We start from the raw sequence: 131,657 nt of genomic DNA, 5'->3' as shown, positions 1-131,657 counted from the left end.
CCTCGGCCGTGCCGGGCGCCGGGGCTCCGGCGGGCAGCGGCGGCGGGGCAGGGACGGGCCCCGCGGGGCGGTGCGGTGCCGTGCGGAGCAGTGCGGACCGCTGCTGTCCGGAGAGACCTCGGTGCGAGCGGAGCGCTGAGCGGAGCGCGGTACCGAGCGGCGCGCTGCGGCACCGTGCGGAGCGGAGCGGAGCAGAGAGGCGCAGTACGTGAGGAGGCGCAGCACGGTGAGGACCGGAGCGCGGTGCGGAGCGGAGCTCCCCCGCTGCCGGAGCAGAGCCGCTGCCGCCGGCCCCCCGGCCCCGTTATATAGCGGCGGAGCCCCGCGGGAGCATGCTCAGACGGCAGCGCTCTCGGGCCGCAGCGGAGCCCACTCGCGGCCGGCCGGGCTCTCCTCTCCTCTCCGCGTGACGTGTCCCGCACCGCCGCCCCCGCCCGCTTGTCCCCTCGGAGCGGGGGTGCCGGGTACAGCCCGGGGCGGGGCAGCCATCGCTCCATCCCGTCGCCCATTCCCATTCCGCCTCCTCTCCTCTTAACCTCCAGGGCATCCCTCTCCTGCCCCGCGGCACCCAAGTGGAGCTTCAGGCGGGTCCCGCACTGCCACAGCGGTACTTCGGCTTTCTGCGTTTCACCGCGATGCTTTTTTTATCAATACCCTGATTTCTGTGGCTATGAAAGAGTACCGACAGTCCCGTCACATCAGCCGTCAGCCGATCGCTACCCGTCAGAGTAACAAACCCATGGTTAAAGGAAGCTCCAAGGCAAGCCCAAATCTGAAAACCCTAATGTTACATGACCCAGATATAAGCTGCAGAGATCACAAGGAATGGACCCAGACAAGAACCATCAGCATCAGAGGATTAAGCAGGACTCTGGGATCTTGTTCCCAAGTCTGCCTCGTCTAACGAAGCTTAAATACCTCCTTCAGTGTGACTCCATCTTTTTTCCATTTAGTAGGGATCCTAAAATTTTCCATTCCCCTGTGGGCTCTCTGGTGCTTATTTGATATGATGCCGAATCAGATCCTCAGACAGAAAATGGCATACACGTATTACTGAGCTGAAACAAAAGCTTGCAAATTAGTGACGGCTGGAACCACGCTTTAAAGCTGTGTGTGCCAAGCACTCTCAGTGACAGAAAAACCCCACAGTTTAAGAAAAACTTACGATAGGAATAGGAAAGGAGCTAGAGGGAGGAGGAGTAGAAAAGCATGAGGGAGGAAGAGCCTGAAATGGTTAGTCTGTCCCCTCTTCAGGGCTCATGTTTGATGATTCCCATAAAGACACTCTCCAGTGTTGCTTCACCCACTCGAGGATATTTTTGAAGCTTGGTTAGGAACCAGGAAGGAAGCGGAGGCTTAGCACCATTGTCAGGAATTCTGCTCGGTGGTGCTAAGGGGACAAGGACGATGCGCTCAGGGCCCCGAGGTGTGCCAGGCAGGCAGTACCCCATGCTCAGTGTGCACACGCAGCACTGCAGAGGCACCCAGGGCACTGCCAGCACTGACTGCCAATTAGCCCACGGTGGAATCTACACTCACCCCAGCAGCTCTGGGTCTGAGCCCAAGCTGGGGCACCTGCAGCCAGTGCGAGTTTGCTGTGTTTTGCCATAAGACACATTCTTTGTGCAGAGGAGGACAAATGCTCTGAAAAAATCCCAGAAGCTTACATAGGCAATACACATCCTGTACCACAGTCCAGCACACAGAAATGGCCATGGTTTTATGAGCTCACCATCAGAAACTCTCAGCCTTGTCTTTGGGTAACTCTTAGGATTGGTCCCTCCTCCTTTCAAATTGCCTTAGCAGTGGCAATGCTTCAGGACCTGCACTGGAAAGAAACCATTTTAATTACAGCCCTGTCTCAAAGGGGATAAAATGGAACAAGAACACAGTTTTAGGAGAGTGGGAACCAGAGGCACTTGCTAGTGTCTTTCCAGAAGGCTGGCCGGTTTGCTCCTTGCCTGTGCAAAAGCAACATGAAGAGCGTTGGCTTTATGAAACCCCTGGCTGCAATCTCTTGGCTTCTTGGCTCCCCAAGGCACCTTTAGGGCCAGGGTCTGTTTGAAGCCTTTTTGTTGGGAGAAACTATTAGCTTAATAAGGAAACAATTTTATGTTTGGTCAGATTGAATCATTCCAGCTTGCAGAAGGCTCTGTTTCTTACAGTTTATTTTAGTGGCTAAATTTAGCCCATACATCTCTTCTGCAGTGTAACAACTTTCTCTCCAAAAGCTCCATTTACATACAACCACTTGAATTCCTGACGACTTGATTCTACAGCACAGCAAAGGCCAAACTCTGCTTCCTCAGTACAGCCCTCTAAGACAAGCCTGATGACCAGCTTGGAGGATTTCTGAGGCTGGGCTTGTCTCTCATGCAGAAACAAGAAGGCATAGGAGCCTTGTTCTGGCAGTGCAGAAAGACATCACACATTTAATCAAAGCATTTAATCTACTCTAGCACAAAAGTATCCAAGGTTCTGTCAAAAAAAGGTTGGTTGACTTGATGTCTGAACTTCAACACACATCCCAGCACAAATTGCCTGTCTGGTTTCCTACAGAAAGTTCAGTATGGAGGCAAACTCAGATATATTTAATACCCTCACAAATATGATTATAAAATGCTTTGGGAAATTTCAATGCTGAGTTGGAGCAAGATCACCATGGAAATAACTGAGAGGCCTTGAAGATATTATTTGAGAAAATTTAGAAAATATATCCTGTGACATGATCCCCAGAGTTAGATCTCCAAGGTGCTAACATAAAAAAAATATTTACTCAAGTAGTTTAAATAATGGCCTTAAGTTCACTTTCACCCAGCATTATTTAATGAAAGGAAATGAAATCTTGTGATTTCAATGAGTAACATTTCAGCAAGTTTCTGTCCATTTCACTGCACTTCATGTCAACTCATTCAATTTGTTTTCATTTCATTTCAGATGTTCTTTTTTTTTTTTTTTGGACTGCATTTCATTTTATTGTAATTTCTCTCCCATGCATTCAGCTCACTTTGCTCCCTGATATGGAGAATTCAATGGGTATAATTTAGAAAACTTTTGGAACTTTTCAGTGCAATTTATGTAATCCCATCCCTTTTAAAATTTTCACTTAATTTCAGAATTTCCAGGTTTTCTTTTATTGTTTTTCATTTCACCGTACCTCCTGTCCCATGTGTTTGGTTACCTTCCTTCTATGGTTTGGAGCTGTCATTTCCTTTCATGAAATGAAAATTCTTCATGAACTCAAGAATTTTCATTTAGTGAAAGGAAATGTCATTGCACGAGTTCAATGAGTTCAATTTGGCATGTTCCAATCCATTTCACTGGCTGGGCACTTCAGCCTCAGAAAATGCTGATTTTGCCGCTCTGCTCAGGGTTAGGGTTGAGAAAACCCTGGCCCTAACAAAGCCCAGAGCTCCAGGGACACTGCAAAAGGCATTCCAAGTGGAGCACAGCTATACCCCAGCTCTGCTCCCTCCACACCTTGCTCCTTGCTACCAGCCACCTGCTGTGCACCTGAGCAAATTCCATCATCATTCTTCTTCTGTCTCTGTGGTTCGCTTCGTTCCTTGCTTTTGAGATTTCAATGTGTGTCATTTTGGCAAGTTTCAAAACTTTTCACTGTACCTCATGTCATCTCATTCCATTTAAATATTTTCACTTTCAGAATTTTCTAGTATTTTTTTGATTTCATCATAATTCATCTCCTTTGTGTTCTGCTCATTTTGTTCCCTGATTTCAAGATTTCATTTCCTTCCATGAAGTCACATTGTATGCCAGCACACTGCACAGTCACAGTATGGAGCCTTTATCAGAGCTAGGAACATTTTATATTCATATTTGGGGCCTTGTGTGGTTAAATCACCAGTTTTATAGGAGAAGACACAATTACTGCACCTGAAACAGCATAGAAATTACCAGCATGGAAATTGTCATCTGATTATTCATTTAAAAATGTGATTATTTGAAACACACACACAGCATTTGCTGGCTATCAGATCTCATGTCATAGAAGGGAAAGGAACGATTAAAAAGAGGATGTAGGGATGGATAAAAAGGGATGGATATCCACCTCTTCCTGTAGGATAAGAAACTTTTTGAAGGGCCAGAGCCTTTACAGAAACCACCTGTAGCTGGGCAGTCACAGTGAACACCAGTTTACATCCCAAAACAGAGCAATTACTTCACTGTCTGTCAGAGCTGATGGGGTCCCTTGAGAGGCAGCAGGATAAGCTGCTTCCCACCAAGATCCCTTAATCCATGGAAGTTTCAAATATCCTCCCACAACACACTCAAGAGTAAAAGCTACTTCTTGCTGTCCTGGCAGGTGGCATTTCCAGCCACCACACAGTGCCTCACTGTGTACATCTCCATTCAGCATCCTGGTCTGGGTACTCATTTCTATCAGGAAAGAGGAAGGAGCTGCTGTTCTCTCTCCACTAGAATTCGTACCTTGGAATGACTATTTTTAAAATAGCAATAAAAACATTCAGCCAACTGTAACCTAAAAGATACTCCTTACAAACTGGAGATGACACACCAATAAACAGGCAGCAAATACAGACTACCTCTGAAAGCAGAAGTCTTAGTGTCTCTTTCTCTGCATGCACATCTGATTAAAATTCCCAAGTGTACCTTTCTGATGGGGGAACCCAAGGTACCCGACAAGACCCAGCTGAAACCCACTGTTACACTTCTGCCTGGAGAAAAACAAACTGTTGTTTCTTTCCAGCTAACATAGCAAAACTGCAGCACACAGAAGACAGCTTCCCTGGCAGCCAGGCTTCTCTCCAGCACATGTGAATGCATTTACACCTGGCTAACAACTCACAAGAGCTATGCACTCAGGGTTGTCATATCCCTTTCCTTATGTGTTTCCTTGGATATCCTTTACCTTCCTTTCTACTGTTTTGACTTCAGCAGCCTTTTAACATTTTCTCCCTTTGAAATAATGAAATTAAAGCCAAGCCAGCCCAGCAGCTGACTGCCTGAGGGTAATCCTACAGTAAGGATCACACACCTCACACTCGGGCACCCAGCAGACCCACGTGCAGCCACCATTTTAAATACTTGAAGTATTTACCCTTGAAGTATTTTTCTAAATTCCTCACATTCCCCTGGGCCATGCCAAGGGGCATCCTGCCTGGCATCACTTGGGGACAGCCACGGAGAGCCCTGCAGCCAAGAGCACAGGCGAGGAATAAGCACATCTCCCCTTCGCAGCAGGCAGGTGTTGGCAGAGCCTTAGCTGCAGGATTGGAACTCTCCAGAGGCAAGGGAAGGTTTGGTTTGTTCTGCAGCACACTCTGCTCCCAGCCTGCTGCAGGCTGGGGTCTCCTTCACACCCCAAGCACCAGGATTTTTGTTCCCCACAGCGTGAGACGAGGGAGAAGGTTCAGGTAATAAAGCCTGAGCAAACTCCCTGCCAGCACTTGGCAGACTGCAGGCACTGCAGCCATGCAGCAAGGCACCTGTGAGTGCTGAGGAGCGGGAGGCTCAGGCTGCTGCTGCATCTTTGCAGGCAGCTTAGGGAAACTTCCATCAGGAAGCTCTTCCTAACGCAGCAGGGAGGTGCTAGGATGGGCAGGTCCCCTGAGGGATGTCTCAAACTGGGTATGTCCAGTGTACAGGTTATAGGAGCACAGAAGGATTTTTACATCTCACCAGGCAATCTGCCACAGAAATGGTGCCCCCTTGACACTTACTGAGGCTTTAAGGTAAGCCTTAGATAAAATAGTATTTTAAGAGAAAAGGTTTGTCACATTTGTATGTCTCATTTTTATATATAACTTGGTTATTTTAGCTGAAAAAATTTCTTTCCAAGTCTCCCTAAAGTAAGGAGTGGAAAGTTCAGCAAGGCTATTGTTTCCCAACTTTTTCTTTTTTACAGAGAGCTTCATGGTATGATCCTGGCAGACATGACAAACACTTGTCAGGACTTGTGAGAAGTTCATGATCCCACACAGTTAATACAAAATATGTGTGTTCAAAGCTCCTTTTCCCTCAAACATCTCAGTTTCAGTCCTGCCTGCCTTTTTATGAGCTGCAATAAGTCCCATAAACCTTCTGCCCCATGTCATTAGGAGAAAGTACAGACTAAAATGTTCGAATGTATGAATGCTTCTCACAGAAATGTATTATTTTGTTCTCTACATAGAATTGTTTAAATTGTAAAGCGACAGCTGAAGTGAAAAGTCAGTCTTTCAGTTGCACTTCACAAGTTAACAGCATTTGGCTGTCATCACACCACTAATAATAAATGTAGTAATAAAACTCTTTGTTTTGAAAGAGAGCTGCAAAGTGTTTCCTGACAAAAAACTGCTACATTAAATTTTCCTTGTTTGGCCTCAAAGGCATCAGAAGGGATGACAGCTTCCCCCAGCACTGTTATAGGAGCATCAGGGCACAGTGATATGAGGACACACGAAAAAAGTGGGGTTCCAATGACCGAAGACCGATGATTGCAGAAAACTTAGCTCTTTAAAGAATGAAACTATAATTTAAACTAATTAAGGTATTGACTCTGCTTTGAATATTCCTCCTGGTACAAGTTGCTGTCTCATGAAGTAAAACCTCTAACCTCCCACAGCTTTAATTTGCAAGGTATTACCACGGCCAGCTGTTACTGTGACCCTATTCAAGTAAGCAGCACAGAAATTAGGATTTCTAGTTCAGGACATTCTGTCTCAGGTTCAAAATCTGGAAGAAATGTTTTGCCCCACAAAATGATGAAAAATGTCAAGGGAGAAAAAAGACTTTCTGCATGCAGGGAAGAACTTTGCTGATGATTCTGGGAATTCCCAACCCTCCAGATGCTCCACACTGAGCTGGTGGCTGGGACACTGCTGATGGCCATGCATTCTGTGCTGCCTCCTGGGACATGAGTCAGCTGGAGAGCAGAAATGCTACTGGCAAGGCAGCAAGGAGAGGAGGCTTCTCCTGCTCCTTGCCAGGGAGGCCCAGAGTAACCCAGAGCTGTCAGAGCACAGAGCATTTGTCTTGGTTTCTCTTCTGTACCCAACTGCTGAGCTTTGCAAGAGTGGAATTGAATTATTTCTGAGACCTCCCATCCTCTCTCAGATTTGGACAAAACTGGCCACACAACTCAAATATAACAAGCAAGGTCTGACCTTGTTAGGTCAGAGAGAGAGACATAACAGAGAGCATGGCCACAAAGGTTGTGTGCTTTGAAGGTCAGACAAAAGGAAAATCTTTTCTGTTTGAGTCAAGATTAAAAATCTTAAGTTGGTGCCATGAATCAGACCTTAACACTTCTGATGGATTTCATCTTCCATTTTCTTCTGCAGCTAAAAGCACTGTAGAGCATCCACTTATTTCAGCAGAATAAATTTCATTTTCTCTTCTCTTTATAAGCAATCAAGAAAGAAATCAAGTGTGGTCTAGAAATTAAAAATAGAAGTTTCTTGACAATTGAACTATCAGGCTTCAAGTAACCTAATCCTTGAGACATTTTTGTTCAATCTCTAAAGGTTTCTGGAGAATTTAGACAAAAATTGTAACAACCAAAGTAGTAAATTGCTGAGTGATGGTTCAGCAACTGAAGCCCTGCCTTGTCAGGAGGAGCCAGAATGGTGCCAATGCAGACAAGTAGAAAGAAGAAAGCAAAACCTTGTTCCTGTCAGATGAAAGCCCATAGCACCCAAAGCTGAGGAATGATCTTTTCTAAGGTAAAATAGAGCCACTTTAGTCTCTGCAAGAGAAGTAAAACCAAAATATAACTGGCAAGGTCACCAGGAAAAAAATGTTTAGTGCTAAATACAGGGGTGTCACAGAGAAGCAGCCAAAGCTCAGGACATTCTTTTCTACCTGTGGCTGCTGCAGCACCAAGATGCTGGATCCTGTCTACTCTGCCCAGAGGCCTGGGAGGATTTCTTCAGGCTGGCTTGTCAGCTTATTCCAGGGTAACAATCTCTGCCATGAACTGTCATGGCTCCATCCGTGCTCTGAAAGTGCAGGTATTGGCAAATTTTGCATTATGTAGCTTGTCAGACACTGTCTCACTGATGTGACCACCACTTCCCCTCCCTTTCCGTCCCACTGCTTCCCAACAGAAAACACCACCAGGCAATTTTTAATCCCTCTTCCACCACTTGTCCTTGCTCGTCCCAAAAAACTGGGGAGCCTGCACCTTCCTGCAGTCTCCTCTCCAAGCTCCCACAGGTATCTCAAGCTAAAGGCATGCCATGTCAGTTAGACAGACTGTCTCCTCCTTCACACAGATCTGCCCCCAAAAAGCAGGAGGTGGGGAATGAAAACTGGGAACCATGTAGATTCTGCATCCTGACAAACCCCGGGAAATGTGGGTTGTATACCTAGGCCAGTACGCCCTCTGACAACTCATGTCTCTGCTCACTCCTGCTTTATCTTTCGCTCTCTGCATCAGAAGCTTTCGGGACAAGAAGCCTTCCCACAGCCCTCCCTAATGATGATGAGGACCCAATGGTAAGTCTCTGGTAAGTCACAGCTACAAACCCCATCCCATCCAACACTGAGGCTCTTTCTAGTCCATGTGTTCTTCCAGCTGCATGGCAGCCTGCCTCGGGACAAGGCATTTCTGCTGGAAACACACACCCAGGGGCAGAGGGCTGGCACTGGCATTTCAGAGATGAGTGTAATGTCAACCCACTCCTCAGCACGGATCTATGCATTGCCTCCACAATGGAGCAGAGCAACAGAACAAGTAACACCCTCTGTGACCAGCAAAGCAGCTGCACACACAAGTTTAGATGGAAGCAACTTTCAGCTGAGCACCATTCTGGATCCAGTGAGCACTGTCTGTCAGGATGATCTCGTGATGTGAAGACTTTGCTCTAGGTCTCGCTCAACCAGCAAAATCTCCTGTGTGAACAGAATTAAATTTTTCTTTCTGCTGGGAAACCTGATCAAACAAACAATGGGGGCCATGGAACAGACCTCCTTGCTCCTTACTCTGATTAAAATTCTTCAGTACAGTCTCCACTTTTTTTACTTAAAACAAGGTCTCCCAGCTCCCTCGAGAGGTGCTTTCCCAGCATGAGCCACCAAGGACCTGCCAGCTTCAAGGGAGCTGGCAATAACTCCACAAAGCTGTTCTGAACACTACACAGGAGGAGGAGGTAACTCAAACAGGACAACAGGGGAGAAAGCACACATCTGTCAGCTTGATGAGTGGGTGACTCTTTGGGAAGGGCCAGCCCTCACATGGCAAGCTGCCACCAGGCACTCCCCAGTGTGTTGAGGTGATACCTGCACGATCTCAGCAGAACTTAGGTGCAGACAGGACAGGTCAGGATGCTCCAATTTAAACAAATTGTCCAGGTTGCTATGGAAACCTCAAGGATGGAAAAGAAGCACTTTGAAAACAAGCCATAGTGAGGCAGATTTCCTATCCACTCAGGAAAGGTTTACGACCAGAATAGGCAAAGTGGGCGTTAAAGGCTTTTGAGCTAAAGCAATAGTAGCAGCACTTGAGGAGGAGGCATTATGGATTCACAGCACCCATCATACATGCATCTTTTATCCCAAACCCCAGGAGAACAGTCCTCTGTGTTTTGCCAACACTACAGTATGAAAATTCTGACTTCTTAACCCCTTCCTGGCACCCTGTCTCCTTCTCCATTACTATTGAAGCTATAAATTACCACTTGTAGCTATAAATTACTACATGTAGCTATGCTAACCCTGTAAGTAATGACAAACAGAAAAGACACAGGCAGAATTCATCTGATACAGATGAAGTAAAATTATCCATGGCTTTAAAGCTAATCAAAACTGCATAACCTAAAGAGTTATTTTTCGCAAAAAAAAAACTCAACAAAATAAACACAAAACAAAACCCAACCCCCCCCCCCCCCCAAAAAAAAAACCAAAACCCAAACAAAACAAAAAAAAAAAACCCCAAAAAACCCAGAGCAGAGAAGTGACAGAACTTTGCTATTGATTTCAAATGGTGTGTGCTCAGACCAACCCACTGTGGCCCAAAAGTGCAGTATTGAATCAGATACATTCCAACCTCACCAAGAGTTTGTGCTTGGATATTTAAGTATTCTGTGACAAAATGATTACAAATAGCATGGGGACAGAGTGATGCCTGACACCAGCGTGGTTAATTAATAATGTTATTACTTACATAGCTGTTAAATAAATGAATGGTTACATATGGACCCAGTTGTGGGGTTTTTTTTCAGAACAGCTCCATCCTGCATGTTCCCTGAGGAAGGCAGGCTACTGTCCATCCTTACCCAAGACAGCTTCCATTCATCTGCTCCTTATCATCAAATCTGAGAGCCATTACATTTTGGAAAAGGTGATGGCTGTTTCGGAAAAGGGAATCTTACCTGGGGTCACTAGTAGACTCCACCTGTTTGAAAGCCAAAGACCAATAATTTTGAAGAAGGCAATTTTTGGGCATTTTTTGGAAGAGACACATACTCTGCTGAAATCTTCAATGACCCTTCCAACCCAAACCATTCTGTATTTCAAAGAAAAGGAAAAAAGTAAACCCACAGTTTGTATCTTTCACATAAAAACAGTGGCACAGAGGTGTTCTGTAAGCAAAGCAGCTCTCAGCAGCTGCTGCAGCCCCTCAGACGGACAGAATCTGGTACCAACCACAAAAACAAAACTCTCAGGCCAGCCCCCTGCCCTCAAATCCTCTGTGAACATATAAATAATATATTTGACTTTAATTTAGTGTACTCTGAGTTTAAATTCTTTTTCAAGAAGTTTTTGGCTGAGAATCTCACAACAGTTCTGAGAAGGAAGAAAGCAAGCTTTTAAACTGGGAAGCAATTCTTTTGGATGACATTTTTAGAAACATTTTTCAAATCCATGTAACTAGGGGAAAGGTTCCCCCCCTATCTTTTAGTTAAAGAATGGAACCTAACTGCATATTTACCATTCTAAACATGCTGCCCCTTTGCATCTGACTGCAACAGCAGGAACAGCTGAACAGCAGCACAAGAAATGTGCAAGTTGCCCTGGTCTCTAGTGAAAAGTCTTTAGCTGCCATGGGAACACCACCAGCTCAAGAACTCTCAAATCTCACTTTTGTGCACATCCATTTTGAGAACTCAGCAGAGTGCCTGTAGTATTCAGGAACAAATTTCTACCGACAGCAAAGTCCTTGCAGAAAGGTCTCCTGAGGAGCTCTGGGCTGGGATCTCCTCTGTCCAAAGCCATTTGCTGCTGTCTTGGCAGGCAGGGGGCTGCAATTTGCTGCTACCTGACTCTAGCTGACTTTTCTGGCGAAGAGGTGGGGGAAGGAAGGAAGGACCACAAGCTCCTGACAAGGAAACTTGACCCCTAGGCCAACTGTTCCCTTGCAGCCAGTTCACACAGGACAGGCTGGGGAAAGATGCCATATGCCTTCTCCTCACTGTCAAACAGATCTGGATACAGTGAAGCTGACACGTGAGAGAGAGCAGAATGCAATAGTCTCCAGCAACAAAAGGAGTGCTGGGGGATAGAACATTTCTCCTATAAATCATTTCATTTCTGGGGAGGAAAACTTGGTCTTTTCCCAAATCAAAGGAAATACAGAAACTAAACCAAAATTTGCTAACATGACAAATTGAAACCAAGAAAAGAAAGTGAAAAACTGCTCTTCCACAACAGCATCAGCCTCCAGGGTCCTGCCATTAGTTATGTGCCATAGATTCACTGAATTCAAATGTGTTGCAATTTCCACAGGCTAAGGTTTGGGGGTTTAACAGTTTCCAACTCATTCCCATCTCCTACTCTTTCTTGCAGCCTGGCTGCTCTTAACACACTGAAAACAAATGGAGCTTGTATGAACTGATACGGGCAAAAGTGTTGCCTTCTCAGAATACCTTGACAAATTAGCACTGTCCCTTGGTTAAGGACACCGCTCTCTGTCAGAACTGCCAAACCTGGACACATACAGGGATGTGCACAAAGCTCAAATGACTCAAAGAAAGTAAATATGAAAGTAACTGTCTGCCTCCTTCAACTCTGAATCCCATTAAATACATCACAGAGCCAAGACAAAATATTCAAATGCAAGGAAATAACATTAAAAATACTCCAAAAACATTTCTGTACAAATCGGGATGAAAGTGAAGACATAACAAAGTTAAGTTTTCTATTAACATTCATTCATTTTAGAATAATGTGTGGTGGTTTAGGTAGAGAAGCTGCTTCTAGGAAATGATTCTGCCCAATTTCAGACCACAGGGAGTGAAATGGCTCAACATTTATGTCCTTTATGTCATCAATAACATGAAAACACAGGCATAACTGCCTACTAATAACTTGACTGTTGTCATCAAATAAGAACTTAAACCACAACAAACAGTGGCTAAGACAGATATTTTCCCAACACCAATTTATTCTTACAGAGAAGATGGACATCAGCTTGCTTAACAAAGCTAACATGTTACAAGGCATAGAGTATTTACCTGTGCTTAGATCCTACTGCAGGCAGGCAGTGAAGATGGACCAAACCTATGATTTGATCCTGTACAGTGATGATATTTAGCTGCAGTAAGAACTTAGTCACACAGGCAGCACTCCTGACTGAACATCCAGACTGCAGTCATGAGCCCAGCAGCAAGTGAGTCGCAACAGGCAAGCCTGAAGGATTCCAGCAAGTCAGCCTGGAATCTGGTCTGTGGTGCTGACTGCTGATCTGTGGCAGCAGAGGCTCAAGAGAGACAGGAGAGGCTCAAGAGTGGTATTTTTTAATGCAACATGCACTGACCCAGAAGCAGGGTCATCACATGTCTCTGCTGCTTGCCTTTGCCTTGTCCTGTCTACAAGGATAAACAATTAGGATAAAGTCTGACCACAGAATGCATGGCAGAAGAGAGCCTTGACCCTCTGTTCCACTAGACACCAGTATAATTCAAGCAGTTATTTAAGTTATTAAACTGACTGCTTAACTGGAAAGGACTCTGCAACCTAGAGATAAAAAGCAGGGCACCACCCTTTGGTGAAATGAGTAATACCCAGAGATCACACCCAAGTACAGCTTTCTCATTTCTGTACAGACACACAGAGGTGGCTTTACATCACAGAATCCCATCTTGTCATTACTTCCAACAGAGATCACAACTTGGGAGTAAAGGAGAGACAAGACAAGGTGCAAACTATGTGCTCACTGAATCTGTCTGCTCCACTTGGGACCTCTCACATCTTTCACATGCTTTGTGCTCTTTTAAGAATAACCACTGCTCACAACTTAAACCCTGTGATTCAGTATAACCTAATAACATATAATTTCTGTCCACATAACACAGGCAGCTTCTGATTGCCAAACATCTTCATAATATCAACTCTTTTCCCCATGACTTCAAGGAACTCTGTTTCTGTAAGGTTTCCTTTAAATCTGTAGCAATCTAAGGATCTAGATCTGCTGTGGGTGTACATCCAACAATGTCCAAAGTGGCTCTTCACTTCCAAACTCCATCAGGTTCTGGATAAATGATCCTAAATGTCAAGTTTATTCGTTCATCTCTAGAATGATACTCCTTAGGCACTCGATGCTGTAAGTGGCATTAGGGGGGAAAAAGAAAAGCATGAGTTGTACATTTAAAATACAGGTAATCAAACAATGACTAAACCCTTCATTTCCTGTGATGATTTTTTATTCATATTTCTAAACACTTAGGTAAGGTAAAAAAATAAGGTTCTGACTGCTCAGGGCCACTGAAAACAAGAAGTCTTTGTACATTACTGTAGAATTCTTAATTTAAAGTTACAACTCTTTGATACTCTAAATTTCTATATTGATTTTATTCTTTTCACTGCAGGCTGCAACCTTCGTTGCTGAACTTTAATGCTGGAACATCTGAACTAATTCCTACTGCATCACTTGGCACACGAAAGCAAACCCATTGTTTCTGTGGGTGCTTTCAAATCCTGAGGCAGAAAGTAATACTAATGCCTTGGAAAACAATTGTGCCACTGGAAGCACAATGTCCCATACCTTCATGGGAGTGCCTCAGCCTATCTGGACAAGTGCATTGCAAGTAAAGCACATAAACAGTGTCAAGGAGCTCTTACCTGCCAATCCTCCTGCGTGGCTCCCTCCATCACCAACAGACTCCCGTGATCAAGTGGGATTCTAATCCTTTCTACGTAAGTATAGTCTCCATGCTCTTCCTAAAAAGAAACATCAGACACTGAAGAAGCAGGCATGTGCATTTGGTAGAAAACCAGTCCTTTACAGCAGAGCTTAAAAAGGCTGTGAGGGAGGAGGCTCTTCCAAGATTAAGAGGTCTAAGTAAACCTCTCTGAATCTACATTTCATATGAAGTCCAGCAGCCAAGCATTTCAACGATGAAAAGAAGCCACTGTATCTCACTGGCTGGATGACACAGGTAAAGCCCAACAACCAGTTCCTGTACTCAGTGCAAAATTCTGGAGTGAGGCTGCAAACCTTGTGGAAACATCTTACACAGTGCAGTGTGAAGGCATTCTGCAATAACCACCCTAGATTCCGACAGTTAACTACTCCATCAAAAGTAACATCTTCCTGCTATTCTGAATTTCTCTTGTTAGAACATTACATGCTGCTATGGCACTAGCTGCTGGAAGAGTTTTTCTTATTAAAAAAAAAATCTCCTTTTCCTATAGTACCTTGTAAAACAAGTTGTCTTAATCACCACTAAGCAAAACAGAACACTAGACTAAAAGACAAATAATTTGCAAACTTTTGTTAAGCCTTCAGGTTAAGTGCAACTATTTTAAAACTCAAATATAACAACTAGACATAGTGACACACCCCAGCAGTGGTCTCACACATGCCATAGTGAGTGGGAACAACTCTCTATTGCTTTGCACCTTCCTTTCCAACTTTAAATCACATTTATACACTGCTCAGTGTGTAGTAGTCCAACGTGAAGGAGGTTTGTCGTTATAAAAGTTCACGGCTTGCTGAAAAGCTCAAAGTAATGAGGCAGTGTAACAAATACTAGGAAAATTATGTCCTAAACTAAAACAGAGTTTGATTTTCAGAAAACCAACAAGAAACATATGTGTGTGTTTATAAATGAGATGCAGAGAGAAAGAGGACTGTACTTTCTGAAATGCAAAGAGCTTGGTTGGTATCAAGTCAGTATCAGGAAACATTTTCTTATTGTCAGGACAAACAAGGAAAAAATTTCAAAAATAGGTATTATAAACATTACTGCTGAGGAAAAGCAGAGAAATATCACTGCACACATACTTTCTATTTCAGAGGATTACATCATTTCACTCTGTGATGGACAACAGTGGGCTTATTTTTATCTCTTGCTCATTTTAATTAAAGAGGAATCCTGCTAAGATAAATGATTTAGGAGAAAACATCCTTTAGGCTTAGAAAAGTCAGTAACAGCAATTACTTTCTGGTTTAAACAGGACATCTCTGAACTCCATTTTACTTAGAAAAAGAGATTTTTATGTCAATTTGCTTTGCAAAGCCAGTGAAGTTAAACAAAAAGTTTTTACTTTCTTATGTGTCATTACTGTCAACCAAAACTCCTTTCAGAACTTTTATACGTAGAGCTGATGTCAGACATACAGAAAACCAACTTGACTTTCAGAGGTCAAGTAGTTTATGAAGGAAATTTATTTTTGGCATCAAAGGTAGAAAAGACTTTCTGGTAACAAACATGGAAAGTGCATCAGATGACTTCTTTATGTTCACTTTCTAACTATATTTGTACCACAAAACCACCTGCGTACAAAAACAGGTATAGTAAAGCAACTGTTCTGCTTTTTAATATATTAGAATTTTCATAATCTTGAGTTACATATTCAATACAATCCAAGCTTTACACTATCCCAGTACACTGGCTAAACCTTTTTTAAAAATCCTTAATTACAGTAACTACAGTTAATAAGTAAGCAAAGCTCAGCATGACTTGATGGGAAGCTGTGAAGTAAAATCTGTAAGAATTCCTGGACTCCATCAAGGTTGTTTTCTTGAAATGCTATCAAAATCAAAAAGAGAAAAGATCTAGTATAAATCTATATAAATCACTCAAGTTTGTTTCTTAAGCCTCAGGAAAGTTCATTGCTATAGTGGTAGGAAATGGTTTCTGGACAGTGTAGAAGAACCTTCTATTATATGGGAAAGTAAAGTGAAAAATCCTGTAGAAGAACGTATAAATAATAATGCAGTTATACAGGCAAATTATGCAAAATCATTTTCAGTTGTGAAAGTCAGCATTTTTCATGGAGAATACTGGCTTCTAGTCTTCTGCTTCACCTATTTACCTACTACCAAAAGAATTACCCTTACACAAGTTTGAATCTTGTATTTTTCAGATCTCATCTTGATCATATCCCTGCTCTCCAGTTTACATCTCTAGCACCAGCTGTGTAAATGTCCTCCTCAACAAAGTAGTCTCACCTACCAATACTTCTGCATTTAAGATGCTTATTTTCACTGTCTCTGACCAAATCCTCACTGCAGTTCTTGACGGATTCAGTAATGATGAGTACCAGTTATACTGCCTTTCCTCACACAATGCACTGCCTGTCTCCACAGGCGTGCCTTAGACTGCCTCAGTCCTGCAGCTCAGCACTCCCTTCTTCCTCTCTGCTTGTCTACAGCTTCTCAAGCCCTGCCAACACTGGTGGACAACACTCCTCTTCCTCTGCAGCCACTGCTCTCTGTGTCTCTTTCATGCCAATCTAAAAGCTCAGCTCGCTTCATCTTGATCTGAATCTCCGCTTCTACCATGCTCCAGATTCCCACATTCATCTTCAATTAGGTCTCTTATGACACAAAGTGTTATTTTTCTGCTGTTTCCAGAAGAACTAGGAGATCTTCACCTTCTGCTAGGAAAAAAGAACCATGCTTCAGGGATTCATTTGAAGGACAGACCCATCTCAAGGCTGATTCTCTGAACACCAGGATCATCCTGCTATTGTCTAACAGGTGTGAAGCTCCCTCCCTTCCCAGCAGCCATGGGTTTCCTTGGCTCATGGCCATTTGCTGGATCACCACCCAGCTGGTCCTCATGGCACCCACCCCACTCTGCCACAGGGGACCTCCCAGTGGAATGTGGTGCATCAGGTATCAGGCATCAGTAACATTCCCCACCCAGCTTCCAGGATCTCACAATCAGATAACCTGGCACTGTCTCAGAGCCGAGCAGTGAAGCAATAGTAGAAATGGTAGAGTGGCTGTACCAGAAACACCCATCCCACAGGATGAAACTAATTCCTCTGGACTGGGAGGATGAAGTCATGTCCAAGTGGGTCTGGAGGCTCGAGGCTGTGTGGGGAATGGGAGGAGGTCACGGTGCCACAGTGGTGACACTCAGGCTGTAGGCAAGCACAAGAGGACTCACCCACTCAACCAATAGCTGTGTGAACTGTGTATGAATCACAGCTCTAAAGCAAAACATTTGTCTCCTGATTTCAGTGTAGGCAGGAGCTACAATGATGGGGGCAGGGGGAACAAGAAAGCAGGAGCAAGGTTAAAGTAATTTACTGGAACTGGAAGAAGAAAATACAAGAAACCACATCACTGTAGACTTTTAACTATGAAGTAGGCATCCAAAAATCCCTAGAAACCATTTAAAGCGAAGGAAAAATACCAGCTGCTATCATGTAATTGGTCCAAATAAACAGAAGATGCTGTATTTAGAAAAAAGAATGCTTAAAATTTCCAGCAGGCAAAATAAAACTGTTTCTAGAGTCATGTTAATTCTCATGAAGTCTCCTTATTCCAGTGAGGAATTTACACCTGAAATGTATTTGCAGCTTTTTTAACATGCACAGGGCTGAAATCCCAGTAAGATTTATTTCTATTTACCCACAAAGGATGCTTGTTTAAGAAGATACAAATAGTCTATGCATGTCTCTACACTCCTTTGCCCTCTATTATATGATGAAGACTTATCCACTACAGTGCTCACCAAAAAGGAAGATAGAGGACTGAACCTTTCTTTACCTTCACCCTAGAACAATTTTCAGGATAATAAAAAAGCCACTTATACCTAAGTAACCTTTTTTTTTTTCATTTTTGCCAAGTGAAAAAAAGATTTCAGATTGTGTGATTGCTTCAGAGTGACTTACATAAACACTGCCAAATTACTAACAGACAATTGTCAAAATTCACATAAACATGCACAGAAAAGGCATCAACACTACTGGTCATCTTTTCAGTTAGAGAAACGGGACTTTATTCACTATCAGGTCCATCCACATTTCAAGACATAATCTAGAAAATATTTGTAGAGATACCAGCATGAACTGAAGTCTCTGAAGGCTCTGATCTAGCACTCTTCAACTGCCCTTCAAGCTGCGACCTCACTTGTGGTACATAGGGTTTGGTACTCAATACATTGTCCCACTCAGGAAACCAAATTTTTCCTAGGACCATTTATCCACAGTGATGTTCTACCGTAAGGGATGTTCCTATCGTGTATGCTCACTATATCTTTCATCTCAAAATACTTTAAAGCACTTACAAGAACAGCAGGAAACAAAGGCCTTTGAAACCCTAGAATCTGAAATAGCACAATGTTGGCCCTCAAAGAGGTTAAATTTTGGCAGGAAAAGGATTTACTTTCTATTTCCCTCCTCAATGAAGAGTAACTCTGGAAAACCCAATGTACTGATACTGAAACCAGGGAGAGCCTGAATGCCCATGATGGCTGTTAATCTGAACTCCTTTTCCTAGATTACATTCCTCTTCCTGTAACTTGCTTTTCAACAAAGGAATGATCAAACTTCAAGGGTCTACAATCAGTTTTAACTTTCTCTTAATGAAAGAGAGACTGCTACAGTACAATAGGGTATGAAAATTACTTCTTTGGTACAGCCTGAAAGGTTGTAATTTCCATCAGAGCCTCTTGTAACTCCCACCTGGCAAAGCATCTATTGTCATAGGATGCTCTGAGGAAACGTAAGTCTTTGGGAATGTGCAAAGAATATGTAATGTGTGCCATGTAATTATTAAGTATGAATTCCCTTAGGCACAGGACACACTTAATAGCAACTATTTCAAAGACCTGCACATGGGGATTCTACCTCAGAAAAAAGGTATGTCACTTGCAAAAGGAATATACTTTACAGCTAGCAAGACCCAGCTAGTCAGAAATATCAGGTCAAAGGTGTTAAAGAAAATTAGGAGAGCTTGAGGGATACATATAGAAAACCATCCATCTCTGGAAGAAAAGGGAAGAAATCGTGCAAGTGCAGCTCAAACAAGGCAGTCAAGTACAAATGGCACAGACTGAACTTCCCCTTTGCTAAAGTGGGTGTCTTTTCAGAAAATCTATAAAAAAGGCATCTTAAGAACTAGGATTGATTTTTAAGGCAAAACCTGTGAAGTTTATACTGAAGTTTAAGCACATTTTATTCTGATTCTGTTCTGATGGGGAACACAGGCACTTCTAAAATGAATCCAAGCACCATTTACAGTTTTCTAGAGGAATAAACTTTTCAATTGACATTTTATTATCAACACAGCATCAGGTATACTTATTCATGCTATGCTCACTGACATAATAGACTGGTTATGAGATCTCATGCTCAGAGACCAAGATTAAATTCACTTCAGGCAACAAAGAATTTACAAATTTGAGATCTGGTGAAAATACAAACTATTTGTTTTCTGGTTCAATTTCTGACCTTTGCTGTTCAGACTAGGTGACCCAAGGTGACTCTTGATGGGCAAGCTTCAGTATGTCAGCATAGATTTTTCCTGTAGGCCGGTAATTATCACCTCTGCTTTCTGTACTGCCTACTCAGAATAAACAGTAACACAAGCAGCTAGCAAACTTCTTTCCAAAGTTGTCGAAGACTGAACAAGCAGAAAATTCATCTGAAACAGGACGCCCTAAAATAAGGCCTGTATTCTCAACACATGTGAATCCTTTACTTGGATAAATACAAACTGCAAAGTTTAAGCTGACTTATAAACAAAGCACTCTCAAGCACAGCACTTTATCTAGCAAAAGTATTCACTACTGAATCACCAATTAACTCCCAAAAGGATATCCCACAGGTTTCCCTATCCAAGTAGAGGATCACTGTTTAGCCCTGGAATATGATGTGACAGCTTCCAAGGCATTACACGGAAAAGAAATGAGCTTCTTCCCTTTGTTCACTGACCCTCAATCTGAATACACACACGTCAAAATGCAAACACTGTTAAGAGGATTTTTACGTACAAGAGTAGTCAGAACTACTCTTCACCCCGTGTACACTCTGCATTACGTAACATTGTCTTGAGTTTAAGAAAATGCAACTCTTTGAGTCATTTGCACAGTGTAAGTCCACTTCCATCATCACTGATCTCATTTTAAGCACCAGGAAGGGCCTTTATTTGGGCAGAAGGCTGCCCAGGTTCCAATTCACTGCATTATACTGCTACACATTATTAGAGTGCTCCCATCACCATCCTCAGAATGTCATGGTCCATGCAACAGATTTCTTGAGCCCTACACTTATTCCACAGAACTTTCCAAGTTGTGCTTTCATTAACTTTGAAATGCTTTAGTAATTAAGTTTGCTAAATGGGGAAAACAATAATCATATTAGTAGTTATAAGAGTCTCTCAGTGTGGTAGGAACACTCACAGGGGAAGGTTTCTTCCTCATCTCGAAGGTCCGAGTAGCACCAAAGCTGAGCGAGGCAATGACAGGATTTTTCCCCAGCGATGGCTCGTCGTCACTGTGCCAGTCCACGCTGTCCTTCTCGTGTCGGTAGAGGTTGCAGAGAAGAGAGTTGAAGGTGTAGCCAGTGAACTCCTCAATGCGCTCCTTCAGCATGCTCAGCAGAGGATGCCACTGCAATCAGCACAGAGCCAAACGTAAATGCCATGAACGAAGGCCAGGGGCAGGGGATGCGAGACAGAAGGCAAAAACCACCAAGAAACAACATATACTGCACTTTAATCACAATAAACTTAATATCAAACAAATTGCAGCAATTGTGATGGTATTTTTAGTAGAGCAGAGGAATGGGCTGGGCTTTCTGAGAAATATGCACACGTTACCCATCACTCAACACTAAATCATCTCCTAAAACTCTGAAGCCAGGCTGCCTTTCATACAAATGGAGGCAATCAGTGACTAAATGACACTGCTCTCAATTGCCTGCAGCTGTTGACAGAGAACAAGAGGAAATGGTTGGCATAACACAGCCCTCTGTCCCCACTCTGTTAGCACAGCTTGTTGAGCTCAAGTCATCACCTCTTGGGGTTTTGCCTTCGACACTGTAACTCTTCAGTGGGTCACAAAACCAATGTCACTGGCTCTGGATTTCATCCTTCCCTTTGCTAACATCTTGCTGAACCCACAGCCCAGGAAAGCTCTGTACATTCCACTACAAGTCAGTCCAGTTATTTAATGTTATGAAGTTACATCATGACTTTCATCTGTCAGAGTGCTTTTACGAACTTCACAAATATATAAAGAAAAAAAAAAAGCCAAAGCAATGTAGGGCACAATATAATGTGCCCATTATATAAGCAGAAACAGAGAGCAAGAGAGGATAAGAAACTGATTCCAAATCTCCCACTGCACCACTGGCAAAGAAGCAACAGACAGCTGGAAGTATTTTCTAGTATCCACCTCTAATAAACAAGGCTGCACTACCTGCTTTCCAAGCTTCCCCACGTTTAACAAGTATTTAACTATTGGTTACACTGCAGGAGCCTCAACATACCATCTTTCTCTCATGGGGTACTTCTAGCTAAGTCATGCCTTCAACAATTAAGCATCATGTGAGTAATTAATTCTAGTAAACATAGGCTGCAGCTATGGAACATGTTGGGAAAGTAAAAATATCACCCAAAAAAAGTTTGCTTTGCAACTGGGCTGCCTGAATGTGCAGAAGAGTCCAACAAGAATTATTGAGAGCACTTTTCAGTGACCAGCTGTAGCATCCCATGAACCAGGACCAGATTTCTTCAATTCCCATCACAGAAATATGTGTTACTAAAATGTTACCATACGGTGAATTTCACAATGTAATTGAAAGCCCACTACAAACCTGAAGCAGTGGAAGTAGCTTTATTAAAACAACTCTATCACTGCTTACAGAAAAACACTTTCTAATAGCAAAAATAATTGAGGCACAAACACTGGATTATATCTAGAAGTGCTGCAATCACACCAATTCTTACCAAACAAAAAAAGAGGGGCACAAAGCTAATTACTCCTACAGATAGAAGTGTTTAAGGCAGTAATCAGTTTTGGCTAAGCTGCGCACTAAATTACCTTCTACTCAGGATATTTTTGTGCTAGAAACCCTATTCTACAGGTAGAGACTGTACTCTTTACACCATCCCCTACTTTTCTAAGCGGCAGGTACTCCCACCTGCAAAGCTGTGTGAAATACCAGTGTCCCTGTGCAGTGTACCCATAGATCTGCCTATGGGCAGCTTCCAGCCATGCAGCTTCTCCAGTACTTCTCACTTTTTGCTTGAGTTTCTTTCTCTCAGTAAAAAGCAGAAATATTCAGGAATAAAAGACAGAACCAACCTGAGTAACTCATTTAGGCCTTGTACCTTTTGGATGAGAGAAACAAGCCAGTGGCCCAATGAGTGCTATCTCAGAACTTGATGCAAACTGAAATGAAACCTTGAATTCAGGGTATATGGGCTCTATCCAATCTCTGAATAGCAACGGATTTCACACCAGGCAGTTCTGAACTAGATTGAAATCATTAGTGTAAAACAGAATGATTTTGTGAGGGCACTTCCAATCCCTAAAGCCATTCAGCTTTCAGAAAAGCCCATTTAAAATAGTATTTCACAAACAAGTAACAAAGGATTGCCTGGTTTTCCACCACAAGCTCCAAAGACCTTAGAATTTTTTACTACAGTATTTTTGGGACTACAAAATCTTCACAACTCATCATGTTCAATAACGCCTTTCCAACTCTTCCCAAACATCCCACTTTGGCAGCAGTTCTGGGACTTGGGACACTTTTCTCTCATGCTATCCAGCTTTCAACAGTGACACCTAATCACTGCTGTGGAAATTTTAAACAAAGCAATACCAAGAGACAGGCTGAAGGGGACAACAGGCTGAGAGAGAGAGAAAGAGAGAGAGGTGGGGGGTGGGGGAGGGAGAGAAAACATGAACAAAACATCACTGAGTCACTCAGAAGGTTTTTAACTCTTCCAAAACAGTGTGGAAAATTACATGCTACAATCTGGAATTGCTGAGCAGATGAGCTGCTCAGCAGCTCACAGATGTGTGAATTTCATAGCATCCACACAGGAATCAAAATATGCCTAAACTTTCATTTAAGCAGTATTGAACCTAAGTGTTCCTGAAAGTAACTTTCAGTAATTGGTATTACTGTATCTTTACAACAAAAAAATCAGTATGATTATGGGCAGTACAATCTCCCATACAAAGATGCTTGGGGTAAGTCATACAGAGCAATTCAGAGTTTTGTACAAAGCTACAGTGACCCAAAGCAAAACTTTAAACTATAGAGTCGTAACCTCCTTTTGGAAACATTTGGCAACTAAATCACACTGCTCTCATAAAGTGTGTTGTGTAAAAGTGACCACATTCCAGGAGAATCTACTGCTGATTACAAATGAAATGCCAACAGATTCTCTAGATAACCATAATAGAGGACAGAGGGCATTTTTGTCTCTTGATCTCTGCAAAGGATTTCTCTGTAGACAATAATGAAACACATACAAACATATACATACATTTGGATTTGGCTGCATTGTTATCCTGGAGTATGTGTAAGGAAGTTCCCCATACCAGGATGTAAGCCGTGGTTCCTCAAATGATACTTCTGAAAAAAACAGGAAGACTTTCTCAGTTGCCTTAAACAAAGGATTTGAAAATGGAAAGATAATGCAATTCTGCCAAGAAATTTGATCAAAAAGGGATTACCCATTCACCTAAAGTTAAAAAGCAGTCCCTTAAAATCTTCAGCTTTACATAAAGAACTCAAATGAAGGAATTAAATTACTCAAAATCAGGTGTGCATCTGCAGGAGAAATTACCTTACCAAAATCTTGAAAAGACATCCATTTTCTTACCCCTAAATGCTAGAAATAGCAAGGACTGGATGAGTTAAAGATAGCAAATGCAACTGAAATTTTATCTTGTTTTACATTCACTTGGCTCTGGTGCCCAGTATGCTGGTGTAAGTTGCAAGATGCAGATGGATCCACTGGAAAGGGTGAAGTAGAAAGGACTGTAGCATCCTTGGAGATTACAGAAACAAAAGGTAGTAAGGCTGGATACAATACTTTGTCAAATGTATGTGTGCTCTGTGGTATAATACAAACATCAGGTTAAAAATACTGTCAGCTTCTGAAAAGACATCTTGGCAACTATTTCTCATACTTGACAGGCAGCATTCTCCACTATACTGTCCCTTTATTGCCAGCAAGAAACACACATGTTGAAGATATTTTCCAGCCCCATCCAGTAAGTGCTCTGATACATTATCTTACATCAGTTCCTTCCTGAAAGTGAAATTTAGCTAGAACAGGTGCCCCTTAGTGAACAAATCCAGAATAGCAGCCTTTTCACCTACTGCATAGTGGAACTAATAGCTAAAGCCAAGGGAAAAGGAACATGCTCTGCTGGGATCTTCAGTAACAAGAGGCAAACAATATACCTCATGAAAGAAACCTCCAAGAACACAGTTTTTGCAGCATTGCTGGGAGATTGTATGATGGTGGCCAGACTTAATCTTAAAAAAATGAGTGAGAAAAAGAACTGGAATTGACAGAAAAAAACCAGTAAAATCCCAAGATTTTTAAGGCAGGCAATTTTAATTTGGAAAGATCTCATTTAGTTGGCAATAGTAATATGGTATTAGAGACTGAAAAGCAAGCTGCAGTAGTCTTCAGATATGCATGGAAAACCTACATGGAAACTTAAAGAAGTGGTAACACTAAAAATGAAATGAAAACCAACTCTGAACAGAACACAGATTCTGTTATGGACCTGACCTGTGAATGAGCTGAAAAGGTGGTCACACACTCCTTACCATGTCTGATGTGGGTTCGCCGACCCCAGGGTATGTCTTGGAGGAGTTGCTCAAACATCCAGTCTGCTTGTTCTGAGTCAATAAAGCCAGGAATCAAATGAATCCTAAGCATGAAAAAGAAAAATTGAAGGAATATACATTTCTATATCTGCTTTGGGAAAATATTTTCATTTCCAGGATTCCCAAAGGAGATAAAAGTGGCTGTAATGCATCATATCAAAAGTCAAAGCCCAGTATTCTGTTTCTGACCACAGCCAAAGCAGGTGTGAAGGAAAGAACAGAAGGGCTCCTGTTGAGTCTTACCCTCACCAAATGAATGTAATTTCTTTCCAAAACCTATAAAAACATATGACAACCAGCAACATACCATGAATTCCAGGATCAGCCATTTGCTGTGAAAAATGGCATCCTTCTGCTTGTTATTAACTTCACATCTGATAGATCAAATACACTTGATTATGGCAATACAATCAAAATTAAGTAAATAATTGCCCCTTATTCACCATCTCCATATCACTTCGAATTTCATAGCCCTTTATCCCTACTGCCATTCCTGTTCTCTTTTTGAAAGCATAAGGAGAAGTATTTAGCATCAGGACAGTATTTAACACCTCCTGTTTTTTCATTTCCATATGTACATCAAATATTTTGATTTGACTAACAGTCATCCAATAATTACAGCCACTGTGGTGGGCTGCAGAGTAGGAATGCTGCTAACAGTAGTTTACTCTCACAAGTATTTCATGCCCCAAAAAAATCACAGTAAGAGTATATAGTAAAGGTGTTAAAAAAAGATGCCAATCTGATTATTAGCTTTCCAGAAATATATATTCTATCAGTGTATTAGGAAAACAAACTCCAGAAAATGCAGGATAACCCAGCTGTGTATCTTGTCTCTTTCCAGCTGGTCAGAGCTTTTACTTTTCAAAATACTTTAAAGATTTACTTGCATCTTTAGAAGAATCTAAGATGAAGGCACAAAAATAAAATAATACAATAATCAGAAGAAATTAAATAAATGCACAAAAAATTACTATGTCCTTAGCATTTTTTCCACTGTTAATAAAAACCTATTAAATTCAAATGAAGAGGCTTAATACTGACATTGCAGCTAAGTCAGCAAGGTAAAATGTATTTTAGTTAGTAGGAATCACAGAACAAGCACGTTTTGTTTTGAAGTGTCCTGAAGCTGAAATAATTAAGGCATGGCATATAAGCACAAGGGACATTCCTGAGGTTACCACAATTGCCTGAAGTTAAATGCTTTCATTAGATTTATTTAAAACAATTCCAATTTACAGCCACAAGTTTTGGGTTGCTCTTAACTGTACAAGAGACATCACACACTTGCTAACACAGGAATACTGATCCAAATTTGCATCAGCAACTTACTGTGAATCACAAATGGACACAGCCCCTTGTCCCTTATTCTGGAAAAAGCATCACATGCAGTACACACCACATGTCAAGAGGTTTCTTTTATTTCTCTTCAGTGCTGCTCAGAACCATCTCAGTCCCTGCTATGTGCCACTCAAAAGTACTTCCAGAAGTACTCTAAACAGACGATGCACAGGAAGTGCCATGTGCAGCTGATGATGTCAAAACTCTCTGCAGAGACTGGACTTCAGAAAGCTGAGCATCACCACATTACTCTGCAAAAGCCACTAACATTTCATCCACTTACCTAGAAATGCCAGTTGGTCCCTTGCTGAGCTCATACACACCTGGCTTGCTGAGGATGTAGAAAGGAAAGAGCCATCACAAAGACTATCAAGAAATTATCTTAGACTGAGCAGCACAGACTAGAATTGCTGTAGGCCTGGACTAGGGAAAGTTTTCTTGAAAAGAGAAAAGAAAGTTAGAAAAGGGAAGAAATAATATCCTGGACATAAAGGTCAGAGTAAGGCAGCAAGGCATGCTGCAGAAGCAAATGAGTTTGTGTGTACTCTCTGTCCCTCCCTTCATCAAAAGGCTCAGTATGGTTTTAGGGCTCTCAGAAAAAAAATAAAAGAGGGATTGTTGTATCGTGCTTTTTGTTTTATCAGTAGGTCTATGGCTTGATTTGTGATTTAGTAGTTTTCCTGGGTGCTGGTTTTTTCTTTTGTCTCCACCCTTTTCCCAGAAATGTCGTCAGCTAGTTTCTATTTCTCCAAACTTTACCCATTTCCTAAAACTGTTTTTCTTCCTTGGAAGTTTATTGGTCCGCTACCGTTATTTCCCGCCTGGGTTTTTACTCCCAACTCTCCTGATTTGTTGGAAGTTGGGTCTGCCCCTGCCTTTCCCCTGCGGTATAAGTCTCTGTTGGCCCCTGAGTTGGGGCCCAGGAAGAAAGAGGGGAAGAAACACCATCAAATAAAGTTTCCCTGGGACCCATGTGCGCTGCCTGTGTTTTACACTGCGCTGTATCGACTGACAACTGGGATTCAAGGAGCTCCAGGGGGAAAAGCTGCCGCCCCCCACTCTCAACATCAGCTAGCCGGGGAAAGAGAAGCGGCAAGGGATGTCACAGGGAACCAAAGGAAGACAACCATACATGACTGCACTCAGATCACTATGTTTGCATTTATGGGTACACTGAAAAAGAAAATTCTACCAAGACAGCTGAACTGACACAAGCTGGATTTTCAGTATCTCTAACTCCACCATATACCAACACACTTCATCATGCTTCATGCCAAAGGTATCCTGGGAAGATCCCCATTTCAGCACAAAGGCTAAGTGACATACAAATACTCAGCCTGACTATGAAACTTACTATCAGCTACTTCTCTGAGTCCTGAAAGAAGCTGCCATACCAGCTATATTTCTGGTATATGCCAGAGTAAGTAATTTCTAGTTTATACATAGTTTACACTGGGACTGTCCCAGGAAAATGTACACTGCTAACCAAAGGAGACATACTGGCAATTGTGCTGAACCAGAGTGTTCAACTGACCATCGTGTCTGGCTTCCCAGCTATGCAAAAGGCATAAAAACCAGTTAACAGACTTGGGTTCTCCTGATAACACATTCAGCTCATGATAGAAGGGTTAAAAGTCTCTAATTTCTACTCTTACCAACCACGATGACAGAAAAAGTGCAGAGAAATCAGCAGGGTACTCACTCTATCACACCTGCCTCAGGAACTCTGCGCTCCACCTGAAAGGGAATGAGACAGTACACAGTGAATACTACAGCATCTGGCACCCTCCAGTCAAACATCATCTCTAGTGACTCTGTGGAGCCACACACTGATAAGCCAGTGAGAAAAACAGACCTCAGGGCAAGAGGGAAGTGGTAACAGCTCAGCCACTCCCTCCTCGTCCCAGAAACTCTCAAATGCAGCTACCACTGCACGCTGGTTTTTAGCCATCAACTGCCCCCTAAAGGACACTGATTTCTAAATTATTTAGACATCACAATACTTGATATTTATCAACTGCAATCAAGAGAATTCTTATTTTTATGTTTATAAAAATATCCTTATGTAAAGAAAAATTCCAAAAAACCCTAAGAAACATGAACAAACTGCAGGCCTCAGTCAAACGAGCAAAACATGAAATATCAGACATAGCAGGAGCTTACACTGTAAAGCTGTCTGCACAGCTGAGATAGCTGTATTTTGTTAAGAGACAGAGTAGTTTAATCCAGCCTTGGCTATCATTCTGGTTGTCTAAGGGATTTATGCTTCTCTTCCCTGAGCTCAGTGGAGTTCTGATTTGCAAGGAGTTACTGCACTGAGCCAACAAGAGGATCAAAACACAGTACTATATAGATAGCAGGTCCCTGCCACAGGGGAAAGAGAATCTTCCCAGGCCATCTTCAGTGCTTCCAAGCCTAGATGGCAGCCTTTCAAATAGGTCTAGCTTAGAAAGAAGTGCTCATGATTACTTTTTCCCCAAGGAAGGACATTCCCATATGCTGCATAGAGCACAATATCCTTCATCAGCTGATGGGACATAAAGTCTACAAAACAAATACACGCTCTTCCCCTGTTACAAGTTAAGACAGATACCCCACCTGAGGAAGAAAAGCTCAAACCATGCTTAGGACATTGCACACTGAATATTTAGTAGAACATATTCTTTTGGGTCTCTAAGAGTAGTTATGAACAGGCTAAACAGAGGAACCATAACTTTCTGTTCATCATATACACAAAACAATTACCAACTCTGCTTAGCAAAAGCTCAAAGCTCGGCTCAGATTTTAAACAATGAACTATACTCTCAAACAACTGTTACCTATCATTTGAAGTTTCATAACAGATGAGATTCTGCTAAGTTTTACCTGTGATGGCTTTTCAAAGACAAACTGCTTTTGAGCATGAGGCTGATCTTTCTGTCTCCATGCTGGTCTCGCACCTGCAAGGGCAAGGCTGCTGGCCACAGGTGCCTTAGGTGCTAAACCAAAGAAAGAAGGAAGAAAAGATCCCATGAATTCAATATCACCATACTAAAAAATATAGTTAGGGAAAACTTATGGAATCATTCCTTGGAGTATTCTCCTATGCTTGGCAGAGACTTCAGGAAACTGCCAAACCTAAGAGTCAAAATTGCACAGGAACTGATTATTTTTTTAATATATATTTGTTATTTATCCACAAACAAAACTGAAAACATACTTTTATCTGAAAGGATGACATCTATAACTTTTCAATACTACAACAAACACCTATGATACACCAGGAGAAATTGCTCCATGCAGCTAAACTACTTCCCTCTGTATTCCTTTTCAAAGAAAAGAAAAATAGTTCTATTAAAACAGAATTTTTAAACCAGGGAGGAAGTGGAAGAGCAACTTCAGCACACCACTTCAGGTGTTTTATTTACACATGCAAACAGGCTTTAAAGTGGGCCTGAAACACAGTCTTCACTCTGCATAATCCAAACAACGGGGAACTTTTTAAAATCGCCTTAGAAACAGGAGCAATGACATGCACCATGACAGAAAATTTTGGGGCCACATGCACAAGTCAAAACAGTCGTCTATTCTCTTTCATGATTAAAAACAAATTCAGCTTGCCTAGGATGCTCAGTCTGCAGAGATATGGGAGCTTTATGGAAACTACAATCAGGTGAGTGGAACATGCTTTGAGTACGTTCACGAAAACAAACCAGTCCCTCCTGCACTAGAAACTTTCAAAGCGCTCCTCTGGCTCTGCACTCTCCGGTTTCAGTGTTGCTAAAAATCCCGTGATGCTAACTCCATCCCTTTCCACTACTTCTCTTTATTTTACTGTGTTTTCACCGTGAAAAGCCAAACGAAGGCACGTAATGCGTTTTATGGACAAGAAGTGCCTGACTGTTCTTGGAGAAGTCAGCTCCACCAAACACGACTCGCCCCATTCGAGCCGCCCGGAGATGGGACCGACGGGCTCAGCTCGAAGTGCCCGTCAGCAACACCCCCACACCCCGCGTTCTGCTGCCAAAGCCGCCGCACCTGGGCGCACATTTCACTTAAAAACTGAACGAACGCCTGCACTGCAGTTACCGACGGGAACGGGGGAACGGGGCCGCGCAGGGCGCCCGGAAAGTGCGGCCGGAGACCGGCGCCCGCCTGCTGCTCGCCCCGTCTCGCCCAGGACGGCAGCGGAGGGGTCCCGGCCGGCGGGAAGGAAGGGAAGGACGGCTGTGGGCGCGCCTTACCTGCGGGCCGCCCCGCCGGGGCGCCGGCCCAGCCGCCCTGCACCCGGGCCCGCTGCCGCCTCTCCGCCATGCCCGGCCCGGGCCCGGCTGTGCGGCCGCGGCTCCGCCCGCCCGCCGCGCACGCAGGGGCCGAGCTCCAATTAAAGGCGCCCTGCGCCACGGAGCCAGCGGGCCCGACCGCCTCCCCCGGCTCGTCCCGTTCCGACACGGGATCAAACTGCATTCCAGGCGGTGCACGGCTAGAAAAATATTCTTGGAACCAGCAAGGGACGGGCCTGATGACACCAGAAAACCCCTCCTGTTTCCTGACAGGTGCCCCGGGTAGTCGCAAGGACGTGGACAGCTATTAAATAGACATTACCTCCATCACGGAGGTGAAGACATTCAAAATCAAAGTCGAGGTAATTTAGGTTATAGTGTAAGTAAAACTTAGGTAAAACATTCGTTTAGTGATTCCCTGCTGCAGCTTGGAAAATTAGAAGACCTCAGGGTGTGAGAGTATGAGGAACCCAACCTGCAGCCTGCCACCGCCTGAAAGGGGACCGGGGGCTCTGAGAGCCTCCTTACCTGGGCACCGCTCCCTCTGTGCCAGTTCGGTGTGCGTGCTATTCCCTCTGCCACACCTTTCTGGAGACCTTCAGTAGTCAGAAAATTGTTATTTGGAAATAAACGTTTATTACTAGCTTAACAGTTCTAATGAAATTTGTATTCTGCTTATTTCAAGTATCAGCACTGTAAAATCACAGAATATCCTTAGAATCCTATCCATAGAATTGGAAGGGATTCACAAAGAACATCCTAAGTCCAACTAGTGGCCTTGCACAGGACAGCCCCAAAAACCACACCATGTGCTTTTTGAGATTGTTGGCCAAACACTTCCTTAACTCTGTCAGGCTTGGTGCCATGATTCCGTGGGGAGCTTGTTCCAGTGCCCAGACATCCTTGGGGTGAAGAACCTTTGCCTAGTATCCAACCCAAACCTCCCTGACTCAGCTTCATGCTGTTCCCTTGCTTCCACAGAGATCAGTGTCTGCCACTCCACCTCCCCTTGTGAAGAACACCACGATGAGGTCTCCTGTCAGTCCCTTCCAGGCTGAACAAACCAAGTCACCTTAAACTGCTCTTCACAAGGCTTCTCCTCCAGGCCCTTCACCATCTCCACAGTAGTCCTCTGGACACTCTTCAATAGCTTTGTACCTTATATTGTGGCACTCAGAACTGCACACAAAGTATTCAAGGTGAGGCCACACCAGTGCAGAGCAGAGCAGGAGAGTCACCTACCTCAACTGGCCAGAGATGCTGTGCCTAAAGCACCCCAGATAGGGGGTAGATGACAGCCAGGGAAACAGATTAATATAAGCATTGATTCTGGCATGTAAAAGTACAGTAATTTTCACTGATATTACTCACAATAAAGGACAATCAGACACTTGAATGTACCCGCAAACATTTTTACAAGAAAAACCTAATACATTAAAAACTCCAGAGTAATTTCAGGTTTATTTGTTTTACAAAGTCAAAAACATACAGATTTTTTAGTCCAATGCTTTCACATCAGATCCAGAGCAAACCAAATCACGTGCTCTTAGAGAACTAATACCACCAACTTCACCATCCCTGTTCCAAAAAATTAAGAAAACTATGGGATAGGATCTGCATCTCAGATTTGATCAGCACCATTGCATCGGTATTCAGGTTTTTTCAATGTACAGAAATGTTAGCCCCAAATCATGTCTCAGTGCAACACATCTTACTTCAAAATCAGAGCTTGAAATTATTCTTTGAAGGACAGAAAAAAACTTCCCCTCTTCAACCACAGGAAATCACCACAGAAAACAGTGGTAGCTGCTTGCAATTTCATTTGCCTTGCAAGTTTTATACATTTTATGTTTATACAAAGGAATGTTAGAGACCAAAATCTTCAATAAAGAGTAGGTAAATACAGAGAACAGCAGTGCAGACTTCTCATGTACTCTGATCCCTGTGTCCGGGAGTTAGGTAACTTAAGCCTCGTAGGAACATTCCATGTCGGAACAGAACCATGAAAGAAAATCAGTTAATTTTAATGCAATTAAATGAAAACTGTTCTACTCTTTAAGACATTTCCTGGTTCTAATTTTTAAAGCCATCTAAATATTCAGGAGTCACATTTCAAAGGACCTCACCAGAAAGACAGACTGATACATAACTTCAAAAAGAATTTAACCACCGTTGCTAACAAGGGGAGTAACTAATTTCAAGCTCTGCATTTAAAGTACCCATAATCTTTTACATAGCAACCAGCATGTAACATGTAACTTGTGACGTTTATCTACATTGTGTTATCACCACCTATTACAAAGAACAGGCACTGAACTTTTAGAAATGTTATTACAAATCATGAAGATTACATATTACTGAAAAGTTAGAATCCATATTCAAGACCCAAGATTTCAAATGCTTTTTGCAATGTTACTTTATGTATATATTTATAGATGAGCTATTATACTTATTTTGGTTTTTGGCCCATTTCCCTCAAGTTCATAACCAAAAAAAACACACTGGACCATGTAAGCAGGGGAGCACTCATGAGCTGACTGATAGTGCAGAATCCTTGCAAGGATCCAAAACTTGAGCTTCAAGAGGTCAATACTCTGGAAATAGTACTAGGTTACCTTTTTAAATCATTATGCTCCCTTTCCTCTCCTGCCCCCTGTCCAGGAATATATGAGAACTGCTTCTTTTTTTGCCCTTCACCCATGAGCACAATAATAGATATGATGGACACCATACAACCAAGATGTTCCTCAACAGCGTGATGTCTGATCAAGTCCATGAAAGTATTTCGTAAAGCACAACGCAATTTTAGTTCAAAGCACTTCCCCCCTCATAATATCTATAAACAAATAAAGCCTATTTTTCAATCAATATTAGAAGTCAACAGTCTTGTTTCATCTGTATCCTCAAAACAAGACTGTTCTCTTGTTAGAAAGCACACCTACGATTGGAAATGTTTAAAACATTAGGTCTACTTGATGTTGCAGCATGGTGTGGAACTTGCAGGAATCACAGGCTCCCAAAATCAAGTTGCTTCTCACTTACTTCTCCTTCATTTTTTTAAAATAACGGGCCCGTATTTGTTTGTTTGTTTTCATGATTAAGTTAATGGCAGTAGATGTAGGTAGAAGAGAGATGACCCATCCCTAAAAAAAACCAAAAAAAACCAAGAAAACAGACCAAATTAAAATAAAAGGAGGGAGTGAGGTCTCAGCATTTCATAACTTGTACTAATTACTCTTTTTTTCCATCATAAACACAAAGGACACTTCAGATCCTGACATTTTCCAAGGTGACTTACCATGAGTGCATGAGGTAGGTACCCATTGGTCTGGGACTGCAGGCCCACCGTGCCCAAGGCAGCTCTGACATACGTTTCAGGACTGGGCTTATCGAGGGTTGGCTTGCGGATTTTGGACATTTTTGTTGCCACATAATATGGTAGAACACTCTGCACAAAGGAAAACTCATGTTAAGCAGGGAATGCTTTCAAGATAACTTACAGATCCATCAAGGATCTAAAGTAACTGGAAATCAGAATGTGTACACCGATTTCTAGCCTAAGCCAGCCTTATTTTCAGTTCTAAGATCACAATGGGATCCCAATACAAGATGAAGAACTTTTTAATCAGATAACCCATGGGTCATATGTGGACACAGTTCAGTTGTCTCCTGACAGTCAACATCACCAGCTGGAGCCCTAGAAAAAACACTCTTGCAAGCGTAGGGTTGAAAAGCCATTCTTACAATCTGCCTTGTAAGTACAAAACTTCATTCCAGTTGTTTAATAGAAAATGCTGTAGTGTTGCTTCTCTGTAGTAGACTCCCAATGTTTGCTTGGGAAGGAGGTGCAGAACTCAGGACAGGAATTTCATAGCAAAAGCTCCTCAGTTTGGCACCTGTACAAAGGCAGGAGGAGGAAGGAGAAAAGAATGTCCAGAGATTTGAAACACAGAGCTTGTAACTCCATAGCAGGGCTCAGTACCAGAGTGGAAGGACAGAAGGAAGGACCAAGAAACAGAGCACAGCTAATGAGCTTTTATAGCCATGCTTGGAGGCAGCATAGATATATGCTGATGGAGGGATGCTGATAGCACAAAGGCACGTCCATGGTAGGGCAAGATAGACCTAGAGGATCCAAAGTCTCATGCTGCTGGAGAAGGAAGGGAAATGCACATATACTGGTACAGTAGGAAGCAATGCTCTTTCCTCATGATCATGGTTTTGGCAATGCTTTCAACTTGTCCTCAGTTTTTGCCTCTAAAAAAGTAATGAAAAAAGCTCTGGCCTACAGCCCTTAAACAGATATTAAACATACCATAACTCAACACACCTATAGATGTTGGAACTTCATCACCACTTTGACAAGGACCTCCTAAGACACTGTCAGTGGCTCTAGCAGTGATTCAATGCATCCATCCACTACTGCCTATCTAGAGAGTGTTCCCACTGCCATACCTTAACAGTAAGTGCCTGAATGTGTCCACTTCTGCTAATTCATCTCCAAATGAGAATACCACCTCAAAAACACTCTATTTGGGCAAATTACAGTTCGTAAACCTGCTTCCCCATCTTAGTCTCTTAAAGAATGACCACACATGCCTGAACTCAGAAACATCTGCTGTTGCCCTCAGTAGCACAGCAGGGAAAGGACCCCTTCAGTTCTCATTGAGTGTGTATCCATGCCACAGCTGTTCCAACAGCTATTTTACCACCACAAACAGGAAACATTGGTATGCCTGCTCATTCCTTCACCTGAGAACATGAAAACTGTGCCCTTCTGTCTAGAAATAGGACTTTCAATAATATACTACGTGAGTCCACTTTCAAATGGGAAGGAAAAATATGGAGACCTAAACTTCAGAAGTGAAAGTAGCTACCATTGCCTTTAAAGTCACCAAAAGCTACAAATGCTTGGATAAGAAAACTACTCATTCTGCTACCATAGCAGCATAGGTACCTCATTTCAGCTCCAGAATGTAACTACTTTTCAGATCATATTTCTAACCTGAATCTCTAGTTTGATATTTTTATAAGTTAAAATTTTAAGCTTCTTATTCACCACCAAATTATTTCTGCAACATCCCCACAAAGAAAGGCACAATAGACATGATCTGTTCTCTTTCTCTACTCAAAACAGACTTCAGAAGTGAACTGCATTACCCAGTTACACCACTGGATAGCATGAAGGGGCAAACAAGTGTGCATGAAGATACTTGAAAAAGCAAGCATATGGTAGCACTACTGGATTGATCCACAGACTTCATGGCACATAGAAACATGGGATTACACTCCAACCTTTTCCTTCTCCCAGATGCATGCTAGAAAACAAAAAGGCAGGTACTTAATTTCAGATACGTTAGATTTACCATTTTTGTATTAACTGGACCTTTTTTAATAGATATCACGAGACCTGCTGAATCTATTTAGTTTTCTCCCTTTCTTCCTTCCACCAAGGAATTCAGAGATTCATGAACTGTATCTAAAACAAGCATAACAGATTAAAAAAAATAAATCACTCCTTAAAGGCTTTCAGCATTTTACATTCAGATATAGCCCATACTACCTGGACAAATAATTCTCCTTATTCAGGGAAAGCTTAGCCTGTACTATAGTTTGAAAACATGCCTTAAAAGTAGCTTATGTCAGTACAATGTGTCTTGCTTACTTAAAACATCTGCTACTGCTTATAGCTCTGATGCGTATGAAGATTGGCACACACGCAAAATTTGGTTCTTGAATATTATTTAGATGTAAGAAATCAGATCTCAAGACCTGAATAGTCAGTTACCTTCCCTCTCCAATGTGGGAAAAAGGAGAGCGGGGAACATAAAAGGGAAACAGAAGAGTTACATCAAGCAAAGCTGGTCTGTATAGAAAGCTAAACAGCAAAGCTAAAAAGCTTTTGGAGGAAGGAAGGCAATGCCATTAGACATCACTTTGGCAACAGAACACTTTTGTGAATACCTGGAGATAGAGCTGGGCCTGTTCAGGGCTGTCAAAAGGAAGCTGGTGGTGAGATCTTACCTAAAATTATTTCACTGGTAGTTAGGAAAGGGCAATACTTTACCAGTTCCTTGAGTCTCATTTTGAGACTGTGAGTGGTAGTTATGAAGGTAAGAGCCAAACTCCTCTTGGTAATGCTTGATCAAATGACAAGAGGGACAACTTTTGGCTGTAGACTGTCAGACTGCACATTAGGGAGAAAGTATTTTTACTAGGAGAGCAATATAAAATTCAAACATACTGTCCAGAGAGCTCACAGCACCCCTGCCCTTGAAGGCTCCCAAGATTTGGCTGGATAAAGCCACAATCAGCCCATGATCTAGTGCCAGAAGCAATCCCACTGCTAATTGCTAGGCAATCCAGCTGCTGGGAGAGCAGGAGGTCAGGGTAGAAAACTTTCTGGTAATCCTTTTAAATGAACATTTTCATGAATTTGTGGTCTAGTATTTTATGTAATGAATACAATAAAAGAAAACAGATAGTGCAAGTTTCTAACACTATACTTTTGCTATGCATAGTAATGAAGTACAGAGGGACCATGCCAATAACTAACTGAAGTTTAAAATAAGAATAAAAGAAAGGGTCAAAGAACCAAGCAATCTAGACATATTAAAAGAGCAAAAATTTCCTAAGTCTGCAGAAATCTTTCAAGGGGAGATCTTTACGAAAGTCTCGAGAAAAGTCATTGTCACCTTCTTCCTTGTTTCTTTTGCCTCTTTTCCCCATGTAAACACACACAAAGTTTTAACCTGTGCTATTACTGTGCTGCTTCTGAAAAATTAAGCAGACCTATCTGCCAGAAGAGTATATTTCTAATCCAAAGATGGCTACACTGCAACAAAAACACTATCTAAACTAAGATTCCACAGATGGTAATCCACTTGAGCAAGACACATACTTGAGGCTGATATGAAGAAACTGATAAAATCCCACCAGCACTTTGTTTCTGCTTTTCACACAGTGATACTCTGCAGGTATTGCATGGCAGAAGTTAACTGGCTTCAATGACGATGATCTAGCTGGAAGGGCAAGTCTGGAATTAAAAGTGTAATGCTTCTGAAGGTTATAGAGATGTACTTAAAAAAAATCTAAGAGGGATACAATCTTCCTCAGGGACTGAAGGAGATAGGTCAGCTAGTCTTCACAGGAAGGTACTTGTAATATTCATTAGTGGCTTGTAGTGACTTAGGCTGAAACAAGAGGACAAGGACATGGACCTGCAACAAAATTAGCATAACAAATTGAAGCTGTGACAGCTATTGATAATCAGACCCACATAACTCAATGGCTCAATGGCAATTCACTGTCTACATTTAAGGGATAAAAAGTAGTGCTGTCAGGAATTTAGCATCCTAAGGCAACACCAGAGTCACAAAAACAGATTACCACAACCTGTGAAGCTTTGTACAGAAAAACATAACAGTAGATACAGAAAGTTAGATTTAATTCTTCATTTGTTTATAACCCTAAAAATGTAAGACATCAAAAACCCTTTTTCTAGCTTTTCTGTACCCAAAATCTAGAAAACCTTCCCTATACTATGTACATTCATACTGTCCTTAATGCCTTCTAGCCAAGCATGAGTTACTGGGGTATTTGCCTTTACAGTCTCAACAGGTACTCCACAGTCATCAACAAACAGCTCTTGCTCCTCCTTCACTCTGCTCTCAAACTGCTAAGAGTACTATTTAGACAAAATCTGGGGAGGAGGAGAAAGGTGCACATAGAAACAACACATCCCAAAGACATAACACTTCTTTCTCCTGCCAGCATCTGTCCCTAAGCACTCGCACACTGAAGTAACTTATGAGCAGCTATGCCTAAGAAAACACCAGAAAACAGAGGTTAGATGTGGTACCACAACACAGGCCACAAAAAATTCACACTATCTTTATTGTCAGTGAAGCTGTGTGTTGAAGGGGCCTATGGCTCAGTTTGTAGACAGACTTCAGCAGGAAGGAAGTCCACCCAGAAGACTTGATACTACCGATGCAGGAAAGGGCAATACTTTACCAGTTCCTTTAGTCTCATTTTGAGACTGTGATGTGATAGACTGAGAGAGGACTACATTGCATGTAGATGAAAATTATTGAAGAACAGCAGTCTGATAGTGGAGCTACATCTGCTAGTAATACAATTTGAAAGACACTGAGGAGGCAGAAGTAATCAAGAAGGGCAGAAGTGGTGAGAAAGCTGTAAAAACCTTGCCATGTGGTGAACACTGACCCACTGTAGGACAGTTTGGAGCTGTGAGAAGAGAAAGTAACAAGAAGACATGAAACACTGAAAGTTATTCCAGCTAAATCCACTTCAAGAACTGAGAGCACACAAAATGACCCTGTATGCTACCTCTGTACCTGTTCAGAATGTTACCTTTTTATGCACCCTCCACTGCTGCACACTGGTGTAGCAGTACATCCCAGAGTGCTAGGGCACAGAATCAAGCCAATCAAACCAGGGGAGAAGTCAGGCTTTCAGAGCTGTACTCCAAGTTATAATGTTACCAGTGTAAAACTAAAGTCAAGCAGCTGGAAGGGGCCACCTTTCAGGGGACTTGCAGGGTCCACCTTTCTCTCTACTGCCAACAGATCCCAAAACACACAGCACCCCTTCAGGTATTTAATATCAAGTTTAAACCTAGGTTCACAGGAGGTTCCCACTAAGGGGTTCGTGACTACATGGGAATAGCTCACCCAACAACTGTCTTTTTTATCAATGCAATCCATTCTCAGGAAACGTGACAGGACATTTTTTTGTGAGAAGGTCTTGTTTTGCTAAATATACTTAAAAGGAAAAAATAATCTAGCAGATCAAGAAGGTAACATAGCCTTAATCTGCTAACAACTTTCCTACAGTATTAGCCAGTAGTGAGAGTTGTGCTCATTTGTATAATGATTACACATTTAAAGCAGGCAACTTTGTGCCTTACCTTCAATAAAGCCCTTGAAGTTCAAATGGAACTGAGAACCACCACACAGAACAGAGGAATGAGAGCCACGGACATAGGTAACCCTGTTTGCAAGATCCCAAACTGAACTTCAGAAAGAGGTACCACTGTCTTCACAGTGCAGGTAAGATCTCGTATCACCTTTATTAAACTGATTCTTGCTCTGGACAGGTTTAATCAGCAATGGAAGGTTTACTGCTTGTGATCAAAGCTGGAAATTACAGCTTTGGAAGCAAACAGTAAGAGTATGTGAGAAGTGCTATTAAAGCAAAATCCTATGAAGTTGTGAGAAACTGTCTTGGTTTGCTTTTCTGCCATGCCAAAAATAATTAAAATCAAGGAAGGTAAACAAATGGGGAGGGGGCAAGGAGGGTTATGAAGCAAGACTCCTTAGCAATACAGAAAATTAAATCAGTCAGTTACACATGAAGGCTCTTTGAGGCTTTTGTTCATTCTTCATTCTTCAACTATGCTCAGATTAGCAGTTGATTCACTGACACTGCAGGGATTCTACTATTCCCGTTGTTCAAGCTGTTACCCATGGAATGCCTGTACAAATGCATTCCACAAGTGTATTCCAGTAGATGAAGCTTCATAAAGATGTATTCTACAGCACTGTGCACAGTTTTATGCAATACTTCATCCATAAAAGTTCAATTAGCACCATCAGCTAAAACCACACAAAATCAAACCATGTCTTTTGTTGCTTCAAGACCCATGGTTTCAGAGTAATTTAAGAAAGCTGCTAATGGGATCAAAGGAAATCCTTATCCTTAATCTGTGTCACACATTCATGAATAAGAGAATATGCTGATTCCTTTTTGTTGCCAAGACACCAATGTTGCTGTGGTAACCACACTTACACAAAACAAACTACTCACCTGCACAATGATGCCCTTGCTCTTGTATTCTGCACTGAGGCCTCGGGAGAAGTAATCCACAAAAGCCTGGAGAGAGAAGGGAAACATGCAGCATGCTACAGGTTACAATGGAAACTCTAGTTTAACAGTTTTGTGTAAGAGTATTTGAGTTACTATTTGGAGTTCCTGTTTTCAAAGTGAAAACTCTAGGTTTTCAAAGAAACCTTGCATAAAAGAGCAATACCATTCAAATAGAAACTCTATGCTTATGAAGTATTTTTACAGAAGCAAGGCTCAAACTAAACAAATAAACCCCTTTTTAATTTAGAAGAAAAAGAAACTAGATTTGTTAAATAAAGCCTAGTCAAAAGAGGAAAAGACAACTTCATATTGTTCACCACTCTATGTCATCTTCTTGGATATTTTTAAGAGTGATTTAATTGGGTTTCTCTTGTGCATGGTTTTTATAACACAGTGTTTGAACACTTAGTCTTCTTGCCTTTACACTTCTAAAAAATGCCACCCTATGGTGACACTTCTTCCTAATCCTCAAGTCCACCTCCACAGATTCTCTTCCAAACTTCTGGAAGTTTTAGAAATTGCAAGATTGAAAGTTCAAAGAAAGAAGTTAAAGAGCTTAAAAGGTGGATGTTAGCCCCTGCCTTCAAGATGATCTCAAAGCTGATACAGCTGCCTCCTTAACCCTGCCAGGAAATACTGTCCTAAGAATCAAAGGCTACTCAGCAGTTCAAACCAGCACAGATTCCCACTTCCCAAATTCTTCTAAACCACATTTCCACCTTACCCTGTTGTCCAGTGAGACAAAACACCAGGTTCTGCTATGCTTTCTTGTTTTAGAGAAGTGATACAGCCAAGTAGGATGAACGGACTACCTTCAACTGAATGAGCTAAACTATCCCATTTGTTCTAAGTAAATTAGTTCAGCTATTTAAGAAGCAGTTGCTTCACACCAGATTCAAACCAAGCAGCAAAGCTTTAGTACTGCACCTCCTTTACAGTCTTCCTTTGGTCACCATGTCCCCAGTGGTTTACACAAGTCCTAACTGAAGCCAGCACTTAAAGTTGGCAGTGGCCAGTGTTTTTCCCACACAGGCCATCCCACTCAATTCAGCCCACACAAGAAGCAACAGAAACACTCCCACACTACTGGACTATTTCTATAGACACTCTTCTAAGCATACTTCGAAGATCTGAAATAAAACTGGATTTTGCTGTATAGCAGGTAGGTCCTTTTACTCTTCTTTTTCAAGTTGCATGTATAAGCTAGCAGGAGGCACCTTAAACCATAAAAAGCTTATCTGCTGTTCAGCTGTTTTTTCTTTCTCCCTCTCCCCTAAGTTCATAACAAAATTCAGTACTCCACGTGAACGAGACTGAAAGTCTGGCCTAGCAGCAGCTATTGAAATGAATCCTCTGAACATCCTCTTGAACAGTAAGGCACCTGCATGGACATGCCAAATAGTTCACTGAAGTCTCTGAACACAGCAGTCAGGTGCATGTGTAATAACTGCACAGAGTATACTGATAATCTATTAAAAAGAACTATATTATGTTAATGAAAGTGCTCTGATCATTCAAATTTCTAACTATTCCTCCATGAGAAAAATCCTGATGTTAACTACTGCTCCAGATACAAAGTACAAAAGACTGTCTTCTCTACTGGCTGAAAAGAGCTTGCTATAAGGAAAATGTTAATTTTACATGAGAAAAGAAAGCAACTTCCAGTATACAAATAAGCTTTGGAGTTTTTCTTCTTGAAGCATTTATTTCAAGACAAATTGGGTTTTCTACGTCCACAAGCTCAAGTCCCCCAACAACACTGAACCTGAAGTCTTAAGAATGCTCTCTAAGTAAAAATTTCCTGAATAAGCAGATAAGCATTACATATTAGAAAATTTCTTCTCCTTGAATATCCAAATATCTAATAACAAATCCAAACAGTAAAGGCATGGGGGTGAGGTGGGAAATGATATAATCATATTTCACTTCTCATTAGCATTAATGCAGGTAGATAAACCTGTCAAAATATAGCACTATGATTCCTTTAAAAGAGTCTCATTCCAGTGTAAACTAGGGAATTCTCCACAGGAAGGTTAAAGACTGCATTTGTTCCTGATAATTAGTCAAAGTCATTGACTTACACCTGAAGGGTATTATGCTTTAAATCCCCTTTAAATAGATGAGGGGGAAAACCTAGAAACTGCAGATACAGTCTTTCTATAGCTATATTAGGGGAGTCACTTTCATGCTTACTAGTCTTGCTGTAGGGGAAGATGGGCAGCGCTGAGAATAGGCAGATTATTTGACCTGTAACTTAGCTTTTTAAGGGGAGGGGAAGAAACATTTCAGATTCCCGTTGAAAAAAAAAGACTAACTAAAGCAGTGGGAGACATATTATCACTAAAATCAGAAGCTCAACTGATTCCATAAAGCTGAAAGTACTGCCACAACAAAGTGACCATTTGCATTAAAACAAAAAACTGTCCTCTCAGGAAATAGCTACTTCAAGAGGAAATTTTATCACCTAAAGCTACTTCAGGCTTCTAAACTTAAATATCCCCTCCTTTAGTATGAATATAATAGCGTGCATCAACTCCCTTCTGGGAATTGAGAGTCTAGAAGAAATATGAGTCTGTTCTGACATGAGTGACACTACTGAAGGTTTCTTCATCCTGTCAAGGTTCTGCTTAGACTTAGATGTTTGATATATTCAAGGTAATTACCAGGTATGCCTGAAAAAGCTGTAGTGCCATGCTGTTTTAATACCAGTGTAAATGTCTCTTGCATTCTGTTTTATCACATATGCCTCAGTTCCATGCTGGGTACCCACATTCTGTCTTTACGGCGTTCACTGGAGATATTTTAGGGCAACATTTTAGAATCCCCTGAAATTATCTTTGGGGAAAAAAAACCGTAAGACCAGCTGCAAAAAGATGAAACTGTCCCAGTGACACAAACTGAAACCAGAGCAGATGAACTTCAGATGAAATGTAGATCATAGAATCATCACGGAATTAAGGGGAAAGATATTTCAAAACCAAAATAAGAAAGTGTGTTAGACTTAGTCAATGTCCTTTCTCAGCTTTGCACTAAGCTTGCTTGGTACACTACCATCCTTTTCCATTTAAAAATGGAATACATGAGGAAGTACACAGAATAGTCATTTCCATGGCCAGTAAACCCTTGCACTCAGTTTTCTCCAACCTTCCAGCTTCTACTACTGGAAAAACTCAAGACAGAAACTCTGTACTTTTAGTTCATGAAAGCACCACTAGATGGACACCAAAACATTTATTCCTGTAAGTGTTGCCTGATGTTTGACACTTGATTTCAGTGTGGAAAGGAACACTTACCTTGGTTGCAGAGTAAAGAGTCAGCAGTGGAGTTGGACACATCCCTGAAGCTGATGCGATATTCAGGATTATCCCTTTTGATCTGGAAGGAAGCAGAGATCTATTACAATGAAATAAAGGAAAGATCTTTCATGTTTCCAAAAATTACAGCAAGCGTAAAAACACCCTTTAGAATGCAACTGAGATAAATCAGGAACAACACCAATGTCAATACAGTAAGAGAATCAAAGTTGTATTTCTATACACATTTACACACACAATGAGCTAAACAATGCAAAACCATTGAGTCAAGCTGGCACAAGTTCAAGAGGAGTTTCTACATCTTGGGATAAGATGGCAGAAATGGCAACACAATTTCACTGTATGATTTACACTTTGATATTTACTTTAATCTTCAAAATATTACTTCATAATGGATCTTCAAGATAGCAAGCATCTGAATCTACTGCTCAAACACAGAATTTAATAAATATGGAAGATATTCAGTGGATGAACAGAGAAAATGAAAGTTGTCTTACAGCTGTATTACAGTAACACTGAAGGTATTAATGAACAGTATTTTGGTAAAGATACCTGAAATTAGCAACCACCTGCTCTGTCAAGCCATTCTAAAGCACATACAGGTAGGACAGGAAGGCTCCTGACCTCCCAATGTAGACTGATTTGAGCCATATCTATTTCTGAGACTAGTTTTACCTAAGAAACCAGACATATTTAGTGCTAGGTGGATAAAAGAATTAATTTTAAAAGATTTATGCAAATTAGGGCAATTACTCTGTTAGAAGTTCCTGCAAGACAGTCCAACATACTGAAAGATACATCTCTAGTTCTTCCTACCCTGTTGGAAATTCAAGCCAGTTTACCTGAACATAGCATAATTATGCCATGCTCAGTGCAGTGAGAACAATCATGCAGGCAGACATCACACAGCTCAACTCCTGCACATTCACACGAGTTTCCATCATGTGTGTTCAACCAGGTACACCCTACACCACTGCTGCCACAATCATTTAAGTAACCATCTTAAAAACAAACAGTAATTTAAGTCACTGTTAGAAATTAAAACAATACAAATGCTTTGGGAATCATGACAATAGATTCAAACCAGCACGGCTTGTGCCATGATATGAGTGTAAATTACATCTGTGACTGATTTGTCACAAGGAATGAGATGGCAAATGTGATAGAGAAGAATAATTTCAGTCATTCAGGATTTCAAACACCTTTGCCAAAGTTCCTTGTGTTTATCAGTACTTCCCAGTCAGGCCTGGCTGGTGAAATAAGGTAGTAACATTGACCCAACTATGTAGCATGGAAAGCGTAAGATCACAAATTAATCAGGAATTTTCAAGACAGCAGAAGGTTAACAGTGGATGGTAGAAGTTTTTCATATCAAGACAGGTGGTGACTGTGATATTTATTCATGAGCTCAAATTGAGATTAGCAATAAAAAGAGTATTTATGCATTTTTTAAGAGATTATCAGATTGCAAAATACTATAAGGAACTTTTAAAAAAGCTCAGGGTGCTATGTGAACAGACTACGAAATGGCAGATGAAAAATTAATATTACGAGTGCATCAATAATCTATTATCAATAACCAAAATAACGCATACTAAAGAAAAAATTCTGAATTAATCACAAACCTTGCAGGACTCTAAACCAACTGTCCCCTCCATGAAAAACCTGAACAAGGAGTTCTATTTTGTGCAACAGTCATCAAAACCAGCCAAACAACAGGATGCTGGGAATGGCAGGGACAGATCCTCCACCACCACCAAAATCTTGTATTACAATCTACAAACCATCTTTATCCCTCCAAATACTAAACAGAAATATTAAGAAACTGATGATTTAAGAAATGGGAAGAGAAAAAAAAAATTCAGCCTGATACATCAATTTAGTTAAGAGACTATTAAGAGCAGCCACAATAAGAGTACACATACTAACAAATAAAAAAAAAATCAAGATCTTGACTCAGCCTCTCAGAATACAAAAGAAAGATGACATTTATTTAAATGAAAGACTGAAATTTAGATCCAAAAAAAGAATGTGCTCTTCTCATATTCAGACTAAGGAGTACTTGATACAAAACTTAACTGAAGACAAAACCTTAACAGGATCCAAAGAAGGATAAAGCATTAATATGGATAAACACGAGCCTCATGCTTCTAAAACAAACTGAAGCTTTAGAAGAGAGGCTGACATGCAGGCTGCAGGCACAGGTCTCACAGTGTCTGGCTACACTGCAACTTTCTAGCAGGAGTCGTGACCACCACCTAGATGGAGTGAATTAATGGTCTGACCCAGCGAAGAAAAGCCTCTTGGAAACACAAAACATTAATAGCAGCTCCTTGCAGAAGCTCTGTGTATTGGTCTCTTTGAAGCAGTCGGTGCCACTGGGGGTTTTGTGGTTTGTATTTTTACATTTTAAAGGAAACAGTCCTAGCCTTAAAAGCTCATAACTTAAAACCTCCAATAAAATGAAATTGAGAAGCATGTGAGTAGGGGGAACACTTTCAATTGCTCCAGTTACAATTCTGCTTCTTAGAGGAATTTCAGAATAAATGTTTTTAGGGAGGGATCTGAAGAATTACTCAAGCATCAGTGCGGTAAAAAGCAATTTTGGCTCCATCTAATTCAACTGTGCCATTAATGGGGGAAAAAAAAAAAAAAACTAAACCAAACCCAAACAGAAAAAGTTGGTTAAGATGAAGAGAGCCAGGCCCACACCCTCACACCTCCCAGTCATTCTACCTTAAGTGGTCCAGCACCAGGGAGGCTATATTTAGCCATCTCCCTGTTGCTGTGGCAACCAGCGCCTGCTCCAGCTGCATGCCAAGTGGAAAGAGCAAGCTTCTTCTGTAATGTAATTATGCACTTGCTACTTTCCTGGCAATAAATACCATAGTTTGGTATTTGTCTAGCAACAGCCAACTGATTTTTGGTGGTGGTGGCTTTTTTTTTAGTTCCCAAAGACACCAAACCTTGATTTTCAGTTCTAGGAGTTTCCCATCTCAGACAGCAGCCTGAGTATTTATACAAGAACTGCTCATTTAAGTATAATAGGAAGCTTCAGATAATAAATTGTCACTTTAAGAGTTCAGAGCACAGGAGAGAAGTCACAGCAGAGAATCTAAATGCCATTACCAGAAGTGGCATTCATCTAATGCTGCTGTGTTTATTATAAATAGAAAAGTAAAAGGCACACCAAGATGTAGCTTTGTTTACTCTTATCAGACCTGGATGCAAAGCATGCAAAGTATGCTCTATTTTTGTATTTATCTTGCAATATATTCTCATAAAACAAACATTCAAATACGCACTAGAGCAAGCTGCAAGATGCTGTAACACGCTACGTCACATCTATCTACTCAACATGCTCTCCTTGAGCAAGTGAGGAATGACAATGAGATTCTTAGTCTAGCCTTATTCTTAGAGCCTGGAGCCCTTTTTCTAGCCTGTGGTCCCATGTGAGAAATATATGGCTGACCTGAAGAGCAGATAGTCCAGCTCCAATTCATTCATGCCCTTGGATTTACTGGACATCCATGTCCTCCTGTGGTTACAGGCTCCTAGCAGTGTTAATGGCCTGTGAGCTATGGCTGTGCAGGAGTTGGCAGCTGCAGGCATTGCTTCTGTGCACTGCAAACCCAACCAACTTCACAAAAACCAAACAGAAAACGGAAGCATTTTCAAATATTTTTCCCTGAGACGGAAAGCAAGGCTGTCATCCAAATGGAGCAGTCTTTTAAAGTGGTTCCTTATATTCAGGAAAAACTTCAAGATGCATATTTAATTCTTTTTAACCACTATTAACTTTTTCTTTCCGGGCTTCTTGAACATTTATCCTCAGAATCCCTGAAGTAGCCACACAGTTAGAGAAGTAAGAGGGAAGACAATGTGTGCCCAAGGTCAGTCAGAAGCAGAAGTCAGCAGGATCCTGGTGTGCTGCCTTTCATTCAAGTCATCTTACCCACGTGGATGTTGAACAAAAAAACCTATACAGGATATTCTATAAGTAGAGTATGCACCATTCTGTCCTGAGAAGCTGAAGAGATAACTCTTGCCAAATGAATAGCTACAATATTCCTTTAAATAAAGAAGAAACTGAGGCAAGAACTTAGGAGTTTTTAAGTTCCAAAACCTAATAATGAAACAACATTAAATCCCCTCAAAAGTACAAATGTTTTGGTCATGTTGGCACCTTCAGAGGACAGTGGTTTCACAAAAAACAAGTCCCTTTATCTATCAATAACAGTACAAGGACAAGGAGTAGCTTCTGACCTAGAAGCCCTGAGTATGTATCACCCCTGTACTACAATAAACCTCACCCTCTACTCCAGCTTCATTGGGAAATATGACACTCCTACCCCAGAGCTCAGTCTTGGGTCTTTTCTTCTAATTCAAATCTCTTTACATGAAATAAACTTATTCATACCTCCTGATTGGCTAAGTAAAATTCTTAGCTCACCATCATCCTGATGTGCCAGACACTGACTTCCATACTGACTGCTAGCTCTGACAGTTTGCACCCAGGAAGAGACTTTGTTTTAGAAGTGAAACATCTGTGCAACACTTGAATAACTGAGTTCTGGTCTGCAATGAAGACTCTCAGACAGTGGGATGACACAAAATAAACCTTTTTTTTTTTCATCATCTTGGCTAGATTTGGAGGCTTGCCCCATATACAGACTCCTCCTGCTATGTTCATTTGCATGGTTCTACAGAGTTTTTCCCCAGTACTGTGAACACGGCTCAAGGCTGATCCAGGGCAACCCCCAGCAAGGGAGGGTTAGCACCCCAAGAGAGACAGCAAACAGCCAGCAGAGCCAACATCAGCGGGAAAACAGCCTGGGGGAGACTAAATGGAAATCGTGAACCTTTTGGTTTCACCTGGGAGCTAGCTGGGAAGCCAGTACATGTCTTCCCCGTTGACAGTGGTGTGTTATTCTAAAGAGCTGGTCTCCAATACCATTTTTCCAAATGATCACAGCCTTTCCTCAATATACCTCCTACTGTATAATGAGAACATATTCTTTGCATCCATTTTACTTACAATGACTTAGAGAAATAGCCTTAAGAAGGTTATTCCCAGGAACTGTAACCACCCCCTCAGAATAGCAGGTTGTTGAGTTAGTGCTGATGAGTCAGACGGGCTTTTTAATTCTGTTCTAAAAGGAATCACCACAACAGTGGAGAAGGGAGAGGAAAAATAAAAAGGGAATCGAGTGGAAAAGGCTTCCACCGTCTGATGATTCATGCACCATCAGCGTGACTCACCCAGCATTACTCTGCCATTAAAACATGGAGACTAGGCTGATTAGTCACAGTAATGAATTTTTCAAGAAAGGATTCTCCCCTATAAATAATGATGACTTTGTCTGGATAGTGTTAGTGTGACTCACCTTTCCAGCATGCCGGGCAGCACCAATCGTGTCATCTGCAAAAGGAAAACATTCGTGATGGCTGAGAATGCAGACAGCAGACAGCCAGAGGCCGAGGGAAGCCTCCCTTCCTCCCAGAAGCAGCTGCCACCCCCTCCACCCCAAGCACGGCTCGGGGAAGCAGAGACCATACTTTGCGTAGGCAGTTTATTTTTATTCTACCTGGATAACTTGGCTCTGTCAAGTAGTATGTGCACTGAATCTGGTGAACCCATCTAGATCGTAGCACAAGAGTAAATAAAACAGATGTCTTCACCACTCTGCAGCATCCATGGCCTCTAAAGAACATTAAAACACCAGAGCACTATACTACATGTACCATCTTTCTGTCCCTGCACAAAACACCTGTCTTCCTTGAGACTGACTAAATTTACCACCTATGCCAAGATTCAAAACATTATCCAATACATTTTAGCTAGGCTTACTGAACTGCTGAATTTAAGACAAAAATAAATTATGGAGCAGCAAGAGCACTGACAGAACTAGCAAATGCAAGTTTCCTACATTATTACCTACAGAAAATACTTACGACTCCAAAATATTTTTTGCTGATTACCCAGATGTTCTCACACTGGAAAAACTACACCCCCAAGAGGAAAGTCGCCTGGCAAACCTCCTCACTGCTCTGGAAACTCCTGCCTTTATTATGACTCTGAGCGATCCATCTACAAGCTGGCTGAAGGACTCTCCAGAGCAGCACTCCTAAAAAAGGATTCCCAGTTGCAGACAGAGCATCTCTGACAAGAGAAACAAATTAAGCATTGATCCAAACTTGGACAAAATTTTAATTAGTGTAAAATAGTTAATTTTCCTACGACTAATTACTACCATCCTAAAACACAATTTAAATCCAAAACTTCTGCCTTCCTGAAATAGTATCAAAATTCTCCCTGCCCCATGTAACCCTATGAATAACTGTCACTGACCCCAAAGACAGATCCCACAAGAAAAATAAACTGCTACCACTTTTGACATCTAAAAGGTGTTCCAACAAAGTTTTTGAGAACATGGAGGGTGGGTAATAAAATACTAAAACCAGCACACAACAAAACATAATGATATTCCCACTGATCCTAAATTACCTTGATAGCTCAAAATAAAACATTGATTATTTGAATAGTACGGGAAGAAAAACATGCACGAAAGAAATCAGCATATACAGGCACACAAAACACCTGCAAGCACTTTGATTACAAAGAAACAAATTTTATGGTAGGAAGCTACTCATTTTATTATCACCACTGCATTAGCCCTCACATATGACTCAATCTGGGTTTGAGGTTTTATTGTTTGTTTTTATTTTTAATTATAAAACATACCCTTTCAGGAATAAAGGAGAAAAAAAAAACAAACAATCTCAATTGATTGCAGCTGACACACAAAGAAAATGCTAGAGAAGGGCTGTGTTTTCCCTTTTATTGGCATTTCTCCCTTAGAATAGACTCTGCCATCAGCCACACTGCATGACAGTTTTGATAAGGACTGTACAGGCAGGAGTTGAACAGGTCTTCCCTTCATGAAGTCAGCTGTTGACACACAGTGCTGTCAGCACTGCCCCAGAAGTCAAACTAAGTATTCAGAGCTGATAAGCATCAACAAGCTAAACAGATCTGATACAGCTTCAAAAAACCCTCTAGTATTAAGTTTAAGCATACATGAGCTTTTTCATACGCTAATGCTTCAAAAGAGATGTAGAAACAACTATTTATTTTAATCTTCAAGGATAAAGAATGATTTGGGCTGATTTTAAGACTAGTTCAAGATTGGAAGAGCTTTTATCTGATCCAAGTTGTATGATCTCTTCCACAGATCCCATGGCTAAAAGCAGCATACTGTTTCTTGCCTCTCAGGGCACTGTAATGCTGCACATAATTTCCACAGATTGGCACATGGATGTGGACTGGAACTGCCTTCCCTTAGGGAACCCATAAATGATCTGAAAAACCAATACACAATTTCCCAGTAGTGTAGAGGAGACCCCACATTTGAAACTTCGTCATAAATCCACACAAATGCATTCATGGTCTAAATCTCAACTGCAACCCACCAAGCAGCTCTAACAGCTTATCACAAACCTGCTGGCTACTAAAAATATGCTACAATAATTGGTGGACTTACATAAAATAAAAAACTATGAAGCCACTGACAGCTGAAATACAGCAACAGGTACACAATTTGGGGAGAAATTGAGAAGTCTCTCACTACTAACTGTGTTGTTATGGTTTGTTTCTGAAGTTCAGCTGAACAGGCAGTCAATTTTGTTCCCCCTCCAGAGAAAAACACTGGTGGCAAAACTGGATTTCATACTCAACATCACTTCCATTTGTTTTACTAAAATTCTTATTTTGAGGGAATTTCAAAATTCTGTGAAACAGGGAAAAAATTTCTATCAGTATTTTTACACCTTGTGACGTGTGAAAAAAATATCATTATGAGTATTCAGTATCTTTATGTAAAAATACTGTTATTTTTAAAGAGCAAGACAACAGAAGGCAGCACTCTGAGTCAGACTCACCTGACCCAGCCAACTGCACACTCAAAGTGCATGATTAGAAAAATGCTGGCAGGGTGTTCTGCAGCCATACTCGGCTCTGGCAATTTTATACATTCTACACACATGTAAAATATTTTCAGCATTAATTCAAATAAAACAATTAATAGCAGAAATGTAGTTTTATCACTAATAATTGTGTCAGTGGTGTCTACCCCTGCTTGCATCGTATGATCCTTATCCAAAACAGCCAAACTGGTTAACACTCATCTCAATAACTGTAATATCAGACAGGCCATTAGGAAAAATGGCAGTTCAAAACCAAAACATCTAGAACTGAATAAACATCTCCCAGATAAAGAATCCAAATTTTAGTTAGATCTTGTTTAGAGATAGTCAGTTCTGTAACGGTGCATAGTCCATAAATGGCAAAGCCTTTCTAGTCAATCTACAGGAATTTGCATGTAGGATGTCACAGAACTTTACAGCAGTGTTTGTTTCTTTGAAGGCACTTCAATACAGGCAGAAGGAAGTGTCAGGAAGCCTAAAGGAGAGGCTGGGAGCTACCCCAAAAACAGTTCCTTCAGCTGGTCATTACTGAACATGGTTAGGCTTCCTTCACATCACCTTTTTCCTGAAAGAATACTATTTTCCACAGAAACAGGAGTACTACAGTTGAAAATATGAATGTTCCCAAGATCTGAAGACTCAGGTAATTCCAGTAGTTAGGCTACATGGAAACTGCTCATCCAAAACAAAGTGGTTTTTCTTTCTGAAAATCTGCATTAGAGCATGTGCATCTGACAAATTTGTTCAGGACAGACTACTCAGCATCAGAAGTTGTTAATCTTTGATATTTTACAGAGTCTGGCTAAAAGTTATGTTTAGCACACAACCATGAAGAGTGGTTGGTGCACTCTGTTTTTTTGGTGTGTTTTCCAATTATTTCACATACACACATAATGCTCCCATAGAGTTTGGGGTACAGTTCCTTTGGTTTGGGAGGGTTGCTTTGTTTCCAAGTCAACTTTTTCATACCTAACCATTCAGATCGCAAGTTCCAGGATGCTCAGGGCAAATTACTAACTTAAGGTAGAGATTGATTATGACCAGTTCAATAATCTTTTATAGGCAGCTATCATTTCTTTATGTCCTTTTATCTGCAACTGCATTTATTCCATTCCTGACAAGCACTGGTTGCATTGTCCACTCTTCCTCACCAAACCCGTCCTCTGCCTTCTAGTTCTGGAAGAAGTAACGCTACTTTTACCCTAACAAAGCAAAGATTCCCACTTGCAAATACAAGAATGCACAGACTTATGGCTAGATTTATGTTCTAAAGCAGGCACTAAAATTAAAAGCTGCTATTAGAGGACCAACAAAGTTGGAAGTTATGACCATGGATTTCCAGTGATTTTTCTTCAGAAGAAAACCTCCCATTCTTAGTTATCACTGCATTGTAGTCTTTTCTCAATCTGATCCAAGCAATAGCTCAGAAGTAGAGCCTTTGGAAAGAACAAGAATAATAATATGCAAAATTTTGAATATCTTTCAAGTGATGTTACTCAGACTACTAAAATACAGGAGGAAAAGGTGAGATAAATATTCAAAGTCACCCTTCAGACCTTATGGGCCCCATAACTGTTATACAACACCATAAAATCTAATGCCACAGTTGTATGTTTACAAACATAAATCATAAAGACAAATCATTGTATGATGTTAGGACTGCAAGTGGTTCTTTCTGCTTCAAAAGAGTATAATGACACCCTTTCTGTAACTAGAGCCATACAAATACAACAAAGGTTGAGGCTTGAGAATTTGGACAAGTTTGCCACAGCTTGCAGCTAAGAAGCTTCCCCGATTCACAAACCTGGGGTGAAATTCTAACAACACAGAGCAACTTTTTTAAGATCAGGAATTCCCTGTGGTGCACCCACCCATGTACAAAAACATCATTGCTACCATGAGACAACTCCAGAGTGTCTGGGCACAGGATTCACACAAGCTCACAGATTCACACAAGCAGAGCTGTTTAACAAAGTTAACTGGCACCTCACCTGCAGACAGTACACTGAAAAACCAAGGAACTGTTCTCATGGACTGGCAGTTAAATTGATCGTGAGGCCTCTTCTCAGCATCTACAAAGTTTTTTTAATATGTCTCTCTTGAAACAGTAGCTTCTTAATGCAGCTCATACCCCAAGCCAAACAAGAATTATTTATGTTTGTAAAAACTAGCAAGTAAACCTGAGGTCAGCTCAACTCACACAGTAACCCCTGTGACCATGTCAGGGGTACCAAACATAAAAAGGGAACTATGAAAGTAACAAGCCATGTTCACTTTCATTGACTTTCCTCTGAGTAACAGTTTTAGAAGAGAAAGTTGTCCCTATTTAGAGCCACAAATTTTTGGAGTAAAGTTAAAAACTGAAAGCTGTCAAAATAAGCGTATTTCTCCTCTTGCCCTTTACACAGGACAAAGACTGCTCAAATAATAAGGCTGAACTTTCTTCTCTTCTCAAGAGGCAAAATATGTGTTTGTGTCAACCCCAAATCTACAGAAAGTCACAGAATTATAGGATGTTCTTAATTTCCCCAAGTTACTTGCACTTTGAACAAAAACCCCCAGTGCTTCTCTGACTATTGCTTAAAAATTTTTATTGCAGCTACATTTCCCTTGATCCAGCTTTCTGTGTATCACACTCTCAGGTTCAAAATGAGCAAGGTGGGAAACCAGAGCATTGAATTTCTCCCTTTGGACCATCTGAAGGATATGCATGGCCACCTTCACAGGCTTACTCCTTTTCCAAGCACTGGCAACTGTCCCTCTCTGTTTTAAACTTGTATTATGTACTTGGCTAAATTATCAACCCCCTCTTTGATTATGAGTTTGAATATAAATGTAAAAAAGCTCTTGACTAGACTGCAGTACACACACACACAGAGTGATCTCTTCTTGCAAGTCAGTGTTGCCACTGTCCTCAGAACTATGCTCCACTTACTGTGACCCTTTCCACAGCAAATACAAAAATTCACATAGGTTCTTGCAGGGGACAAGCAACTACCACCTGATTTCTGATAAGGTACCTTTACAGATGCAGTATTAGGCTGCACTAGCCCATCTGAACAGAGGGAGAGAGAGAGAGAGAGATGTCATTTCCGACTGTCTTTTCAGGATTGCTGCTCCCCAGGCTTTTCTTCTTTCTACACACAGGTCTACAGAAGAATATTTCCCCTCTTTCTTAAACACACTAACTTCTGCTCCTCCTTTCAATTTTATATTGGTTTTGGGTTCTGCTGTTGCTTTCTTTCCTAAACTCACAGTTTCAGACACTGTAGTAGTCATTTCTGTGTCCTGCCTGGGATTCACAACCTGGTGGAATTCACCTCTCACTTCTCCTCCATTACGGGGGCAGCTGACACCAGATCTCTCAGTTCAACATGAGGTATTTATGTATCCTGAAGTCTCGAGAAAATTAAAAGCATCCCAAATATGACAACAAAATTCCTTGATGTTGTAAGGCTTATTAGCCTTTTGTATTGATACTCAGTATAAAATATGAGTGAAGTCATCAATGTGACAACTACCACAGACACAAGGGATGTACATGTACATAATTCACTCTCCTCCTTCATCTGTTAATGCCAATTTCCAAGCAAAGCCTGGCCTTCAAACCTAAAATTTGCATCCCCCCACAATATAATAGCCTGCAAACCAATTCAGCTCCTTGCTAAATCAACCACTAAGCCAGCACTCCCTCAACTATTTAGTCCTGCTTATCTTTCAAGAGAACATAAGTTTATGCTTCACTCCCAATGCAATTAGCACACTGCGATGCTGCAAAAAAAAAAAACAAAACCAAACTTGCAGTTTCTTCCATACCAAGTAACTCTTGCAGCTTTCAAAGGAGAAACAAGGGCTCCTGGAAGCATTTGAAGCTATTCTCCATGCTCATTACCTACCCCACTTGTTCCACTGGACAGCAGTTCTAGCATCCTTGGTTTTCAGGACATCAAGCCAATAGGCAAACCAAGTTTGTTTTCCCAAGTGAAACTAAAGGCTGTAGAATACAAAGATGTAGCAACTCAAGAAGATCTAAGTTAATACCAAGGAAATATGATTAGAACTATAGAGAACAACTCTAATTTTGATTTCTCAACACTTGCTAGTTAATGAAAAAACCCAGGGATTTTGACCTACTTCACTCAATGCCACTAATATCTGTGTCTCAAAATGCAAAGATATGCAAAAGTTGTAATACCAACCCACATTACGTGAACTGCTACCAACAATCATTAAAGTTCTGCTATTGAAATCCCTCCAGAAGCTTGAGATGAGATTATGACAAGAACCATGAAACTACATATACTACCTTGTCTTCTTCCTCATTTATTTGTCAATTCAATCCTTGTATACGACTGTATTAAGTCTCAAGCTCTCCTGAGAAAATACTAGGAACAAAAAATCTTCATTCTATTTATGGCACCAAGACCCATAACACTTATTTTTTTGTATGTTATATGAAGACCAGAGTAACTCCTGCACTGCACATCACCATAAAAATGTGATATGGCCCAGACTGTTTAAAAAGCATCTACTCTGGGTGGGGGACAGGATGATATTTCGTCAATTTTTTTAACTAGCATTTTTAAAGACATGAGGTTTCCAACATGCTTTAAGCAGTTTTATGTGGCTTATCATCACTGATGTACAGGGTGCTTTAAAGGCATATCACGGTAATCAACACTTCACAACAGTCTGAGTGAACCCCAAAATTGCATGACTGCTTGGTTCATGGGTGATCTAATCCAACAGTGCTCCAAGGACATGATGGAGGCAGGCAGGGCAGCATGGAATAGGATTTGGGAAAGACATGGGTTTTAAAAGGTCTGACAGGAAACAAGTTCTCAAAACACCTGCCAAAATTCCCTAGTATTAGATACTTTGCAGCTGGGAAAAATACTAAACAGTGGAACCAGCTAGGCTGCAAATTTGTCCTGTGAGGTGAAGATGTTGTTTTCTCTCTCAGTGCACCCCTTCTCACACACTGCATATCTCCTAGGAACTCCAATGAGCTGACTAATGAAGAAAAAGATGGATCAAAAAGTTAGGGGATGAGCATTATGCTTCAAAACTGCTTATACTTATGGCAATAAAACAGATTTCAACGTTTATGCAGAATCAATCTGTGCTAATTATCCCAACTTCCCCACTTCAAGTCCAAGGGGCGTTTCAGCCAGAACTGGAGTTACTTGACATGCACACCAGAAGAGCTGTGCTGTCCAAAAGGTGCTGCTGATGGCACATGGTGCAGGTTACTGAGAGGACAGGGGATATCATCATCTTTTAGGCTCTGAGAAGGGCTGGTCCAAAAGGCAAGGAAGTGGATGTCAATGCTCTAGAACATAACATTACAGGTTATATGACACCTCTGACAAGGATCTGGGAATGCTGTGGGTAGAGCGTGAACAGGTAGTAGCTGTGCTTCTCCTGTACTTTCACATTTCAGCAGACCTTCAGCTTCTTGCCTAAGAACTTTTTGCTCTCTTCCATCACAAACTTGATGTTTTTAGTCAGACAAGAAGAGAGAATAGTCTTATTACTGTTTTTAAAAAACATATACACGCATATATATAAAAGATGGTATCAACCTCAAAAACAGAACTAAATATTCACAGGATTACATCCTAAAATTCTACATGAAATGATACACAGACTTCTCATAAATTTATTTTTTTCATACCATGATTCCCTAGTTCTATGGGTTCTCCTGAAAAAGTGTCTTACAGATGGCACACATCTCTAATGTGTTCTTCTCCCCAAAACACTAAGCATCTGGCATGCCTACTGTTTAATTACACAACATGCTCATGCAGGAGAAAACATTTGCAAGCTTGGAATCTTATGCTCAAACTCTGATTAAATGCAGGAGCGGGAGTTGTTCACAGTCAAGGAAAAAGTTTTCAAACAGAAGCAAAAACACTATTAACACACAGCAAGCAGATCTTCAGTAAGTTTCTGTATGTGCAAAAATAGCCATTTTAGAAATCTGAAGAGGCTGTGAGGATGCAAATTTTACAAGAAGCTGTACGACAATTTTGTTAAATTGTTGATGAACACTGACACTACAACTAAAGCATTCATTTACTTTGGAAAATAACACAGTCTAGCTGCATCTTTGCAACTTCAGGGGTATGCTGAGGTCAATTATTACTCTACCCGGCCATTTTCAGAAATACATATTGAAGTAGTTCATCTGTAACTTTTCGACTCTAATAAAATGCTCCCAGGAAGACTGACACCCCAAATTCTTTTATCACTGAATAGTGCACTCCCTCTGCTGGTACAGCACAGACCTCACACCTCAGCAGAGGAGATCTGTGCATGACACTTCTTCAGATGTGCGCCTGATGCAGCTCTGTTAACTTAAATGACTTCCTTAAGAGAAACTTTGCTTAAGAGAAAACTCATTAATAATTGACTTCTCTGATTAAATCTTGCAGGGTGACAAGAAGACACCATGGGTTGTCCTTCTCAGTCAACTAGAAAATCTGTACTTGTCAGATGCACAGTGATTTTCCAGGTGAAAGGCTTCTGAAGACTCACTGTTATAGCACTTCTAACTTTCCAACAAGTAGTTCTGAGATGTCAAATAAAACACACACAGACCTAAGAGCTTGCAGCAGTAAGCTGGCATTACCAACTCCTATTCAGTCATGCAACAGCTGCATTTCCATTGTTTGTCTATGTTTTAATAAAGTGTGAGAATCTTATTAAAGCATTGCTTTAAGAGGTGTTGTGCCTCCTCACATGGAAACCAGAGTTTAGACTCCCCAAAAGAACTGTACTAGATGAATTTCGTACTTGACCTAATCAGAAGAGCTGCAAAAAAGTCAAATCTTTTGAGCCATCTTTGAAACTTCTAATATTTTAGCTTTGAGGCAGAAGGCTAACCCTCAGCTAATACACTGTTACGCAGTGTATTCTGTATGCAGAAGATTTAGCAGTGAATAGTCACAAGGAGTTTCATCAGCACACACTGGTAATACACTAACAGCGGCCCTGTGACGTGTAAGCAGCTATTTCCTCTGTCCTTTTTAAGCCTTGATACACTATGATGAAAACCTAATTTCTGAATGGTCCCCATGTTAACCAACAAGAGAACAGCCTTATGTTTTAGCCTGAAGTCATGCTAATTTCTTCTCAATAAAACCTTCAGTTTAAATATCAAAAAGTGAAGGCAACTTCTGAAGTAAAGTTAATGCATGCTTCTTTGAGTTTGGTCTTCCTTCTTGCTCATGTATTTTGCAGAAAATATTTAAGTGCCTTCTCACTATGCTGCACAAAGACCTCAGACATGCAGAGATAAGGGCTGCCCACCCCAAGAAACACAGATGAAGGGGAAGAAGAACGAAGCACTTACAAGGACCAGAAGAACAACTGCCAAGAAGCATTAGGTGCTGTTTTATGTTCTTACCTTGCTCCTTTCAAATAGCTAATAGGCCTCTTTGCAATAAATTACATTTCCCACAACAATCAGAACAGTATGATATGACAATTAGAACCACTGGGTTTCTCCAAGACAAAAATGTAAACCTGGAGTCTAAGAGGTCAAAGTAATTCCCTCAGGCAACTGAATATTGTTTTCTGGTTTTGAATCATCAAGAAGTGTCAGTAACTTACCTTACAAACAGACATGATGTTAATGTTAACCATTTTGTCAATCATCTGCAAGAAAACAAAGTTCTGGGGTTTTACTCATTTTAAGTTATTTGAACAATATTTATACATCTTCTGGGTTTAAGTGCAGGGATGAACTATCTGCCTTTTCTCCTTGCCTACCTGCTTCAGTATCAGGAACAGTAGCAGGCTTTCAAAGCACAGTCTGTGAATTGCTCTTGGTCAGGTTTCATCTTTGATTAGGGACTTGCATTAATACAGAATCACAGAGATGTATCACACTGACACTCTATTTCCTAACACTATTTGCAATACTTATGAACTTTAAAAAATTCTTACCTTTTACACATGTTTTAAAATTAACTACTTATTTTACTCTTCACCATTTTAGTGACTTTAAGTTTATTCAGATATATTTAGCGACACTTAAGCAGAAAACACAGAACCACAGTGGACCCAATGGGCTACAGGGGTTTCAGAAAGAAAATCAGGCACCAGTGAAATTGCTCATAATCAGAGTTTTCGATGTATCCAATACAACCAAGATTGTCCCCACATTATGAACTGTCTGAAATGGTCATATTAAGTTTTGTAAGTGTTATGGACTACGCAGCTTTCATCCATGAAATTGCTGGCTCCCCGCTTCAGTCACATAAGAAGTGCCCCAGCACAAGCTAAAGCAGCTCATAAATAACAGTGAGATGAGACCCGAGACAGGGGCAGAAGCAGCAGGGAGGAGTATGTAAAGAACACCAGCAAAAAGTGAGATTGTTACTATCAGCACTGTGTTATGCTACTTATGGAAATCTCCAAACTTTTGAACACTTAATTCTAAGTAGAAAACCTCATTATGTGGGTTCCCTAACCAAACCTGAATACTTCTGTAATATCTGTTAATCACAGTAAAACACTAGAAGGTACCACAAAAGCACTTACCTTCTCCAGGTCTGGAATATCAATAAAATATTCAGGATAAGCGTAAGATATTCCCACATTGTTGACTGAAAGAAAAGAATGAATGAGATCACTTTGATGCCCCCCGATTAATGGCAATTTTCAAGCAATTAAATGCGTAAAATGTCGCATTTATGACATTCTAACTGCTGTGGCCAAGTTTCCTTAACTGTAACTATCGCCGGGCACAGGCGGCGGAAGGCGGGAGCACACGGACAGGCCCTGTTCGTGTGTAAGCCCCGATTCTCCCACTGTTCACAGGCTGCCAACCTCAGCCCCTCGCACGACGCTGCCTCTGCCACCGGCGGGGGTGTCTGCGGGGCGTGGAGCCAGAGAGCAGCTGCCTGCCGGGACAGCAGGCGAAGCCGTTTCACACGGCTTTTCCCGATAAACCAATACGGCGAGCGCGGTACGAGCCAAGCCGCACTCCCCGCGGAGGGAGCGGCGGGCGCAGTGCGCGGCGCGGCCGGGAGGTGGCAGCAGAGCCCAGCGCGGCCGCGTCCCGCGCCCCGCCGCGCCCCGCGGGCTGGGGGAGCCGCCGCCGCCCGGCCTCCCTGCACGGAGATTCCCCGCGGGAAACCCTTCTCCCCGTCACCCCCGCACCTGCATCGAATTACTTAAACCTCCTAGATTTGGGTTTTTTCAGTACTTTACACTGACACGGTTTTATTCTCGGACGTGAAACCAATACCCATTCTCTAAATCCCAGCCCCAACAGGAGAAAACTTCTAATTCTGTTCGAAAACAGAGCTGCTGTGCAGCCTCCAGCTCCAGAGAGCACATTGATATGGAGACAAAAAGCAGCAACCAAAAGGGATCTCCGCTTCCTAAGTATCTGTTGTTCATCTTACGCAAGTGAATCGCGTGACATGCGGTTGCTGTGGCAACATTTTACATTTATATAGTGTCTTACACCCCAGAGAATCCCAAAGTGCTATGTATGCTCAGCAGCACTGTGCACCTCCAGGCAGGAGTCTGCACGGGGACAAGAAACCTCGTCAAAAGGCACCGATGCCTTTTTCAAAAAATAAAATAAAATAGCCCCTCCATCTGTGCCAAAAGCTATCGTTTTAAGACCCAGACTGAAAGATAATTTAAGTATCAACAGAGATGCAGGATGTGCAAGAAACAGGAGGAAGGGATTCCGGCACAGTGCGCCAACTTCATTCGGAATTCCCTCAAGCTCTTTTAGTCCAGATCTTAGTGTATAAATGGAAGTTCATTAGTCATGCTGTGTGTTTCAAATTTTTAACTTTTAGATAACCTTTAAAAATTGAGGTGAGGAATTGAGGGGAACAGGGAGTTGGCAAATTCCCAGCAGACAGTTGCTATATTTAGAAAGAGTGAGAAGTTTTTAAAAGGAAGAAGATCCAGTCTGGCTACTGCCAAAGTGAACCGAATTTTTTTCTTATTTTCATCCAAAAATAAACTATTTTTCGTTCCATCTCGCTGGAAAGGATTTTGGCTATGAATTGTGGCAGGGTTATGGGACTAACCTTGGTAATTCTGTCCAAATTTAGACTGCTTATATGATTCATGCTACAGAGACAGTCACATGGAGTTCACACCCCTTACTGCTGACTGGGTCCCATTTTCTGCAATCATCTCTGCTGCAAGTTTGTAACAGACCATTAAAAAAATCAGGTTTTGGGTTGTACCATCATATTTTAACTAGAAAAAGAAATGGACAGCAACAGGGTAAGATACTGTCCAGCACAAACTCCTTTCAATAATCAGAGCTATTTAAGAATGGCAAAAGGAAGATTTCCCACCTCTGCTTGTTTAACATATTGCTGTAGCTAGCACATGTTCGAAGTCACTGACAGACGCTGTTTTGAACACACAGCAAAACATTATGCAAACTCTTTTAGCCTTCCTACGTGGGTGAGAAGAAGCTTCCAAATAAGAAGTTTACAAGGATTTCAATCTGTAAGTACTTTAGTTAGACTCTGTGCAACTCCATAATTAGAAGCTCATTCTTGAGCAGTACGTGTGGAGACTCCCGTGTCTCCAAGTATGAGGTTAAAAAATAATCGGCACTGATCACTGGCAACTGTGCTGTGCTACCAATGCTTCCCATACCTACTGCTCCAGATGAGACCTGAAAGAAGAAAATATGCTGGAACCTGAGAACTCAACCCTTATGGCTGTTCTCATTTAAATCCATGTTTTCCCTGACACTAACATGGAAAAGACAGCTCAGCAAAAGCTACATTAGGGATTTCAATAATACAGAATTTAAAATATAAGGCATTAAAGCATGATATTAATTACCATGAAAGCATTAAAATACTATCCTACAGGAGTAGCCATCATCTGTGTGGAAAAATTGTATTGGCAAATGGTTGCTATTAATAAGCTATATCTGGGGGAAAGAAACTACCCACGTATTATTTAATCTGGTGATCTTGGGCACAACATCTACTAAAACTGCAGGGGACTAGTTAGAAGAGAGATTTTTGTAAACCTACACTGACAATGGCTGCAAGAAAAAAAAACGCAGAGGAACTCAGCTAGAGAATACACAACTCTAGAGCATTTAATTGCCATTTTTACCATGTTTTTAGCCAAGATGCTCAAGCAAATAAAAGCAAGAAGCAGGCTCTGTTTAAGGAACATGCTTTGTTTTCCTGTAATGAGCTTACACAAAATGTGACACACACACACTGCTTTAGTGCCCAGTTTGTGCAAGGCTATAAAAAGTCAGATTTTCATTATTTTGTAAATCACTGTAACCTAATCACAGCCTAAGAAATAATAAAAACCCTTCCAGTGTGGATATGTACCTAGCACAGTAAAAGGTTTGCTGGTATTTTGAGACATTTAAACCATCTACCATTCTGCAGCAATTGCTACGTGACAGGCAGCTTGCAAGCCTTACACTCCCTGAGTGGATTTTGACAGGAGATTAGAATGTACATTAATTTTACTCTTCAAAGTTTCTTTGGAACTTATTTTCTTCAGAAACAAGAAACATGGCATTCACAGCTGTGTCACAACTACTCTTTACACAAAATACATCCTTGGCAGTTGAAGTTACTTCAATAGCTTTGAATTTTTATAGCAATTAAATGCTGGATGCCATGAGTTGTATGTACTCAAGTCTGTTAAAAGTAGTAGGGAGCATTCTGGGGTTTATCCTTTAATGTTATTTTTTAATTGCATTTTTATACACACTATTTGCTTAAGCATTCTTTTCAAACATTGTACAAGATTCATCTATTAACAACAAAGTTCATACAGTATATTATCACGTATATAACAAATTTGTTTTGAAATATGCCTAAAATACCTCACAGTTAAAGCTCCAATTACTGCACTCCAGATTGGTAACATGAGTTTTGTAGTGAAGAGTGCTTTATCAGATGACAGGCACTAGTAGACGTCTGAGCCACATTTTTTTCATGTGTTTAACTATCACAGGTTCTCATCCCTATATTGACTAACCACAGAAATACAGGATATGCACAGACATATGTGTTTCCAAGGTGAAAAAAAAACCCAAAACAACCAGGAAACCAATAAGCAATTGCCTTTACCCCACTGTTCAAAAAAGATTCAGGTAAACTGCTGGCATGTTGAAACTCAGCTTGTGATAAAACACCTATATGAAATCACCTCAGTTCTACATTTGACAAAGTAACTGGAAGGATCACCTTGTCTTTTCAAGGACTCCCATACCACCTACACCCCTGTGATGTAGCAAACCATACTCACACATACTGTGCTCCTATCAGCAAAAGAAACACAGCTTATCAACATGGCCAGAAAAGGCTTAAGACTTGGGAAGCAGGAGACAGTTACTTGATGTTCTATTGTAATGACTGAATTTCAACAGCTCTGTAATTAAAAGTTCATGGTTCTCCCACAGGGCTGTATTCCTAAATTGAATATCTCCTAAGCTAAGTATGTGAAGCTTGTTTAGGATCGAAGATGGCATTAGGTCATGGAATCATAGAATAGTTTCGGTTGAAAGGGACATCTAAAGGTCATTTAGTCCAAACCCCGTGACATCTCCAGCCAGGTCAGGTTGCTCAGAGTCCCATCCAACCTGGCCTTGAATCTTCTCAGGGATAAGGCATCCTCTACCTCTCTGGGCAAACTGCTCCAATGTTTCAATATCTTTTCTTCTTTATACCTAATCTAAACCTACACTCTTTTAAAGCCATTGCTCCTAGCAACATGCCTATTTCAAAAGCCCTGTTAACAAGTGTCCCCATCTTTCTTACAAGCCTCCTTAAGTACTGAACGACCACAACAAGGTCTCCCTGGAGAGAGACCTTCTCCAGGCTCAACAACCCCAAGTGTTCAGCTCACGGTGTGTGCAGTCATGAGATGCAGTCAAAGGCCTCTAACAGAACAACACACTGAACACATTCAATAAACATCATAAGTTCCTAGAAAGTAGGCACACATGCAAGCACTGTCTCATGTAGTGTATCAATAGCAAGCTAGAAAACATCACAAGCATGCAGCAACACAGCCCTAGTCAGACAAATAATCACTTTTGTGAACTGGTTTCAATAAACTTCAGTATGGGAAGAAGTTATTAGGCACGTCAAGAAAAAACACTACAATGAAAGATTTAGAAAGATCAGATACAAACCTAAAACACCAATCTCCAGGCCTTCCAATCCTGCTTTGATTCCATTGTAAATGTCTTCTCTCTCTCCAAAGTCTGCCACAATTACTTTTGTTTCCACTTTGTACTTCTCCTCTAGAATAAAACAGTTTTGAGAAGTTTAAGTTTGAAATAGTTTACCATTCAGATATTCAGACCATATCAGTTATTAGGTTTCACAAAACATTTGAAGTAGCTAGCATTACACAGGAACATTTCCACCTCTGCAAGAAGAATCCTTGAATTTTTAATATTACCTGCACAGAAGTTCATGTGATTAAGCTACTTCTGATGAGAACAAATTCTCAAATGATTCTGCACATTTTATTTGTAGGGGACAAGAAAGGTGGCAAGACAGCAAATTATACACTTTTGCAAAGAACAGCAAAAACGGAGAAATCTAGAAGCACATGTGCACAACAGTGCTCACATACAGCTTGACAAGAACATTTTTTTTCAACTAAAGCCAAATGGCAAATTAATTGCTTCAGACCAAGCAAAACAATTCTGTATTGCCCTCCATTTCCATTCTTACTTCTGGTCCCATAAAACTTTTTGAATCTTTAGTTTTTTGAATGTGTACCAAAAAGGGAATGTGTGGGTGAACAAGAACAGAACTTCAAATTTGATCATTCCAAAGCCCTTCTGATGTGCTGTCATCTCCAGCCGTACTAGTACAGAAAAAATACATGTAGGCAACTACATTTTGAAAAACAAGAAGGAACGTAGTAAAAATACTTCATATAAAAAGCAACTCTGCTTTCATCAAGCTCAATTATATTGAATTAAAAGCAGTACAATGTCCTCTCAGACTTCAAAAGAACAGAACAGTAGCTTAACATCTCAGCATCTCTGCTCTGCTGCACCTGACTCCCACCCTAGCACTCCTTAAGGGACCAGTATACAGCTCGAGAAGGATTTTGCAGCACTTTGCCCCCAGAGCCATTCATAAAAACCAGTGCCATGTTAAAGGAAAAGAATCATTCACAAAAAAGATTAGAAGCAGCCAGATTCCCATGATGCTCCTTCCCATTCAAGGGAAAGCCGTGACTCCCATGATCCTGCCATCCATTCATGCAGAATCATGAATCTACTGAACTCACTGGTTTGCTTGCTGCCTCCCCTCCCCCCCCCCCAATATCCCTAATGGCAGATGAAATTATTTCTGCTCCTTTTCCCATCCTCAACCTCTTCATCTCTCCTGAACAGCTGCATTGTTTAAAAATCCCCTGAGAGATGTTGCTATGTCAAATGACGACGTAAATAGCATTAAGCCCCTACTGCAGCAGCAGTCTTGTGATCGCGTCAGAAGAAAATCAAGTTCAGCACTGGAGGGGGGGCACAGAAATAGTCTATTTTTGAACACAGCTGTTCTAATGTTTAGCACACACGTTTGTTTTTTCACAGGACACAGAATTAAGGGCAACATTAGAGGCTCATCTCATATGTGCAAATGGACTGGATGGGCAAAGCCCAAGTCACACACTTTACACATGTGCCATTTTTAACTGTTTCGTGGGATCTGCAGCTGTTGTCACTGCCACTCAGATGCTTTGTGAAATGCAAGCTGATTAAAGGACCCAAACACCATTATCACAAACTTGCTGAATTGGTGATGTCCTTTTTATACGAAATACTCTTCATTAGGATTGTTACCAATCCGTCTTCAAAGCTTCCTGAAATCACTACAGAGATACTGAGAGGACAAGGTAAAGACAAATCTGAATACTATAAATGGAAATAATACTATAAATTATATACATATTACTATACAGAACACTATAAATAGACAACAAAAATAAAAAGTGTTCACACTACTATTTATATAAGGCCCTTCTTTGAGCCTTTAGAAAATTAGCAAAGAGCCATTACACTTATGGTAGTTAAGCAATACACCTATACAAAGCTGCAGCACCCTTTGTGGGCAGAGTGCACAGTACACCATATAAAAACACGAGAAGTAGAAGCCTGCCCACTACTGTAGCCAGAGGACAAGGTGTTTGTGCAGTTGCTCGTGCAAACATGCAAGACTGTCTTGCCCCAGCAGATACCACCAGCTGACCAAACCCTCCCTCCCCATTTCACAACAGCTTTCAGGTATCCTGTAACCCTGTGCTCTGTCCCAGAACCTGCAATAGGTGGGAGGATCCCCTGCCTCAGAGAAAACACTACGAGATACACCTGAAAAAGCAAATGACAATGCAAATAGCATTAAGTCACTTCCATGTAAACTTGATCTAGTAGTCAGAGCATGAGGTGCAGAGAAGAGCAGGTGTACTCTGCTCTGCATGAAAAAAATGGAAAAGGGAATTTCCTTGATCTTAAGGATTAAGTTGTTCTCAAACAGATGGGCTACAAGACAGAGTAGAGCACATTCCTATTTTATCTGCCAAAAAGACACTGAGATGTAGAGTAACAGAGAAAGAAGCAAATAGGCTATGTGCTTATCCAGGGTATCTAGGATATCAGGTATCTGGGCTACTGCTGTCCAAGAGAAAATCTGAAACTCCTTAATGGAGCTTTCAGCTTGAGGACCAGGAGATACTTGAGAGCCACAGGGAGTGAAAGGAGGGTATAAGCCAGTTTTTGCAGCCACAGCTAGAGGACCTGAAAGAGCTATTACCTGCCAGCATGTCCAACATTCCTGATGATGATTTTGAAAAGTGGTTTGTCTTCGGTATTTCAAATACTCCTTAGCAGGAGACTAAATACTACAGCACCATTTTGTCAACAGTTGTGCAGCAGTCAGTCATCACCTACCCACAGGTTGGGAAAGACAATTCAGCAGATCTTCACAATTCTCAGTTCTGACACACTAGTGTCCTAATCATCTAATTTACTAAAAAACTCAGGTGAGACCAGTATTGACCCTACAAATAAGTTTTAACCTAAACATGTATGTGTCCAGCTAATTTACAGGGCCCGTATTACCTTAGCCAAGACATCTGATAACTTAGCAACATACCAGCTGTGCTCAACAATATCCTGGTAAACCAAGAAAAGGAGACGTGATCCTCTGCAATCACAGCATCATTTGAGAAGTAAGTTGTTGACCATGAACAAATTTTCACAGCTATGGAAAGGCTGAATGAACCAACTGTCCCAACAGTGATAGAGCAGGCTGGTAGAAACACTGTACAAGACAAAAAGATGAAGTAAACTTTTGCAGAAGATACTGGGATGTATTCTTCCCAAGATCCAGAGAGCAACCCAAGAACAGAGACTCCAGAGGCAGAGGCACAGCACAGCCCAATACAGTGGTCATGCAAACATAATCAGTACACAAGATACACACTGAAAGGGGAACACATGATAACTGAAAAAGTGCCTAGTTTTGTACTGGTAAAAGAACTACTGACTTGCTGAGGCATGTTCCCACTGTGCACACAATACAGGATGAGACAGTTTGGAAACAAATACACTAACTACACACCATCAAAAGTACAAGCACTTTCACATACAAGCCCTTGGAGGACACACTACCTTCTGTATCCTCAGAAGAGGACTCAAACAGTGTCTGAAACCTTGGCTAATGTGTTACTTATAAAAAAAGAAATAAGAATTAAAAACCTTACAACAATCCTGAGGAACAGCCAAGAGGACAACACTTGCCTGATTTCTCATTTAAGATCATCAGTTACAACATCAGTAGGTGAAGCAAAAGCTTAATTAATTCTAAAGGCCAGATATATCTGACTTACAGGAAACTTATCCAGTCTTGCCATGCAAGGAAAATGCTAATCTTAACTATCAGGCAAAGCAGGGCACACCTTGTGTAGTAAAAAGATTCACTTGCAAAATAACACCACATTACCTAGAACACCAGGAAAAAAAAGGATCACACTGTAATTAAAAAAAAATAAAGCAGAAAGCACTGTAGAAACTACAGTGAGCTACATCCTAAATAATAACAAAGAACTGGTTAGGAGGCAAGCATTTTCAATTTTTTTTTAAATTTTTTAAAATAATTTTAAGCTTGCAAATAATTTAAATCAGCAGCCCTCCTGAAATCTTGGCTCTTGGCTAAGAAAATGCTAAGGAAGTTTTCAGACACAGATAAACTGGGCTTGAAAGAAGGTTCTCCAAGAGGAGCAAGCCTGTGTACTTCGATGCAACAGCAAAGAGACACCTGTTTGGTGGTCAGGAGAAGCAGCTCAGTTTACCCAAGTGAAGCAGTGTCAGGGTGTCTGTCATACAAGGTCTTGCTGGGATGCAGGAAAACTACAAGATCTTCATCCCAAATACAATAACACTAGTTCTTGAACCACCTGTTTCAAAGCAGTTTGCTGGAACAGCTTGAATTTGCACCAAGAACACTGAGACAAATCCAGTCAACTTGCAACAGAGAGGTTCAAGACAGAAGGCCCACACTGTAAACAAGTAATGGGGATGGTTCTTCCAAGATCAGGGAAAGGACATTGAAAACTCTTGCTAGAACTGAAGCATCTCACCATTTTACATTCAAAGCCATGTACAAATATCGCCATCACAGTGATACAGTATAACACAACTTGCTTGCAGAAACATAAGAAGTCTGACTTGGTTTTTCGCTTCAGGATGGTCAGAGATTCTAAGCAGCAGAAAAATAGCCCTCCATTTTTCATCATACAGGAGAGGACAAATTTGTTTAGGTAAGGAGGATCAACTACATCCACAAATAAAGATGCCATCTTTCCAGTATCACTGCAGTGGTAAAACTCATCCTAATCCAGCACCCAGCCTCCAGAAACAGAGTTTGTAGCCTTTTCAATACAGGATAGGAAGCTGAGAGATGAAAGCAAAACATTAAAACCTCCTGCTTTTTACTACTCTATCTATGAGGGACAGAGATGTGAAGAATTTAAGACTATGGAGTGACTGCTGAGAGCTCTACAAAGTATTTGGTTGTTTTAAGGGAGAGCCATTCATTTTGGGAATGTATCCAGTCTGGGACTTTCAGAGTCCACAGAAGCAACTCACAGTGTCATGGATGGATGGAATCTGTTTTCCAGAAGTACCAAGTACTTCCAGACTGGTGGCAGCAGACTGTTATTACACAGTGATATATTCACCATGTATAAGCATGTTAAAATCAGCTGGGTATAACAAGAGCTAGTTTTTTCTGAACATTTTGAAGGGTGTGAAACTCTGAAGCCAAAAACCGATATCCTAAGAAATCGCTAAAAGGAAGCTCTGTTGCCCCTGTTGCAAAGGAAGGCTATGCTGTTCCTGCATAGCTTAAGATGCCTACAATTTAACATTACTTGCTATGTTTCCATAATTTTTAAAGCATGTGCATATGAACACTTGGTCAAGCTCCTTGGAATAGGTTCCAGCTCCTTTCATTCAAGTACACATGCAGGACTTCCAGGGAATTCCTTACATACTGCAATAGTTGCACATGTCATCTCATAGAAACAGCTTCCTTAAAAAGAGAGAATATTTTAAAAAATCTAATCACATAGAACTGTGGAGCAGGGAAAACAATGACAGACCTTAATTTAAATGTTCTGTTAAGTTTCAATATAAGCAGACATATAAAAGTCAGTTCCTCACTTCTCAGCTTTCATAGATGACTTCAGCTCTCCAAGCCACTGTCCAAAAACCATTGAGCCATTTGCATACCTAAGTTTTTAATGTGTGTATACAGTAGTACAAAACAGAGGGAAAACACTTTATTAATAATTGCCTCCATTTGCTCTCCTCTGACTTCCATTACATCAAAATACATTACAATTTCTAAAACACACTAACCAAGTCAGAAACACATTCTGAGCAACACAGGATCAATCAATAAGGCCATTCACCCAAATATTATGCTCAGCATTGCAAGCTTTTCTAAATCAAGCTTGTTCTAATTACCAAGCTAACTAAAAACACAGAATCAAGCAGCCTGTGACAAACAGCTGCAGAGGCTGGCAGCCAGGGGGGCTGCACACTCGAGTCCTGGCAGTGCTGAGCGATGCAGGCAGCCAGGCGAGCGGAGCGCGGCGCTCCCCACGCAGCCCTCGCCAGGCACGGGGGGCTCCCGGGCTCCGCACGTGCGGCCGCCCTCGTGCCGTGCCACGCTGGGCTGTGCCGTCAGGAGCGGTGATTCCCAGAATAGCTCTCTGCACCGCAACCCCAAAATATCCTCCCCGAAATATCCACCCCGGTGGAAGCTGCACAGGGAGTCGGTTAGGACACAATTCAGGGGGAAGCGCAACGTGAAGGGTGGGAAGGTTGCTATTGTGTAGTAGGCGGCATCTCAAACTCCCCTTCTGTCTCTCCTCTTTCCCCGACACTATTTTCAACCCCCTCACCACGATTTTTTTTTTTGTAATATTCATTGATGTATTTGTTGTTGCTGAGCATGAAGAGAGCTATTTTTAATTCACTTAATCATTTTAGGAAGGGCATATGGACTATTTCCCATACTTCCTGTAACATTTCCTTTGCCTTAATGCCATTATTATTGTCTGTGAGAATGTGTACACCTGATATGTGTATACATGTAAACATGAATTTTGCATCAGTTTCTGCAAAATTGAGTCTAAACTCTTCAGCCATATACTTACTAGAACAATAATTATTTAAAAAAACCCAACACTTTTTCAGATTTAGGCTCAACAGAATGAATTTCAGAAAGACCAGGAAAAATACATTGTAAGAAGAATTTAATGTCACTCATAGAGACTGAAAGGTGTCGTACCATGGATTAACAAAAAAAATTGTGCCCTTACTCTCAAGTCCATTTCAAGACATTTAAGTCAATCACTCTACTTGAATTAAAGCAAATTTTAAAAGGGAAACAAGTTTGTAGGCTAATGCAGCATCATCTTGTATATTATCATCTACCTCCAATTCAACATCCACAGTAAAATGTTTGCTGTATCCCAAAGTCAGGCACTTAAAAGCACAAGTTTCCAGGGTTCTCCAAAGTATTACTTGTAAGGAAAAATCCATTGTTAATTAGTCCCCATCTACTATTCAAAGAAACAGAGTACCCACTCAGCACTGCAAGTGTGGCACTTTCCTAAGGAGTTACAGCAGGCCTACTTTTATCCAGTAGCTACACAAATTTGAAAACTGTTTATTTCTCATATTCAAGGATATTTTTTTTTTAAGAATTTGTTGTGCAGAACAAATCAACTGAGTTTCCTGTCTCTGTGAAGAGCTACTAACTAGCATTTTTTTCCTCACCACAACATATTCCTGAAAAAACATAGAAGTGATTATCACCATTTGCTCAGTAGAGAAGTCTATCAGGGATTTTTACAGCTTTGACAGATAAAAAGGACTTGATGTAATGGAACTTAACCTGCTAAAAAAGTGACATAAGACTAAAATACACATTCATAGAATGAAGTTGCAGAAGGAAGACAGTACTGTTTGCACCACACAGTCCTTTCTTGTGCCAGAGAGAGACTATTCCCTGCAGAGACACTTAAAAGGCCTAATTTTAATTCTCTTGCTAATAGGGCTTCCACCAGTTGGCTTAAACTAGATTTTCAAAAAAGAATTTCACCCAATCCAATGTGAAAACAATCCAATACTTATCTTTTCATGTGATGTTCAGCTTATTTTACTTTGAAAATGATAAGCAATAGATTGCAGCTTACATGTTAACAAAAGGTGTTTAAAGGCCCAGAGGCTCTTGTTTTTGCATCCCTAAAGGCTTATGTTACAGACAGGTTGTTAGCAGAGACAGGCATTACGTTTCTGAGTATTACAGAAAATGCAGTGTATCCCTCCACACAACTACTGCCAGGCAGAGGCAGCAGTGACCCCAAACGTTTGCAGGGAAGACAATTCGTGCTTGTTCAAGTCTGGGTTTCAAAAGTACCAAGGAGGTTACCTGTCCATTGATCCAATTACCTAACATGTAAAGCTTTAAGACTCAAGAAACCATTAGGTTCCAGAGTTAGTCCTGATCCTACAGGCACAATATACAGAATATGTGAGGAGAGGAAGAGGTTACTTCTGCTGTGTTTATATTCAGACAAGGAAACCTGAAGTATCTAATTCACATTTAAATAACCTTCATACATTCCTTTCCCTGGACTTTCTAGGTTTACAAACTATTAGTAAGTACTGCATAGACACACACTGGCAGTGAGGTTCACAGCAAGCACCTTCTTTCTGGAAGAGGCACACCCAGTCCTGCCAGGTGTGAAAAAGCACCATCTACTAGAGCTTGCCAGCTCACCTACTGCTTTGTGGAACCTGGAACACTGACCAATAAACTTCCTGGCTTTCATCCTTAAAACCACCTGTGACATGTGGTCTGTTACTCCATATGCTGACAGATACAGAAAGGAAGTCCTTCTGCAAGGAGATCACTGCTCATCTGCAGAACATTTTACTTGTGGCTTGTCCTACTGGATTGCTACCTCAAAACTCTCCTAAGAGGTGAAGTAGTTCTAGGACTGCATCCCGTAGTTTGCAGGACATCTGTCAAGTGCTTCTAAGTATTCTGCTCAATTTCTTTAAATGAATCTAGATAAAATGTCACTGAGAAAATTCAAGAGAAGATGACAAAAAAGAGGCACTAAGGGGGAAAAAAATCCAGCCAAAACCACAGAAGAATTCTTCTTAAAGAAGAAAAAAATTCAAAATTAAAAATAAGCTCCCTTTCCAACGTCTCTATCTTTTACATCAGGGTCATCTATTTAATTTATTAGTAAAAGTTAATTCAGTTTGAATCCTCTGTCCACTCTCTACAGTGCCTGCCAACTGCTCCTTTAGTAAGTGGCTCACACAAGGCAAAACCAAGAGAACTTCCTTGACTTCATCCAAGGGAAACTTTGTTCAGAGATGAAATCCAAGAGCTCATTCGGAATCAAAGATCCTCACACTACAACTTCATGTGAAAGGTGACTTCAGTGCATCAAAACAAGTTTAAAATATTTGAAGCCATTTTGTCAAGTTCAAGAAATATATGGAGATTCCAAGTATGTCAACTTGAACTTGGCTCAGATGATAGAAGGCTGCAAACACATTCATTTACCTTAAAATAGATCACAAAAGGTCAGAATAACTGCCAGATTCACTTAGTCTTCAAGTTAAGCTCAGGCAAGTGAATCTTGTCATTTCTATGCAAAGAATGTCATTTCTGTGCAAAAGATGTCCCCTTCCTCTCAGAACTTGTCTGCATTTCATCCTCCTCTATTAAACACAAATATTCTTACTTGCCAACTCCAAAATGTGAGGAGGATTTACTGGGGTGCAGCAGGGAGGAAATCTGAGTGACAGGGCAGAGATGAAGGAGCCAAGTGCTCCAAGGGAGGTGCAGGTGAGCATCTGCAGGGGTCACACTTGTCATGGGGGCATGGCCCATTTGCTGCAGTGGGTACATGGTAAGGGAGGGGGCACAAGCACAGGGGTCAGCATCAGGCCTGCTTCAGGATGCTGCCCTCAACCTGGTAACCAAGAAAGCAGAAGAAAACTCTAAAACCCACCTGCCTAGGAAATGGGGAAGAAGCATTTCCAGGTGTGGCACCACATCCTGTTTTTGTACTCAAAAATCATGTCAGAGTAGTAAGCACACAAAAGATCCTGAGTATAAGCATGACAGTTATCAGTTTATGATACCCAAAATCTTAGGGTTAGAGAGTAGTTCAAGATTAAACTACCATGACCACACAACTTAGATACACTACACACTGGGCTGAGGAAATATATTGGAATGAAATAGCTACATAAATTTTAATTTCAAAAAATCTTTATTTCCTTATATAAAAAACTTGTCTTTTCTTATAGACATATAGCAGAATCCAAGTTTTGGATATTGATTTGGATAGGTCCAAAACAGTATGAAAAGCTTATAATGTATACCAATTACATGTTAATTTTTGAGAATACATTGGAAAAACAATTGATTTCTCTCAATTCAATCAATTTAAATGGAGCCAATTTTATCACCTGGGTGTATGTAACACTAAACCACCAACTTTAAAGTAGTAAATAGGAATTTCCTTTCATTATACAATAACTGATGACAAAATCTGCCACGTTGCTTTTATATGCACTCACCTACAAGTAAGCAGCTACTCAGACTTGTAAGTAGAAACACCAGCAAGCATTAAGTTTTTTCCTGGCTCTTGCAGCTCATGCTCACTCCATGAGTTGTCCTGTGAAGGTACCAGCTAACAATGGACACCAATACCAAATTCTTTTGACAATTTCCCTATAGACAAACTGAAGTTTTTTCCTTGCTTATCTGGTCTGCACTACATTCTTCATATTGCAGCCCCTAGGTAATGAGTTTCTACAGCAAAGCAGTTCTCAATTCCTGTCAGAACAAATGGATCCAGTGCAGTAACTGAAGCTTTTCTGCCTACAAATCCACAGTTCGAAAACCAACTGCTAGCACAGAGCACCTGAGATGTCTTGGACCATGCTCATTATTAAATACAGCAAATCAGGGAATAGACTCATTACGTGCCACTCAAACAACTGTCTCCATTCACAGGGAAACTTTCTTCCTGATCCTCCCTGAACGTTTGGAAGTGTTTAACAATGCAATGCAACAGGCACTTCAGAAAAGTGGTGGAACAGTGAAGCACCATGAACTAAACTAGACAAGCCTTTTTTACAGTGACCTTAATAGTCTGTGCTTGTGCATGACAACTTGATTAAAAGATCAAATATACTTCCATAAAACTTATGTAATTCCTCATTAAGGTTGTTCATGACGACTGAAGAGGAAATTCTGAATTTTTTCTTCAGTCAGGGGCTGATACTCTATTTCTTAGGGAACAAAACAGAATTTATCTTTTATGGCAAATCCTACAACACTTAAGTACTCTGAAAAAAAAAAGAGCTTGAAAACATGCTTGAAAACACAGTGAAAAGTCTTATAAAGTCTTCAACGACTTGTAATTAACCCACTAATTTTTGTTGTGCAAACTGAGCTGCACATTGAGAACATCTGGTATTCCTGTAACATCAGTTCAGCCACTTTAATGTGCAGACGCACATAAAATCAGCTCCAGGTCAGCTGGCATTTTACATGCAGAAAGACATATGAGTATTTCCCTCATGATGGTGGTTATACAACTTGTATTTTGTAAATAGATGTCACTCCTATTAGAAGCCTACTCTACGAGCAGATGAGTCTTCTGAAATAGAATGAACACACCTGAGCCTCAAAACCCCTGTCATTATTTATGGCAGTGTATCTATCCATTCAATAGGATAAGCATGAGACTGATTAATGAAAAGGAGGAGGAAACTGAAAACATACACAGGATCACACAATTCAAAGAACTGGAATTAGTTAAACAGCCATTCTTCCTTAAAGTGATTAAGAGTCATTACTCAAGAGGAGCAAGCTCCGTGTCAATCTGAAGAACAATGGACCACCATAAAGAAGTTTCAAGTTACCTTAGAAGCCTACAAGGGAACCATTTAAGTAATTACAGACTTAGCATTAAAAAAGTCAGCCACCTTATATATGACAACATCTGAGCAGACTGCAGAAACCACATGAGACTGAATACAAGACAATTCTGTCCAGCTAAAACCTAGCAGGATCTGAAAGTGCAACTCAGGCTTGCTTGATCATGCAGACTATCCTAATCCTTCAGTATATGCCACGATGAACAAAGTATACTTTTCAGTAGCTCAGGGTTGTCAAAAGTAGTGTTCTGAAAACCCAGCGTGAGTCATCTCATTTCAGAATGGTTTAGGAAAGAAAGCAGAAAAATGTTTGGGTGAGGCCTAACAGTAATTATGTATTACAGGCTGCTTCACATAGGAAAATGTACCTATTTTTTTAATCTGAGAACCTCCCCCAGCAGCCACCATGTAAGTGCTGAAGCTCAAAGCAGTAGATTTACCTATCTTGTCAGCATCATGCTTAATTCCCAGGGAGAAAGAGATACCCAAACTGTTACAGAAAGGGTTATGACCACTTTCAAGAAGCTTGTCGCTTGATGCATAGGTGTTTGATTCCAGAACAAGATTATTTGTAGAAATTTCTTTCAGTTATAGTTTGACTTAGCAAAACAACTTTATGTAACGTTGCTGGGAACGTGACTGCACATGCCCACACAAATGCAGCAAACTATCATCTAGCTACTGCAGTGAACTACCAAAAAACACCACCTTGTTGTAGCTTCTTTAGGTACTGGCAGCAAGTATCAGCAGTGATTCAGGTTACCCAGGCAGTGACACCTATTCTGCTACATTTACACTGTCACTGGATTGATCAGTGTCACAGTTAGTTCCAGACACTGCAGTGACAGTCTTAAATGAAGGATACTAATGAACAATGCCAATTTCTTCCAAATCAGTGGAAGATAGAACTTGATGACAACTTTGTTCTAAGAAGGAATGCTCTCTACAACTTAAACATACACATAAGAAAGAATCATTTTCTGTCTAGAAAACAGTTTGATATGTCATCTTACATTGGACACTAAAACCAGAAATAGTGACTTTTACAGATCTAGTACAAGAGCTACTGTTTAGCAAGTTGGAGTTTTTCAGTCATTCTTACTTTGACTCAGCATCCCTTACCACTTCGTACAGGACAGTGTGTTGACTCTTGACTTAGGGGATTACACTTTATAGTAAAACAGCGCCACTAACAAATTCACAGAAATTTTTAGTAAACTTAAGCCAAAATTATACATTTATGACCTTGGAAAGAGAGCAGTTCTTACCATTATCTGCATTACATACACAAACCATTTCAGAAGGCCTAAGCAAGACAAGGGAGGGTAGCACAGAAGCATCATCTTAAAGGTGTCTTTGCCCAACATCATTATGCAGAGAAACCTGCTTTATAGTACACAACTTCTACTCCTGTTTCTCAAAACCTTTTCACATGGTTACATTTCTCACTTTATCTTGACACACACTGCACAAACTAATAACCTTGCATGAAATATGCCTTAATAAAAGAAATATAGATTAGAAGAGGAATTCTTGTGGGTTAGATTATACTTTGCTCTGATTGGAAAATCATTTGTCAGCATGAGGCTTGAAGCTTTTTCCTAACTGATCCTGTAGAAATACCCATTTGTGATTGAAACACTGAAGTTGCTCCCTTATTTTTCCATTACAGCCATTTACTACACACTTACTGAAGAAACAGTCCCTCATACAGGTTCTTAAACACTTTAACTCATTCCATATATTCTTATGACTATGAACACTCATCACCTCAAAAGAGCTTACAGGTCTCTAATCTGATCTTTGAGTAGTTTATTGAAACAAAACAAAAAAGAGAGAGATGGGGCGAGCTACCCACAATAACACTTTCAACAACTTCTAGTTGCAAAGACACCACCCTTATGGCTGGAGCCCATGAAATCAAACTTACTTCAAACAGAGGAAATATTCAGATGGAGAAATGACTGCATGTTTCTTGCCTTATTATGATTTTTAGACAACTACTACTATGTGAATCGGTGGTATTTCAGTCTGGCCTGGTAAGCTATTCTTCTGGAAGACTAACCGTTTTAGGAATACGTATTCCAGAATTCAGCCCTATTGTTCTCAGAAGTTAAATATGAACAGCTGTAAAATTGAACTGCAAGGCCTTTACCACTTATATCTGTAACATTTGCACTGTGCATAAGAGCAAACTCTTTTTACAATCAGAGCTGTATATATTAGCATGTATGAAATTCATGTGCAATTGCATTTATTTATAAGCATGCCAGTGAAGTTTTGGGAAGAAGTTTTAACTCACTTATTTCAGTAGAAACCTGGTCCAGTTTTTCTTTCGACCTACTGATTAGAACCACCTTCAATCCACGTCTTGCTAACTGCAAGAAAACAATACAGGAGACATTAGAATAGTCATAAATCACTTCCAAGTTAGTATCCTAATCAAAGAAACTGCAAGATTCATCAAACATCACAATATATGACCAGCAAGTTTTAAAAAAATAAAATTTTAAATATAGATACAAAGGGGAAAACCAGGAAAAATACTTCCATGTTATTTCTTATTTAATTCCCTTCACACCAGGCTATCTTCTCAGTCATCTAATATAAGTGGATAGGCACATTTATAAAATGGAAAACAAACAGTGGATATTTTACAGAACTTTTACACTACCTCTGCAAGTCAGAGCAAAGACATTATTACCCATAATGAAATTTAACATACCAAGTTAAGATATCCATGGTCACTTGAACACCTGTGTTGCAACTCAATACTTCCTCCCTTTAATAAGGCTCCACTCTTACTTTGTACTACTCAGAGGTATCAAGGTTAATTTACTTCTGAAACTCTTCTAGGGAACCTATCTGAGGAAATTAAGACGGGGCCCTGGTCATCAAATCAGACCCACCACTGCAAGTTTAAAATGAGATCTAACAACTCAATTGAAAAGTGTCTGCAGAAAGACAGTTACATATCTGAATCACTCTAAAATGAAAATGATGTTTGTGACTACTATAAGTAGAAACAATACCTCTATGCACAGTTCACGGTGGCTCTGCCTTTCAGACACTTAAGACCTACACATAAAAAACATGTATGTTGTCATTGCTCCAATAAATCTCCTTCACTGCCTTTAGAAGCTGATGAGAATGGACTTGAATGGAATTTTGAAAAAAAACCCAACAAAAAAAAAAACTCACTAAACCAACAAACTCAAAAACACGCAGACCCAAAAACCTCAAAACAATATAGCACAGTACAGCAACAACCTGAAGTGGCTTAAAGACTCCTACTTTTCTAGCAGGAGTATGCAAAGCAGTAGTGATTCTGTCAGAGGTATGGCAGAGTTCATCAGTGAACTCTGTACTTCCACGTGTGATCTCTAAGCAGTAGAAATCTCATACTACATCTCATGAGCATAGAGTGAGGTGTGGCGACACCAAAGACACCATAGGAATCACTAGCAAACAGCTGCCCGTTCAGGCTTACAGGCAACTTAAGCCTTCTGCTGGAGGAGATGACGTGGTGTTACAAGAATTACTGTCTAAAAGGGATGAACACATCCAGCCAACCGCAGATAAGCACCTGGCTCACTGGAACACTCCACATGAAGCCCACAGTAGGCTTGGAAGGCACCAGGGAAAAGGGAATAGCACTCCCATTCCACAGGATCAAGGCAGTGAAGGCCTTAATTACCTAACCTGCTAGGACAATCTGACAGTAATCTACTCAGAATCCAAAATAACTGTTGTCCCATGAGGCAAAAAGCCCCAGAGATCTTCCTCATGGACGCAAAGCTCCAGACTCCTGACAAAAGAGTTTGCTCTCTTTCAGCAGTCATGACCCTTGGGCTCTCAGACTGCTTCAGTAGATACCTGGCCTTAATGGAAAAGTATTCTGTACTTGTCTCAAAAGCCAAGGAAGTAAAATGATGCCAATAGTATTTCCAGTCAGTGGAACTTCACATTTAGAGAATTTCCACCACAAGGGCAAGCTGGAGAGAAACCTCTGCTATGTTCACACTGAAGGGATGTACTCTGAGAAGTACATCTGAAATTGGAAACCCTTTTGCAAGTGGAGTTCTAAGTAAAAAGCACATAAAACAGCCAACAGAAGACCCTGTAACTAGGAACAAATATCACTAAGAGAAGTAATCAAACTTGAAAAAGATACAGCACTTGAGAGCAAGTTCCATTAAGGTCCTTTATGAGCACTCTGCCTTCAATGGTAAAGACCTAGTTGGTTGAAAGGAATCACAATCATCCAAAGAGAGGTAATAATCCCGGAGATCCCAGTTACTAATTACATTTCTATATAGGACTCAAGGAAGACCCACTTGCTTTGTAGATAATCTGTTATTATACTTGTCCCTTTGGGCAATATCCTTACCTGAAATGGCTGAATGACAAGACCTTAAAACTTAATGTAAAATCTCAGCCAGAGCAGCATATGTTGGGAAGCTACCCTTGTAGCCTAAGGATTGATGCAAGCAAGGGTCACCATTCTAATGGAGCTGATGAATGGAGGAGCTTAAGTTCCTTAAATGCCACGTTAGTGACTACCACATTTTCCACTTTGGTAGCAAAACACAGCTGCTGTATAAACCCTTTCTCTCCAGATGGAAAACAATGACATCAACAGCCAACCAAAGCAAGGTTAAAGCTCTGGTTAGAGCAGACATAGCAAGAGATTTTAAAAATGCTATACTAAACATGTGCATAGTAGAGTACTGCAGAGTATGCAAAGGGATCACAACCTCTAGTTTATCACCAGCAGACAAATATTGCTAAGGTTGAATTTATACTAATGATTTTCAAAAACAAACAAAAGATAATGATAGAGGGGCAACAAATGACCATATGAATGACTCCTGACCATATCCTCAAAACATGAAACCTTTAACAAAGGGCTGATCTAGCAATGATAAGGATATCAGTGCTGGGCAAAGATTAAAGGTCTTAATACTGCAAGAGTGAAATGTAAAAACAGTTCTTTGCTTGGAAAAGGAAAATAATCTACAGAGCAGAGTATAACCCAAGATTCCACACGCATTCATAAAGCTGTTCCATCACTTTCCAGTGAGACCATATCAAACTTTCAAAGAGGCAATTCTCAATAAACAGTTACAATTCTCAAAAATTCCTCCACGGAAGAGGAAGATGTCTACATGACTATGATCATAACCATCAAAGGCCCAAGCAGCCATATGCCAGCAGAATTTATAGTAGCCAGAAGGGAATTTTTAGTAGAAAAATCAAGCCTCTTCTGGCAGACTTCTGTAGATATCTCTAGAGTTAAAAGATTGAGATGTCTCTTCAGGTATCCCAAATTTCGCCCCACACCCACACTTTATCGAGTATTCTTCATCCATCTAAGCTGTCAAAGGATGGATTTGAGTTTTAGTCTAAATAAATGCTTAAGTAACAATAATAAATACAACTCATGAACAGTATGTTTTATTCTGTAGCCCAAGAATGAGTACCTGTGCCTTTTGGGGTGCTCTGTGCTTACAGCAACTACTGCAAGGCAGCTCTAATACACATGGTTTTCCAACAGTATCTCATACTCATAATGGCTTTCCTAATGGGGATTTGAATGCAGGAGTCAGCCAGCAGCAGACATTCATGCTCAAAAGAAGCCTAGTTCTTAGAGACATTACAGAACATAAAAGCAAGCTGTCGTTTTATTCACCCAGTACCTTAACATATAGATCCTGAAACTAACCTGCCATGATGTTCAGGGAGTGTCTCCCACACTAGAGGACTTTCTCCTGATAATGCTCTGCTGTGGGCACAGTGACCTCCTTCCACTTGCTCTAGACAGTTAAAATGAAGTGTTGCATCATTTGTGTCGGTGCCACGTAACTGGGGTACCTGGCATGTATGAGCTGCGAGCAATATGCCAGGATCAGGTGCCGCTGGCACCAGGCTGAATTCCTTTTGCAGCCAACTCCCCTTTCTTGAACTAGCACTATGAAGTACTACTTCCTGCAAAGCAGAAATTAATTTGGGGGCTAGGGGTGCAAGTAGCAGGGCAAGGCACATCAGGATGACAGGAAATCCAAAGGACAAGGACTACCCATGAAGAGGAATGCCTTTTTCCCTGGGGGCTTTGCAAAACAAAATCAAGGAAAAAGGAATCTCTCACAGCTGATCTCACACAAAATCATGCTGGTGTTTCAGACAACACAAAAATGAGCACAGACAACCTCACTCTGATACTAATGCTGAGTTTAAAGTTATTTTTGCTATAAATTGTTGTAGTCAGCACTATTTGTCATTATGTTCTCTGGGCTTATAGACTAAATTACCCTATACTAACAAGCACTTTCTGTTTTAAGCAATACATTCCAGTACATGAAATATATTTGGAGCCCACATATCCATCAAGAGCAAAAGTACAGTAAAAGAGGTAAAGGTAAAACCCAGCTTCAGACACTTCATGAACTAGAGGAAATAATTGGAACATACTGCTGGCAGCTGTAAATGCCATTTAATCAGTGCCTGGAAGTACCAAAAGGATTTACCAAGGGCTGAGAAAGTTAAAATTCTTTTAAAAACTAAGGAAGTTAAAAATAAAAACTGAAGGACAAGGCAAGATCTGAAAACATAGGTCACAAATAAAAGAAACTAACAATAAACTAACAAAAAGAGATACAACTTTTGGCTGGTTACCAGAGGAAGGCAAGGTAGGAGACCTCTTTCTCCGCAGATATCTATGTTAAGATAAGGTGAGGAAATATCACATGCAGCTTGACGGAGTTGAGACAGCTTGATATATTGCCAAGAATCAAGACAGACTTCCAAGTGGAAAGAATTCTTACCTCTTCTGCATAGGCTTTTCCAATCCCATCAGTAGCTCCTGTGACCACTGCAACAACAACAAAAAAGACAAATCTGCATTAGTTGCTTCACAGAAGTAACTGCAATGGGTGTGTTCATTTGTAGGCTATTAAAGTACTCATGCCAGACAAAAACATATCAAAGTCTCTGGAACAGCTGTACAACTTCTATGAAATCGCTTAAAAAACTCACACTAAAGCCTCTCCATAGGTAAGAAAGGAGACAAAGACATGGGATTAGGAGTCTAACGTGTTTGAAGAATCAGGTTCAGCATCCCTTCTAAAGCCTCTCTCCTAATACACTTCTTCAGAAACTTTGTGGACTAAGATTTCCAAGCCATTTAACTAAAAAAAAAAAAAAAAAAAAAAAAAAAAAAAAAAAAAAAAAGCTAGTTTATGACTATTAAACCAACTGTCAACTTAGTTTTACGTATATAGTAAAATAAAAGGTATCTCAAATCCTGTAAGCATGCAAGAAAACAGATTTTAGGACACAGGCAACAGCTCTCTGTTAGTGTTCCTCTAGCAGATTTCAGATTCTTATGACCATTGTGCTCACCAGCAGCTAGTATGAGCGACTGATCCAGGCATGAGTTGCCAGCTGGGCTTCTACAGCTTAAACTTTCTCACCTGTGGGTGACTGGATCTGTGTCAAGCTTCAAGTCTTTCTAGGATTCTTTTCCACAAGCTGAGAAGCTGTGAGTGACTCAACATGCCATTAGTTTGACAGATTATTCTAGGGCTCTTGCCACACTAGTAGCTGATCATCCCAGTAAATAGCAATTCCTCCATACAGAAACTGCTTTTCCAACTTCTTTTTGTGCAAGTAAATTCAGCATCACTTTTTTTTCCTCCATCAGCTTTTTCCTCTCACCAAACCCAACGCCTACACCTCAACATCCTTACTATTTTAGCTCTCCTGTCCAACCTCTCATTTACCTCTCTCTGTTCTCCCTCTCCAAGTAGCCACAGAACATCCTGGTCTGTTTGTGCTTTTATCAGATCAGAAGAGCTTGGTTTGTGCTTCCACTGCTTATCGCTGAATGTTAGCCGTGGCCAAATAACTGGACTTGTTTAATGTTTCAGAACAGTGAACTGGGAGTGTTGGTTTAACTCTCAGGTCAACTCTACCTGAATGAAAGTCAGAGCAGCCAGAGGTGTTGTCTGGCATTGGGATTCAGCAAGAGCTTCCCTTCAGAGCACTGGAAGAAGATGTGTTTGCAGATGATTTGATTAGTTACTACTTGCAGATCCCCTCTAACAGTTAACATGCAAACTGCAGCCAGAATATTTATCTGAGTAATAACAGCTAGGAAATGCTGTAACCCTTTCAGTCCCTGTGCCTGCTATCTGTAAATAAGTGGATGTAATAACAAAAGATGAAACTGCCAGCAAAGGTCCTATTTGAGTTTGAATGGTCCAGCAACAATTCAGTAGCAGGCTAGAAAGAAAGATCCAGTCATATCCCTGATTTAAGTGAAATTCACAGATGACCACAGATGAAGGTATATGCACACATGTTTATCCCCTCCCTGGTTTCAGGGTTTATTTCCAAGATGATGTAACTCCAGCACGATAAGGATATGCATACTGCACACAGGATGCTCCAGCTACTAAACAGAGCTCTGGCTGCTGCACTGTCAGTGCCAGGGAATTTTATTGAGAAAACCAAGTGTCCATCACACTGCTTTGCCACTTCCTATCCAGCCACTATTAGGGAAGTGTGAGTGACAGCTCTGGTACAGAAACAAAGCCATGTAATGAAAGGTGAAGCAAGGGTCCAAATGACCAATAAAAATCAGACTTTAGGGAAGAAATCAAGAATATTTTCCCAAGAGTCCATTTCCTGCAACCAAACTTGGACCAATATTGTTGCCAATTCAGCCAGACACGCTACAGTCCTGCAGGACAGCATGATCCCTTTAGTTCAATGACTAACAAGCTTCAGTTTCAGCCTTGCTGACGTGGGATTCACATTATGTATTATCACACAAGTCCTTGTTGCTTCAGCAAAACAATGAAGCAAACAGGAGTACAGTGAAAACAGCACCAGGACCCCTCCCTGTAAGGATCGTAACAGTAGCTGGGCAAGTTCTAAGCTGACCCAATGTGGAAAACATTCAACTTCAGTGACTTGGTGGAAGGGGTTGTTTCTTTCACCACAGATTAGTGAGGCACCTAAAGAAGAGCCATTCCATGTAACACTTCTTCTCCTTCCAACTCAGAATTTACAGACTTAATGGCTTTATTCCCAGATAACAAGCTCAGCATTTCAAAATACTGTTTTCTGACATAGCAAGTTATTCCACTTGCAGCAGCTGCAGCCAAAAATGCATGCTCCGCGAGGCAGGGACTCCAAAAAGCACCTGTAGCCCTTTAAAGGCTTAGTAAAGTACAAGTAGTTTCACTCAAGGATATTTACTCATTTATTGAATCCATTGCTTAGGTAAATGGTAATGGAATCAGCTGGAGCACGAGACATAAGCTGAAGATCAGGGATTTCTAACTGAAGTGTGAGTAACAGGATGGTTTTTTTTTTCCCTTTAGAAGTCCTAGTTCAAATTAAAATAACCTGTAGGCCAAAGGTTAAAGTACCCTCCAGAACAGAATGTGAGAAATTTAAATAAATCTGATGTACATAAAAATTACAAAATCCCATGAGAAAAAAGTAGTTCTTGAGCCATCACCTACAGAAACAGATTCCTGGTTAATATACATCCTTGTTTTGCTTCTGCTGCAGGAACAGGCCTCAGGATAAAGTATGCAGCTAGTTTTTCTTAGCAATAAGGGAACGCCTCACAACTCCTCACTGTGACCATCATTTAATTAATGGTTCCATGTGGAGAAGGATAACTATCTTCTGCTCCATGCTCCCACACCATCTTGAAGAACAACCAGTACACGGACTGCTTTCCAACATCTAACCTAAAACCCCTTTTTTTCAGGCCACACTTCTCTTCCTAAAGCCCTTTGAGAAAAGCCACCTGGCTCAGCTCCCTCCCATTCAAAGCAAATGGATTTCCCATCTACAGCTGCGCGGGTGGAGAGGCCGTGGGGGACAGCACCCACGGAATGTGATGGGAAACATGCACCAACACAGACCTGGCATGCTGCTGACCAGCAGCACCCAGTTCAGCCAGCTCTGGTTACTGCTCATTTACTGGATCCTAGTGAGCAGTTTGGACAGTCAGAAAGACTGCCCTGACAGGAATCTGCCAGAACAGAAAGCAAAACTTAGACCTTACATGGTAAAAGCAGGGAAAAGAGGTGGGGTAAAGGCAGCTGACAGGACCAACATCACAGAAGTCGAGACTCAGCCACCTTATCTTCCTCCACATTTTAGATGACCTAAAGCTTGTACATTAGAAAGTCACTTAAGATTTTCATATTGATTACATTAATCTCAAGCTTTCATACTGGAGAAAAATATTGTAGTTTCAACCACTCCAAAGCTGTGTCAGTTTAACTAAGTTTCTACTATCAACTTGAATGTGCCCAAACTAGTTTGACTCCAAGTGTGGATTAAGCTTTTGAATTCTGTTTCTTCCACAGACTGCCTTCCAACAAAAGTTACAAACTGACTGCAGTTGGCAGAGCTTAAAGAAGGCAAAGCAAGTAGGATAGAAATAAGTTATTGTCTATACAAGAAAGCTGAACCAGCACCTAAGTGTGACTATACACATTTACTCAGTAGTCAGACTAACTGTAGTAGCTTCCCACTTCAGCCATCTGCTGTCTCCAGGAGAGAAGCAAGAAGAGTGCCCAGGCAACTTGTGTGTGAGCCCACCAAGTAAACGTTTGCCTGAATGGAAGCTTGTATTGCAGCACTGGATAATTTCAGACAAAGAAGTCAACACCCATCTTTGCCTTTTCCCCTACAGCCCTAAAAGTCAGGGGACAAAAAATAAAGGAAGGGATCCAGTAACACAACATACTCTGCGAAGACCTCACTCTTAATAAATCAATATATGCACAGACATTGGGTTGGAGATGTTCTACCCCGAGAAGCCCCCACTGGCCAGTGTTCAGCAGCTTTGGATGTACAGTATTTCGCAAAACAATGAGGCCTCCCCTGGAACAGATTCCCATCTCAAGAACCTTTTTTGAAACTAGTATATGCATAACTAGAGAGCTGACATATACATAATCTTTTTAAGTTCCAAAAAAAGCCTGTCTAAAAATTCCTGTTCTGAGTCAAGAGTCCACGAAGTCTGGCCCTAGTGAGTCCAGCACACTGAAAGAAACATCTCTTAACTCTTCTAGGAAATGAGATTTTGGGCAAGACTGGCATAATCACTGTTGTAATTGGTGACAGATGTACGTATGCTATCATCCTCTAGTTCTGGCCTTCATTTCAGTTTTGCATCAATAGTCTTATATTCCAAACCCTACACTGTTTTGAAGTGGTAGACAAGAAGTTGGAAAGCTGATAAAACTAAAATCATTATTCATGCTAGCCACTAGGGTACACCACCTTAGTATAAATGACCCATGCTTTGGATGCAGTGATAGGGTGCAAAAAGAAACCACCAGTGTAGTATCAAGGTCTCCAAACAAAGAGAGCAGTATGGGCCATGGTCTGCTCACACTGCTGGAGGAGATTACACCATATGTAGGCTGTAGACAGTTCAATTACCATTGTATATATACAAGTCATCAGCACAAGATCACAAATCAGCAGTTAAATTTTCTATTACAGTATTATCCTTAATATGCCGTGTAATCATTTCCCTAAACCACCAAAATCTACACCTCAGAATAGTATAGCATCTTTGTCCTAATGGTTGTGCCAGAATTTTGCTTCCTATGTGGTTCTGGGGAGAGAAGAAAGAAAAAAGAAACTCACACCTTCCCCCACAGACTTTTCAATTCGCACTTGGAGTTTAACTACACAACTTTGACCTCTTATGGTGATCTCTTTAATTTAAGATACAGCTACACAAGCACCCACCACAGCCTCTATTACTAGAATAGTTATTGACAGACACAACTCACTAATTCTCTACATTTTAGTACTACTGAGTCAACTTACCTCCTAATGCTTCATAGCTTTTGTCACATGTACAACAGGTATGACGCAGCTCGTAAGCATTGGCAACATTTCCTGGCCAGTACCAAATTCAGGGCAACCCTTGACAAACAACGTTAGAAAACCTCACCAGTCAGTGAGATGTGTCATCTTGCACTAAAAAGGAACAGATTTCCTGTTATCAAAAAGCCATAGACCAAGCCTGTGGAACACATGCAACTAGACAGTGACTTTAGTCTAGAAGATTAAAATGACCAGAAGTACTTTAGAGGATAAAAATATAGACATGTCTCCAGAAGCCTTACATACAGGTAAATAAACAAATGTTTCCAATAGCACCTGCATCCTTCAGAAATCCCACAGCCCATGGCTAAATATGAGACAAAGTGCCACTGACAGTGTGAGGAACTCACATGTTTTTTCTGCTTATAAGAATTAACAGCCACTGTGTTACCAAATAAGAGGTCACCAAAAAACATCCACCACCTCCTAAGATGTATAACGGAGTTATATTCCTTGCTCATAAAAAAGGGACTGCCATTCCAGAGCCAGGCAAAAGCAGAACCCAGCAGTCATTGGCAGTCTGTTTTGGGACTGAACTGAGTATTCAAGGCCCAGGGAGAACATTTTCACTTGCTTCTCATGTAGCCAGGACATCTTAGAACAAAAGCAAAGAGTGGTGCAGTAAAGCATGAGGTAGGCATGTAGGAATCATCTAATCTCACGACGGGAGCAAGGACCAGTGTTGAAACAGGGAGAGGGAGCAACAGCAAGCATAGAAAATTCTACTGCAGTCCTGCAGAGCAATCATGCCAAAACAAGATTATAGATTCGTGACTCCCCAACTCAAGGTTAGACTACAGTGGAAAAAAAGCTTAAAGAGATCAAGCCTGCTTTCAGATACAAACACACGCTTTCCACAGCAAAATGAACTTTTAAGATGCCTAATGGAGATAAAGCACAGAATACCTTTATCCATATTGCCTCTAGCAAACAGCACCAGGCATACTCCTTGCAGTGCCTTGACTACCTGCACAATGAAGCTCGCAACTCTTAGGCATGTTCTCTACAGTCTCTTCAAACTACAAATTCATTTTGGTTCAGCCATTTTCCAGTTTTCATTCAGAAAAGCTTGATTTTTTAGGCAATCTTTCAGAGTACTGCAGATGCACTCATGCATGTCATAACCTAGGAGGGAGAACTCAGGCTACCAGCAATCTTATTCTCAAAAGACAGATGTGGGTCCAGCAATTTGGGAATACACCCCTCCTGTCAAAAACCTAAGCTAACTAACAGATTTCAAGGAGGGTAGCCTAGCTACATCTCCGATCCCCTGAGAAGTGTTCAAATTTGTTGTCAAAATGGTCACTGCAGAGCTAGTCTGTCTGCAACATCCTCCATTTGCACAAAAGAGCCATTTCTGTCCTGCAAGACTGAACACAGATACAAGTGAGGGTCTGTCACAGTGCAGTACCCAGCTGCAGCACACATCAACACAATCTAGGACCCTCTGCATATCGCTAAAGCAATACAGTTGAGAGAAACTTCACAGCACAGCTAACCTTAGCTGTGGGTTTAAAGTACAGCCCATAAATAACTGAAGACTCGAGATTCTTCTGCTACGAAACACAGAGGCTATATTAAGAATATGACAGCTCCTGGGGAAAACAAAAGCTGGCAAGGGGAGAAAAGACTATCCCTGCTTGGCATCAAGCAGTGCTTCATTTATTACAGATTTATATAAATCACTGGCATTTGACCAATACCAAGCTTCTAGATTATCTCCAGCCAACAAAAGTACTTTAGTCTGTGCTGGTTAAAAATATTCAACTTTTTGTCCTCAGCTTGCTAGGAACGGCTATTTTTAGTAAGACTCCAATCAACCTTATCAAAATCAAGCATCAAAAATAGACTGGAGAAACACTGGAAGCATATACTATTTTTAGCTGCTCCATCTATCCCTGCCGTTATCCACAAATTCTGACTGCACAGACCATGCATGAGTGCTTAGTTATTCTAGGCAGATCTTAGTCGTGACCCTTTTTTTCCCTGAACACCTGAATGCAGAAAACACTCGATTGATTAAAGATTAATACAGCCGCAAACCATGACAGCTGCCTTTCGTCTGAGTGCTTTTGGGGAGGGGGAGAATACAGAATGACAGAGAGCTTGCATCAGTATTCCTCTTGGGGATCCATTACATGGAAAGAAAATTGCTATTTCAATTCCCTTTTGTTGCTAAAAATAGCAGCCCCAATTGATTCAAGCAAACAGGGCACCGGCTTAGCAATGCCAAATTTAGAAACCACTGAAGTCCCAAAGAGCGAACGCTAACGCAGTCTAACACATGCCAGCTCATATTTAACAAAGAACAAAGAAGATAAGCATGCCGGCTGCAAGTTAATAAGACAGCAGCAACTCCCCGCATTTTTATTAAATAAAAACAGAAAACTCTGTGCAAAAAATAAGACAAACTTCACATCTATTCTCAATTTAGCTGCTGAAATAGGAAGCCTCATCAGAAAGATCTGTACCCAAGCTGCAATCCTCGAAGTACATACTTTTTTTTTTTTTTTCCATATAAAGAGGTTTGTTTTTTTTCTGCACAGAGGAGCTAACACCTAATGGTCAGGCTTTGAAAAGACAGGCTACAGAAAAAGGTTGAATTCCCAAAACCAAACACTTACGTGGTAACAGCTTGTGTCTAGGAGCTAGGATTGTGGGTAGAAAAATATTCTATAAATATCACAGCACTGACAAGTTCCCATTTCACCCAGAACTACAGCAAGAAAGGGTTTTGGGCAGTGCACTCTGAAGATTCTTTATATTTGAGAACTAGAAGCAATCTCAAAATCTCTACAAGAAAAGCATACTGAAGAATTCATTAAAGTCACACTCAAGGCTTATGCAATTCCAGTTCCAGTTGCCTCTATGGGAGCTCTCCCAGTTCAGGCTGGTTGTCTTTTAGGCACTCAAACTCCACTCTTTGCTGTGAGGTCTTTTTTTCCTGTTAGTCGAGGGCTGCTGCATTATGGGGACATGTGAGTCTGGGAGGAGAGGGGGAATTGTGTTATCCTGTTCAGAAGCCCCCACCCCATCCCTTTGCTGCTTTCAAGCCTTTTGATCCAGAAAATGTCAGGTGAAACCAAGATTGCCCTGAATTAAACTTTCTGCAGTAGCAAGTAAGTTGTTCAGATCACCTGCTCAAGCCAGTTCAGGTTGAGTTAAGCATTTGCAAAGGCTACAGCTGCCTTGTGCCCTGTAAGACACTACAGTAAGTTACCGCATAGCATTAATATTCAGCAAAAACAATCTCTTGTTTGTTCATCGTTCTGAAATACGTGACAGATGCTGACTGTCACGGCAAGCACGACCAGGCCAAAAAAAACACATGCACAGAGGTCATTCAAATTACCATTTCTGGTTCTTCCTGCCTCTAGGAGGGGGTGAATACAACACGAACATTTTAGAGATCAGATAGCTCAGGACTGGCACCATCTGAAGGCTTTCGGTGTGTTTGCCACTGGAAACACACACAGATAAGTCACTTTTCTGAGAACAAACTAAGCAGCCAGAAGAAGGGCCTCTGGGTTTAGAGCCTGCAATGCTGAAAGAAGACTCTACATCAGAAGTCACTAGAAGAAATCTGAGATTTTTTTTATCTCTTTCACTAAGTATTTGTAGCAGACAGAAAAATAAATTCCAGTTAGTGACATGGCAACAAAGACCCAACACTTGCAAGTAGAAGAGGATAACAAGTGATCCTGGCAAGCTGTGGGCATTTTCATTTCAAGTCAAAGCTATGCAAGGTGTCAGAATAATTGTGAGCATAGAAAAAGTAGACACTAGTATAAAATGCAGCACTAGATCCATTTTTAATCAAAAGGCAAACTGTGTCAAACTTCTAAAAGGTATGATCTGTTTAGACAAGAATAATGCTCCAGACCTACCAGGCAAAAGAAAATAATTTTATATTATGAAACATAAGTATCTTAGAATATCATTAGGGGCTGCATGGGGAGGCATCTACAATGGTTCAGACCAAAACCAGAATTTTACCAGGATAAAAGCAAACAACTAGTTACACTCCTCAGAGACTGATCTCAGCAGAAATTCTGTTCAGCACTGTTACTAGTGACCACCACACAAAGAAGGAAATGCTTTATGAACTTCACAGACAACCGAGCTCTGGGAAAGGATCACAGTGTCACACTGCAAAGAACTACATGGATCTACAGACCACAGGAATAAAACACAATATTGCCAGAATTATTATACAGTGACACACCAGATGTCAAGATACGCACTTGAGACTAACTTTGTTTGGAGGTGAGGTGACCATTGTAAGGAAGGGAAAAGAAGTATCTGGTCTTTCTATTGAAGGTATCAGTGTCTGCATACAGACAAAATTGTCTGTAATTGTCCTTCTGATGCAGCTATAAAGACAACTTAATAATTTAAATATTACATTTAAATGGGAACAGCTGCAAAAAAGAATTTTTAAAAAAGGGCTGCCAAGATGATTTAGAGTTAGCTGTTCTAGGAGATGAGTTCAAAAGGGTTTTGTTTGCTCTTCATAAGCTCCCATAGGGTAATCACCAGAAAAGGAAAAGTTTAGGCTAACATTGGGAAGACAATATAAGTTGGTTGGTTGTGACCAACTGGAAATCACTATATCTCAAAGAAGGAAAAAAAAAAAAAATCCCTGTTTCTGACTCTGAAGAGCAGAACAAGAGCAAGGAACCTGACCTGCTGGAGAAGATCCGAGATATGGGTCATAGTTAGCCAGAGCTAACTCCAGAAACAGACCTACAAACTTTGAACAAGAATCTGTTCATTACTATCTATTTAATGGAACACACAGAAAATGGGAAACAAAATAAGCCTGACTGTAATTTGTTTATTGTTTTTGATACATTCTATCCACTGCATGGGCCTACACTTCCTCAGGTTGTCAGAGGGCATCACAGAAATTCTCCTTCTTCCCCCACCATCTCAACACAAAATTTGACTTCCACAGGGTGTCTGTTCATCTCTTCATGAGAAAGAGACTAGCTGCAGCTAGAGATAAAAAACAAAAACATGCGAGTCCAACACACCATGGTCCTAACAGAGCAGAGACTCTGGTTCCATGAAGCGCTGGAACTGGGAAGGGGTTCCCTCGTGAACCCCTTATTCTGTGGGCAGTAAGTCAAATCATCTTACTCAAGCACCTCCCTATTCACTGGAGGACACCAGTCTCCATTTGGGGCATGAAAAAAGCCAACAGCACCTTGTAATGGCTTTTTAAAGATCAGACCGTGGGCATGAAATTGGTGCAATGCTAAATACAACCTTTTCTCTGCACCTTTGAAATACTGTTTGACCTTTCACAGCTTCATGACTAGGACCTGAACTATTTGCAGTTATACCAAACACAGTTTTGAAGAAATTTCTAAATGAAGGTTTGGGTATATTTCAAGCATAATGCATCATTCTGTATGAGCTTGGCACATCCAACGCATCACGTCATTAGGGAAAAAAAATCCATGTCAGTATTCACCTGTTCCTTTGCCTTTGCACACATCCAACCATTTTTACTGGAAGCAAAGGGAAAAAACCAACACAGTGTACACAAGCTTTCTCACAGTATAACCATTTTATCCCAAGAACAAATCTTCCAGCTCGGAACACAGATGCAGCCAACCCAAGACTTGGGTAGTGGTCAGCAAGAGGTACTGAAGGGAGATTTTGAGAAGTCAAGTACAATGATACCTCTCCAGAATGCTCTTCCTGTCTCCATCTTGCAGCTCTGCATTTTAGTGAACAGCAGCTGGTGATTTTGGACAAATCCACACGAGACAAAGCTATTAAGTTATTTTAGAATAACTTTTTTTTTTTTTTTAATCCATGTAAACCTTTAGCATTTAATACAGACTGTAACAAGAAGCCACGCAGATGAACCATATCCTGCATGGGACAGTATAATCTCCTCCTGTTCTTTTTGAAACTCATCTGTTAGTTTGGGATTTGATGCTTTCTCCACTACCCCTTGATCATGGCAAGCAACGACACTCGTCACTTTGCTTAACTTTCTCTCTGTCCTTTAAATTGATGTTGTGGATTTTCAAGTTATTTTATACATTACTAAACCTAACAGATATAACAAAATTTTTAACATTAGATATTTAGGAAACCCTTTGAGAGGAGCCTCTATCGGAATCCCCTTGGACTACAGGTTTGCAAACTGCAAATTTAATTTTAAAAACTACATACATTTAACATGCCAAACTAACCATATTCCATATATTAGAAAAAACATATTCCTCCCCTACTCCCAGAATTAAAATCTTAATTTCAAATGCAAGTCACAGAATAGAATTTCATTGCATCAACAAAAACACACAAACTGGGAAGCACCAAAAGACTATAGCGACTCTCAGGAATATTTTCTCAAAACACAGCCTGCCAGCTTTCAGCTGAGAAGCCCATCCAGACCTAAGTAGCTCACCCAGAACGACTGGGTGCCTCCATATGGAGCCTTCTGAACTCCTGAAAAGCTAAGGAATGCCTTGGAGTCATACATTCATCCAGCCATGCTATTACCCAACAAACCTCCTTGCAGCAAGCCCCGAGAAGGAAAGCAGAGAGCTGCTGCCTCATCTCTTCTTCCTGTAACACTCCTTCCAACTGAATATCATTACCCTTTATGATATTATAGGTCTAGTCTCCAATCCTTAACCAATTATTTACAATGTGGTTTCAATCCCATCATAGTCAAAATAGATGTAGGAAATCAAATACATGGGGTACTTAATTTTTTCTGGAATATTACCTACCACTTTACTTTCTTCCACAAAGCCACTTCCTTCCACAAAGCCATTCTGACATGCAAAAATTAAAATGTTCCATATTTAGGGAGGGATAATACAAATCAGGACAGCTACTTAGCTGTGCAGAAGCAAAAACAAGTTTTAACCCTGAGAACTGCTGTATTATCTCATGCAGCAGAAATATTATTAGATGCATCTTTGATATGGCTGATAAAGTCTATCTTTGATAAGCAACTTTCTAATTACAGACATTTAACGAGTTTACAAGTCACACCATAAGCTCAGTATATTATCTTCCCATAAACAAATGCACACAATTGTACCTGAGAACCTTCCTTAGGAAGATCTCAACCTATCATGTCTCTATAAATATGATCAAAATCCTATCCATTTCCTCCCCTTTAAAGCAAGTTTAGCATGCATGGATATATAGTTTAGGCATATTAAATCTCCACTCCTAACTCCAAAAGTATCAATAAGCAACCATTCTTAAAATTTTATTGCTCTTACATTTGAGAATACCTTCTATTACTTATCATAAGCTTGGCCCTGCCACAACAAGCCACCTCGGGTACCAGTCCTCCAAAGACTTCAAAAGCTTTTAAAAGTATAAATAAAACTAATCAGGATAGAGTGGACTTAGACCTTAAGTTAACATGTATACTATACTATATAGTATATTCACTCTTTTTCAGTCCCCTTCGAGCATTTGAGATCACATGACTCAGGAAAAGCCTTAGTAAGCTTCTGACTAAGTCAGATCACTATAAAACCCATCAACCTCACAGGTGAGGCCTCCCTGGGTTACAAGCTAACTCAGCTCCAGCAGCAAGTTGTTCCTGGCTTCCACTTCCCACAAGCAACAGACCTTCTCCAACACCACCAAAAGCAGTGAGGAGCCACTCAAAAACAAGCTCCCATCACCACTACACAAAGATTCCCATCGTTGAGTTCAGGGGAGAAAGGGAGGGAACATCAGCTCTACCAATTGCTCAGATGATAACAGTTCCCTGCCAACCTAGAGGCTCTTCAAGGACACAAAGAGCAATTCTTTAAGAAAGCCTCAGGTTTTCTACATATAAACAGGACAGCTGCACTATGGAGGTTCTGAAGTCCAGCACCCTAGAAAGCAACTGCAATGTGGCACTCCTGACGTGGAATTTGCGCTGCAGATTGACGCTTAGCAAGTTACTGCCTCACCATCCAAAAACTGTGTGGCTTTGAGCCCCTCCTGCCAGGCACTAAACAATTCTAAGTATTTCACACCAGAAGAGATCTCCCATTTTCTACTGTTAGAAGTCAGCTGGCCCATATCCATTTATTGCAAAGAGACCTTGAATAGCTTCTCCCGGAAGTCATTTCATACCTGACCAGCACTCCAAAACCATACATGAAACTACTTCTCCACAGCTCTGCTACGTGGGGGTATTTTGGGGCAAGCAGAGAGGGCAGCTGAGGTGACCAGTCTGGCAGGAGGCTGGTTTTGCCCATCCCATGCCTTTGCTGCTTGCACCAGAGCAGTTCACCCTCCGCAGACAATAAGCAAAGCTGCGTAAGCAGCCGAGCACAGAAGATGAATGAACCGTGTGACGCTAAAGATCTGTGAATTGAAAAATCTAATGCATGAATTAAAATCCGTACCCTCGTTCCCCCTCTCCCCCCAAAAAAGAAATGTATATAGCAGGACATAAAAGGAGAAATAGAGAGAGGTGGAAAAACGTGGTCTAACACATTTTAAAAAATTGATGGCCTGTCACCCAGACACTGATGAATATTTTTTACAGGATAAAAATGGCAACCTAGAGTCTAAAAATAAAATGCTGTGCTGCAGACCTGTCTGGTTCAGCAACACCACTGGAATACAAACACACTCCTTTGCTGGTGATTCTTGACTAAGATTTCAAAAAAAGAGAAGGAATAGAAGTACTGCACAATATATATACGATTTTCAAGAGAAGGGATTTGGGGTTTGTGAGGTGTTTTTTTTAGTAAGAATTCAGATTAGCATTATATTTCACTTGCATTGTGTAACTACCAATAAAAAAAAAAACCCTGCTAAATTTTAAGTGATTGATGAGAAGAGCAGAATACCTCAAGCTGCACAAAGCTATTTTTTTCTTCCCCTCCCCTGACAATTACAATATAAGAATATATTTATCAGTGCCTTTAAACTGTAATTTCAGTAAGCTTAAAAATGTATTTTTAGAATCATGCTGCAGACAGAACTGTGGACAATGCTATTTGAAACTCACCCCACCCTCAGAGACAGAAAAGAAAACCCTTTGCTTCATTCTCTATCACAGTTTAGATTAAAAATGTGCTTAGCTGAGAAGTAAAAATGACTGAACATCATTCACAAGAAGCACTAAATTCTCAAGACTATCCACACTGCAGACAGGCTGCCTTATGCAGTATAGATGCTATTTTTAGCAAGTGATGCAATAGCTGCAAGGGCTCTCCCAGAACCTTTAATTTATGAGCACAAGCCATACTAAAACGTGTTTCAAGATACCTAATATCCCTGCACTGTCACCTTCCCATTCTCTGCACCAGTCTACTACCCACACAAATCACTCCTTTTTAAGTTTCATCTTCCAAAAAAGAGACAGATTCTGCATGTGAAGAGAAAATCTGTATCTGTACATTCGTCAGTAAACACACCTGTCCTGCAGTGTATATGACAAGAAAGTTACACAACACTGTACAGAGATTTTCTGACCTCTTGGTTTTCTATTGAAATACAAAGCAGCTTGGCTTCCTTGCTGAATTTGTGTGAAGACTTTGAAAAGCCCACAAAGTTAATACATCTAATCCTTCCCCAAGCTGTTTCCATTCTTGGAGATCTTTTTAGAAGTTCTTGTGTCTAACAGACCACTGTTAAGACACATTTCTGCTAATGACTTTTTCAACAGCTAAAAATTCTAAAAAACAAGAAGAGTTCCTGAAATGCTAGGGCTTTTTAAAATTGTTTTAAGAATAGATTAGGGATTTTCCAGCCCTTTGGATCTGTGGATCCTTTATGTTCTGCAATAGCCATGTGGACCTCTGTGTAACAGTCAAGTTTACTGGTAAGTTTTGCACTGACCCCTTTTAAATTCTAATCCCACCTGCTGCCTCCCAAAAGCCCCAGAGCTAATCCCAAAATCAGAACTACCCAAGAAACTACTTTTGTTTAACTTCCTATCTCCAGGGGCCCATGGGAGGGGACACCATCCAACAGTTCTAAAAAAGCCTTTATGTTCTGAATGTGTAGTCATGGACAAAATATATTATGTGTGTGTTATATAAATCCAGGAGCCCCATTTGCTGCCCTGCAGAGTTTGAGTCCTTAGCTTATTAACACAGGCAGGGGACATATAAGAGCTCTTACCTCCAATTTCATACTATCCATTTACCAGTCATGGCCAGCATTTAGGGCTCAGGAGAAATTCCTATATGTGTATCATGTTCTCAAGTTTTACACCTCAGCTCCCATAGTGCACTAACAGATTGTGGGAGAGCAGGTATAAAGACGGCTCTGGGCACAGCAAAAGCATTTGCTTTGTTTAAGGATAGCTCCAAGCTCTTCCCTCTTCATGAGTTCTCATCATGGCATGTACCACGCAAGAAAGACAGAAGTAGGAAAGCTTGACAAAACTTCTTGCTTGAAGCAGTAAGGTCTGCCTCCCCACCACCCACACAATGTATTCACTTCCTCCCCCACCAACACAAGCATGGGGAAGCCAATGTCAGCAGAATTTTTAAGATCTCCAGGCTATCTGAGAAAAAGGAATCCAACTGAAAAGAGGTGAGACTTGGAGAGATTTCATTCAGAAGCTCTCTCTCTCTCAGAGATCTTGACTGCTCAGAAGTAGAACAGAAATTGAGCAGGAAAACACCCAGTGATATTTTATTCATTTTGGCTGGAAGCAACATTAAAACAAGCTGTACGCTGAGAAGGTAGCATTAGCTCCAGGGACACAGGTATGAAAATAAGGATTCTGCAGAACAGCTGAAGTGGAAACAAAACTCATGCCCAAATGTGTAACCTGCTCAAAAGTAAGGAAGTTGAAGCATAGAGACTTCCATATCTGACGGCCCCTAAAGAGCAGGATGGGAAGCATCACACTGGGAATTTCACAAGGCCTTGTGAAGGTATCAGGAGGATAACAACTGCAGAATGCAAGTTCAGGCCCTTCAACGTATATACAGTAGAAAACAAATGTACAAATGTACATCAGCTTCACACCAGCACAGCAGGAGTAACGACAAGCCAGAAGAACAGACCAGTTTCCATAGCCAGTCCCAAATGGTTTTACTGGGACTAAGTAAGAGCACAGCAGCCACATAATATGTGTCCCATTAGACACAAAAGTAAGAAACATTAATGTCATAAGAGGCTGAAAGAGCCGCTCCCATTTCACCCAGCCCACTGCTCCTCACTTGAGGCTGCAGAACTGTGGGACTGCCGGACATTCACAATCCTTTTTACAATCCTTTTATATCCTCAATCTGTAGGCAGCTTGTCTAGGATAAATGCAGACTGAAACTAATGTGACCACTACAGGTGAAAGTCTCCAGCACTTAAAATGGATAATAAAATGGAAGGGTTTAGAATAAGAAGCCACCTGAGCTAACTAGCAAAGCACTTCACATTAAGCAAGAACCAAAATCGTATTGTTTAGAGACAATATTGGATCTCCTAATAGAATCTTATGTTTCTGTTCTCATGACTAGAAACATCCAAAATTTCAGGTCACCCAAAACCACCAGTTCGCAAGGACAAAAAAAAAAAAGACGGACTGGACCATTTAAGCTTCCTGTTGCTATCCGAGACACAAACTATCATCAAATACAACTCTTCTTTCCTTCTCCCTTGCTCCTTTGGAATGAAGAATCTGTGCAATCCTACTCTAACCAGCTGCTAAAGTAGCTCTTCTGGGGAAAGAGGAAAACACCCCTCAGGGTGTCCCCTTCTGCAGATTCAAGCACAACTGCACATACACCAAGCTCCACAAGAAGCCTGTAAGCATGTGCTATGCTAGGAATGACTCTAAATCTTTTATAATCCCTAACTCGAAATAACACCTTTATTTCTGTTAAAAAGTGGAGACCTCTCAGATGTACTGGAAATAAGTTTCTCATGGCTTGCTAGAGGCAAAGATGGCTTTGGGATTATATTTAGTAGATACTGTTTTGTTAAAAAGATGCAAAGACGAGCACAGATAAAAGATGCCATGGCTGACAAGCCTTTATGCTTTATTCTGTCAAGATCCTATAAAGGTAAGCCTTACAAATGTAGAGAAGTAGCATTAGGAATTTAAATTTCTACTATCTTTGAAAATTACCTAATTATGATGAGAAACAATCCACTCAAATAGATGGTTCATACAACAACAACAACCCCCAGAAATTAAGGTTGTTGAAAAGCCATTAAACTTATTTTCCAAAGATACCCTGCCTACACCAAGTGCGAAGTACTCCGCAGTATGTTGTTTCTCAAGCCCACTTTTGGCATTCTAGCCTTTGCACTGGAAGAGGACACAGAAGGGCAGCCGTGTTGAACTGGAAGCGACCCTATCACGTCGCTTTCGTGCCCCGCAGCCGCGGAGCCGCCGCGGCGCGCAGCCCGAGCCGCACCTCGCGGAGCAGGACGCGCCCGGCCCGCACCGAGCGCTCCCGGCAGCGCCCTCTGCCCGCAGCCGGCGCGGCGGCGGCGAGCGCGGCCGGCTGCTCAATCGAGCCCTGCCCCACCATTCATAAAAAGGGGTCGCGCAGCACTGAAAGGCCACTGTGCGCTGCTGGAAACCCAGCGACTCTGAACACCACTCTATTTTTTGATCCTAATATATATATATATGTATATATATACACACACAGTTTGAGCTAAAATGAGCATATTTGGTAATTACTGCTCCACAGAGGTCCCTTCCGTCCCACGCTCTTAATTACGTTCGCTTTAATTAAGTATTTCTATCCATCCGCCGGAAGGAGATGAATAATGTTAACACGCCCAAGTTAATCAACTTAGAAGGCAACAGTTGTCTCATGAGAAATGCCCTCGATAAATTACCATAAAGCATTAGGGAGACTCTTACGTTAAAGCGCTTTAGAAATCCTTGACTGTTTTATTTGTATCGGCGCTGTTTTGCAATAGGTGTTTGCCTTAAAGATTTAAGGAAGAACTCAGGCAACACTGCCTTTGCTTTCCCGTTTCTAAATAAAGCAACGCCCACCGATGCCTTCTAAATTTCACTCCAAGCCCTTGTAAACTTGCAGTATTTCCCCCGGTGGAAAACTCCCCAGATTTTCCCATGGAAATGAGGCTCCCATCGAGCCTCCTTAAATGTTTCAGCTACGATTGATTCGGTGCACTTTTCTTCTCCCTGGCAGAGCAGGGAGGCAGCGGAAGCGCCCGCGGGCACTGCATGGGCTGGCGCAGGCTGCCCCAGCCGCACGTGGACTAGCCAGTGTCCCTGGCAGGATCCCTGTCACGCGAGGCGGCCGCGCGTCCCCGGCCCCGGGATAGCGGCTCCCACGGAGCGGCGATGAACGGCGGCTCCGCCGATCCCCTGCCCGCCCGGGAAACTTCGGGAGAACACGGGGAGCGCTCCCCCGCCGCCGCCCGGCTCTCGGACGGGGCAGCCCGCTGCCCCTCGGGGCGGAAGCCAGGGCGCCCCGGGAGGAGCGGCAATGCGGGCGGAGAAAGCCGTGCGCTCCCGGTAGGGCTTACACCGGCTGGCCCCACCGCGGCCCCGCAGGGTCTGCCAGCCGGCCCCCGTGATGGCCCCAGGCGCTTCTTAAGCGGAGCGGAGGGAGCGCGTTATGTCACCGGTTAGGTAACGGCGCGGGAGCCGCCGCAGTGACGGCACCACTCCCCCCCCTCCTCCTCCGCCCCCTCCCGCCGCGGTCGGGGCGGCTGAGGTGAGGCGGCATTAACCCTTGTCGGGGCCGGCCTTCCCCCGCGGGCAGCGGATCCCCCGGGAGCGGGGCGGGCTTCCCCCGCCGCCCACCGCAGGCAGCGGGGCCGGTCCCGCCGGGAGGGTGGCGGGGCGGCCCCGAGCGCCCGCACTTCGGCGCGCCGTGCGGGCCGGCAGGGGGCGCTGCTGCGCCGCGGCGGGCGGGCGGGGGCGGACAGACGGACGGACGGACGGCCCGGGGGCGCCGGCGCCCTGCAGCCGCTGCTCCGCGCCCACGGGTGAGGCTCGGCCCGGCGTGCCAGGAGCACGTCCTATTCCCGGACACTGATCCCAGCACGCCCGCCTCACGGCGCAGGATGCGATCAGCCCGGTACTAAGCATGCACGATCTAGGACTGCTGGATCCTCGCTCCCGGCCAGCAGCCGGCACTGCCCGAGCGCCTGGCTTCCAACATGACCAGCGCGGAGCCAGCAGCGCGCCCAGCCCGGGCTGCGCTGAGCTGAGGCCCAGCCCAGGGCATTCCCCGTATCCCTCGCTGCCACCATCTTCAACACATAGTTCCATAATACTACCACGTTTTCCCTTTTGTTCCACCAACACTGGAATTCATATGACCAAGCAGACTATGGAGCATAAATAGCCCCAAGGGACTAATTTTCGGCAGGGCACACTCCTTAACCAGGTCACCACACAAACAGACCAACCTCAGTGCCAGCATAAGGCAGAAAAAAGCCAGGTAAGAGATCTACATCCACTTTCCATACCAAACTTTTACATCAGAAAGCCATGATGTAAAAGACACACTCTTGTGAGCAAAGGCATCTCATTTATAAGCTGACACCATGTGAGAGTGTCAGTAAACTGATTCCAGTGCAAAGGAAAATGAACAAGGCTCTGGAGGTTAGAGTGAACACCCACAGTGAAGAACCAGTCCACCAAATGGAGGGTTCTAGATCAAAATCTAGAAACAAACACAAAGTTGAGGAGCCCCAAAAGTTTTGCCATAGATCTGGGTCTACCTGGATGAAGAGACTGAGTTCAGGAGTTTGTATCAGGACAGGTAACTTGCCTTTAAGCACACCTGTGAGTTGACAGGAGTACACATCCCTTTCTGCCCCACCATGCAAACACTGGGCTGGACATGCAGGACAACTGAGGGCAGGGACAAACTGCAAGGTGTCCTAACTTTAATCCCTTGTTCAGCTACAGACAGGGTAGCAGCTTCTTCCAGCAGTGCAGCGATCCTTTACTGCCCTATCCTTGATGCTTCTCCCTCTTGTTGTAGGGCTGACTCATGAGCCATACTGAATCCACACTCTGGGGATGCAGAGTTTTCTGGCAGATGGGACTGAGATAGCAGAAATACTGGGCATATACGCCTCTTTCAAGAAAAAAATATTTATGCAAAACAATAGAGAATAACAAGTTTATAGACTAAGCACCTTTGCTGGCAGGATAAGAATCCTGGGGAAGGGAGCAAAGGGGCAGAAACCTGTGGGAAATTGGTCTTCCAGAGACCTCAGAACAAAGGAAGAACTTTGGAGAAACAGATCAGCCAGTCACAGATGAGGAATGTGAAAACAGGACTTGTTGGAATAAGGATCCAGTGATGAAGTAGAGTGTAGGGAAAAGCAGCATGCAAGCATAAGCAAGTGTTGGTTGGGTAGCAGCAGAACAGAAATAGTTCTCTGTCTTCTGCTTTCCATATCAATATGTATCTTCACACATATCTGCAAACCTCTCCATCTAGAGGCAGGGACCAGACACCTTGTAAGGAGACCAGACTCTAGTCTCTGCACAACAGTTTCCTCCCATCAGCAACTAAAACCTTTGTCCCACTGAGATTACCACCTCCCATTCTCCTCCTCTCACTACAGCTTCTCTCCCTTTGTGTTTCTGTGGTAGTCTTCCAACATACATGAAAATCCTGTGCAAAAATTGCTGTGATTAACAGCTCTAGAGCTGAGCTCCTCAAGCCTGCTCTTCTTTGTCTAGTAAGTACAGAACTCCTCAAGAAGTGACAACACAGCTGTCCCTCTGGCATGACTGATGGAATACACCCCTCTGGAACATGTCTCACAATTGCTTAAGAGGACAAAATAGAAGGGGGGTGTAAAAAACAGAAAAAACCAAACATGCAACCAAAACCAAATCTGTACAGTCAACCAGACAGTAAGTTCTGCATATACACACACCATGCCTGAAGCTGAGCCACCCAGCTGTCTCCTACAACTGACAAGCAACAGAATCATGAGAGAAACATGAGAGAACCCTCAGGAGAGAAAGAAGCAGGGAGGGTAAGAAAAATGGGAAAAGAAGTAGAAGAAACAATGGAACAGGCATTATTTTCCCTGAGGCTCAGCTTCTGGACATCTCAACTCCAGTTTTAAGAACGGCTAAACAAAAGGTTTCTTTCAAAACCTACAATCAAACCTCAGGCTTTTAGGTGTCACCATCTGCTGCTGAGGGCAATGGAGTGAAGTAGAAGCTCAGTAGGAAATTCTGCATACAGCTCTCTTCCCATGTTAGCTGGAGATGCTTATACTGTGGAACAGGATTTCAGCACTGCTAATGACTCACCCAGTGGGTGATGGTGCACTGCTCTAGACATTAATTCCAGGAATCTCAGAACTTTCACAGATTTGAAAAACAATATATTATTTTAAGGTTAAATCATGAGTCAAAAAATAGCAGATTTCAGGTAGATTTTTTTTTTTTGTGCAATTAAATGTACTACAGGGGAAGGAACTTGAATTGCCCTAATTCTAGCATTTTCAGATATTAATGTACTAAATCTGAAAAATCTTTTGCTTTTCTCTAAGAACCCATAGTTTCCAAAACTTACCAGCAAGTAAGCACCAGAAGTCATCTGAAGCAATCAGCAGCAACTTAAGTGATGAAACCATGCAAGACCAACACATGGGTGTTTTACCTACTAGTTACAGAGTTTATCCCACTTTTTTTTTCATGTACAGGCCTAAAGAATCGCATCTGGCATTCCTCTTAGAATAATCAGGAAAGATACTTTCTTACTGTTATCCCTTCCATAGCAGAGATGGCCATCCTCACCCCATAGATTAGGAATTAATATATTCACAAGACCAAGAACTATGTATTTCACCCACCTACCAAAAAACAATTCCCAGGTGGAGAACTACTGCAGTTTTCCCAAAGGACACTCTCAGCTCTGCCCTTGGACCCTGAGGGCCTTCTGCCAGCTTACCTGTTCCTTATACAGGATGGCATTTACCCAACTGGCACTAACACCAGCACAATTCCAGCTGGGACTTGCTTGCTGAAGGCACTTCTGTGTTGACGCAGGGTGACCCAAACATAGGGAATAATGTGCTCTGACTTCATAATTTCAGAAGGCTCAACAATTGCTTTATTAAGCTATGTTATATTACACTAATACTATATCATATCTATACTACACAGATTCTAAAGAAAAACCCCGTGACTGTCTCCAGACAGTCACGACACAGCTTTCACCTAATTGGCCAGTCAATCCGAACAACCATCACCGGAGTCCAATTAACAAATCACTCTTGGTAAACAGTCTCCATAACGCATTCCACATGTGCCAAACAACAGGAGCAGCAAGTAGAGATAAGAATTGTTTTCTCTTCTCCCTCTGAGCTTCTCACTGCCTTCCCCAGGAAAAATCCTGGGAGAGAGAATAATGTCTCTGTTCAGAGAATGTGAACACCGCACTTGTGTGCTCCTCACTTTTACACAATGCCTTTCCTTGCTGTCACCTAGGCACATCACAGGTGATCTTCCCAAAGTGAGGGAAGCACACTGGCCAGAAGAGCAAACCACAGAAACTGGAACATGATATTACTCTAGATTACATCCTTGTGTAAGTTCTCTAGTTTTAAGTAACCAGTTTCCATTACAAGTATTCCTACTTTAAAACACACAGAAGACTGGGAGAATGAGCTAGCTTAAAATAACACAGTTATTCATCTCCAGGCTAATAAATTGTCAAGCATTTCCCTCTCAGGCTGTTTATCAGAGATGGGTATTCTCTTCACCTTAATGCAAACGTCTGTCCTCCCCTCACCATTAGCTGGTTTTTTTTTTGTTGTTTTTTGGGGTTTTTTTTGCAGGTGGAAAAGCCCATACTAAAGCATTTAACCCTCCTCCATATACATCTCTCTGCTCCTGCAGATAAACATGGCAAAGTCTGTTCATATTCTGCATTGAACTGCAGAGCTGTAGATTATGAGCTTGGTTGATGTGAGGCTGGTGATGCCCACTCATGCCACATTTAGTGTGCCGGCATGAGGCAGAAGGGAAGGGCTGAAGTCCATCAGCCAGGACACAGCAGAACTGGGACTCTGGACATCTGAGCTCTGAGCAGTTGCTCTCCCTCTACTCTTCTGACCAGAGAGTGCAAAAAGGAGCACATAATGCAGTAAGTGTTGAGCAATCCTACTAGGTGGAGCTTTTGAACAGTCAGCAACATCACATGCAAATGAAGACACCTGAAAGAAGTAAGCAAGCACCAGAAATAGAAAAATTGTAGAAAACAGCAGAGTGTGGTTCATTACTTTATACTGTCTAGGAATTAGGGTATGTTAATAGCAGTGGCCTATGTAAAAATTACTAGAGAGCCTCCCTGACTCACCAAGAGTTGCAAGGTCTCTGAAGGATTTACAGCCCCCTCAAACAGCATGAGCTGCTGAGTCCAGAGAAGCAGGGTCAGAGATCCCACTTCTCCTGGACTGTTCTGGAAGTTTGCTCAGCCCAACAAAGCACAGGCTGAAGGGATACACTGACAGAAGTCTTCTTAATTACAAGCTATGAGTAGGACTGATGACTGAAGGCAGACAGCTAAAATTTTACAAGAGAAAATTTAGGATGGATACTTAGAAACATTCCATGGCAACTAGGAAAAGAAAAAGCCATACACATTGGAGCACAGTACTCCTGAGAAGTACAGACAGGATTAGGACACTTGCATCAGACTGTTCTCTGAGCTACTCTTCAGCGCGGTAACCCTTCAGAAGCAGCTTGCAAATAGCCATACAAAAACCAAAACATGCTCCGAGTTCAGTCTGTACATTTCACTTGAGCTGTCATGATCACAAGTTAGTTTACAAGCAAGCTGGCATATTTTCACACGTTCTTAACATTACTTTTCAGGTTAACAAGTACCATGCTTCATTTCATACAAGGGTAGCGTCCAGAATTGAGAACAAGGCCAGAAAAACCTTCACCATGGACCTGAAATGCTGAAGATGATAAATCCCTGAATAAGTGATTCAGCTGAAGAACTAAAGATAACCAAAAGCTCCCTCCCAAAGTTCTGTACACACCCAACCAAGCACTCCTGCGCAGGGAAAATGGGAGTTGGGCAGAGCCTCTTCCCTCGCATCCTGCAGGGAGAGCAAGGCTCAGAGAGGCTGAAACTCCCCTCCGCTCCACCTCCCTACTAACCACACCCTCATCACACACTGCTCCAGGGTGGCTGTTGCAATCTGCAACAGTGACTTGTGACATGGCCTGTCAACTATTTATCACTGCACATTGTGAAACACATGCAAAGCAAGACTGCACTTGTTTGTACACCTGGGTCTGAAACTTGATTGCAGAAAACTAAGAAGCTTTAAGGTAACAACTATTTCACTTGATGCTAAGGAGTTTGAAAAACGACACTGACTGTGAGAGTTGCTCAAAGTCATCAATAAGTTAACAGCTGATCAGCAGTGAACGTCCTCTGTATGGAGTTCTTAAACTGTAACTAAAATATTTTACTATCTGACTTCTTTCATTAAGGATACCCCAAGAACTTGATAAGGATCAGGGTCTATTTCATGAGACACCCTTTCTAGGAACTGCAGAAAGCATAATCTTCCAGATAGAATCTAACTCAAACCATTTAAAAGCACAAAATCCAGCTTCTTAGACTTCTTCCTCTTGACACAAGCACTGCATCTTATTAACTTAATAATATTATTGATAAGGTCTGATATATAGAGCTTGTTATTATCTCAACTTACTAGTCAACAGCAGTTTGACAACTGCTGCCATATTCTTAGTTTTTAAAAGACCTGACTATACAGACATGAAGAATCTACTCCACTGCTCATGTACCCAGTTACATACATTTTTCATGCTTCCCTCAGTGGCCCTGATGCATGAGTTGCTATTTTTAGATGCTGGACTGTGCATAGCCCTTATTAAGTAAAAGAAGCCAACAAGAAGGCAGAGAAGGTCACCCAGCTTTGCTGCTGCTCAAAGTTTTTGGTAAATATTTACACAGGGAAAGAATGGTTTAAGACTGAATAAGGGGGTTTTGTCTAAAATCAAATTACAGAAAGTTAGAGGCAGTTGAGAGGACCATCCTGATGAATGACCTCTCACAAATTCTTTTTAAGAAACTTGGAGCAAATTGCCCACATTTAGTTAATTTTGCATGTTAGTGAATAAACTCCAAGAAGCTTAATTAAGGCAAGCTCATCTTCACAAACCTTTGTTGGCCCAAATACAACTGTACAGCTGTATTCACCACATGAGAAAGCATCACCACTAGCAGATATCTTGTAACCACTAAATGTACAATTATTGAACCATGACTCTATCAAAGGCACTGAAGATAGAGGAGAGTAAGTGGATGTTTTTCTAAGACACTGTGAGGCTTGAAAGAAAGCAGGACTCTTCTTCAAGTGTCATATGGCAAATCACATAATCAAAACAACTTTGTTTCCTGTTAACACTTTGCTTCAGCTACAGAAAATTGGGGGGGAAAACCCCACATTTATCATCAAAATATTTGCAGTGTTAAGGCACGAGAAAAAGAAACAAAAACTTGAAGTACCCACACAACCAAGACATTAGATGCTTTAAAGCACCAGATCAATCCAACTTGCACCGACAGTGTGTTTTGAAGTTGATTATCTGCATACAGTGAATTGGTGTGATTACCCAGCTGACCCTGCTCCAAACAGGAGGTTGGATTACAAGCCTCCTGAGGTCCCTCCCAGCATAAATCACCATAGGATTTTGAATTCATTTTGCCAAGTTACTGAAGGGAAGGAGAAGAATGATTTCATATTCTCCTGCAAAAGAGGCGGCTTCCTAAAATAGGAGACACGGCAACTCTCCAAATGGGAGCTATAACAGCAGCAGACAGTTCCCTGCTCCAGACACTCTGTAGCCCAGAATACACCCAATTTTGAATGGCAGAGAAGCAAGGTGGCTGTCTGCCACTACCATCAATGGGAGAAGAATAGGACTCTCATCCAACCTAAGGAAATACCACTGTGGATCGCAACAATCAACACTACCAACAGATCTGTCTGTCTAGAGGAAGGCAGGGGAACAGCCACATCTTTGCTGTATTCTGGGTGAATTCAGAATGACTCCTTGGCACTCTGGTCCTGTTGAGTCTGTGGTTTATTTAGCTATATTGTTTTTCAATCACAGGAACTGTCTTATCTTCTTTTACCAACTTGTGAAGCACATTAAAGGTAGAACATTCAACCCAGGAGTTTTCACTGTATAGTGTCTCAAGAAGCACCCAGAAATCTCACATTGAGACATCCACCCAACTTCCATACTGTACTTCACTGTACAGTAACCAAAAACCAAGCCAGATGCAAGTTATATGGAGAGAAAACCAGAAAAGCTGCATACAGACCTTCACACATGACTGTAGAAAAACTAACTTTTTGTCAAAAGAGATGCTATTTCAAGTAGTACAAACCTAGTTTTCCCCGAGTACCTTACCAGTTCACATAGTGGTTCCTCCTCCTCACATTCCCTCTTTTTAAATACCAGTAAGTTAGACCAAGCATAGACAGAAGCAATTGCATATATGCATTAAAAAAAACTCTAAAGAAAACAAGGAAAAAAATTGCAACCCAATTTCAAACGTGCAGAAGAGCTAAAGGGCAGTAAGAAGTCCTTCCAAAAGGACTTGTGTTTTAAGGTTTTTATAAAGTTGCTCTCTAGTTCTGCACTAGAAAGAATACATTAACACAGTAACTACAGCAGCCAATTAGCATCAAAACCACTGGTTTTTTTTAAATATCAGAAAAAAAGGGAAATGCACTTCTTCCTACAGTATGACTTAGTAATTTGCTAATCAAGGTGACCCAACATATTTGCAGCTGTGCCTCCATCTTCCTTTCCATGAGAGAAAACAGAGTCTCACCAGCCACAACATACTTCAGGGCAAACCACCCCAGTGCTCTTTCAGACTAAGACAACATCTCTTCATGTCAGCTGGAGACTACAGCAGCTGTCCCAACAAAGCAGCATCTCACCTGCATCAGCTGCACACAGAGGACTCACAACAGCTAACTCACGATGGCCACATGCCGTCCTACAGTGACAGCAGGCATCATCTCCCATAACAGAGAATATTTCTCCATTCTCCTTGATACTGCAGCAATGCTCCCACTTTAGAGCAGAGCAATAAACACAGAATTTAGCTGTGCTGCCAGTGCTCCTCTTCCTCCCTGCCTCGAATATCACAATCTTGGCAGAGAAAGAACAATTTCTGTGAGCAGCCATTGGCCACATACAGTGGCCCACTGCTGCCTGCACTTGTACAAAACAGTGACAGAGGACATTTGCACTGCAGTTCTCTGGATGTCTGAGGATGTGACTGTGGGAAGATCTGCTGTTTACAGTTTGTGCTTCCAGTTGATAAGCTGGCATTTGGCTCAAGCACTGCAAACTTTCACGTTTGAAACAATGCAAAACAAGCTCAAGTGGCCACCAAGACTTCTGTGATGCACCACAAGTCAGCAGGCAACTGATAATGCAGTAATATATTCAAAATCATAGGAGAAAGTCAAAGAAGGATGTCCTGTGCCAGCCATGTCTTTAACATTTCTCACACTGAAAGGAAAACCTGGGCCTTAGTTATTTGTATGTAAAGCTGTTACTTATCCAAGGCAGTGCTGCAGCCTGTGCACACAGGACTCATGACATGCTCTGGCATTATGTACACTGAGTAGCAGTGCTGCTTTACTGGTGCCTTACAAGAGCAGACATTCAACTAGCCAGGCATGTGCTCGCATACAAGTTCTGTGCTGGCCACAGCAGAGGCCATGGGGAGCACAGTTACAAGCCCAGCAATCAGCCAGCTTGTTGCAGGGCTGCTCTGCCTACAGGTCTGACACCTGGAAGCAGCTGCAGCAGCTGAGCACTTTATGTCCTCCTATTCCCCTTGAGGAAAGGAAGTACCTTTTGCAGCCTTTTAAACTGTCATCTCATCTTAAGCTCACTCTTACACGCTACAATTATTTTTGTGGCCCACCTTACCAATTCCCAATTAGGCACAGGACTTGCCCTTTCCAATAACTTTTCCAAGAATAGACTTGAAAATTCCCTTGGCCTGATCTGTTACTCCAGCAGAGAAGCCCTTTCTATCATCTCATCATTACTTATAGGCCAGAGTGGCAGCAGCAGACTCAGATGGAAGAAACGATCTTTCCCCAGCGTGTCTTTCCTATGACCAGGAATCGAAGTACTGGGAAAAGTTAGAGCAGCGTAGCACTAAAATTACCCTGGTAATAGCCTCTGCTGTACTTCCACAGCGCTCCTGTACTTCGGGGATGCCAGCTAAATGCTGCCGCCACCCCCTCCCGGCCACCGCTACTGTCACCCCCTCCACAGGGAGGGCCACTCGTGCCTCAGCCCCTTCCCGAGCGCGGCCCGGGACCGAGGAGGGGCCGAGCTGCAGGAGCAGACAGAGTCGGCACAAGTTTCGCGCCGCTCCGCTGTTCTCCCGCCGCTCTCACAAGGCTCTTCCCTCGCCCTCCAGCAAAGCTCTTCTCCCGGGGCACCCGCGGCTGCCGCCGTTCGCCCGCGGGTTTCCCGGTGCCGGGCAGGGCCCGCGCGGCCCCCGGCTCCCGCTGCGGGGAGCGGCCGCTCCTCCGGGGGCGGCGGGGCCGGGGCGGGCCTGACGTCAGCGATGAGGCGCGCGGCCGGCGCGGAGGGGGCGNCGGCCCCGGCTGCGCGGCCCCGGAGCCGCGCTGCGCGCCCCGCCGCCCCGGAGACACCAAGTTCAAACACGCCGTGCCCGCCCGCCCGCTGGCCCACAAGTCCCAACAATCGGCGCTTCTCTCAGGACCGACCTGACCGGCGTGCTCTGGCCCTGCTCGTTTCGTGGGGAGCTTGAGAGCGGCTCCCGCCTCGCCAGGGGCCAACTCGGCAGAGCAGTGGAACCTGCCGGCCCCTCAGCCGCTGCCCCACACCCGGCTGTCGCCCCACGGGCGCTCCGCCAGACTGCCCCGGACCCCCGAGGGCCGGTTCCCGCCGCCCGCGTCTCCCTCCCCGCCAGGCCGAGGCCGCTCCCCACCGAGGTCCCTGCCCCGGCCCGGGGGGACACCGGAGAAAGAGCCGCGGCGGGGGCGGCCGGGACGCGCACTCACCTGCCCAGGCGCCCAGCGCCGGCCCCACGGCGGCGGCGCCGCTCCCCAGCACCCAGACGCGGAGCCCGGCCAGCAGGCGATACGAGGCCAGCGCCGCCGCGTAGAGAGCGCCCAGCGCGCCCACCCAGTAGAAGAGGCCGGCGGCCGGGAGCGCGGCGGGAGCCACCATGCTGCGGAGGCTGCCGCGGCCGGACTGAGCCCTCCCGGCCACCGCCGCCCCGCAGCCGTCACGGCGCCCGCCCCCGCCCCGCCGCGATTGGCGGAGGGGCCGCTCAGCCAGCGGGTAACCCGGCAACGCGGCCGGGCCCGCCCGCCCTGGGGCCGCCCGGCCCCGCCGCGCCGGGAAGGGGGGGGCAGGCAGCGAGCGGCCACACGCCCCCGTACTACTTGCGGCCTGCGCCCCACGTGGTCGGCACCGCTCTCTTGCCGCCATTGGCCAGTGAGTATGGCCGTCACCCCGCTGCCGCACTTGGATTGGCCCCGCCGCCCGGGAACCCCGTAGGACTGGTGGAAGACGGGGCCTCCGCTCCCGCCCTCACTGACGTCATATGAGCCCATTCATAAAATGCTCAGGCTCCGCCTCGCACTCGAATATGTCCCTCGGTTCCCCTCCCCCCAGGCCCGCACTGCGCTCGCCCACGGAGCCGCGATCGCCACGACACGTCACGACACGACACGACATGACACGACACGGGGGCCTCAGGGAGCCCTGGGCGAAGGGAACCCGCACCGGGGCAAGTCCATCCCGGGAAAAGAGGGGCTGAGCACCACAGCCCAGCTGTCACTGCACCCCACGCACCGCGGGGCTGGCAGCGCTGTCCCGTCTGGCCGGCCTCGATCTGTCTTCCCCGACAAGATCCAGGGGCAACGGAGGCTTCCTGAAATATTTACCCTGAGCTGACCACTTGTGCCGTGCCTGGACTTGCCCTGCCCCGTTGCTCTTCATCTGCCCGCTGGACACGACCTCTCTCCCAGAACCCCACACAGGATGGGGTTAGGAACGCCTAGACTTGGGAGGAGTGCAGGAGACACGTCTGAAATGACACACACACCGCAGCAGTGGCTCCTTCCATGATGGTGAAGGGCACAAAGCTCCCCTGCCTTCTGTCCCAACCTCCAGCCACCTGCTAGGGCCATGCACCTGTACCTCACTTATGGGCCTGGGTTTTTCCCTCCCTCCCTCCCTCCCAGGAGGGAGCCTGGGGTGGAGAGGAGATGGGGCAATGTAGGCTGTGGGAGGCTGAAGCTCCGAGATTAACTCATGGTTCAGATGTATTGCCTCAACAGGCTGAAACGGCAGGAGTGGCTGAGGAACATCGAAAATTAGTGGCAATTTTGCCTCAGGTGTGGGTCAATTAAAATGTCAGAGAAGACCAGCTGAGGTATAGGGGACTGCTGTTTTTAAAGGAACCCTACTTGCAACTTTCAGTGCCAACATTTTTTTCTAGAAAACAAGCCTTTTATACCACTTATTTGACAATGACCTTAGTTAAAGCAGCAAGAAACCTTCTCTAGATTGGGTGTTTTGGAGATCCGCATCCATCTGAGTTATCAACAACAAGTAGCATGGGGGGTAGTCTTAATGTTGCCCTTCCTTTCTCTCCTGGGCTGGCAAATAGGTCATACCCAAATCCAGCCACTACTGCTGAAGATCTCCAAGCTGTACCAGCTGTCAGGCTGCAGCCACGTTCCCCTCCCTCATCCACTCCTTTGTGTTACTTGCCACACGCCATGTCGATGGCAGAGGAAGCCTTCAGGAGCCTGATCTGCCAAATCCTGCCATGCCTCAGGCCTGGCCTCCCCTTGCAGCTCCACTCCTGCAGACCACTCACTGTAAACTCAATGGATTTACAAGTGCTCGACAATTTCTCTTTCCTCATCTATTCCACATTTCCTAATCTTCCTGCTTCAGAGTTTGGAAAGAGCTCATGTGAGGTGCCACCTTAACTGTAACAGGTAAGCAGTACCCTTTGTGTTGCAGCCTGGGGCCACAGCCTGACCATGGTGCCATGTGCATGCAGTTACAAGCACTAGTGACTCTTCACAGCTCTCATTTAGAAACAAGACACACTAGTATGGCATCAACTACCTGATACAAAGAACTGTGCATCCTGAGATACCCGAGGCTGCATTTTATGACCTTTTGTCTATGCTAAGGGAAACAAGACCAAAGAAATCAAATGAAAATTTGCCATGGTAGGTTTATCCCTTTTATTAGTTTAATAAAAATAAACATGTGCTACATTTCCTGCTGTTAAATATATATACACAAAATAGCTTTTCACTCAAAAATACATAATTGATAGAAATCAAAGACTTCTGTTCATAATCTACTTGTGGGAAACAAATTCACAGTGGGACTCAAATTTCATTGGATTCAACAACACACTGCACTGATGTCAATTAAAAGCATGAAACTATCACACACTTTGCGATGAAAAATTAGCCAAGTCACTATCTTATTGGCTGACCTATAACTTTACAGTTAATTTTTAGAAATTAATCTTTATCATAAGCAGTGGTATCAGACATCATAGGAGGGAACATGTCACAGGATTTTGTCCTATTCCACAACGGGAAGCATCCATCCTTCCATTAGCTCTCTTTTTTTTTTTTTTACTTTTTTTTTTTGTCAATCCCTTATGAGAGGTGACACTGCAGAGGATCCAGCTCTCACCAAGTTTTCTTCCTGCTTTTTTCCCAAGAGAGCCCACCTATTGCTTACTGGACATGACTTTTAGAATAGTGTGGTATGCTAGAGCTAACTTCTGCAGGTATCACACAAGGAAAATCCTTATAGGCCTCACCAAGCGTGTAGTTGACATAACACCCTCCAAAGACAGGACTTCAATTACAAAAAAGTGCAAAATTCTGGGATAATTTTCCTCGTGTTCCATACCAGTCTTTTCTTAATTTTGAATTTCTTCCATTGGCTGTCACAGCAGTTTTCATATGTTCAGTTTTTGCAGAATAAATGACACGCTGCTGATCCTCACTCTTTTGTCTTCCAGAGAACAGGTGAATATGGCACAAGCATCTGGAAAGAGAAAAGGTAGAAAAGAGATCTGCTACAATTCAAAGACAACATAAGAGCTGAGGCAAAGGATGGAAGGTAACAGTGGTCACCAGATTCACCAAGTGTTTAGAAAAAAAAAAGTGGACTGGCCAGCTGAACAGTGCATGTAGAGGCTGGAAGAAAGGAGATGAGCACTGGGCAACCTGCTGAAGGGAGCAGGCAACTTCCTACTGGACATTCATGTAAGCTGCACTGCAGTTACCAAGGGAATGCTGCCAATACAAATGGGTCAGAAATAGGGAAGGAAGTACGTGGGTGCTACAAAAGATGTGTTGGTCTCTGTCAGAGTCTACCTATTATAACATCTGCTGCCTGCTGCACTGCAGTTGTGCTGCTCCTGAGACCTCTTGTCTGAACAACCTTCTTGTTGCAGGTCAGGACAGAACTTGCCCCACTGTTCTCTCAGGGGGACTGATAAACCCCTTGACAGAGAAGCACAGACAAAGCAAGGCAGTCCTCCAGTTTTTTTGTGTGTTAAAAAAATCATACTGGTTATTCAAAAGTGTTGCTATTTTTTATGCTACCCTGCTTGGAGAGAAAGGCAGTCCTCTGAGAGGCTTACAGTCTACATTTAGAAGGAGATGAGTCACAGGCAGGGAAAGGGACTCACTGGAAGGGAAAGAATTATAAAAAGGTCAAATGAGGGGGTTTGCATCTCTTGCTTATGGGCATCACACATTCCTGAGCAACAGGCATATCCCCCTTTCCAGGGTTAATCCCAGTATTCTCACGAGCTTTGCAGGTCTGTTCCCATTTGCCGTAAGCTGCTGCAAATCCCAAAGGAGCACCCAGTCGGCTGAGCTGATGGAACAGACAGGCATTTTGAGTATACTCACACATCAACATGCATACACATATGAGGATACCTTGCCAAGGCCCCAGAGATCCATATTTCCACAGCCTCTTTTATCAGTTCAGGCATGTAGTCAGTTCCAGATGACTGCAGATGCAATCTGGGTCAGGGCAGTGATGCAAACCTCGGTCAACCCACAGCTTGGCTACATTGCTTCATCATATGGATCATGGCTAAGCTGTACAGCAGATCACAACAGAGATGAGAGAGAAGTCTTTAGGAAAGCTAAAGGAGTAGTGACATGCATGACTAAAAAATGCAACAATAAGGGACAAAAGATAGGGACATAGAACTACATAGATGACAACATCAAAAGGAAATAAAGAAAACAAAAATATAGCACAGGAGCAATAAAACACAATGAATAGGGGATAAAAGAGTACACAATAAGAAGAAGCATTCAATTTTTATTATGAAGTATTTCTGTGATGTTGCTGCCACAAGTACCTCACAAGCAATACACATCTCAGTGAGACCACATTCCCAGGTCTCCCTCCCGCCCCGGTCTCTCGGTACCTGGGGAAAACACTTCTCACTACGAGTCCACAGGTGAGGACCCAAGACAGTCACTCACTGTCCCCACAGTGAGACCTGTGGCTCAGGGGTCTCAGCACTTGGGAAGCCTCAGCACTGGGATCTACTTCTCATCCCAGTCTGCCCAGTGCTGCCAGGAATGCCATCTGCTCTGCAGCAACCCTGAGACAGGAAAGGGGGACTGCTGGTTGTCTGAGATGTGTCATGTTTTCTCCTGCCACTGAACAGTGTAGTCATTTGTTTCATTAAATGGCATTCTTGTACCCAGCACTAATTTTATCCCTTTACAAATATGTTTTTCACTCTAGCAACTCAGGAGCAGCTCTCCCCCCTGTACAGTCATTCTGCTCTCATGCCTCTCTTACCATTACTCACACTTATTGCAGTGAGGCCAGATTCAATAATGGGCCTGGCTGCTGCAGTGCTGAACACTGCCTACATCCATAGCCCCAAATTAAGACACCCAGTGCACACTGGAGGCAAAAATTAGAATACCTAAGAATGTAACCTTCATTGTCCATTCTGTTAAGGTCTCTACAAGAACCATTCAGACATGGCAACAAATCTCTCAATACACCTTATCAACTGCTGAGTTCACAGTAATGATGGGGTGAGGCAAGATACCTTGTGTGGAATTCCAGATCCTCAGCTTTTCCTTAGGCACCTACTCTATCTCCTTGCAAGGCTCATGGTACCCCTCCAAGTCCGTGCACTATTTAGCACTCACCCAGGAGTTCAGGTTTCCCTACTCTGCCTGAAAGGGCAGAAAAATGCTTTAACAGCATGGCACAGGTGTGGGGGTGAGGTGATTTTGGTTGAAGCTGTTTCACGGCACACAGAATCACAGAATCATCACTTCATAGAACCACAGAGTTGCCTAGGTTGGAAGGGACCTTAAAGATCATATACTTTCAACTCTCTTGCCATGGGCAAGGATGCCTTTCACAAGGCCAGGGTCCTCAGAGCCCCATCCGAGAGGGTCTTGGACATTCACAGGGATGGAACATCCACAACTTCCCTGGGCAACCTATTCCAGTGCCTTGCCACCCTCAGTAAAGAATATCTTCTCAGTAGCTGTTTTTATTTCAGCTGTAATGATGGGAGGGAAAGCCAGTGGGACTGGAGGGGCTGGGGCACACATTCTCAGCCCCATCCTGTGCATACATCTTCAGCATATGTTAAAGTGGTGTATTTGGGCAAATATAGAGGCAGGTATTTATGTAACCCTCCTCCCTGCTGGCATGCTACACATGAAGCAGGTGCTGGGGGTTCCATGGTTCAGACTTGGGCTTTGCCAGCTGGCTCTCGCTGAAAGCTCCTACAGTACAGGATTCCTGTGGGCCTAACATAAGGCACCTCGAGCTGATCGGCCCTGCTCTGCAGAGCTTGCAGGAAACAAGGGAGCCAGAGAACAGCAGGTTGAGAGAAAGGGATGGAATCGGTAACATTAAGTGCCATAATAAATAACCAACTAAGCACAAATTTTGATTGATGTGTCACTCATCTGCAATTGCACACCTCTGGGTATGGTTTCTATGAGAAGGGCAGAAACCTGCAAACACAAGGCAGCTGTGAAGCACAAGTCTTAGCTCTGAAACTGAGTCAGTCAGGCATTTTAGGTTACCACACTGTTACAGCTATACACTCCTTGCTTCTCAAATAAACTTTGGGCATCAGCAATCTAGCCTGCTTCAGGGAATAAAGTCCCAAATTTCTCAACAAAACACTCCAGGCAAATGTAGCAATGGAAGACAAACAGAACCTAAAGCCAAACAGTAGCTGGCATATTAACTAGTTGAGTGTACAGATTGCAAATCCAACGTGCCATGCAGATGTACGCTGCTCTTTATGAGAAGGTCTGTTCAGTTTACCTTTCAAACAGGACACAATACAAATGGTACTACAAACTTCTAGTACTTGATACAGGGATTTTTCACTTTTACCTGCTATGGACTAACAAGTGCATCTCCTATTAAAACTCAAAATTAAACAGGGAATGGCAACAAAAAGTGGAGAGTTCTCAGAAGTGATTGCAATGGGGAGCTCCAGATCCTCTTACTATGCAAACCAAGGAAAGGCTTAGTAGGGCATGCATATAAAGTGGGGGTTGGGTTTTATAATCACCAGCAATATTGGAAATCAAGTACTACTCAAAAAAATCCCCTAATGGTTGTGCATGCTGCAAATCCAGTGCATATGTTTACTGGAGACATAATATGGTCATGGCAACAGATCACCCTTTTTCAATCCTACAACCCACTGAAATATATTGATTTGAGCTGAAAATATCATCCATAGAAATGAAATGCTGTTTGCTCATTGTTAAATCCTTGATGTCTCTTCTACCTAGTTTTGTAACTGTAGATAAGTGATACAGATACTTGTCCACATAAAATGAACAAAGTTCAGGCATGCATGGCACTCACACCACTGCTAACGCTGTCATCTTGCATGATACATTCACTTTCAGACCCCAATGATGGACTAAATCTCTGTCTCCTCATCCTTTTAAAAAAATCTGTAGTCCTGAAGTGTCTCCCTGAAGATCCACGTGCCAGACAGTTCTGGTGCCCCTGCCAAAACACAGTACTTGTAGAAGACTTCCTCTTGGCTACTCCCAGTATTTCACAAACATGAACTCCACTTTGAATGCCTGTTAAACAAAATGTATAATTCCTAGGGGAAATGTGAGGGGAGAAAGTTCAACTAGGACCCAACTGGGGACAGAAACTGTGAGCAAAAAAAGTATCTCAGATTGCTATCTATCTTTAAATCTCAATTATACATCTGCATATTTTTCATCAAATTCTCCATATTTCTTTAAAATGTTTGGATTCCAGACTTCCTCAAGACTTTTACCTTTGCAGTTTTAACCACTGAAATTGGCATTTCAAAACCACCATTGTTTAAAAACAATGTAGGACCAAAGACACCATAATAATGTTTTCACACAGAAGGCTATCTATTTAAGGAGTGTAAAATGTTATCGCCTTCTGGCGACTTCAGTGGAAATCTGAAGATTTACAGAAGCAATGGTCTGGCTCCAAAGTATTCCTACAAAAAAAAAAAAAAAAAAAAAAAAAAAATTAAAGCCAAACAATTAAAAAAAACCAGCTCAAAAATTCCTGCTGCAGGCTGCAGTGAACCCTCCCTTTGTGAGATTACTGATACCAAACCAAGCCCTGCCATACCCTGGTTCTGTTCAGTGTGTAGGTTCCCAGTATTCCTATATATTGATTCTCTGTTACTTCTATTCATCAGCCAGCACCTGCAGCAAAACATGTATGTTTATACATACATGTGTGTGAGCAGACACGTGTACACATTCCCCTCAGATATGGTGACATAAAACCAGCAAAACAATGGATTTGGCCTGCTCTTAGTGACAGCAGTAACACCTTATTTTTATTTAATACTAAAATATGAGCTGTTTTGCTTTTGTTATTGAGTCACACAAATGTCATTATCAGCCTCATCATGTGAATGCTGCTCACTTCCATGACTTTGCTTCCCCAATCAGTGGTATTTCAAGAGGCATAATACAGCATAAGAGGACTAGAAACAAGTGACACCAGTGGAAGTGCCTCTTTTAGTGGCAGAAAGCCTTGTAGGGTGACATGGGCTAATCAGGTCAGAAAATTTTTCTTTGCTGAAGGCCTAACACATTATTCCTACCATTTCAATGGGAAGTTCACAACTTCCTTCCAAATCAAAAAGGTTAAGAAAAGAACAAGAGAAAGAACCTGCTATGAATAGGAATTATTTTCTTTAAAGAATCAGACTCATAATGGAAGAAGAAAATAACTTTCAGGAATCTGGGTTTAATAACAACCAAGCATCTTTCATTCCACACTCATACTATCTCTCTCTGGTCATACCTCTGCCCTGTAAGCTTCAAGATAAATGTCTATAGTTCAAATCCCACTTTACAGAAAAAAAAGTACAAGAAACAGTTAAAAATAATACTTTTTTTGGTCTTTTTTCCTAGTCTTTCATACTGTCTCATACCAAATGAGCCTTCCATTTTCATGACTTGTTCACCTCTAGGCATATGAAGGAAGTTTAATTCTTATAATCAATTCACTTTGCTTCAGCAACCACCAAAAGTGCCAGTGGTAACACAATGCATAAATTGATGATTGGATTGATTCTATCATTTAGTTTTCTATTGACCACTGAACAGGAAGTTACCTCCTTAAAACATATTATTTCCCTTTGAATAATCTGCTACAGCTATGGACTGAAAAATAAAATTAAAATGGATGACTGAGCAATGATTGTTTAACTCCCTGCCCTGTGGAGATTTCCCAAAAGACAAAATGCCAAGTAAAAACTAAAACTGTCTACCTAGAGGACAGCAGCCTTGCTGAAAAGCAATGTTCTTTAATCTTTAGACTCTTCTGTTAATTCTTCAGGACTGCACTAAATGCTGTATGTAAAACTATACAATCCAAAAGGCAGGGAAAAAAAGACACAAATCCCAAGGAAGCTGATCATACATACATTTTAGAATGCAGCATTGTCTTGGCCTAGATGCCTAAAAACTTACCTAAAAATTGCTCCATTAAGACTCCTACAAGTAGCCCATCCAGGCACAAGAAGTCAGGTACCACTGCATGAATTTGGCCAGTGTCCAAACCAAACACATAATTCAGAGCAAACACAATCAAACTACTCTGCTGCTATTAAGAGGCATAAAATGAAATTAATATTACAAAACCCAGCAGCACTTTTCAAAATGGACCCACTGTAAATTAACATATGCCTCTCAGAATCCATTGATACACAAGAATGCAGTATTATGGGAGGGGATATCCAGGATTCCCAAGTCAAATTCCCCACCACTGTGCAGAACCAAACACTGATGTTCTTACCTGGATATATCAAACTTCCTTCTAAAATAAATTTAAACTTGTTTCTTGTTTAAAACCACTCCAGAATATCATCAGTCTGATTGATAGAGCTCTTCCTGCAATTTCCAGCAAAGTCTACCCATTATCCCTTTTACACACATTTGTTTTGCTTTATTCTAATCTTGAGCTCATATAATTATCTTCCTTCCTTACATAACAGTATAATTGTCACTTCTGTGTCTTTCTGTTAAGCCTCTCTATTCCTCTTAACATCCATGTGGTCCTTTTCTGCATCTGTTCCATCCATCTGTTGGAACCCATTTATCTGATTGTGGGTGATAGTTGGGCTCCAGATGAGGTCTTACTAATGCCATACACTTTGACAGCAGTATTTTCTATACATACAGGAAATCCAGCCCTTAACACTTTCTAGGACACTCTCTCTTTTTATTATTATTTTCTCAGCCATCATTCTGCTGCTGACTATTACACCAACTACTAACCTGTCACTGAAGTGACAGAATAAATTTCTATTTGCATCACTAAATCTCATCTAATTCTATTAATCTCAGTTTTGATTCATCGTGTGAGCACACGGATATTCCAATCCTCCTCTCTTATCAATACAGTCCACCAGTTTTGTGTCATAAGATTTTATCATTGCTGTACTTTTTCACTAGTGTCACTAAGGAAATAATTCCAATAGTCCTCAAAACCTCCAGTTTGCAGTGTTCTTTTCATCAGTCTCTTTCCACCAATTATCTGGCAGTTCATTCCAAAGTCACCTTACAACACAATTAATTCAATTTTTTTCTGTTTTACATGATTTCCTCACATGGTACAGTATCCAAGTTTCCTCACAATGAAACAGGGTAACAAGGTAGTCTGGCCCAGTCTTTTTTTTGCTAAAACTGCTGCATTTCATCCCACCTTTTAATTTCTCTGTGATCTTATTTTGCCCTTCAAAAATTGTCCTACAGCTAAGTGTACAATGGCTGTCAGATTAGATAATCTCTATTACTAATCTTGTCTTTCCCTTTGGGTACCCTCAACTATTTGATCCCCTTTACGTGTAGCTTCCACTACTAATACAGTACAGTATTTGCAGGTAGACTATACATTTTTGGCAAGGGGATATATTGTATTTATTATGCTAAAGCACAACTGCTGTTGTCTTTGCCACTGAAATAAGAAAACAGAATCCAGGAACACCTACTATTGTAAAACTGGAAACGCAATGGTTAGAATGGGAACAGAGTAGGCCATACACTAACAAGTTTATTACACATTACACTAGATTAATCATATTTCCCTTGCCTTGATCTTTTCTGCTTTATTTTGTTCTGGACTAGCTGATTTTGTATCTCAAGCCATCTTCACCAGCTTCACTCTGCAAGTCCAAACCACCAGAGGTTATAACACAGGCACTGAAGGCACTTATCCCTTTTCTGTGGCCACTGAACAATTTCTTTCATAAGCAAAGCAACTTTTTTCCTCCACTTGAATACCTTCCCTTAAAAAAACCATATATTTCCCTTGTTTTCTTTCTTCTGAGAATCATCTGTGTATACTTTAAGAACTGTACTTCAGATGTTATCATTGGCTAAATCTGATGTGTTTTGTGACTCAAAAATGTTTGCAGAGTTCCTCACATACCTCTTGCAGAAACTGAGCAATAGACAAAAAGCCTACTATGGCATAATTCCTTTTTATGTTGTTCTTTGAGCTCAACAGTGTAATTTTCTCTGCACTTTATTTATTAGTTAACAAATAAATTAGTCTTCTTCTGAATCTCAGGAGGATTACTATTAGCAAGGAAAATAACCTCACAAGAATATTTCCATTCCCAAGAGAAGTTTAAGTATGTTCAGCTCCAAGTTCAGCTGACTGTGGATGCCTGACACCACAAGATCTGCTTCCAAAAGGTAAGGAGGAAAACAAAAATACACAAACAAAATTTACTAAATTCACTTAGACTGATTTATTATTTGTCATTCCTTTGATACATGGAGTAACTTATCCCGAGTTAATTAACAAGTTATTTAAAACATCAGAAGGTTTAACAAAAACTGACTTTGCACTATTGGCATAAATTACATTAAATTAACACGCAGTGTTAATTGCCTCCTTTTCCTTCCCTCCCCACTATGTCCGGAGAGAAAATACCCCTCTATCAGGTAAACTACCAAGTCCTGTTTGCTTCCTGGGTTTGTCCCATAACTTCAACCACTTCAACACCTTCATGCACCGTCATTCTTCCACTTCACATTTAAAAAACTCAAAGCAAAAAACCGCCAACTTGCAGATAAAAGCATTCGATCCGCTCTCGCCACGTGCCAGCCTTTGCTATCCGCGCAAGCAAGGCACCTATCTGCTCTCGGGCTCGGTGCGGAGCTCAGCGCCAGCTGCAGCCAAGGTCCGCGCCCGCAGCGAGCCCCTGAGCCGGAGCCTCTCCGGGGCCCGAGCAGCCACAGGTGCGGCGGGACGGCAGGAGCCCCGGAGGCAGCGCGGACGAGCCGCCCGTGTGGTTTAACCAAAGCAAATCCCTCTCGAGAGGACGCGGCTCCGAGCGAGCCCTGCCGGACCGGGCTGACGCCGCATGGCCCGGACCGGGCGCGGAATCGCCGACAGCGAGAGGCACCGGGAGGCCTCGGCTCCGCCGGTACCGGAGCTGGCCAGGACTGGCCGGGCACCCCGGCACCACCGGCTCCGGGACACAGCCGCCACTGATCTGCCGGCGCTCGAGGCGCGCGGCCGGCCCGACGCCGCTGCTCAGGGCGCGGGGATAACGCCGGCGCTCGCAGAGACACCCGGCCGGGCACGGGCCGGCGCAGCGCGGACGGGCCGGGCCGGACCAGACCGGACAGCTCCGGCCCCCCACACCAGAGCGGCGTCACGGCTGCTGTCAGCGAATCCCGGCCGCTCGTGGCGGTTCCCGTCATGCCGCGGCGCCTACAGCTCCCGCCGGCCCCCGCGGCCCCGCTGCCGTTAACCCTCTGCGGCGCCGAGGCGCCTCCGCCGGCCCGCCCGGCCCCCCCTCGCCTCTGCCCGGTGGGTCCTGCCCGGGACCCCGGCCCGGCACCTCCGCGGCCCCCGAGAAAGGTCCACTCCGCCCCGGCTCGCCGGTGGAGCTCGCTCCGAGCGGTCCGGCCCGGCCCGGCCCGGCCCAGCGGCGGGCCCCGGGCCGCTGACATTGTGGCGGGTTTCTGTACTCCCGCAGTGTGGTTTCTGGTCCCAACCACAACTGTTTGTTACTGACATTAACTGCACTCTCCCTGAGAGATAGTAAAAAGCAGGTAAAATACCTTATTTTAGCTGGCGGGGCTTAAAAAAAAAATCTTTATTTATGGTTGAGGAGGTAAAATTGTAATAAGAAAATTAACTCCAAAATAGCTTTACAACCCCCCGAAAAGTTCGTGACAAAGTTGCTGGGAAATGCTGAGCTATCCTGTAGTGAAACGAATGTGAAAATCAGTCACACACTCATGTTCTGCCCTCCTTCCCATACACTCTTCATACAGGTGCTCAGTATACGTGTGACTAACACATACAGCACTTTTACAGCTCCTCTTAAAATAAGTAGCAAACAATGTGCATGCAACTACCCTGCTGGGAACTAAAATATATCCCGAAGAGTCACACTCAATTTATAAAGTCAGTGGGGGACAGGGGCAGATAGCACAAGCCCAGGCACAAGCAGCACCGCAGAGTAAAACCCTCTGGGTCTCACCCAGCCCCCTCCACAGCTCGGCATGGCACCCCAAAAGAGCCCCTGCACACAAGCAGACCTCATCCTCTATTCTTCTATTTTAGTTGTACTTTTTTTTAACGAAAGCCTCATGCAGCAAATAAAAGTCAAATAGCTCTAATTTGTAATGCTACAGACTGTAACATGCTCAGACGTGCAACTGCCTGACAGGGTACACAGAAATCTAGCTTAGGCTCCAACCTCTGAAACAAATGCAAATATCCAGAAACATTCTCCTATTTCTCCAATATTAAATTGCAAGTAAAACAAACCTATTGCCAGATTTTTCATACAAATACGTCCTCTAAAAAAATTAATTTACTGTGAATTTATTATTTATTTCAAACTATAAACAACACAGAGAAAAGAAACACATATACGTTTTCCTTTTTAGAAAAAAAAAAAAAAAGGCAAACTTATCTATGAGAAAAGCCCATACATAGCTCCTTTTTTTTAAAGTTCATTTTTTAATACCCTGCCCCTGAAATCAGCCTACAGCCCATAGATTTATCTAGAGAAAACACAATTGGAAAACCTTTTTATACTGCACTGTTTTTGGACGCTTACAGGAGGTTTTTAAAGACAATTCACAGCCACACTATTTCAAACAGCACGAATACAATTATTTAGAATTTATTCTTTACTGTGGTAAATTTTACTTTGGTATATTTTTCAGAATTTCCTGGGAAAACACATTCAGTGCCCATCTAGCTTAGCGCACCTACACTGTTACCTCTTTCTGTATTTTTTCTCTCACAAATCAACCACAAACATTTTATAAGTGTTTACATATACATAATAAAGTAAGGAGAACGACAATACCACAAGAAAAATGCTCAAAACCAAACTGAAGGTGTAAATGACCTCCTGCCATGTTCCAGACGTACCTACAAAATCCCTGCTCACTGGTACAGGATTATACATTCCATTATAAGTTCAGCCTTTCTATATTTTGTACTATTTTAACACCCTAAATTTATAATTTTTTTAAATTGGCATGTTAAAAGGGCTTTATTTAAGAATTTCAATGAAAATAGTGTTATGTTTTGTCATATTACCATAATCCTTCTTTTTAAATCACTTAGAATTTCAGTATAACCTAATTAAGTAATTTTAAGTAAGTCTTAACCCAAATACATAGATCTAATAAAAATGTATTTTGCAAACAGGGAAAATAGACTTCTAAAATGGAATCCTCAGGTATGAACAAAGATGCTGAAACATTTCCTCCCCACAAACTTTGAGATCTGAACTATTTCACGGCAATTAGATTTAAAACCAAAATACTTATAAGAAAACAAATTTCACCAAATACCTAGCATAATGTTTCATTTCAATTGTATTTATTTATTCTTTTTATATTTGAAAGAAATCCTTCTATTTTCCTTGAGGAGAGAGAATATGGGAAGAAAAATACTTAAAATCCTAACTACCTATCTGCACATACTATTTATTTCAAAACTCTTCTAACAGCAGTTTATACTTTATTTTAGATAATGTATATTATTTTGCCTGTAAAAATATTATTATTTAGATTTCTGCCTTTTCAAAGGCTGCAGAACAACATTATAGATTTTAGAGTCTTCTAATCATCTTTAATCTCTCACTTTTTTCAATGCTACAAACATCCTATTTGGTAAATGGAATTTATATTTTTCTCTTGTCTTAATTATCAGAGTTGAATCAACAATTCAAACCAGGAAGAACAAGTGACGTACCATAACACAATAGCAGCTCCAACACTTTAACACAGCTCCTCTATGTATTGGTGTATAAAAAGCTTACACAAAGTATAAAATACCTCAGAAATACAGACTCTTTCCTGATCAGAAAATTTTACTTATTTACTAATTTGACCTCAAGCAACTGCATTTTTCTCAGAAAGCATCCTATCTAGAGCTTTATGCCATTTAATGACTCTTGCTTAATTAACCACCATGCTTTAAAACCAAGTCTCGGCCCTCCAACTTAATCAGAACAGACTACTTTTAATTGCTACCACATCAAATATATTTGTCAACACATACAGTTAGAAAGAACTATTTTTTCTAGCCCTGTCTGACCAACCAGAGATTGTAGCATCTACTTCCAATTTATTAGCTGTTCTAATATGAAGTAAACTGAAACACACACCACAGTTCACAAATACATTGATCTTTCTATAATATCCTATCATTTGCATCTTTTAATGGGAAAATCCAGTATACCACTGTCAGCACTGCTGTTCTCCTGCAACCGATCTGACGTCAGAAGGACTTGGCATTAACTTCCCTCCCTCACAACACTTTCCCTCCTCACCTCTCTCAAAATAAAACAAAAGTATCTATGTTTGTCTGAAATGTCAATAAACACCAAAATCTAAAAGGCCAAAAGGTCAGGTATTATTTAATCTGAACAGAATAATTATTTTTTCTCTCTCTCTCAAGCCATCAGTAAGAGCAGGTTACCTGAGAAGAAATGCCCATGTCCCTTGGATGTCCATCCTTCTGTCCCAGAACAGGGGCTGTGCCACGCTCTCTGTAACGTAAGAGCGAATAGATTAAAATTGTTGTATACCCAGGCACATTTTTGTACATTCAAATTATCTGTCCCTCAAAAAGCTTTAAATCTTTTTGTCTGAAAAGCATTTTAAAAACTTACTACATTCTAGTCTGAGTCCTCAAAATTGGTTTTGATAAGTCAGGCACACATGCCAAAAATTAGTTCCATACATTCTCAGTTGAAGTACCAGATTCCTCAGGCCTGTTTTTAATTTCTTAGAGGCCTCTATATCACTGCATGCTCCATCTCATTAGCAACATTTAATCTGCAAGTGGTATAATCTTATATTTATATATATACACATATTTTTTTTTACATACTCTGAAATTTTTTTAAAAGCCATTTACATGAGGGACAAGGTCCTGAAATATTTCTTCTCACAGCAACTTTCCCCTCCTCTGCTTTAAAAGTTTAATACCTTCCCAGATAAATATGGTCTTTGCTTTACCCATTTTTCTGTGATTTGTATTATTTTGTGCTTACTTCTGATGCTGCAGAATTTACATAGGCCTGTAGTTTTGAGACTTCTATCTCCTCCCTCCATCTGCGAGGTAGATACCAGCTAAATTCACTGTCTATAGACCATTCCCCCGGCCTTTTCCCTTTAAACTTTTCCAAACAAATGTAAGAGGGAAAAATGTTTAAGATAATGAGTAAAAATTCAGTGTGCTAAATTTTAAAAAAAAAAAACCACCTTGTTTCAGTTGGTCATTTAATAAGCATTATCAACATAAATCATGGTCAGAAAGCCTCAGCACTGTAAGGTGTAGTATTCATGACTAAACTGCCTTAAAAAAATATGTCATCTCATACCCTTCTCCTTCCATATATTTACCTTCCTCATACTGCTTAGATCTACAGCAGACTGTTGCCAGACATGTATTTTTACACACAATTTCCTAGACACTTACAAATGTGAACCAAATAAGAATTTTGCACAAAGTTAACTTATCTAAACCACTTATTTCCTCCATTCTCTCTTTTTGTCCGTGGCATCCAATGGGTTTTTTTACCCTCTGCTGTTGTTTTGTTTGGTATTTCCCCACTTTCCTGTACATTTGTCTCCTGCTGATCTTACCAGATCGGGCAGGAAGAACTGAATGTCTGTCTCTCCCCATTGCTACACTGCTATTTTTTGGTGTTTTACCAATTAAATACATTTGACCATTCTTTTCATATATTTTTAAAGGTACTTTTTCTTTCCCTTCTCTAGAAACTTGCTGATTACAGTCACCAGTACTTTTGTAAAGCAAGGTCAATTCTGTCCTGCTCTAGCACATGCTTCTGTCATAGTATTAAGGGTACATGACTTACAAGTCTGTGATGCAATGCATGCAAAAGGAAAATGTGTAAGAAAAAGAGGGTAATGTGTACAGATGCCCCTAAATATCATAAAGAAAAAATTTACATTTTTAATTGGTTCTGACTTTTTAAAGAGATACCATCACGAGAAAACACCTATCTTAGGGGAAATTTTTGTCCAGATCACTAGCAACACTTTTTCACACTAATAAAAGTAAAGGAAATTTTAAAATTCAAATTTACTGTTAAGCATCAGCACTTTAGGATTTCTGCATTTCACTCAGCCTGGGAAGGGAGAGTTGCCTGTTGGTTTCACTTTTGTTCTCAGCTAGTTTCACTTTCATGCACTGACAGAATCTTTTATATTTTTGGTTCAGCAGTATTAAAGACAACATTTACATCTTTAAACAATCCTCATTACACTTTTAATACGAACTATTTGTGTCCATCTACTTCCCAGGACACTAAGAAAAAGTAATTTGGGAGCCTAAATATAATGGGTGGCATATTTTAAAAGGAGCAGCTTTCACCTGTCTTATGTTGGGTTGTAGTCTGCTCTTTCTTTCCCTGAAATCAATAGGAAATGTGCAATTCACTTCAGTGATAGCAGGATTAGGCCCTGGGTCTGTAATCTGCAACAAAAGAATGCCATATGCAGACCAATATATTCCTTATAACATACAATGTTTGCCATTAATTATTTTCCTCTGCAAACTCAAGGGAAAAAAAGTGGTCCCTGCATTTACCTTTCTGTATGCTTTTCAATTAGCCATAAATACTCTTCTTGACATAGGCCATAGGAAATTAGAGGACATATGATTCACTTTGGTTTGTATGGGGAAGGAAACTGTGTCTCGCTGCTACCAACTGTGGTAACTCTTTCTCCTCCTCATGCCAAGTGCAATTTATTAAAAAAAAAAAACACTCCAGCCCAGACAGAACCTTTACTGTCTTGCACCAGGACCTTGTCTAAGTAAAGTTTCCAAAGCATACCCTTTTGTAACCCTCATTTTTTTCAGGATAAACCACAATGCTCTAAGCAACTAAACAGTCAACAGCAGCACAAGAACCAGCTTGCATTTATATTTGCCAGACCTGTATATTCCCTTTCATATTACCTTCCCTCTCTATGTACAGACTCCAAAACACAGCTGTGAACTCACACACATGGAGCAAGCACATATACATACAATAGAATCTTCCTCTAGCTACCAAAGCACTGCAGTTACTGCCTTTGTAGACATAAGGGCTTCTGAGACACTGAGACTTAATGGAAAGACCCAGGGGTTTATAGGAGCCTTGCAAAAATTGCTTTTCAACTTCTTTCATAGAAATTTTGTGTCCCACAAGCACACACAGAAACTGTCACTAGCTGCTTACAGAAATTATTGTCATGTTTACATGCCAAAAGTCAAATGCTAAAAGCTCACATATGCAACTCCTATGAGAATACTTATATCACAGTTTTATTTACACTACTGTTTATTTCACCATATGAAATGTGACTAAAAACATGGAATTTCATTGTGATTATGTACTCATCTATTTCAAATTCACACACTTTTCTATCCCAGTAATCTGTGGTACTGTATATTTGACTTACATTGTCACGTTACACATCTAGGCACAAGCAGTTTCCACAGCACAATGTAGCACACATTCCTCCTTTCTCTTTTCCTGGATATTACTACGGAAGAGGAGTAACTGCTCTCTCAAAAAAATTGTCTTTGCCTTCCTTTTCAACCACAGCATTTCCTCTCCTTTCCCCAGAAGACAGTCTTTTTGTTTCCAAGGCCAGTTCAACGTGAGACTTACACTAAATTTCAAGTGTACAAATATACCCCATTTTCAGTGGGGTTATTCACTTATTTAGGTAAACCACACTTTAAGGTGCCTCAGTGCCATACAAAAACAGACCACCATGACCCGGGTCACAGAAAACTTAGTTTGCTGGAAAGCACGATCACAACACCGACTTTCACATATTCACCACATGCTACATTTGCATCCCAGGGTATCCATCCATATTCCGCCTAAGTGCCAAAATTCACTCTCTCCTAACAGCAACACCTAAGACTTGTTTGTCCCTAATTTCCTAATGTCCAACCAAGCTGTTTATAGAGTGTTTTGGTGGGAGTTAGCCATGACACAGATTTTACATCAGGCTTTCACCCACAGCTGCATCTGCCCCAGTAACGTCCTGGGAGAAAGACTTTACTACTGCCAGCTTTGCTTGTATTACTTTTTAGGGCAAAAACTCCAAGCTGTATAAATTTATTTAATATAGGATGAAGCTTAAGTGAGCACTCATGAACCAGTAGATATCTATCAATTAATATTGGTGGAATCAGTTAAATAATTACAGGAAATAAAATGCCCTGTTTCAAAATGGTTCCTTTAAAGGACGGGCTTCATAACTTAGCCT

At 41.9% G+C, this 131,657-nt stretch overlaps 3 protein-coding genes across 4 annotated transcripts in view; all 3 read right to left on the bottom strand.

Moving 5' to 3' along the window:
- CUNH11orf96 (chromosome unknown C11orf96 homolog) overlaps positions 1-323 on the bottom strand; it is a 1,365-nt gene extending 1,042 nt beyond the window's left edge. Inside the window, exon 1 of one of the 2 annotated variants that reach the window (XM_041396717.1) lies at positions 1-323. The gene's annotated coding sequence lies outside the window, so the exon portion shown is untranslated. The other variant, XM_041396707.1, reaches the window with a different exon arrangement.
- A 12,006-nt stretch (positions 324-12,329) lies between these two features.
- ALKBH3 (alkB homolog 3, alpha-ketoglutarate dependent dioxygenase) lies at positions 12,330-31,068 on the bottom strand. Its single transcript, XM_041401757.1, has 9 exons — positions 30,570-31,068; positions 29,212-29,324; positions 28,049-28,083; positions 26,630-26,677; positions 24,946-25,049; positions 23,645-23,733; positions 20,544-20,753; positions 14,023-14,121; positions 12,330-13,502 (listed from the first exon to the last, which is right to left on the bottom strand). Exons 1-9 carry the CDS (start codon positions 30,790-30,792, stop codon positions 13,410-13,412), a joined length of 1,014 nt encoding a protein of 337 aa, XP_041257691.1. The 5' UTR covers positions 30,793-31,068; the 3' UTR covers positions 12,330-13,409.
- Positions 31,069-32,053: 985 nt separating this feature from the next.
- Positions 32,054-112,758, bottom strand: HSD17B12 (hydroxysteroid 17-beta dehydrogenase 12). The gene is given in 13 exon segments (XM_041398387.1): positions 32,054-33,751; positions 33,907-34,056; positions 40,440-40,505; positions 43,793-43,874; positions 49,201-49,235; positions 59,417-59,461; positions 60,350-60,414; positions 64,974-65,084; positions 78,652-78,727; positions 83,174-83,220; positions 112,326-112,499; positions 112,502-112,664; positions 112,666-112,758. Coding segments are annotated over 13 exon segments (1,212 nt in total). The 3' UTR covers positions 32,054-33,646.
- Between the last annotated feature and the right edge of the window lie 18,899 nt (positions 112,759-131,657).

The sequence above is a fragment of the Onychostruthus taczanowskii genome, unplaced genomic scaffold (assembly GCF_017590055.1).
Source record: "Onychostruthus taczanowskii isolate IOZ18803 unplaced genomic scaffold, ASM1759005v1 scaffold1, whole genome shotgun sequence".
In the NCBI taxonomy this organism is placed as follows: Eukaryota; Metazoa; Chordata; class Aves; order Passeriformes; family Passeridae; genus Onychostruthus; species Onychostruthus taczanowskii.
The sequence above is the reverse complement of the archived record's forward strand: the minus strand, read 5'-3'. Positions and strand labels throughout refer to the sequence as shown.

Excerpts from the sequence above, each read along its gene's own strand:
- ALKBH3 (XM_041401757.1), bottom strand. The coding sequence starts at position 30,792 with ATGCAGTTTGATCCCGTGTCGGAACGGGACGAGCCGGGGGAGGCGGTC. Across the intron at positions 23,734-24,945 it reads GCGAACCCACATCAGACATG|AAGTATCATTTGAGGAACCA; the intron begins GTAAGGAGTGTG and ends TGTTTTTTTCAG. Across the intron at positions 14,122-20,543 it reads TGAGGAAGAAACCTTCCCCT|GAAGAGCATGGAGACTATAC; the intron begins GTGAGTGTTCCT and ends GTTTCTTTTTAG.